Genomic DNA, 126,621 nt, shown 5'->3' on the forward strand with positions numbered 1-126,621 from the left:
AACCTTCTAAGCAAGGTCTTTTTTTTTTCTTTTTTGGTAGTGTCAGTTATTGAATTTTTGCCAAATGGAAATTTCTTTGAGTCCAAGAAGATAAAGTGTTTCCAGTGAATGACAAGAGACACAAAGGTGTGCTATTTCCCCGTTGGTTAACTTCTGCTAGATCTTAAGGCTTTGGTTTTTCTACCACTTCTGTTTTTATTAGTATGGAACATCTCATTCTGCAGTGAATGCATATATGTATTTTGGAAGAATAAAGCCCGCCATTGACCTGGATTTGGATGCATCTGTGACAGCCTACTTCACTGACTGCCAGCTGAGCATAGTGCATTTAATTGATGAAATAATAATGATGAACCGTGCCTGAACTTGCTTTGACGACCACTTGAAGCAGAAGCCTTAGTAAATCAGGCCAGTGCAGCAGCACCCCAGTGGTCATAGTCCATCCTCAGGCTTGGTGCATAGAAGGGATCATGGGATCATTTAAGCGCTGCGTTCTGTGTCCCAAGCATGTCCCCACAGGCTTACTTTTTTTCACACCTAAGAACTCACTTCTCCTTGCTTTAATAAAATCTAAGAGAAAAGGATTCATAACTCCTTTTTTTTTTTCTTTTTTTTTTTTTCTTCTTTTTAAATTATTATTCTTGCTTTTAAAGAGCAACATTTTAATGCACCCTGTTAACTGCACACTGCATTAAGCTGATTAAAAGAGGGCTTCCCATTTCTGAACTGTCTTAATGTAGAGACAGGCTAGGGTAGGACTGCTAAATAGATACAATGGCAAGGCAATATATCTGCCTCCCTTAACAGTTCTGTAGCGTGATTACTGTTGCATGCTCCCTCTAGCAGCCCAAGTCTGCAGCATCTCATTAGCTTCCAGAATGGGACTTCTAATAACTAGGACTCCAGTCCTGAAGTTTTTATATGGGTAGTATAATATATGGGTTTGCTGAAAGTGTCAGCAAACTTTGTATCAAGACTTGCAGCCTTTTTTGTGTATGTTCTTAAAGAGCAGCAGTATGTACCAGTGGCTTGTTGATGTAGTTCTTTAATGAGGGGAATAGGTTTGGAAGGTTTTTGTGCAGCTTAATTAACATTACCCATTGGTTTGAATTTGTGAAAGAAGACTTTAAGAAGATAAATACTTTGCCTATAATGTCCCCCTAGGTGCTCTTTGCCTTGAAAATTGGTCTTTTGTTTTCAGGACCAGTGTGGAAAGAATAAGTACAGGATGTAAAGACAGAAAGGATTTTCTTAGGCCTTTGTTAGAATTTCAGGTTGATTATCCTTGTTTTTCCCCCTCTGGTGCTCTGACATGCCAAAATGTATCAATTAACTATAGCAAAGAGATCAAAGAAATTTTTTCTTTACAAAAGGAATATTTGTGCTCAAATATTGTCTTTTAGGGCATGGGATACTGGAAAGGTTGTTTTAAAAAGCAGTAAAATACTTTTCTTTTTAATCCCACATACTGATGGATTATTTTGTTTTCAACACGAGACACTTGATAAAATAATAGCATGGAGTCAGAGAACCATTTACATGTATCCCTAATACAAGTCACTGTTATGTTTGCAATGAATTTCCAAATTGACCGGAAGTGGAAGAACTTGAGCAGGTACACTGTAGTCCTTGATTCTTCACCATGATGATCAACTGACGTAAGACTGTAGAACATAAGGAATTTTGCAAGCAATGTGAGATGTGGTATCCTAGGAGTTTCAGGGGATATCAAGATCAGTGAGAAGCTGATTTGGCCATCTATGGAAAGACCTTCTTTGGCTAGATAACATAGATAAGATTTGCAAATTTTATTTCATAGCATATTATCTGCTCTTGACCCAACCACATAAAAGTTATCTTCTGAAAGTCAAGGAAAGACTACGATGAGATTGAGAGAGACCTACCTTGCTATGATTTTGTGCAATGTTTTACTGTGAACTGTTTTTAGCATCTAGTCTTACCGGAGTATGTGCCCATTGACCCTGAATACTTTAAATCCTCTGTTCATAAATACTTACAGAAAATGTGTAAGTAGAAGAACACAGCGCTGGGAACCATGTCTCTACGGCTCTCTGTTACAGCCTTGTGTCTTTTTCACTGTGGACATAAGCTGGTTCCCAGTAAAGGCTTTCTATTGTCTTTAGGGAGAAGACATATATGGCCTTAGCTGCATCATTCAGTATATTGTTTATTAAAAGGAGATCTCAAGCATTGAAAGCACTGATTTGCATTTGTAGAGATGAAGAACAACATGTTGTAGCTATAATGCATTTTTCTCTCTCAAAGGGGAGATGTTTTGCTTCTTCCACAATCTTTTGGTCAAGAGACACTGTCACATTTTCAACTTTGAAGTTGTTGATTTGACTATGGTCCAAGTCTGCTAAACCTGTGGTGCTGCTGTGGAAACAAAAGTTCCAGCTGTATGAATAACCCTATAACTTCTAATCTCTTTCTAACTTTGAAAATCTCCTCTCCAAATCGTTCATTAGAGCTTAATACTGATTCTTCTGGAGATCTTCATTAGCATTAACAATTGGAAGCACATGCCAATCTAACATTTCATGAATAGGAACTGACTTTGTCTTCTTTTGGTTCACCATGTGAGATCTCTTCACAACTTAAGCATAGTGTATTAGAATCATAGTATAAGGAATGATTCTGGTTTCAATTTTCTTTAAGTTAGGAAAAGCTCTTTTGATAACAGCAATTTTACCCGTGCAAACCAAATGTTGTGAAGTTGGATTTGCAATCTTAGAATTCTTTCTCCAGCTCTATAAATCTTCAGGAGAAATGGGCATGAATTATATATTGTGGGTGGACATTAATTATTTCAAGGTAGACAAGTATAGGGAGTCAAGGCTTTGTTATCCCTTCAGCTTATATCTGTTTTACTAATCTGGAAGTGAAATGTCGCTAACTACTAGGATTGACATTTCTTCACATGTTCCAGTGTCCAGCAGCATTATGACAACCTGTCTGTAAATGGAAACTGATCTGTCAGTGCCTAAGCTGAGTGAAATAGAAGCAAACAGTAGAATAGTGAATGTTATTGACTTAAAATTACCTTCTTATTGGCCTTGTTATCCTACATGTTGCATTAGGATGAATGAGACATTCCCTATAGTCACGCAGCTTTCAGCTTTCAGCATTTGTTTTGAAAAACATAATTTTACAATACAAATAAATAACTTTGTTCCTCCACTATTTTCAGTTTGCTTCAGATCTTATAAAAATGCTGACAGCACTCCATTAGGGACGATGTCCTTAATAGCACTGAGCCTTGACCCTCACACAAAACCCTGAATAGTTTAAGAGCACCTTCCTTTTTTGTTATTCCCTTCTTAACATGGTGGTTCTGTAAGCGCACAGAAAGAAGCAAAAGGATTTGAGATCCTGCCTCAAGCCTGGATGGTTTTCTGTTAAGCTCAGAAATTCGGAGCTGAAATGTAGGTCACTTGGGCATCTTACTTCTCTGTCTTTTCAGGCTTTGGTGCAAGTTCAAGCAGCTATCGGGCCAATGGCCCAGCTGGAAATTGGGAAGCCCACAATATAAAGGCTCTAAGTTTGTCCAGGACATGTCTCACTGAGTTTCCTTGTGAGCTGGAACTGTTGTAGAGTGCTTTCTTTTCAGTACAAAATATGGTATTAATTGGTGGATGAAAATACTATAGGATTGATACCATTTCCCATGTTTTCAGATCAGCAATCTGGTTTTAAATCACCTATAAGAAAATTCTGAGATTAAAATAAAGGATTAAAAATGGAGAGTTTGGAATGGAAGGGCTGGCAATGGTCTGTGTTGGGTGTGGAGTGGAGCTTCAGCTCCTACAAAAAAGACCACGGAAGTGAGAAGTATGTATGGGAGCAGAAGTGCCAGGATGGGATAGTGACCAGTGAGGTATAAGCACCCCATTCTCTTGAGAGGGCTGCCTGATGCTGAAGGAGTTTCACATTTCACATACCCAAGATATGGAACTATCTGCCTGGAACTGAGGACCTGAAAATGTCAGTTTTTGAGTTTTCTGTATAGAGTTCATGCTATGTTGTTGAGTAATGGAGGATCTTGGAGAGCAACAAGGTCTCTTTAAAATCCTTCCATGGTACCTGAAGAGATTGGTTCCCACTTCTCCCCCTGTTAAGCAGGGACGTGCTCTGCAGTGAATGAGCAGCCTTGCAGCCTTCTAAAAATGTACCTCATGGCTTAAAATGCCAAAGAGGTAGGAAAAGTACAGCAAAGCAGATAGTTTAGTCAGATTGAGATAACACAGGAGAGGCAGGGGGAAAAAAAAAAGAAAAGAAAAGCTCCTACTAAAATTGTACCTTAAATGTGAAGAAACGGTGCTTATATGAAGTGACAAGGAGCTAGTTAATGGGATCCATATCCACAAGTTACAATAATGCAGCTTTTAAATTGAGTTTTTGTGGCAGACCGGCTGAATAAAATTGCTCAGCTGTGCTTCAGTTGTGTAGTAAGTGGTGCATGTGGTGTGAAAGACAAGCTGCAGCGTGATAACAGGCTATCTCCTCCATGCACAAAGACTTCTGTATTCTGATCAACTCAACAGCATGCGCTGGTAAATATTGGTCCAAACCATTTGGTCATTAGAATTTATTGTGTTGGTTTAATCACACTGAGTTTAGGCACTTTTTCTGTCAGAATTTACTGATTTGATTTTGAAGAAAATCCTGTGCAATGATTACCATGTTGTGCTGGCACGAGATTCAGGATCACTGGGGAGTCTGATGGGACGTAGTGGCACATGCAAGAGATTGAGGTCAGTGGGAGTGGAATCAGCCTTTTCTTCTCTTTGGTTTTTCAGGGTCAATTCCAGAAGTGAGTGTCTCTAATCTGAGTTTTTGGCAGGAGTAGAAACAGAACAAATACCTCCATGGTTCACTGACCCCCCTAAAATTTATTTGGAGGGGTTTCAGCTCACATTTGCTAGGAGTGGAGTGGCTCACCCATGCCTCCCTCACCTCCTTCTCTGTGGCAGAGTTGCTGTCTTATAAAAAGGTTTTCAGATATTTTCCCCAGTGGTTTTTACCCTTGTAATCTGCAGATGTCAACAACACCTTCATATTTTTTATTTCAATTTGCTTTTCCATTTTTTGTAAGATTGGTGAAGTGAAACCCTGGCAAAACCCACATTTACTTCAGAGAGGTTCCTAGCAAGTGTCCTTCCATCTTGGCTGATGTGAGTGTGGAGATGCTGTCACAGTGATTTCAGGAGGCTATCGGAGAGCACTGCTTGTTGTCCCCCTATGGTTTGTGATGTGGGGATACTGATGAACAGGGATTAGGGGGAGATGAAACACATTTTTTACTGCTTGTGACTTAACCCAGGCTTCACAACCAGCCCACTGCTCTCATTTAGAATGCTTGGACTCTTTGAGGTACATGTTGCTGGCAATCCTCATGGTTTTATCACTGGTCTCACAGTGGTGAACACTGTTCAGATTAAAGCTCGGCTCTTGTCAGCGGATGTTAAGCTTTCATTCTAAAAACAGAAGTTTTTAGCTCACTTGATGGTTGAGAGAAATTTGAAAACTCAATTCATTTAAAGAAGCTCATCCATACTATTTTATCCCATCTCATTTCTATTCTTGTGTGTTTTGGAAGGGAACTAAGTCTTGAGTTTCTGAATGTTTGAAGCTGCCAGCGTTGCTTTTTCTATAGCACTGCAAGGTTGTAGGCCCAGGTTTTTAGATGTGATAGCTTTTAACTCTTGTTGATATCAAAGGGAGCAAATGCACCTAAGTACCTTTTAAAGTTTGATCTCCAACTTTATACTAGCTAGTTCCCACACAGTCCAGGTTATTATTTCTTTGAAAGTAGTCTAGGGATCAGGTACTGTTGGAGAGAAGAAAAGTTTCTAACATCCCTGAAAGAACTTAGAATTATCTGTGTTATCTATTCTGCAGGCTTCCCAGAAATGGGAGTAAGCTAGAGAGAAAACAAAAGGTTTTTATTTTCAAATTGCAGCCACAGCCACAGTAATTTACTGGATCCAGCTTGCTATTTTTGCCTGTGATGTTTGAAGAAATAAACTCCTTCTAAGATGTAATTTCCACAGCACTCTGTGGAAGAACAGTCCTGTGATCGTTCTGGCTCTGGAAATGCCAGGAAATATTGGATAATGAAGGTTAGGCATTCTTTCTGGTGTTAGTCAACTAGACACCCAGTGTTGGAGTTTGTTGTGTGCCTACCAAATTTGTATTTCTTATTCTGTATATGGTAACTTGAAACAGTGCTTATGTTGAAAATGCTCAGTGCTCATTTCTTACCAATGCTGGCTTTTTAATAACAAAAATATCCACGAGAGCTTAAGGAGTGGTTTATGAGGTCAAACCAAAGCTCCACTTATCCCAGTATACCATGTCTGATAGTGGAATAGTCAGTAACAGGTGCACATAAAGGCATTAGAGTGGGGCAAGCAAACAGGGATGCTTTCCTCAATCTTCCACAATTTGTGGCTCAGGGACTCCCCAAGCCAGAGGTGGTCTTTTCCTAATGTCTCTGTAATGGTCCTGAGCAATGCCTTTATTAGAAATTTGAGTAATCATTTGCCTACTTGGACTTGAAATAATTTTTGAGGCATATTTATATGGAAGACCAGGGGCCCATTGGATAGCCCAGCATATATTTCTAAGTGTGAATCACCACAGGCAGCTCATCTAGCTGTGCTCAGAAACATGAACCCCTATCAGCTGCTTTCATTACAGTATTACACTTGAGGGGAGAAAGTGAGAGGAAGAAATTAAACCCCACAGCCAATTAAGGAAACAAAAGGAGTGGACTGTGGATTTACAGCCAGATTTTCCGAAGTGAAAACCTGAATCTCTCACTGAGGGACAATAGATGGGTTTTCCAAGCCGCTCTGCGCCCAACGTGTGAAGTCTATTCAAAAATCTTTCTTGGACTGAGAGATTTCTGAATTTGGCCTTTAGGTTTGTATCCTTGGGAGCCTGCCCTGGCAGAAACATAGGAGTCATTCCTACTGCTTTTGAGTTCCTTACAGGAGCCCCAAACTGCTTTGGTGGCAGGGAAGGAGTGCTCTCTTGCCCAAGTATTTTTTCTCTTCCTCCATCTCTGTTCTCCATTCGTGGACTCACTGAGGCATTTGTGTGCCAGCAGGACCATTCTGAAAGCATGAGGACATCTTGGAGCATTTTAAGGTCACAGAGCAAGGCCTGAGATAAAGTAAACATAAACACTCAACCTGTAGGGTGGCGTGAGGTCAGGCTGCAAATGCGCGTGTGGTAAATGGAGATGGAACTCTTGCTAAATCATCACTTGACCTACAAATTCCCCAGAGCAGTGCCTCTCTCCAGCCATGCAGGTGCAGCACACCTCCTGCATCTTCCCACATCCTCATCCACGGTGAGCTAGATGGAGAAGGGGTGGGAGATTTAACTCGGTCACCTGAGGGCAACAGCGAGTTCTGCTGAGTTGGTGCACTGTAATTTACTGCCGCCGTAGATCAGCAGCGAATTACTATCCCTTGAAGCAAAAGGGAGGCAGAGATTTGATTCCTTTCTGATGCCGAGGAGTCAGAGTTAGCCACGGCGCTCGGGGCAAAGATGCAATCTGGCTCTCCTTTTGTTAGCGGTGCGCAGGGGATCATTAACACACATATAAATGTAAACAACGCACCCACGGTTTGCGGCGACTTGCATTCAAAGTTCAGATAAATAAAAATTGATCTCCAGGCGAAAAGAAGGCTCTTTGGCTGTGGGCACGGTTTTATTTTCAAACAGCTACAAATACAAAATTATTCAACTCATTAATTGACTGTGCAGCTTTATGAGAACGAGCATATGGCCGCAAAAATCTTTTTCTCCCTTCTTCTGCTGCACTGCCTCCCCTCCCCGAATGATAATCAGTCTGTGTTTAGACCTGGAAATCCAACGCACCATAAAAACTATTAAAATTTCCTGGCCTTGTGAAGCATAAAAGTCTTTGTGGTATCAAGCTTGTTATTCCATTATGTCAATTTAATAAAGGTTAGAAATACTTCTGGTCCGGTTCAAAAATTTGAAAAGAGAAATTTCTAAATGAAAACCAGAAGGTTTTTTTTGTGCAAATGCTTATGGCAGGACCAACCAGTGGAAGTGTTTGTGATAGAAAATAGGGACAAAATTTCAGAGATATTTTTCTGAAACGCTCTGGTTTCTCAACCAGATCTTTACACATTCACAGAAGGTAAAGTATGATAACTGTGCGTTCCGTAATAACACACACAACACATGGATTTCTAAACAAGTATATGCAAACACATGATTAGCAAAGCAGATTGTTACCCAAATTAATCCCAAAGCAGACTTTTAGCTAAATCACTTACAGGAAACAAAAGCATATTTCCTGAAACTTTCTTTATCAACTATCTAATTGCACAGGTTGCAGTGTTGTTGTAGGGCCAAGCTGTTTCTTGCTTAGCAGGCAGATACAGGGGACAGCTCTTTACCCGCTAGCATCATGGTTTGGGAAGCCTTGCCTGCGAGTGGCTGCTGTCAGCGGAAGGTTTCACGCTTCAAGCTAGTGGGAAGAAACAAGCAATGGATGTGCAAAGACTCCTCCCTCCTATGTGCATTCCTGCAGCTGAGCCCATGTATGGGGGAAAACAGCACACTGCCACTGTTGGCAGTGCAGAAGGGACCCAGTGGCAGGCAGTGCTGGAGAAACTCAGCTGGATTTTTATGCAGGCAGAAATTCACTGGGGAGTGGGGTGGTGGAAGCAATCTTCAGGCAGCCCCCCATAAAGCTCCCTTGACCCAAAGCACAGATGAGCTTCTTTGGCTTTTCAGGGGCAGAAGGACTGCAGTCTTGTGCTTGTTTGCTGGTGCTCTATACCCACTTTTAGCTGGTGCTTGCTGGCCTCTCCTTCAATAACCTCCTTGCTCAACTCTAGAGTGTGCACAAGCAGACACTCCTGTGAGATGTTAGGAGTAAGGCAAACTTGATCCGCTGTATCCTTTCAGCCAGAAAGAGAAAGAGAGAAAGTTGAATGCTTAGCCCAGCTGTGCCATCTTTCTAATTTCTGATCTTTAAACAAACACCAAACTGTTCATAGTGATGAGGTGTGATGGGGTTTTCTATGTTGCATTAGCTGATACATGAAGGACTCTCATTTGTCAGAGTTTCAGTATACAGTCTGTCTCATCAGAGAGCTGGAGCATTTTGATACACCCAAAACAGAGCAAAAAGCAAAAGAATTGTAGCATGCTCATTACAAGGGAGCAACACATGGCTGCTTGTTTTCTCCTCTTGAAAAACCCAAGCTGATGAACTTTTGAGTGGTCAAAAGAACAGTAATGAATGTCACCAAAATGTTTCTGGTTGAACTCTCCTTACTTGGGTAGTGGCTTTTATGTGACTAAGCCAGCAAGGTCAAAAGAGTAGAAATTAACCTGAGTAATCCCTGAACTGTCATTGGAATATAAGGCTCTTATAAAACCAACTATTGTGTGCCACTATCTAATCAATGGGAGCTCTTAACCAAAGTATAGGTGCTGCCAGGATGAGTGTGCCAAGCTCCTTCCGATCCGCAGTAGCGCTCTTACTCCTCTTCACTGACAGTGAAGAGGGGAAAATGAACAAACCCTCTGCATTCAAAACCCACTCTCATAAAGAGTGACATGTAACTTAAAGCTGCATGGACATTTTGTCTAATAAAAGAACCCCATATCTACCGAAGACTCATAAAAAGTGATAAACACCAATATTTCTGTCATTAAATGATATCGTAACTGGAGCTAAATCGCCACCTGCAATGAGTAAATTAAATATTGACTATTTCATTGACTGTTAGATTTAATTTGAGGCAATCATGCAGGAGCTATAATGGCACAGAAGATGAGTGACTATTTAATCTTGGCTGTCATCCCTGTTAAGTGTTGAATAATGAGAAAAATATGCACTTGACAGAGTAAGGGAGTTGACTTCATCTTGGGTTTCTGTGTCAGGACTTCCACTTCATAAATTTGTAACAAAGCTGTTAGGAACAGCTGTTATGGCAGCACTCACCTCCCTTTTAGCATGGCAGGATCTGGTAGCTTCAGTACCCTGTCTACACATGCTCCAGCTTGACTTAGTTCTCAGCAGAACTGTTTGTATGAGCTAGCAGAGGGAATGAGTGCCTTTCTGAGAGCAGCCTGTGCTCTGCTGCAGCACACAGCTGTGCCCAGTGACCAGATCTAGATCTTGTTAACCACATTGAGCTTCTGCAAGCTTATTTTCGGAACTAATGCAGCATTTCATGTTCTGCCTGGGATAGTGTCGTGCAAATCAGATGTGAGTTCTTCTCCTTTTTCTTTTCAGAGATGTTTTCTGCTTACTACTTTGCAACTCAGTGAGAATCCATACCTCTTTAGCAGAAAACTTTGCTATCTCTTGGGGAATGCTGACTCATTTAAGAAGAAAAAAGCCTGGATCCATGGCATGCTGAGCACCCTCATCTCCCGTTATAGTCAGTGGCACCAAAAAAGTCATATGTACAGCAACACCGCTACTTGCATTTTCCAGTTTTTGCTTTCCCAGGATTGTTGCATTTCTAAGGGACAGCAGAGGATGCTCTTTACAAAGAATGGGAAATTGATCTTATACCATGCTTAAAACCCAGAGATCACGTACGAGAGATCACGTAGAATTAAATCTTGCTTTCCAACGTCTTCCTGTCTTTCTCATTTGACTGGATGTTTCTGATGTGCAGAACAGGCAAAGGTTCTTGTTTGCACAGTGCTGACATTTTCCCCTCTTGCATTCACATTTCTTCATGAAATAGAAGTCTCGCAGCAGCTCATGCAAACTAGTAGCTCTGCAGGTGAACGCCACCATTACTATGAATGATGAAGAAGTCTGCACTGTGATGATTAAATTTAAAAAGCAGCTGTCATGTACAGGCAAGCACAGAAAAAGCTATTAAAATGACTCTGTTTGCCTTTAATGCCTTCTGGATTTTCAACTTTGCGTATTATTACTTATTTAATTGTTTTCTCCTGCAAGTAAGGTCTTCAACTGTAGGTAGTTAGCTCCTGACCTCTCTTTCCATGCAAACCACTCTTCAGCTATACAGAAAAAAATTGGGATGAATTTAATGCAGCAAATGAGGTCTCTGCTAAACAACCTATGATCTGACTTTGTAATTACAGAGAGTCTGTATTGCTATATACTGTCTACAGGCTTTCAAGCCTAAGCCATTAGGTCTGTAGTGTGGTGGTTTATTTTTTTTCGGAATGGGCTCACTGTCTATGAGAAATGACAGTAAAAATAAAGGACAGCTGTCTTGTGAGAGGACAGTGACACTGATATTCCTTGGAACTGGCGTTGCATTAAACTTGGCAGCTGAGGCTACACCTGGTTCCTGGGGTTAGCTCTGGGTGGTTATGCGAAGAGGAGTAATGCCAGGCACAGGCTTTCCATCTCCTGCAGCTAGATGCAGAGGAGCAAGCTGATTTAAAGAAAGTTTTCTGCTTTGCTGTTCCGAGGGGATGAGAGGAATAGAAAAAATCTTTTGTTGGGTTTTGCAGCATTATTGTGGCTGCTCACACCTGCTATCCAGAGCTTTGCAGGAGGCTGAGATGCCTTCAGGTCTCACCACAGCATGGCAGACCTGACTCAGATCACTTTGTGCAGTTTGTTGATGGCAGACAGTTAGCTAGCCACCAGCACAAACCTTTGTTCACGTGGCTGGATCTGGTACAGCCAGCACAAGGTGACAGGTGCAACCAAAACAACGACTCTGACACTGTGCTTGAATGGTCACCTGCCCATGGTGTGTCCCATGAAGGAAGTTCTGGCTTGAAGGTGACTTGAAACTATTTTCCACATGGAAATAGTGGGAACTGGTGGATCTGGTAGAACTTAGGCATGTTGAACTGGGTTTCAGCTTCCAAATTTGCTGCATACAGCAGCTGTGAGCCTGGTCACTGGGATAGCTTTGGGAAATCATTTGTACCCCACTACCTGAAGGATGGTCCTTCATGTAACCACACATCCTGAACAGTGATTTCAGCAGAATTTTACCTGCTTTACACAGTGTCAAGCAGCTCAAATTTTGGCCCCGCATGTGCTGGAACAACTCCCTACATCCTCCTTGGATTGAAATTTATGCTGTAAACAGTAGAGTATTTAATACATCCTACTACTTAAAACTGAACTATTTTACATTATCTAGTTGTAAACTAGCATGTTCACTGAGGTACCATGCTACAAACTTCTGCGTGTTCCATTGGGAATACTGCAGAGTCCAATGTGTGAGCCCCATCCTGGTCAGTGGGCAAAGGTGTGAAATGATGTTTGTACTTCTAGGAGATACTTGCTTTGCCAGGCTTTGCTTGCACAAGTGGATTAAGAAATGAAGAATGTGGATCTGAGATCATCCCATCACCACCACCATCCATGTGGTGTGCTTTCTGTGAAGAGGCTTCTAGCAAATGTTTAACAAGCCTTGAGGGGAAAAAAGATTAAAAAAAAAAAAAAAACTAAGTAATTTGCTAATTAAATGAATTGTATTTGCAAAGGTAAGTATTAGAGATGACAGCTCTAATGGAACTTAGTGATGACTACAGGAATAAAAGAGAAAGACTGAAAGTTCCTAACTGTAGCAGTTAAATAATTATTCCATGTGTCCAGGTCAAGGTGGGCCAGATTTCTCATTTTTTTTTCCTCCTCAAATTTCACATTTCTACACAAATCTTAAGCATATTGGGCATTTTTGGAATTTGACTGCAGTGACATAGTTTAGGTTTCTTTTTTTAAGATGATAGTCACACTAATTCAGAGAAATTAGCAACTAGTAAAGTGAGTGGCTGCAAAACTAATTTAGAATCCATACCCGTGACAATCTAGAAATGCTTTCTTTCTTAGAGCTTTCTTACCTACATTACAATTCAGTGCAATTTGAAATGCAGTAGTTTTATGACTTAGTGCCTGGGAATTAAAAGATTTACCATTGCAGAAATGCAGCTATTAGATGACAAGAAGAAAAGTGTGGCCCTGGCAACTATTTGTTTCCAGAGCTGGTGACAACTATGCAGGCCCTGATTTGGAGCAGAAAATTGCTCATCTCCAATTTCCTACAAGGTGGTACCAGAGGTGAATTTTTATGGACCCATTCTTGATCTCAGATAAAAATTCAACTCAGTGTTGGTCTACTTGCTTGCTGCAGATTATAATGCACACTGGCAGTTACATGCTAACTAAAAAGTCTTGCTTTTGAGAGACAATTTCACCTAGAGTTTGTGTAAGTGTCTGGTGACTCATTATATGCAAGTAACAGGCAAAAGAAATACACACAGTACACAACCAGCATATCTTTCCCTTTTCTTTTCACGATTGCTGAACCAACGTGATCCTCATGGGATTGAAATGCTGGACCTGACCTTTGCATGCTAAAGTCAGAAGGAAGTCATAAGAGCTTTGCATGTGGATCAGCAACATCATTAAATTTAGAGTTACTGACTACTGTGAAAGCCTTCCTGAGCCCTCAGTCATGTTGATATATCTGATAAAACATGGGAAGGATTTAATGCCTTGTTGCCTTTTCTTATTCTTAAATACTTTACAATTTAATCCTAATGATTATTATTGTACCACTGAGGCCTTAATCCTCTGCTTGTGACATAATCTCAACATTGTCAGTAATTGTAATATCACAGTATGCTGCTGTACTGATGATTCTTCTAACAGCCACTGGTTTTGTTTGGATGAACATACAGTTTTTTCTTTAAGTTTTGTTTAATCATGGTCCTTCAGGTAAGGAAGCATAATGACATATATTTGTTCTGTCTTTAATACAAGAGTCAAATTCACACTCAGTTCAAATTAAAGCAAAATCTGTGATCTGAAAGTAGACTGATGAAGTAGATTGAAATTGGTGATGGTCTTTTGCACAGGGTGAATTTCACTATTTCCTTACTTATTCAGTTGAAATCCCTTTGAACTCCCTGAGAATTTATTCGAATGTAAATTAAGAGGAAAACATGAGTACCAAGACTGTGGGAACAAGTTCAGTGAAAGAGCTACTCAGTCACTGAGTAAAGATTTCTGAATTTTGTCTATCCCAGAAATGAGTTTCTGTATGGGAAAAGTATCAGCAAAAAAAATTACTCATCAGTGAGAATGGTTTTCTCTGGATTACATTACTCTGAATTGTTTGGCAGTTCCCAGAGGGAAGACCTACTCCATTTGAAAAACATTCCCTCCAGAAAACTTTCAGGGTTTTTAATTGCATTAAAGGAAATATGCTATGGCTGGATTATACTTCAAGACAGCTGATTAATTAATAAATTAGAATGGCTAAAAGGAAATGAAAGTGAAAATGAAACAAAGCATAAAAATGTGAACTTATCATACAATTAGAACATAATGAAATACATTTGCAGTCTTCATTTGAATAAAGTGAGAATGGTGGGTGAGTTTTGTCGCTAGCCTGAAATATGTGGATTGCTAAAAGTCATAACATTGTTCCATACATGGGTGCAGCTAGTTCTAAATGACCATGGTTGGGAAGCAAGAGAATGACTGGGAGTATATGAGAACCTTTACATGGAATGTTTCAAACAGCTCTGGCAAATTCCATTTTCTGTTTTTTAGTGAGCAAAGACTTCTTTCTCTTTGGGATATACAGGATAAAGCATTTACATCCCTTAATGCTGCTCCTCGAGTCTGACTTCCAACCCCTACAATTCTGTGATTCTGTGATTCCCCGTACCTTATTGAACCACCTGCCTTGATGATGAGCCCTGAACATTTTGGGGCTTCAGCAGACAGTGCTATTTCCAGACTTCCGGTTGTTTTCAGGATGAAAACAGGTTTCAGGTGTATGGATTCCAAAGCAGCTATGGATTGCTGGTCAATTAGTTGTCCTTTAATTTGGACCAATTTTTAGGGAGCTAGCCACTCAATCAGAAGTTACTGAGCAAATGTGACTTGGTGTCTGCTCTGGAGGTACCAAGCAAGACTAAACAATACCTGCTGATCATTAGCTCTTTGAACCTCAGACATCTTATTTCTAATTCTGTTAAGACTATGATTTCAGCAGTAGGCTGAACAGTTACATATTTGGAAGGAGCTCTGGTATGATTTGTTACGACCAAGCAAACAAAGCAATCTGCAGGAAGAGAAGCTAGTTACTAGAGCCTGGTGGGCTGTTGTTTTTTTATTATTATTATTATTTTAAAGGTTGAGGGCACAAACCAGCAAACATAAGACTTCGTAAAGGTAGCCTTCTCTTAAACAGCTCTTCAAGAAATTCTGCCTTTATTTCTGTTAGAGAATGAATTACAAACAATTTGTCTTCAGGGTAAAGGTAGAACTGGCTCTCAGTCCTTTCTGAGCATTTCAAAGCTGATTGTATGTTAAGACACTCCTTAAGAATTACACTTCGTGTGAAATGCTGAAAATGCCAGAGATTATCAAATTCCACAGAAAGCATCCTATGGAGGAAAAACACTGATATATTCCTAAGAGACCTATTTAAAGAGATTAATATTCCAACTCCTTTCAGACACTCCCGGCAGGAAGTAATAACTTTAGACCTAAGCAGGTTTTAAGATTTTAACTGTGGTGGTTGAAGCTGTTTTAAGCAAACATGCTTATCTGTAAACAGATAAAAGTGAAGACAGGCTGGCTTTGGGGTTTCACAGCTCTGCAAAAACATATTAAATAAATCAAGGTCCTAATTTATAAGAGTGAGCCACATCCAGAGCTGATGTAAATTATTCAATTCCTTCTGAGTGAGTGGAATTACACTGATTAACACCATCTGAAGACTTATCTTCCTGTTTCAGAGACTGAACAGATATATTTTTTAAGTCTGTAGCAATTCTTTGCATTTTGATAATCAGTAGATATGAATAATAATTTTAAAAAACACGTGTTTTTTCAAACTTGTGAATTAAACTCCTAGTTCCAGAAAGAAAATATAAGATAGCTTCACTAGAGAGAGAACGGAAAGATAATAATTACAATATTTGATGGCTGTTGTTATTGTCAGTATTCATTTCTTCATGCAAGATAGTGGAAATCAGAACCTCTGAACTGATTGGTTACAATAAATTCATTTTCATTTTAAGATCCTCTTACAGAGTATTTTCCTGTTTTCTTTGTGGTTGAATGTTGCTTTTTTATTATTATTATTATTTTTTTTTAGTTCTTCACGTTGAATACTTTTATTAAACTGCTTTCATTTCATAAGTTGGTCCAAACCCCAAAATTTCATTGGTAATAGAAAAGTTGAAAACCTTCTGAGCGATTTCCAGAATAGCAGGATTACCTGTTCTGCATGAAGCCTGGTTTAGAAATAATACCTGTTTGAACAGAGTAACCTCTACAGATGCCCAACACGAGATCTCAAATCCATAATCCAAAGAAAGGCAGGCAGTAGCAGGACAGGTTGCAGTGGTGTTATTGCTTTGGAGTGGTTTCTCAGCAAAGCAGAGTTGAAAGTACTGCCCTCTATGAAATGGCTGGAGTTGTGTGAACACCCCTCAATCTCCAGGATCTGAAGTCCAAAATTTCATTCCTACTAATGATCAAATTTGGTTTTATTTCTTTTACTTTGCATTAATAATTAGTGGGAATACCCATATACCTTTCAACACCAATGGAAAGGAAGACCTGGGAGAGGACAGGTGAGCACAATGAAGTGTTTGGCTGCTAAAGCTGGAGTCACGAGGCTATGCCAGTGCTAATGGCATTCCTCACCTGAGGGTTTAGATGAAGCCAACAAAAGGTGAAGAAAATTTTATCCAAGTCCCCATTTTACTTGGGAAAATGAAGCAGAGAGGTGTGATTTACATTTCAAAAAAGTGATAACACTTAATCCAGATTTCCAGCAAGAGCTCAGCCTACCAGACCTTTAATTAAGATGGAATTTTTTTTATCTAAATCTGAGTAATTATACACCAGTTGCATGAATTAGACTGACACAAAGTTCCTTCTCTATTCTTGTGATAGTGAGAAGTAAATGTGAAATGATAGAGATATTTATACTAATGGTTTTGAATCACAGAAAATGTTTCTCTGTGTGTGAATTGGGAGTGAGCAAACAACACAGCTGAGTCTTGAAGCTCAGATCCAAATCACATACACTGTTATCACAAAATGCTCTTTTTTTTCTTTGTTTTGGGAGGGGTAGTGACTAGAATGGTGAAAGGTCATGAGCATAAAGTTCTAAAATCCTATGTGCTTGATAGTTACGTCATGATAAATGATACCTCAGGGTAGAAGTGCAAATAAAGAGATACTTGGAGAACAGTTGCCTGTGGATTAGAGATTCAAGACCTGCTCCTCATCTGTGTACACTGGAATAAACTACTGTGGGACATGATTAGAGGCAACAGAATTGCACAGCTACAGCATTGGTATATGGGGTGGAGAATCAGTATCTTGCATTTTTAGAGGGCTACAAGTTGCTGAAGTAAACTTGTATCATAAACTGCTGATAATTTTGAATAAGGTACCCTTCAAAGTATCCATAAAGCCTCTTTTGTTCCCATTGATTTTAGCAGGGGATGAGGAGGCTCAGGGTACTGTAGCAGGAGGCCTGATCTGTGCTTATCTACAGGCATTACTTATGCCTAGCTTATGCTGAAGGGCCTGATCCTGCTGCCCCTGTGTGCATTCTCAACAGCAACAGTACAACCACTGTTGTGTGAAAGGGCTGCAGAATCAATTCCCATCTCCTTCCTTCGCTGGTTGCTAATTTTTTAAAATATGCTGGAGGAAAAATAATGTGACTAATTAATTATGCTTTTTTTCCTCACAGCTCTTTAAATGTAAGGTCAGATTTCTAATGATGAGCATTTCCATTGGGAATTGCTCATGAAAACCCAACCAAATGATTTACCCCACAACAAGAAATTACTCTTAGAAGAAACATTAGAAACAATTAAAACATTTTAAAAGTTAATAAAGAGAACTCTGAAGTGGGGAAAGGAAAGCTATGCTCATCTATTGAAGTATTCAGAAAGAATTGTTCTTATAGTATCTTCCAGGGCGTCTTTTAATATTAATGTAATTAAAAGCAGAATTTTGCAGCAATTCATTCTGGGGAGGTTTCTCATTGGGATTTCTATATTTTTTTTCTCTTCACCCATTTTATCCTTCTTCTGCCCAGAGGATGGATTTCCAGATTGGGCAGCTCTAGAAGGAATAATCAGAAGGGGAAGGGGAGATATATGAGGAAAAAAGCCCCAAAGACTGCACTTTTCTACAGCAGACCCCAGTGCCGAATGTGACTTTGCTGGCTGGTGATGTCCTCACTGAAACAATGCTCATTTGTGTTGTCAGGGCAGTGCCTTCTTGTCCTCTCTCATGGCTACACATTCATAGATGTGGATATGCATATGGGGTTTTCTCCCCTGTCCTGTTCTCTCCTATGTGATAATTGGACGAAGAGTCATAGAAAGAAACAGCTGGCAGGTTATACAAATGATTTTAGGGAGAGGTCACCCAGGAGAATGTATACATTCTTGCTCATAAAATGGCAACCTGCAAAGAGATTTACCAAACACTTTCTGACAGGTGGACTTCTGGTTCCAATTACTGAAGACAGATGCAACTCTAAACAACAAATCTGCAAGTGCTTGTCGTTAAAGAATTGCACTTCAGTCATAACCAAACAAAAAAGTCTTTAAATGCTTGCATTCTCATTCTCTTCTGCAGATGGAAGTCTAAATTTCATGTATGTTGTATGAAACTACTTAAACAACAGTTGAATGTAATGGTTTAATACCTCTCCTTCTCTAGTAGGGAGTTTTAACTGATTTCTTTAAAAATTCATTGGGAACATGGCTTTCCATCTGATTTGGAAGAAGCAATGGTGGAGTACTACAAACTGAAATTTGCTGAACTTTAATTGTGAAGCTTCTCAGAGGCAGTCAAGGACTATCTGCAGTGTGTTTCCACAGCTCTGACTCTATGTGTGGTGTCAGAGGAGTGATTTATGGTTCAAATAGGTAAGGCTTTTGCCTCGAGGCAAGTTGAATGTGCATTGCATGTGCAGTCATTCCAAACTTCTTTGTATATCCATCAGTTCTTTCTTATAATTGAGCTCAGCAAGAGCAATTCTACCTGTTTGCAGCTAATCACATCTTACGCTTATCGTTAAGCTGTGTAGCAGTCAGCACCTTATAATATGAAAACAGTATTTCTTTCACTTATTGCCAGTGCTGGCACTGTGTCTCAGTCTGCTGTGTAGTTGGAATCGGTTTGTTATTGTTTTCTCTCTTTTTAAAATCAAATTTGACATTTTCCCACTCATTCAGTAGCTATCAGGAGATTTACAATGGTCCCCAAGAGAGCCAGTGGGTATGCCAGGCTGCCTGGAAGTCTCAGAGCTGAGCTCGGTCAAGGAAGTTCTCATTTACAGCCTCAAAGAAAGTGTATATTTTGCAAGGGACAGAATCTCTCTCTAAACCTATGCTTGGAAAGCCTCAGATTAAGGCTGAAATGTGGAGAAAGCATAATTCCCAGCATTTAGTATACTGAATACGTAATTTTCTTCAAATCAAAAGTATCCTGAGTTTTCTTTCTTAACACAAGTGTGCTAAAGCCAGCATGGCAATTATCCAGAACTTTCTGCAACTGGTGTAGATTGCAGGCTGGTCAACTGCACTAGCTTTTCTGGGGGAAAGTGTGAGTGTTTTTGAGTAGAGGGCTTTCAAATACCTCTGGCTATCTGTAGTGGTTCACAGTGTTGCCACATAAGTGAGAGCTCCTCTAAGTTCATCTTATAAGTTCTTCCTTTGTCTTTCACATCATTTTGGTTTTTCTCTCTTCTTGGTGACAGTATGTTTGCATTGCATTTTCTTGACTTAGCCCCAAGTTTTTCAAGTTGTTGCTTTGAAAGTTGCTTGGACCAAGGCCTACTTGTGTGTGCTTACAGGGACCTTGTATCCTCATTGAACAGACTCTGAAGAGCTGAAAATTAGTTCTTGTCTTCAGTCAAGTGAGAAAACAGTACCTATAAGAACAGCAACAATATTCAGTTTTAAAATAAATGGGACTGGAGTATTTTGCCTTTCTGGAAGCAATCTGGACCATCACATGAACGTGCAATGACAGAAGTTAATTGTGTATCTCTTTGGTTTGACAATGCAGAGAACATGTGTGTCATGTACTGCTGAATTCCACAGGCCAAGCACAATTTTTTTTTGTCACCAGATTTTCTGTACTAGGATAAAGAGAGGGAAGCCAGAAGAGTAAATAATCATGGTACCTCCCATTGATATTGTGGCTTTTTTTGCATTCAAAGTGCTTTGAGAATGTGAGGCAGCTAATCTAATTCTGTACAGGTCCTTGAAAGGCAGCCAGATAGTCACGTATGGCAAGCACCTGAGGCATGGCAGTGACAAGGCTATGGATATTGGCATGGGTGCTGCAGGATGAAGGGGAATGCCGTGCATCTGCCCTACAAGGGTAGGAGTCTTTGCTAAGGATGTGGTGCTGGGGAGAGGCTGGGGAAAAGGAGAAGGCTAATATCATGGCTGATGGGACACGTCTTTGTATCTAAAAGCCTCTTAAAGTTTGTCAGGAAATCCTCGTGTTTTCTAAATGTAGTGATCCAGAAAAGCACCCGCAAGAGGTGCAAGCATCCTGAACAGGGAACAAGACCTTTTTATATCTCTGAACCTGAAAGGTATAAGGCAAGCATGTCCAAGCTGTAACCTGCTTGCCACATGTGGCCCTGCACAGCCCATCCTGTAGCCACTCTGCACCCCTCGACATCACTGTTGTGGCTCTTCCTCAACGAGCAGCCCAGCCTAGCCTCCATTGTGCACCCATCACTCACCAACAACCACACATCTGTGTGCAATGAACATTGTGTCAAATAAAACCAGAACTGGGGAAGGCTCAGTGCAGTGATAACTCAAGTTACGATTGGTCACCTCTGTTGGTGCAGATTTTTATGAGCATGGCATGTATGCTGTTGTAGTTTCCATGGAAATAAATATGAGGCATTGCTTTTGGTGCCACCTACATATATGCGGCCCAAGGCAATTCCTCTTCACTCAGTGTGTCCTGAGCAAGCCAAAAGATTGGACACCCATGGCATATGGTATTACATGTGCTGCCGTATATGCACAAAAGTCTTGCTGCCTCTCTCCCTAGGACATATTGCCATAGTCTAATCTCTTCATGAACAGACCCATCTGTCCAGGCTATTCAAGTGACATTTACACTTCAATGGCTTGCAATCATCACTGTGTAGTGGCTTTCTGTATACTATGAAGAAAGAGGTACAAAATTAGTTTTTCTGCCCTCATTTCCAATTGCTTAGCGTGAAATGATTTTAAGGCCTGTGGAACATGAGGCACTCTTTCACAGAAATGTCTTCTTTCTCTGAGGTGACATCTTGATTGCATCCCTGCTTCTGAGAAAGAAGAGAAGGGGTTTCTGATCTGGCTGGTTTTCTGATATCATCCAGATCAAAAGGTGCTTGACCTCTCTTCAAACTCAGGTCACTATTACTGAGGGGACTGCTCTGAGAGTAAAATTCACCTCTGCCTTTAGCCTTGGAGTTAGCACCAAAAGCATTGCAGTACAGATTAATTTACATGCATCTTCAACCACTGCTCAGGAGCTTTTAGCTGACTATAAACAATTACAGTGGATCGGGAATCACCTAGATCTTTTATCATCACAGTGTTAAATGACACTAATCTCTCAACAGATCAATTGAAATAAATTAATATTAAATTCTTCAGGCATTAGTTTATTCAAAACCTAAAAGAAGGGGGGAGGGAGAGGGGAGGGAGGAAATAATGCCATCAGTGAAAAGTTAAGGCTTTTTTTCATCTGTATGCAATATAAGTAAAAATTAGAAATAATCACAATAGCTCCAAGAAGTTGAAATATATTTATATTTTAATCTTTTTTACACTATAGCTGTAGCATAACAAGATGTGACTTCTAATTACTAATGGCACATAAGCCAAGCTGCCAAGAGGAAAAGTGTCCTATGAACAAAACATTGTTTGTTAGCTTTAGTGTGACACGTGTTGTTCATTAACAAAAGAAGTTAAAACTTTATTCCAACTCATTTCTTCTTTAGTTCTGGAGGCAGTAATACTGGCAATTAGTGTTACATCTTACAGTTAGAACTAGACTCTGGCTTAGCCTACAACCAAACAGTACTGATTGAAATAATTTTGTTTCTAAATCAATTTAATAAAATCACTGCAGCCTCCTTGTGTGGACATTCTTAAAGCTGAATTAAGCTAATACGATATTAGCTGTTCTTAAACCGATTTATGCGTCCTTGCCTGGGAGCTGCTCCAATTTAGCTAAATTGATTTAGAAACTGATTTAAATTGGTGTAATTTCAGTGTGTGTAGACCAGACCTTAAATTCTTAATAAATTACTCAAAGAATCAGTTTATCTAATCAGAATGCATTATAAAATGTTCATGATTGTGAAAATAGACCAGAACAAGGGGCCAAAATTGTAGGTGAGAAGTTTCTAAGAGATGGTTGGTCAAAAGTATCCATACCTACCGGGCAATTACAGCTATCATCCGCTGTCTCAGTAGGGTTGTACTGATTTATTCCAGGCTGAAGAGCTAGCAAGATATCCTAGAAAGTACCAGATATCCTCAAATGGTGATAATCTAATTCTATTCCTTGATAGTATATCATAGAATCATAGAATGGCCTGGGTTGAAAAGGACCATAATGATAGTTTCAATCCCCCTGCTATGTGCAGGGTCACCAACTACCAGACCAGGCTGCCCAGAGCCACATCCAGACTGGTCTTGAATGCCTCTAGGAATGGGGCATCCACAACCTCCTTGGGCAACCTGTTCCAGTGTGTCACCACCCTCTGTGTGAAGAGGGTATATGTAAAGTATATGGTTGACTTTCTTTGAATCAGATCTAATAAAGGCAGATTTCCTCATGTTATACCCTTGGTTGACATGATGGCTGGGGATATGTCTGTCCTATCTAAGAATGCAAAGTACAAGTGTGAGAGTTCTGTTTCTTATGCTTGATTTCTGAGGTACTCATGCCAAAATGTCCCGAAGGGGAAGTGAGTCTTTAGATCTTCAGAATTCAAATAAAACCATTACACAGGCAGTGTGGCAGCACTGTTCTACATCAGCAACTAGAAAAAAGCATGGTCAGAAATTTATTGTTGGGTAGTCATCACTCAAAAGTAGAAATTATGCAATGAACTATGAGAGTCTCCTTTCCAAACCTTGATGTGCTAGGAAGATGAATATATTTCCAGATACTTCATGACATTCTCTCTATTCTTTCTATATTGAGTGCTATAGATCCATGTTTTCTTTGGTAAAAAAACTGTGAATCTATGTGCCAGTAGTCTGAGATAGAAGCCAGTGATATTTTGGTCATGGATATAATTACTACAGTGGGAGTAGGCGCTTACTGCTGTCACTTAGAAAAATAACTTACAAATGGCTGTGATTTTCACTAATTTCATCAGGGATTTAGTTTTACCACAAATGGACCTGAATGTGATACTATGATCAACACTTAAGAGTACAGGCATTCAGACCAAGGGAAGTTTTCAATGACGATCAGAAGTTTTTCATTTAAAAAAATGTTCTGAAATAGTGTTTCTGTTAGAACCATTTTTACTAAAGCCCTTGACCTCGGAGAATGTGTACAAATTCCACCTGCCATTGACCATAGCTGGCTTTTACAGTATGTTAGGCCCTTGCTTTGTTGTAATGCTTGAAACGGGGCTTGCTATGGAAAAAATCCTGCAGGTTTTACAGCATAGCCCTGAGGCTGGTTGCAAGAGTCCTGATGGGCTTGTCCAGAGGTAAGGATCTTTGCTAACTCAGCTATGGCTTGCTATCCCATTGGCAGTCACTGGAGAGTCAAGAGCCTGACTCCCAATTCGCTATGGTCCTCCTGAGAACACAACTAACAATTAAGTACTACTGCTCCTCTTTATGTACATTAGAAACAGAAAAGCAAATGCAAAAGAAATGCCTCAAAAGTAGCTTGTCAACACTTCTTTTTTTTTCTGTGAAGGTAAAGTATTTCTTTCATAAGATGAGACAGTGAAAAAAGTAACAGTAAGTTTATCTTTTAAATCTTGTAGATTTTATTTTGTTTCTTAATTGGAAAAAGATTTTTATTTCTTTTTCTTTTTTCTTTTTCTTTAGCAAGAGAGAAGACTTCTTAAGAAAGAACTAATTTAGCATAAAATTTGTTCAGTGTTAGTGCTTAATAGATTGAGTAAATAATAATCTAATACAATAATATCTTAGGCTAGTTAGAAAAATTGTCAGAACAAGAAGTAAGCATTGGTGCTGCAAAATCCCAGCAGAATGCATCAAACATGAAAAGCTGACTAATAAAATGTCTAGCTTGGCTAATAATTTTTCAAAGCATTAATACTGCTGCTAGAATGTGAAATCTTCCACCTTTAGCACCATGAATTATTGGAATTCTGAAAACACATTGTAAATAAGTTATAAATGTGAGCATGTTCACAAAGATCTTTATGTTTCCTTTCATTACAATGAAAAATTTCACATAATTAAGAACCTGACTTCTACTGTCAAGAAGGAATAATGGTTAAAGGTGGATATGAAAAATGATGTTGAGTATGTAAACATGGAAACATACTTTGAGATAAATCTTACTTCCAAATCTATTCCTGTCAGCTACCATTTGAATTCATATTGCACAGGCAACATACGTAGAATGCTGCATTCGTCTCTCTGGAAAAGAGGGAATATAAAGTACCAGCAAACCCAAACCTCATTAGCTATTATAATTTCTTCTGAAGGTATGTAGTTTGCAGTGTTTTAGCAAAGTGCATTAGCTGTCATGCTTTTTAAATGCCTCATAATAAAAGTGCCAGCTGCCGACAAGCTAGCCTTCTCTCCTCCCCCTTCCAGTGCATGCTTGTTTTATGGCTGCTAACACGGTTTTTATTAGATATTCTGATTTAACTAGCAGAAATTGAAGTGTGTAAGTTTCGAAAATCTGACACTGAGAGACAAAGAAGGCTGAAGGTTGCATGCTGCCCTGTGTCTTACATTTGGAACATGAAGAAATGAGTGCAGTCATGGAGGGTCTCAAACGCATGCAGAGCAGTGTAGATACACTTTATAGAAAGCAACGAGCGAGCAGGAAAATTACATAAGATGCTTTACTTTTTAAAAATGATTGTGTGTTAGTCCAGCCATAATTTTGAACATCTTAAGCAAAAGATCTTCCACTGGTATTGTTTTGCTTGTAGCTATTGAAAGCACTGGATTTACATGACCTTATACTGGCTGAAGAAAACACTCTCCTTTTTGAAGCTCATTTGTGTTTCTAGCGATGTTAATAAGAGCTGGGTTGTTAAGCATGTGAATGAGAACAAAGCTTTTGTAATTAATACACTTTTATCTCCAACTAGAGTCCAAAGTCAGCTCTAATTTAACATAACAGTAGAAAAATCAGCTTTCACTTGTATTACTTTTTGAATTTTAGTGCAGGGAGAGCACAGATGCTTACAGATCCTTTTTGGACAATATGTAAATAACTGCAAAATAGCTAGAAAAGAGGTTTAAGCGGGGCTTTCTATGGATAATGTCTTTTTCTCCTTTGCTTTTGTTAAGATGCATTGAAATGTTGACAGAATTTGCCCCCCTACCCCCACCCCCTTCCCAGCCATAAATTCCAAGAGTTTTGTAATTCCCAAATCAGAGCAGAAGAGTGAAACAGTTTTGTGAGGTGTCTTGAGTTCAATATGTTTTTCACTGGACATGGGTTTTACAGGTCCATTTTCTGCATTGGATGTATCTTACAAATCATCCCCTTGGCAATGTTAGCTCAGTTCCTGACCCAGCTCTTTTTACTAGATGGGAAACGACATGTATGGCTACACAGTGCCAAGCATCCTTAGTTTTGTTTCATCTCATTAGCTATTCAGAGGCTATTCAGGGGTGTCTAGGAAACACATATCACCCGATAGATTCTCTGCTGATAATCCTAAGCCTAGTACTCTGTCTCTTCCATAGAACTAATAATCAGTAATATATGGATGTTTTATAAAGGATGAGAAGAGATGCAATTCATCAGTGTTTGAGAAATTCTTTGGGATCCCAGAAAAAATTGGCCTCATTAGGACTCTGTTTATTACAAGTGCTTTATTGTGACTGGTGCTTCTGCTTCCCCGTGGAAAAGGTTATAACTAGATCAATGGTTTTCAGCATGACCTGAGGGGCCTGGGAGAGGTAACAAAAGGCTCAGAAGGTCTGGGGAAAACCAATTGTATTATTGCTATGCTTAAATTTATTGTCCTGCTATTAACATTTGCTCTGGCAAATTTCAAGGAGTACACAAAGTGGAAATGCTCTGTTGATTTTTATTAAGACTGCTCACTGATATTACAAGTACTGTTAGTTAAACTGAGCACTTAGATGATTCTTTTCTACAAAGGTCTCCTCTGTCCATGCTCAGAAAGGTCTCAAAACTGTTGGAAAATTACATTACATTGCATTTCAAGCCTCTTTTCAGTAACATAGCAAAGTGCAGGAGAATTCAGCTCAGAAAGGCCTTGCGTGGGTTTTGGAAGCTGCCTGTGAGCCAGGTGGCTCAGTCTTTGGGATCATTTCTTTAGGATGAGAGAGAAGAATTATCTGAGCCAATCTAAGTGGCACTTGAGTAAGCAGTAGACTTTGCAGCAGACTTCACTACACAGAATCCCACTGCTTTACTGCCATCCTTACTGCCTCCAGTCATGTCCCACTGGGTTTCAGCGTGCCCAGCCTCTCTGCACATGCAGAACAAAAGGCTGAGCTGAAGTGGGAAAGGGAAGGGAGAAGAGGAATATATCAGGGGAAGACAATGCAGTTTAAATGGTGAACAGTGGCATCCGTGAGACTCCTAAATATCATTTGGTGGGCAACAAACAAAAATCCACCTACATAATAGGTAGTGAAACTGCCAGTGAAAATCAAGCTCATTTGGAAGATGATTTGTTAGCATTCTTTGTAAAGGATGATTTGCAACTGCTGTGTACTTTTTTCTTTGCGTTCCTTGAGCTGCTTTTGTTTGCATGAGCTTGAATATGTTATGTTATATATCTGTGATAGTGTTAGATTTCCCAGGCAGAGGAAAGAAATGAGATACGGGACAGGAGGGACACGAGTAGATTTTATTAATAATATTGGTTAGAAAATAGGAGATGGAATTTGAACACATTCAATATTTTTTTTCAAGATTTTTGAAGTGTACGTATTCTCCCTCTGTTATTTCATTACAGATGGGAATAGTAAATTGGTTAAAGCCTTGAAAGCATGTGTAAGTAATCTTAAAGTAAAAATTATTACAGTTTGTAGTTCTTAAAGAACAAACCCAGTAAAATCAGCAGAAATCCAAGATCGTCCCAGAGAATACCGAAAGCTTTATTTAGTTGTGAAGATGCGCAATTAAAGCAAGCCAAAACAACCATACTTTCTCTCCTCCAATGACATTGCTTTAGTAATCATATATTACAGGATATGTGAGAACAATTAAATTAAATGACTTTTTTTTTTTTTCTCTTCAATTTTTCCTCCTCCTGATAGCAGCAGTGATCATGTTTATAGTCTTCTGGAACGACCTTTCTGTCTCAGATTGTCAATGACACAATGAGTGGTCCATTAAACCATCCATCCACACCAGCAACCGTGGTTAGATTGAGAATGAGGCCTAAGGACTGAAGTGCATAAAGCTGCTTCAGTGGCTGAACATGCCGTGCCAGCAGAAGCAGCCATGTCAGTGGGGTCAGAAGAGGGGACGTGGATGTGTTTTGATCCAGTGTTCCCTGTCCTCAGACGCGACTGCTTTGCTTGCATGCTACAAGTGACGGGGACAGCTCTGTTCACACCAGCCTGCTGCAATGCGGAGTCACCACAGGAACCGATGGTTCCCCACCTGACAAAGCAGGCCCGCATCAGAGGGAGCAGGCATTTCTCTCTTATTGATGATAGAGGATTTGGCCAGTTCCTTCCACACAATCTCTTCTTTTCCCCTCTGAAGGATGATCTTATTGTTATATGGCCTTTCAAAGCTGACTTTGATCAGTGCCGTGTACAGTCTGGTTCATGGATGTATGCTGAGAAGCTGTTATGCTTGCCACTCAGTGCAGCGTTCTGACCTTAATAATTTTGTCACTCCAAATCTACAGCCCAGCATAGACAGATTAAGCTTTTTTTTTTTTCCTGGAAGGCTGACTTTACTCATGTGAACTATAATTTTCTGCTGCTCCTCTTCCCCACTGTAGAGATTTTCAGCTTTTATAGATTTAAAAACTCGCCATGGTGTGGCTTATTTCAGAAGGGATGTTAAGATGTAATGAAAGGAGCTCATCAAGGTAAAAAGAAACAAAATGACTCGGCCTGTTTGTTTTAGGAAGAACATTAACAGTTCACTGCAATAAATTCAGCCAGGGATTAACTGTGTAATAACATTAATATTCCCCCTGCAGTTATACTCTATTGATTTGTACCAGAATTATATTGCCTTTCCTTATTGCATTTTCATATTTGGATTCATACCATAAGGCTTTATTGCCACAAATTCCAAAATGATTTTATGCTTTGTGTCCCTCATCACTTCAGTGTCTGTTGTGCTTAGGAGTGCCCATACGGTAAATGTGTGTATCCTGGTTGGTACAGTTCAGGTTCTTCATGGAGTGATCAAGAAACATTTTATTTTTTTTTCCTAATGTCTCCCTCATCTCCCTCATTGGTACAAATCAATAGAGTATCACTAGAAAACCCAAAATTTAAAACTAAAATGTATTATCATCCTACTCAGACCTACTGCTATCCCCCTGTTTCATTATTCTAGTTTACTAACATTAGAAGGCCTGAGAAGAATGCAGCAAGACAATAGAGGACCTTGTAAGGTGTTGGATCCAGTGCAGACACAGCAGGAAGAGCTTCAGAACATTTGAAATGCTAATACTTGTAATTAGAAATTCTGCAGTCAAGTAGTATTAGTTAGGAACTCACAGGAAGAATTTAAGCACTCTGGTAACTATTTTCACACCATATAGATAAAAGTCAAGCCAAGAGCTGCACCATCAGTTGGGTAAGGAGACATCAGTGAGTAGAGTGTAGAGTGCACCCACTGATAAAAGATGTACCTGCTCTTCCACAACTGTAAAGGAAGCAAAACTTCTGAATGCTGGAATTATGGAGTACAGTAACACAGGCAGCCTATGTGCTCAAAGTGTAGCAGCACCATAAAACACCATGTAGGTTAAAGAAGTTTTCAGTAGGTACAGGTGAATACCCATTCTTTTCTAGCTGGTTGGTAAATGTCATCACCATTAGAAAACGATCAGTTGATTTTCTTCAGTGCTCAGTACGTACGTTACCTATTCATGTCTCCAAGAGATTTGTGGGCATCGAATACCTTGTTTACGATTTTCCTTTTAGGGAATTTGTCACTGTATAAATCAGTGAACATTGATTTTTGTAAGGATCACAAGAGCAATCACCCTTTAACTAGCACTAGAAATATACAGATTTTGACAAAATCTTGAATGTAAGTAAGTAAGTGAATACTCACTTTTTTTTTTTTTTTCCCCTGGTTCAATTCTCTCTCTGCTCTTAGAAGTTTGGGATCTCCAGACCTGAGTAGGACTTGCTGTCTGACTGCTGTTTTTTTTTCTTTCTCTCAGAATTTTGAAGCATGATTTTGTTCCTCATGCTCATGCTACATGTGTTTCTCAGGCTGTTTTTTTGTTTGTTTGTTTGTTTTGTTTTGTTTTTTTGAGCTCTTAAGACTACAGACAACCCCCACTCAATTCCCATCTGTCAATCCCGCAGATATGGCCAGACTGGTTTTCTCAGTCTTCAGCCACTCCATTATCCCATGAACCCATGTGAGTTGGGACCACCATGATGTAGCAGCAACTCCTTGTCTGCAAGCAGGCTGGGGCATGAAAAAGTGCTGCGGAGTAGACAGATCATCATGCACAGAAAATACTTCCTTATACTTCAACATTTAGGAATCAAGGGTTTCTTATGTTCTGGCAATTAAAAAAGGCTGCTAAACAACATCAATTCAAAAACAAAAACAAAAACAAAAACAACTCTGTCTTTTGTAAACCATAGGAAACTAGGAGTATGAATTCAGGAGCTGAGGTGGAAAAGGTGGCATATTTGTTTTAATGAGCATTAAAAAGCGTCAGTCATTTAAATTCGACTTGTAGAATCAATCTCTCTAGCTGGGTTAAACAAACATCTGTGGGGGAATGTCTGGCTATGCTCCAATGCATTGGAACCTGCCTTGGAGCAGAAGTGCAGAATGACTGCCTAAAGTCCATGGGAACAACATTTTCTGTGTTTCTGTTTGTTTGCATAGACAATGTATATTAATCTGAAAACTGTGTTCTAACCGAGCATATCCAGAATTATATGCTGGATTATATCCTGGTTTCACTTCCACTGTAGATCGTTATTTTTTTTAATACACTAATTGACATAATTAGAATTATTGATTCAATTTCAAATGAAGCAATTTAACTGTAAATGTGCCAAGAGACTAAAAATTAATCAATCTACAGTTGCTTTGCTTGCATGAATGAATCTTGATCCAGAATCAGCAGCATTGTCTTTTTTTTGTTGGTGGTGGTGGTTGATGGTTATTTTAATCCTTTGGGTTGAATGAGTTCCCACTGAGTACTATTGTCAAGGTTTTTTCATTTGTTTGTTTATATGTTTGGTTTTTGATTGCTTGATGTCAAAGAGAAGCTGAAAGTTATAAAATGAGTTCATTAAAATAATCTCGATAATATCCTTGGAGGGGCAGAGCACACTGAAATGGTAGAACAATTTTCTTTTTTTAGTTTTAGTTCATTCTTCCCCAGTAGGTGGTCATCTGGTAGAATTTAAAATACCGTGGGTGTAATGTGAATCACTGAAAGTGAAGTAGAAAGACATTCTGTGTGGGAAAAGAAAAATAAAAGTTACGTTAGTTTTTGCCTAAGTGAAGCAGAAAAGTATGGAACTTATATGGCATCATTTGCAAAGAAGAACACTTCATATGAGTATATGCACATGTTCATGAAACAAGGGCTTTGAATAACTGAATAATATAGAAAGAAAATCTTGGTCTCCAAGCAGAAGGGAAAACATTAAGCCTACAGGTTTAAAAGAATTTAAAAATAATCCACTAGAAACATTTTAATCAGCATATTGATTACCAAACTCTTTTTTTGTACCTGTAGCACAGCAGTATGATTTTTTTCACATAAAGCTTTAGGAAAGTTCCTGGATGACATTTCTGTGTAATACCTGAAAGGAATGGAAGCAGCAGCCAGTGTTACTATGGGTCTCCCTGGGGAAAATGCTCAATCAATTCATTCTGGCTGTGGAAAAACAGCAGAGGTTCTTTCAGTACAGCTCATACTGTAAAAGTAATTTTTAACTGTATAGCAAGGAAAGAATTTTTTCCTTGGTACATTTTAAATGAAAGTCTGAAGCTTATTTTCAACTTGCTACACGTTTCCAGTAGAATTTACTGTTCTTTCTAAAAATACTGGATTGGAGAAGAACAGAGTGTTTAGTACTACTCAACTAACAGGAGTCAGCTGTGTGCATAACTTAAGCTACAAATGTCTTTCTGAGAGTGAGAGCTGCTTGAAGCTGGTGATGTAGCTGGATTCATGGCTCAATAAAGGTTCTGGATGGAATGGTAAACAAGCTCCTACTTTTTTATGGGGTTAGGCTTCAAGTAATGGATGAATGCTAAAGGAGAAAGTGTGCTAGGATACTTGGTTTCTGTGTCACTGCCACTGCTGCATCACATCTTCTATTGTAATGCTGTCATATACGAAGTTGGCATTTCTCTTGGCATGACATTTGGAGGCAGCCTCCCCACCTCCCCTGCTAAATTTATATGGATGTATGGCCAAGGAGAGATTTAAAAGGCCAGAGATACGCTTTGTCATTCTTTAAAATCAAATACTTTTGTTGTGTTATACTGACAGTAGTGTTCAAAAGAAGATTGAGAAGGATAATGACATGCTGCATTGCCTATTTTATGGCTGTTGTTTTCCTCAAATTGAATGTTCTTGAAATAGAAACAAGTAGTCCATTTTCAAAACTGTATAAAATCCAGATCAGAAGTTGCATATATGTTGGGTCTTTTAGAAAGGTGGTAGTTGACAAAGAGAAGTGTCAAAAGTTTGTCCATCCTCAATGGATTTTTGCTTGTCTGTGTTTTGTTTTTCTGCTATCTGTTAAAGGTACTGTAGAAACATGGAACGTTTTTTTTTTTCATGAGTCTCACTGCGTTACTGCACAGATCCAAAGTTCTAACTACTGCAAGACTAAATTAGTAAAAAAGATTTGTATTTGAAGACCAGTTTTTGGTTTTAATTAATAGTATTTAATTAATATAACTACATCAGTTAAAGACAAAAGTGAGGAGATATCTATTGAGGAGCATTGGGGAGCTGATGTATTTATTACTTAATTACAAAAATTGCACTTAATGTGTCAGGCTCCATTGTACAATTTACACAATCAAAAGTACTAAAAATAAGAAGGAAATAATCCCTGTCCTAGTACACATCAGTTAAGTGGTTCGTTTTTGCGTGTACATGGGTATATGCATATACATGCATACAAATACATGTATATGTGTATTCACAAATGTATGTATGTTTGTCTATGTGTATTCATCTCCTTGCTTTCATTATTTGATATCTGTTACAGTTTTTCAGCTTGTTTATGTTTGTGTGAGTTAGAATGCAAATTTCAATTGCAATAGCTAGCAGGAATGTGTAGACAAGAGTTTTGTTTCCTATAGAAATGTTTATGAGAAATGTAATGCAGACTTTTTCACACTTTTCCTTGAATTTCTATACTTTCTGAAAGTCATTTTACTTCACAGATATATACTGATGTTTTTTTAGAAATGTGTCAAGAGAAAATTGATGTGTTGCATGCGTCTGTATAGGATGAGCACAGCAGATGCTGCTAACTTGTTGCTTCTTAGTATGCCTTTTAATATTTACGTTAGGTGAAACCAAGAAATTTTGAGAGTATTTAACTACTAGCCAATGTTGTAGGGATAATATACCTTTGCTGTTTCATATATACTTCCTGTATGTTTTAATAGTAGACCTAATAATCTAATATGAGTTTGTTAGCTTTTTAATGGAGTAAGAACTGCCCCTGAAATGTTGCAGTTTTAACCACCCCAATGGCAGAGTAGTGGAACCCTGTCTAGTGTCTTTTGAATGATCACATCTGTCACTCTATGGGAGAAAAAAAGCAGACGTAGCTGGTGAGCTTCCCATCTGATTGCAGTAATTGGTGAAATTCTGACTTCAGAAGAAGCAGAACAGTGTCCAATGGCAGGATATAAAAAATAGCCAGCACTTTAATTGATTACAACCTCCCAATTCAGCTCAAGTCAAACATTTCAGTCTTCCAAGAGCTTGATTTAATTTGTTTAAATGTCGTGTGTGGAAGCAGTGGGGGCTGTTGGCTTCTTGACAATCTCTCTGGCATTTGATCAAAGTCAAATGTTGCTTGCTCTCACTGTGGAAAAAAATGAGGAAAAAATGGAATATTGAAAGGTAGGACTGGTACAGAAAATGTTAACATTTACTGTGTAATTACAAAAGTCTCTCCCATCTCCTCTGTGCCTCTTAACCCCAATTTAGATGAGGAAGAAATTTGATGTCTGCCAGCTGTATAGTTCAGGAAAGATACTCAGTATTTCTGCTCAAAGACTGTGGACAGCCTACTATGATTTTGACTTCAGTTTCTATCAGAAACAGGAGAATCTAGTGGGAGAGAAAATGATAACCCCAGTTGAACTGCAGAAGATGGAGGAAAGTCTTCCGCACTTTTGCCTGCATGCAATTACTTTCCCACTCTCAGAGATCTGAGAGAGCAAAAGCTTGAAACATGGTGTGCTCTCCTACCAAACTCTTGCTGTGTTTTTTCTTTCCAGTCCTGCTCACTGAGGTTAGGTGGAAAGCACCACAGTAACCACTGAGACAAAATACAGGTTGCTCAGCATTTAGGTGAAAGGAAGGGTTTGGGTTTATTTATTTATTTATTTATTTTCTCCACAAGGAAAAGAACATTGATAATTATATATGTATATATGTGTGTGTGTGTATCTTGTTTAGGAAAAGTATTCTAATATATTTTTTTTCCTGATTGACTTTATTCAGAAATAAGCCCTTCTGAAAATTTCAGCTGTTGTTCCATTGATTCCAAAATATTTTTAATCGCCATCATCGGTGAGGATTGAACTCTTCCTTCTTCTCGTATGTTTTTTAAGTACCCACATTGTTATCCTCAGACAATGATACAGAGTAGTTGGCACCATGAGGTCCTGTTCTTATCTGCTCATGTTGACTCAAAATCAGCTTTGCATTTGAAAGAACAAAACAAAAAAAAAAAAACCACAATGGTGTTCTTAAACATTATAACTTCAAAACTATCTTGCTTTCTGCAAATCAAATTGAGTTATTCTCATTTACATACCATCCACAAAATCAAGTTAAAAGCCAAAGGCTCAATTACTGTTGCTAGAACATAACAATGGTTGCACTGACTCAGAGTTGACATCCATCCATTCTGCATTAGCTGCCAGACATGAGCATGTAGGAACCCAAAGAAGATCAGGACGTATATGGAATACTTTCTCTAAGACTCTTCAATCACCAACTATTTAATCTTAGTCTCCATGTTTTTAGCCACCATCAGTGGCTTTCTGTACCATGAATTTGTCTCTTTTTTCCCTGAGCCCATATGAGTTTTCAGCACCAATGGTGTTCTTTCCCAGAGCCCCTTCATTTTGAAGCTGGGTCCCACAGGTTTTGTTTGACAGCCCATACTAGTTGAGACACAAAGAATGAATCTTTGCATCCTTTCTCCAAGCTACTCAAGACTTAGTAAACCCTGATCATATTAAGCTCCTTTCCAAACTGTCAGCTCCTTTCCAAACAAGAACCATAATTTTAGTAATTCCTTACACAAACTATTCCTTGCTTCTGGTCATGATATCAAACTGTTTTAGTACTGTGTTGATCTCTGATTTTTTTTCTTATCCTGACAATAACCTTTTGTGATGATAGGATCAAAACGTTGTGCAGTACCTGAGTGCAAGTCTTCTTCTCCAATCTTGTGTTCTCCTTCATTTGTATTGTATGAATGTACAGAGAATGAAATCTATTACAGAAGAACATTTCCCTTCAATTGGTTTTCTAATTCAGAAAAAAACATCAGGTAGGAAACATGGGGAACTTTAGAATTCAAATTGTGATTCAAGGAGGAAGAGATTCAAGGTTTCCTAGGAGAAAGACAGAGATATCTGTTGAGAAGAAAGTCATGGTATAAAAATGGGAAAAGTGAAAAACGGAGTTTGTAGATTGCTTACGGTTGCTTACTAAAAAAAGAATACTTTTTCTCTTGTTTACACCTTGCAAAACTTACCTTTGGAACATAAATAGTCTAAAAGCTTTTCTTGAGCATTTAGACTTGTTCCCTTTAACAACAACCCCCTCCCCCCCCCCCCCCTTTTTTTTTTTTAATACAGAGGAACTTTTTTTTTACATGTAGATATTCGCAAACTGGAATCTGTGGTTTTTTTCCCAATAGGCAACTGGAAGAACCAGTGGAAATACCCACTAGATAATATGAAATTTAGAAAGTTAGAATTGGAGTGGTTTATTAAAAGAGGAAATAAGCTGAAGAAAAACCTCATAATGTCCAAATTTGTTAATATGCCAAGATGGCCTCAGTGACAGAAGGAGGCAATCAAATGAAAAAAAAAGATCTTCAGATGTGCACAGGTATTAAACATGGGCATATCGGGATTCTCCAGAGTATCTGTTAAAACATAGCTCCCCTGAGCAAAGCCATGGCTCTGTTCTTTGAAAGATAACCATATAGCCAAATCTCCTATTGAATGGATAAACCCTCAAAGATAAAGACATACCTCTAGGTTGGTCTTGCTGAGCTTATTATTTTTCAATTCCACTCTATGTCCTTGTTTGACATATTTAGTCATGTGAGATGCTTTTCCTGATGTCTGGCCTTCCCTGCCAAGTTTTCAGAATTAGGACCACAGTTGGAAGCCTTACGAATAATTTCATTTTATCAACAGCAGTTCCACAGAGCCAATCCACAGCGGAGACATGGTAATCTAAAAGATCCAGTTTACTGTAATTTGTTTTTACATGCACTTGTCCAACTTTTTCTAAAAGGTATTGAGAACCTGTCACCCAACACAAAAGCACCATGTGCTGTTTGTTAACTGATTCGGCATTTCTGACAAAGTCTGGACCTTATGCAGTGAGTCTGAAGTTCAGCTTAGCTGTTCCCACTAGAACAGTGCTTGGAGTGTACCCAACAGTTCTTTCCCTCGTTATTGTTCAAAAGGTGATGCTATTTTTGATGCCTACACAGATGAGAGAGAGAAATAGAGAGCCCAAAGTATCATTAAGCTAGATATAGTAGGGCGTTTGCCCCTCTACCCTGATTCAAGCATCCAGATACTTTCTAAAATGTGGTATTATGCATGGTGTTAGCTAATTCACTGTATGTCAGATCCACAAATCTTATTTTATGTTCAGATGTGGGAGCTTTTCAGTCCCAACAGTTACTTCTACTGGTGAAAACAATGACACCCAGCAAGAGTCCTGCTGGTCTGCTCCTTTCAGAGAGCAGCACTGAGTGCTGAATGTCACCACTGTAGCATGTAATTCAAGGAGCGTATTGATGACTTTAGTCTATAGTCCTTGAAATAGTCATAGTGAGGAGAAGAGGGAGAGCTTGAAGATCATTACAAGAGTGTTGTAAGCTGTCAAAGTTAACTACTTTAAAAAAAACCACCAAAACAAAAGAACAACACCATAAAAACCCCTGGAGACCGTATAGTGACTTGTAACTCTCTGAAAGACAGTGCTCATATTTATGATGTGATTTGCATTTGAGCATGAATTACGTTGTGAAGCAGCCCAGAGAGTTAAAGTATTTCATTAGAGGCCAATCATTAAGACAGAAAGACCTACATGGAGGCAGTCAGGGGTGGTTATTAAACACGCATTTGTGTATGCATGGACTGACATTGGGACATACGAGTTAGTTCTATTAGCTGAAAAAATAAAAGAACAGTAACAAAGCCAGTGCTTTCTTTCCTGGTGGTTCTAAGTTCATTGTAGAGGACATTAGCTAAGGTTGGGATTTTTGCAGGTTTTCTGGAGAGAAATTTTAAAAACTGGTTTGTATTCTTTCTGAGTTTTACTGCAACTAAGAAAAAATGGAATAATAACAACTCTATAATCAAAATGTCATTACTACTTATATTTTTATTGCTGAAGTTCTATTTAATCAAACATACAAAAGTCCCGCAAATAAACATAAGCATCCCTCTACATTATGCATAGTTGCTGGTAAGAAAAACATTATAATGGTGCGTGGATATCTTATAACAACTGGTGATTTGTTGCTTTTGGTGGTTTTGGTTTTGTTTGTTTGTTTTATTGTATACTGTTAATATTTTATAATGGCATTAACAGTTAATTCTGTGTAGTAAGCACTGTAAGAAAACTTGAACCCAGCATCATGAAAAAGGACTATGAAGTTCCCCTGTTAATCCAGGGGCATAGTGTCCTTGCTGTAATGTTGTAAGTCAACAAACGTGGATAGGCATCGTCTCTTAAACTGTGAGCAGTGTAGGAGTTTTGACTCGTAAGGAGTCCAGATTAGCCTTAGTTTACTGAAGTCACCTGAATTTCAACAGATATAGACCATTAACCACATGCATAATCCTTCAAATTTGCACGTGACTGCTGATGATCCAGAGAAACATCAGTCACTGTTACCACTTGCAGTAATTGAATCCCTGCTCCATTTTGACACGCAGATGTTAGAAGGGTGAAATCCATAAGCCTAAAAAGCTTGTGACTCACCAAGAATGAGTAAGGACTGAAATCCAGGTTTGGAGCAGCAGTGTCGGATAAATGCTGCTGCTGGTAAGTTTAGCTTCATTGTCCACTTTGAATATGCAGCAAATAATTGAAGCGCTGCCAACTGTAGCGCAGTACTGTGTGTCACACAGTGCTTGGCTTTATTTTTAAAGCTCTAGCTTTTGGAGTTGCGTGACTGTGTAAATTCTCCAATCCAGTTTGTGTGTCTTATATTTTTAAAGTTGTTTATGTAATTAGTTGGAGGTACAATATCTGAGCACATGAGCTTTGTCAATATTCTGAATTTATATGAGGTGACCTAAAGACATAGAGTATTTTGGGTGTTTTGTTGTTGTCTGGTTTTTTTATGAGCTCTTTATTATTCACATAGATATTAGCGGTGGAGTCCTCTTAGAAATCTTTTGCAGTCTTTACACTGCAGTATGTGAAGGTGTTTTGAGATGCATCCTGTGCAACAGTATCTGATAAAATAGAGGGAAGGCTGCAGGTTTCTTTTGCATCCCTATCTCATGAGGAATGACACAGCTGTAGAACCTGATCTCTAGTTTCCACTACGATTCCAGTTACATTAGCACAGCAGTAGGAGGGCATGGAATAATAACAGCTGAACTTCCAACTGTTCCAGGAATACCTGAAATAATCATATTTATTCACTGAAACATTCACATCAGATTAGAAATTGTTAATTAGAAAACTCTGTCTCCTGCCTTTAGGTTCACAGAAGCAATCCTCCAGGGTTAGTGCAGAGTTTTGCCTATTTGTTGAACATCTTTCCTAGCTTGTGTCTGTACAAATGCAAAAAAGTAGGGGAGGAATATGCAACGTGGCTCATCTTATTCATGCAGGAACATGGGATGATGTTCTCTCAGATTAAAAGCAGAGTAGAGCGAGAGTTTGACACTGGGTGTGTTTTTTAAAACTTGTTATTTTTTAAAAAGGGTTTGATGGGGACAGCTCATCAGAGCTGACACCAGAACTGATTTAAGGCTGAAAAATGTGAGGCAATGTGTAAATGTGTGTTTGTGTCAGAGAGTTAGCGAGAGAGCCTCTGGACCTTGAAAGGACAAATAAGTTTTGGTTGCAGTCTCTCTGGAGAGCCCCAGTTTATTTAAAGACTGAAGTGAGCTGTTGGGACTGCTTAGCTTGTTTTTGAGTTCAGAGAGCTGAAAGAAGTGCTGAAGGAGTAGGATTTCTCTGTGTGTAGCAATGAACCATATGGAGGGTTTGTGTCATACCTCCTTGCAGGGAAAGGAACAAAACAAGATCGTGATTCTCTGTTCCCTCTTTAGAAAGCCCCTCATTGTAAGACCTCTGCTCCTGGGAAGATTCCACCCTCTGACTTCCAGCATCAACCACCTTCTTAATAGCAGGTACTTCATTATAGTGCACACGCACACACGCACACACACACTACGCCTGGCTTTTTGCCAGGCTGTAATTTGTTTTTGACATCTATCTACTGACTAATGTGACAACCCACACAAGTATTTATTTCCAGGAGGAATGCATAATGAAAGCTGTAGCTCTCCCAACTTCTGAAGAACTGGTTAATGAAAAGGAGGGGGAAAGAGCAGCCTCCCACCCTTCCTCCCAAATGACAGGTTTTTCAAAGCCCAAGCACCAAATTCAACAACTTTGAAGTTGGCCTTTTTTTTTTTTTTTTTTTTTTTTTAGCTAGCTACCATTTTTTTCTCTGCAGTACCTTCAGAGAAGCTGGTATTTGTTCTTTGTCGAATTTGGGGTATTTGGGGACTTAAAAGAGCTGTGTTTCCAGAATGTGAATGGCTGAGAGCTAGGTGAAGGGATGGATTGTATGCTGCATTGCACACAAATACCACATGCTCCCACACACTCAGCCTGCTTTGGCTTTCTGCACCTGATTAAAATACAAAAATCCTACAGGAACAGGGCAACTGTCGGAAATTTCAGCCATACCAGAGGGCTGATAGCCCTAGCAACCTAGCAGCCAAAATTCCAAGTAATTCACGTTAGAAACCTAGCTGAAGACTTTAAGAGGGGTAGAGAAGAAGGGGGAGATTTAACTGTTTGAAGGGATGACCAAAGGAAATGGGATTTCCTGTTTCGTGAGTGCCTTATACCAAGGCAGGATGCCTTTTCTGGAAGGTCAAGCTTTACCTGAAAATGAGTTATTAGTCTCTAATTGGTTGAATGCTATGGTGGTGTGATGTGAGACTGACTCATCCTTTATAGCTTCAGTATCTGTGAATGGGAATATATTGCGTATTTTTCCCTTTAGCAGTGCTGGGTTTTTGCCTGGAAAGCGTATTGTTAAATCTTCAAAGTCTGGATATCATGCATGTAGCAGGTATCTGGCTGATGTGCTTATATTCTTTTAATTTGCTCCTAGTTATTATTATTACATTAGTAGATTTGAAAGCAAATTCAATGACCAAAAAGTTTGCAAAGCTATCTTACCAAAGAGTAACGCATCTTAACATGGTGCCACAGGCAAGGTTCCCCCTGACTCAGCTCTCTATTATGAATAACTGTTACCTGAATATAGATTTAGTGTAACTGAAATGGGTTTTATTTGCACACCATTGATTAATATGATGGGTAATTTTTTTATGAAGCAACCATCTCCTAGGAAAATCTCTGGAATCAAGAAAATTTGGGATCCATATGCAGAATTCTGAAGGCAAAAGGTAACTTTGCTGTTGGGCCCTGTTCATTTTTGTATTGAACCAGTTTTGGGGATTGGTAGAGCAAGCATTGTACTTCCCATGAATGAAAAGAATTGGTTTAGCCCCAAAGCAAGGCAGAAACAGTCAAAAGTGACCCTCCCTTTCTACCCAACTGCACTGCCTTCTATGGGTATCAGTGGTGAAGAAAAACAAAATAATCATCTTCTGCAAAAAGAACTTCTGGGTTAGTAGGTAACTCTTTGTAGCCAAGAAAAGGTATAAGTGGCTAGAAGCTATAGCTAGAAAACAAGATGAGGATTTTTAACAGCGAAAGTTATTAACCTAGTGAAGCAGTAGATGCTATTACATGAAATCCTTAAGTTGAGGTTTAACTGAGTTCTGGGAAGAAATTGTCAGCTTTGTGCAAGAGTTCTTGAGTTACGCTTTCTGGATAACACTACATGACAGATTAGTTAGATGGTCCTAAAGATTCCTTAATGCATTTCCCTGCACATTTAACAGCATGGAATTGTGTTCAGATCATCATGTGATAACCTGTAAGAAGAGAGCCTGTAAGGTAGAAGCCAATGCTGATCCAGAGGAGTTTTGGTGTCCACCCATGCCAATGACTTCTGTCAGTTTAACAGATTTTCTAGTAGCCATGCCTTCCTGGACACATTTAGTTAAGCCATTTGGGGCTGGAACCTGTCTTGTGGATTGAGGCATTGATGAACAATGTATGAGTAATTAATGCCCTAAGCATCTGTTAGGTTTCTAGCAGTTGTTGTAAACGTTTATTCAGTGGGGCTTGTCCCAAGGAAAGTGGAAGCAGTTCTGGAGTGCAAACGTGACTGCTTTTCAGGAACAACACTTTCTCGAGGTATTAATGAGGGTTGCAGCCTCCCTTCACTCTTGACCATGTATTTTGAGAGAAAGAATTATAGTGAAAGACCAAGGAAAATAAGAATGCTCCTGTCACTTCCTGTGGTCTCCTGTTTTGAAAGCCAGGTGAGATGGCCAGCAGTGGATAAAAGCATTCATATGCCTGCAGACAGACTGTGGAAAGTTTGTTATTGCTCTTGAAAGACTTTTCTGTGTAAGGCTGTAATAAATATACTCCTATTGACTGTCTTTAGAAAGAAACAAATATAATAGTAATAAAAAAAGAGGTTTCTAATTATAGCTTAGTCATGATCATGTGAGAATAGATTTTTGTTGCCATGAGCCAGCTTTTTCTTGATTATGTCTTCTTGTTGTGCTCTTTGCCAGAACATCACATTTGTCTAAATCATTTTGCTCCATCTCTCCTGCAGCTGTTGAAGTCTTCATTGGTAAAGTCCCAGACAAGCTTTATTACTCAGCATGGGCAACTTTGACAACATCAACCTTCCTCCTAACCAAAATAATTTCCATATTACATTGCAGCTTCTTGAGAAAGGCTAGAGCTTTCCAAGGTTTCTACCTTCCAACGTTTCTTTCCAAGCCAGGTTGTACCAGAAGGCACATGCATACTGCCTGCATTCTAAAGGGAACACATCTCAGACCTATTTTGTCCCTGCCTCAGGGAATGCTGGCTGGTGAGCAGCCCATCTGTGTAGGGGAGATTATTGCTGCAGGTGCGTGGTGACAGCAGATCCAAACTGGGGATGGAAGGACTGTTTGTGTCAGAGGATGAGATGTGCACTGTCATGGCTGGATCCTGATCACCAGTCTGGATCCTAAGCACCTGGGCTTATTTGATGTTCATACCCAAATTACCTGTCCCACATGTCGTGTTTGGGTTGTCAGGGTCAAAAGCCTGCTTTTATTTTCCCCTGCATTCCATAAACTACATGAAAGTTTAGATGCGTTTATGCACCAGAGCAAGTTGGAGCATGTGTTGCTGAAGCACTAGCTAGAATAAGCAGTTGTTCTGGACAGATTTTCTTGCCCTATTTTCCTTCAACTCCTGCATGAATATCACTGCAAGTCCTATTACATTCACGGGGTGGTTGTTAACCAGCACACCTTCCTAGGGAATCAACCAGGTTTTTTGAACAGACAGAAAAGTCTCTCATCTAAGAATATGTGCAACCTGATTTAATATATGTGTCATCTTTTGTTCATCCTCACCCTCCCCATATGAGCAATCAACTAATAAAGTTGTATCCTGTTGAGTTTTTGAATGGAAATGCTGATAAACTCTGAAGTGCAGAGATGCTAATGGATATGTTGAAATAAATAGGAGGAGATTCAGTCATGTTCATCACTAGAATACTTAGGAGCCTCATTTTCTTTCCAGCTCAGAAAAGTTTCCATTTACAGATTACTTTTCCTGTTTATAGATTTAGCCACTGCTGAATTCAGCAATCTTTGCCTCTTGCTACTTTGTCGACTCTCGCATTAAGAAAGCATCCCTGAAGTTGTACTTCTTCCTGAAACCTTTGGTTAAAAAAATTGAATGCATTTCCCTTCAGCCTCACATAGCACTGCATTCCAGCATATTGTGCTTTTGGTTCCTGGAAAGAATGCTGTCAAAAATTCTGAGGTTTGAATACCTTTCCCTTAATGTTTCTTGGAAATGGATCATTTCTTGTCTGCTCTCTCTCTTTCCATACAAATGTGTGGGTTTTTAAAAATCCTTTTTGAAGAGTGGTTTTTTTGATGGCTTCACTTCTTCTGGTTTGTTTCTGATTTCTCATGTCAGCATAAGACTTGGGGTGGGTCTTGTCTAGTCTATTTATTATTACCTTTATTAGGTCTTGTCTATATGGGAACGGTGATGCATATTAAGCTGAGCTGTGAATTTGGAGTACACTTTCTACTTTGGAATAGGTTGTCTGTAGGAAGAAATTGTTAGTAGAATTATTAAATATGATTTTATAATCAAAAGATTTATTTTCTTTGAAATGGCTGTTGAGGATAAGGAGTGTATTCCCTAGCAAGCTGTAAATGCTATAAGACAGGTCAGATTTTAGATCAGAACGACTTGACAGAGACCTATAATCCTCCAAGGGTTGAAAGGGTAATTTACTCATTGTGTCCATGCAGTCTTTAGCCTCTCTGCTGAGTCTGCCTATTAGTGTTGGTTATGTTATAGGCAGCTGTCTGCTGAAAACTGGGCTGTTTCCACACAAGCTGCCAAACACCCAGCTGAAGAAAGTGAGCGCTGATTACTGCTGGAAGCAACTTGTTGGCCTAGTGGTGAAAGGCATGGGCTTTTTCCTTTGCACCTTTAGCTAGGTGTACTGTCCTAATGAGCAGTTGTGTGCGCAGCATGCTTTCTTTTATTCTTTAATCCCTTCTTTGCTATTTTCCAGTTTTCTCACAGCAGATTGTAAAGTTACCAATGCTCATAGCTGCCCAAACACCACACCGGCTTTTCCCTTCTGCTTCCTGCAGCTGGAGTGTGAGCTGCAGTGGATAACTGTTCTGGGTTAAAACCTGTAGTATTTCTTTGCCAGGCTAGCTCTAATTAGTAGGAGCTCTTGCTACTGCACGACTACCTGAGTGTTAGTGTAGTTACACAGGAGGAAGATGAAGAAGCTAGAAGATTGCTTCCTTTGGAAAAACTGCCACTTTATATTGGTAAAACAAAGCCTGTACCTCTTAGCTCCTGAAGAAGGCAGTCATTATTGGGCTGTATTTTACTTTTCCACAGTTCTTTTAAAGTTGTTCAGAAAATAAAGGAGTTAAAGCAGGGATGAGAGCAGGAGTAGCATGATGTAGTATTGATGGAGAACTGGGCAGAGAGCTGTTTCTTCTATGTGCAATGTTATTAGCATTCTCACTTCCCACTCAGCTGGAATCCACTGCAATGAGCAAAGCTTCATTTTGTCCCTTATATGCTCCATTCCTTTTCTACATCGCATCTTTGCAATTCACACATCTGCAGGCTAATCTGATCCCAAGAGGGAGGGTTACACCCGAGATGATTCTGGGGCTTGGGAACTGGAACAAGGCCCTCCTTTTTCTTTCCCGCTTAGGGCTTGACCTGTATTTGAACTCAGGTCTCTAGGGGCTGCTGCATAAACCTACATAGAACTCTGTGGAGTGTCCTAATCCTTGCTGTCTGCTCTGAGGAGATGTAAAGAGCTCCAGAAGAAAAGGATAGCTCAAATGGAAATGAAAAAAAGAAAAAAAAAAAAAAGAGGGTGCACTGCAGAACTGGAGAGCAGAGCTGCAGTTTGTTACTGACCAGCTTGTGAGTTTTTTTGTGTCTGGCTTCTTTGCACAATGGTTTTTATCATAAGAAAAGCTATCAGCCATGATAAATGTTCCAGGCAAAGGATCTGAGTGGTTGATTGAGGCAGAGGTTGTAATAAGTTGCTATGATGTTTTGTACTCCGTAGCACACAATGGGAAATAAGGCCAGAAGGATGTTGTTTATTCTTATCCTCAAATGTAGCAAAGTTGTGAAAAAGTTTACAAAGCTTCTTTTCTTGCTTTTTGTGCCCTTGAATCCTGGTACACACACAGATCTGTGTCACTGTACAGTCTCCTATCTAGCCCTTGCAATTGAAGTATCTAAGTGCTTTCCACTGCCATGCCACAAAAATCATACAAAATGTCTTTCTTTCTCATGTCTCTGTTTGTGGGTGCAGTTTAGAAACTAGTTCAGACGCTCTCAACTGCAGACTAACGTTGACATTTTCCAGATAATCTTCGTTTTATCTACGTGTTGTATAATCATCTCTATTTGTGAAGGTAAATGCAGAGTTAGTGTGTAGCGTGTCCTTGCTTTCTCCTTACCCATTGTGTTCATGTCCTATTGTTTTGAAGTGGGCCTGGCCTGTTCTTTCTTGTTCTCTCTTCTAAGTTCCGTTTTATTTACTGCCATTGGCATGATCTGCATTATTTATTGCTCGTTACTCTCTCTTTGGCCTCTGGAATAATGGTTGTGAAGGGTCTTAGTTTCATCATAGGATCTACACAGTCCTTCATTAGCAGCCTCTTTGTCTCTTTTTAATATTCTTTCCCAACACTGCAGCCATGTACCTTTCTTTCTCTTTAAACATTATCATTTGCATTTCCATTAAGTTAGAGTGAAAGCATATCATTCCCTTGTTTCTTAAATTCACCCAATATTTTCAACATCTGCTAATATATTTGTACAATTCAGTCTTTCTGAATACTTTTTTCATGCATTCTCTGAAGTCTCATTAAAAGAAAAATATTACATGCTGCATCCCCCTCCTATTATGACTAATCAATTGCCCGTATCTACTCAAGAGATATTATTTATGATTCTCAAACTGGAAAAGTTTGCTTTTGATTTTTCAGATATGTACTCATACCACAGTTGCTTTTTGTTTCTTTTTTATCAGACTGGGGGGATTAGGGAGGGGAAGTTAATTTTTTTTTTTTTAATCTGTCTAAACCACCCATGTCCCTAGAGGAACTAGGTCATTGTACTTTCCCTATTAAAAAAGTAGAGCGCTGCATAGTGGTCTGAACACATGACAGATGACCGAGTTCCTCTGTCATAATTTTCAGCATCCTCTACTTCAGTAAGGGGTGATATTCAATCAGGTGATCTCCATTCAGATGGTTTTGAAAATTACCTTATGGTTTTGATAACCTGTTTTCTAACAGTCTGCCTATTTTAACATCCACCTCTTGCAAAATAGGAAAAGACAAAACTCACTACTGCCTCAAAATGCACAGCAGCCCTGTGCCTCTCCATTCATCTGTAAGGCTGGGTAAATGAGTAAATGGGGCAGGGCAGTTTGAGTGTTTGTACCACAAATGAGTGGTGCAACCCAAGCAAAGATTAAGGGTGCAGCGAGGAAGTTGTCTTGATGACTGAAGTTTTGAGTTTGTTACATCAAGGTTCAGTTTCCGTATTTGACCTTTTATGTTGTGTCAGTGTTCTGTCTTGCTTCTGTTTCAACTCTTGCAGCTTCCTTCCTGGGTGCACTCCGAGCTGCTGCCTCTAAGGGGTTTGTTGGAGGAAAGAGGTTGCTATGAATGTTGTCAGGCTTCTCACAGATCACGGGAAAGGACAGAGGAAGGCATTGAGACTGTCATCCTTTTGTACTGAGGTGTGTCAGAAAGTAGAAGGCCTTGGTAATGAAAGTCCATTTTCTGTCTTCCAGTTTATACCTGCAAAGCACCTGCTTGATCCATCATCATTTTCATTCATAATTTGTCATCTTGACAATTTATTAGGTATTTTCATCTTACCAGTGCAGGAGGAAGATCTCTCAGACTTGCCACTCCAACCCTTTTCTGACCACTGACAGAGCTCTGGAAGAGCTCAACTGTGAGAAATTTTGTTCCGTTTTTCTCCTCTTTCATTTCTTCCATCTTCCCCTAAGCACATTCCCTTCTCACACTTGTAGCACCTCTCTTTATCAGTTGCGTGCTTGTCTTCTCTGGTTCTGGGCTTTTCTGCATTTCTGCATTTCTGTTTATGCACCATATGGGAAGGAAAAGGCATGGAATGAACGTCATGTCTTCCACTTAGTTCAACATGAGGCCAGGCCTGCACAGATGGACACACTGGAGCTGTGAAGTCTTATCTTTGTCTCCACTGGCATTCCTTGGGAGGTCATTAGGAGTGGTGAACTTCCTTTGGTGAATACAGTTGGATTATAATGGCATTGTATGACTTAATGTGTCTGTAATATCAAACAAGAAGCGCTGAATAGATTCTAGTTGGTGACTTTTCACTGTATCTTTGTGAGGAAGACATTATGAAGTTGGGAAACTGAGATGAAGTTTCTAAGTAATCTAAGAAGAGGCTTCTAGTTAGATTTTATGTCTGATGTGCTGAAGGCTAGAGAGAAATGACACAGTGTGTGGCCAAGTCTTATGGGTTCTTTGTTTGCAAGGTGAGAACAACAGCTCTGGAATTAGCCCCCTATGCTTTCAACAAAACCTCTTCATAACACTATCTTCACCTCCAGTTTCCTCAACTAAATGCTCTCTCCTAGGCTTTGCACCAAAATCTAGAGGTTGGTGCTGGCCACTTATCAGCACTCGCTTCTTGTCACCACTGTCCCAGGCCAGCGAGCAGCCCTGTGTGTTCGGCTTTGCATTGAGATATCCAAACATGGGCACTCAGTTTGGGCTCATCTTGCGGATGTGCTCTGATTTCACCAAAGCTGTACTTCCAAGTGTTGGAAAATTGAAAGGTTGCTCCAAGCATTTTTGGAAGGAACGTGCAAATTACTGGAAAACAATAATCACTCCTGAGTAATACAGCAGTACTAAAAGCTTGGATTGTCAGTTTGAAATGTACATATGTGCAAGTCCTGGGGAAATGTCTATATGAGTTCTAGAGATTAGGCAGGGATTTTTTAATTTTTTTTTTTTTCCTTTTCTTTGCAACTTATCCAGAATTTCTAATGGGAATACTTCATAACTGACGGGCTGCCTTCCCCTGGGGGAAGTGCAACCATTTAACTTTTTTCTTCTTTATATGTATACTGAGGAACTGATGGGTTAATCCCATGGGAAGTCTATATCTGTTCACAGTTACATTTGCTCATTTGAAGAGGATTCTATGTTATCTGGGAAAAAAAGAGGGGAAAAAAAGGATTTGGCTTAGTTTATTGTTTGACCAGTTCTTTCTGCCACATGAAGAGATATGCATTTCCAAATTTGATTTTAAGAGGGTCTGAAGGAGGGAGAAATCAAAGAAATGGTGATCAGGTCTGGGGTGGGAAGGATTGGGGGAGGGGGATGGAGGAGGGAATGTAGATCAGGAGAAGAAACGGCTTTGAAACTGGATGTAATAAATTACTTGAATTTATTGTTTATTTTTTCTGATTGCATGTAGTTGCATTTCTTTTTGCGTTGCTTGATCATAAGAAGTAGCACATGCTTAAGCTGAAACAAGAGTCCTCGAGTTCACATCTTGGTCTGCAGACATACTAGTATGCAAACTTAAATGGCATTCATACAGAGGAAAAGAGTGAGGGAGAGTACTGAAACAAAGGGAAATAGGATACCAAGAAATGTAGCCATTGAAAAGGGCCTGGGCCCCGTGATTTATCTAAAAATGACAAGATGCCCCTCTAAAAATGCAAATGTCTGCACTGCATCTTGTAGCTGTAATGAATGAGTCTTTCACACAATGGAAACATTCAACTTGTTCTGGGGCACTTACTGTGGCTCCATATGCTAAGCTGCATGCTCCTGGCCTTTAATCACACTGCCTTTGTTTTTACAAAACTTAAATTAGAAGCACATTAGTGTTTATGTGGTGTGCACTCTAGGTTTGTTTTTTGTGTGTGTGCGTTTGTTTGGCAAGGCTTATTTTTGTGGGTTTTTTTCCTGTTGTTCTGCTGTGCTTTTGTTTGTTTTTTTTTTTTAACATTAAATACTCTGAATGAATACAGTCCTCATGAAAACATGGGACATGGTAAATCATGGGAAACTTGAGCTGAAAACTTACAGCAAAAGGATGTAAATTTTGAGCTGCTAATGGCAAGCAGGATTCCAGCGTTGGGGCTAGGGGAGAACCCATGTTACGCAGCGGGGAGCCATTTAAATCCCCCTGTGACCTGCCAGGAGGATGCCTGCATGCTTTCTGCTTTATTCGAAGTGAGATCAAGACTGAGTTCTCCTTTGTTGTAAGTTTGGGTTCAAAAGAACTGTTCCATAGATCCGCAGGCTGAGCTTAAGTCTTGCCGCTGCAGTCCTGATCCTAAGCACAATGCACCCATCCTGTCATTAATGGGGCTGCTCATCTCACTATTAGCGGTGTACGGTACAATTGTTCCTGGGAGTAAGGCAAAGAATAGAGGTTTATCTGTCAAATAAAATCTGAAACGAGCCACTATTTTCTTAAAGATTTTTCAGGACAGGTTTCTCCCACATGCAAAATATTAAATTTTCTGTATGTCTATATGTAAGCTGGCATACATGCATGTGTAGGTAACACCAGTGCAAGTTTTAAAAGCTCTTTTTTTCTGACAGAAAAGCAGGCTAATTAATAGGAGTAGGAAACAAAATGCCAGCTTGTAGATTTGTTTCCCCTGCAGAAATCACCCCCCCTGTTAGACTGCTCCTTCTTGATCTGATGTAACAAGAAGAGAGAGTCAGCTGTGAATCAAGCGCCTTGTTCTCATTTCCTTGATCATTGACATGGTTTGAGAGAGAGAAAGGAGGAGGGATTATTTGTGAGGTTATTAAAAAAAAAAATCCTGCTCCCCCTCCTCCACTTCTTCGAGATGCAGAGACACTTCCAGAATGTTCCATGGCACAAATCTGACTTTTCTCATTAAATATCGGCCTCTCTCCCCCCTACCCCTTGTTAGTTAAAAAGTGCTGTTTACAAGTCACTAAGCGGATAATTCAGAGCTCTGACGAGTGGATTGCCAGTTAGCAATACGCGTTGTTTTTTCAGTCAGCAAGCTGTTTAATGGCTTCAGAAATTAAAGGATAATTGCACTTGAGTGAGTATGTGCTTTTATAAACCCACCGTTACCATTATTAGGATTTTGCCATTCTTGAAAATTCTCCCTTTGCGTAAATCCGCTAATTCTTCATTCCTGCCCTGCCCTGGAAGGCAGCCACCCGAGGGCTGGGCTTTGTGCAGCTCAGCTGTTGCCTGGGTTTGCGTTTCTTCACGGGATAAGGAACTCGATTGTCTTCAGAGAATAACCAGAAGATGCAAGGGGAGATTGGTAGTGGGAAAAGTTTAGCTCTTGTGCGCTGCAGTGTGCTTCTGCAATGTGTAACATTACTGATGGGTAAAAGAGCTCGGTGAGGCTTCTAAAACAGTTTTTTTTTAATACTAATAGTGTTAATGGAAGCTTTCCTGAAGAGTGTGCATAGCCAGAGAATCCAGAGCCATTGCATTTTAATAGAAAGACTGATTATTATTGCCCGGCATTTGCTTTCTTTCTAATTACTGTCATACGCAGAAGAGGTAATCATTCAGCCATCTTTTTAGCTTAAAAAGAGTCAAAGATTAAAAACCAAACAATTACCCCACATAATTAATTGGCAAGAGGATTTTGGGGGGTATGCTGTGGAGGGAGGGCTGTTCTCCCTTCCCGGCAGCATTCGTGGTTCTTTGGCAGCAGTGAGGGATTTATTGTCTGGCTCCTGTCTGGATCCATCGGGGGGGCTTTCATTGCTTCCCTGCCGCCCAAACTCTTCTGATGTGCTGTGTATTTGTTTGGGAGGGGGAAGGGGGAAGGTTAGATGTTTCTGACCTGCTTTTCTGCTTTTCAACTGAAAGTAAATTAATGCACACACTAGATTCCCCTCTGCTGCGCTGATTGGATCCTTGTGCCGATTAAATATTTCACACTGATAGAGGGATGCTGAAAGCACTCAGCTGGTAACATGGGATGTGTATCAGCGGTACAATAACTGACTTTCAAACAAAAGTCAAACAAAACCCCCAGTTTGCTGCAGTTTTGATTAGAATGAGTTTCACTTTGAATTTAAATCCTTGAGCCTGCTGCAACAATGGCTAATTAACTGTGATCTGATAGAGAAAAATGAACACGTTCTTACTTCTAATGACAGGCAGGCAGTAAGTTGTCAAAAAAAAAAAATACAAAAAGGAAAGGAAAAGGAGAATAAACCAACAGATAAAGCAGCTTTAAAAAAGTAATGCAGTGATTTAAGTTCAGCAAATGCAAACCTCCCTGTCCATGTGTTATGTTCTGTCTGACTTAAACCAGAGTTGGTTGCTGATGGGTAGTAGAACTGGCAACAGGAACTACTCCACCATCACCTCCTTCTTCTCCTTCTCTCTCTCCTCTGTCTCCTTCTCCACTTTCTCCTCCTCCTCTTCTTCTTCCTCCATGCCCACCCCCAGTTGCAACACCTGCACATTCCTACATAGGAAAACAGTATTTCAGGAATGGGGCCTAAAACTTTTCCCTGCCAGTGTCTCCATCCTTGGTTTCAGGGAAACACACCTTAATGTCCTCTCCTTGGGACAGGCAGCCTCTCACTCAAGGGCTGTATGCAAAAGGGAGCATTTCTGAGGGGAACCTTGGGCTAAAGAATACCCCGCAAGGCCCTTCTCCTCCGTTAACACCCACCAGGCTCCTTTCAGTACCCATATATATATCCACCTGCATGCTCGGCCCCATATCTTTATGCCTTGGTGCTTAAGGCTGAGTAGTTGGTAAATCCTCAGATCAAGCAGCACCAGTAAGTAGCAGCTTGGATGTGTATAGTAAACCAAAATCCTAAGACACGATACCGAAGTGCTATGGCTGGTGGCCATAGGGCCTTTATGTGTTCTCACTCTTGGAATATTAAATATCCCATTGTTCAAGTGACTGTTGATGTGACAAAGGAGTAAATTAACAGAGGTCATGGCCCATATGTGGCCAGAGGAGTCTGCTCAGCTGTTTGGCATGCAGGGTTTTACATTAGTGACTAGTGCTAAATTACTAATTGAGAAGCCGTAATTTCAGTTTGGAAGTGGAGAGCTGCTCCTCTGCGAGCAAACTGTCAGGGTTGTGTGGAGGGTTTTCTCTCATCCATGAGGCTGCTAAGAAGGACCCATATTGCTTTGAAAACAACTGCAATTTTTCACAGCAAAACCACTTTGTCAGGAGAGCATCATTCTAGAGAGATTAATGGACTGAAGTCTCTATCTCCAGCATGGGCGTTAAAGTATAAACATGATGGACAGTGTGTTTTAGGACCTTTCTGAGCATCTCGTATTCTGCTCTGAAAACATGAGGGGCTGTTGGGAGGCACGTGCCTGAGTTAAAATCCCTGCTATGGGGAGGAGCAGCCAAAAACAGGGCATTCCCCATTGAGGAATGTGAGCAGATTCTTACTTCTCATGTGCATGCGTGTGTGGGAAAGGAGGGCCAGGACTATGTTGGTACAAATAGAAAAAAAGATTCTCTCTGCTTTGAATAGTGAGAGCATTCCACGTCCAAGATGGAAAGTCATAAACAAGAAGCAGCCTTCTTACACGTTGGGGTGGGCTTGCGTGTGACTGGCATACATATTGCAAACTCTGTTTTGCCTGTGGCATCCTGTGGTGAAAATGAAAGTTGTGCTGCTATTGAAAAGGCGCGGCTTCAAAATTGGTGTATTGTGAGGGCTGGGGTGCTGTGGATGGGAAGCTGCAACCTGATTTCCAGCACGTAGAGCCAATCAGTTTTTCCTTTTTCTCCCCCCCACCCCCCGTTCCTTTTATGACTCTTCCATTTTATCAGCACATTCGCTGCAGCAGTGTCCAAAGCGTGCTTCGTTTCTTATTATCCATTATTCCAAAAGTGAAAGAGACTGTGTTGTAGCAACTGATTCTCAAAATGCAGATTTTGCCTTGCTTTATAACACAAGACTATTCTCTTAATTAATCTGGCAGAAATAGAGTGCAGATTTGGAATGCAGGTTGTGTGGAAGATCTCTTCTCATATTGTAACCTTTACATTGACCAATGCATCTTTATCATTGCCTTATTGGGGCCAAGGAATAAAAATGATCATTATAAAGAAAACAGCATAAGATCTCTTCTCCTACTTGCCCAATCTGACTAAAAGGGGCTTTTCTGAACTTTTGGAAGGCACACTTTCAGAAGATTTTTAAATGAGATACAGAAGAGGCTTTGTAGCTGCATTTCATCAGATAGATGATCTTTCTGTAACTCTTTTGGAAACAAAATTGAAAGACCTGATCTGTTGCCCATGCTTTCATAGACAGTTTCTAAAATGTGCAGTTATTTAAATAAGATCTGCATTGCATGGTTCCCTGTGGAGGTGACTGGCACAGACTGATATGTCCTTTTAAGCCCATCGCAAGGACAGAACTCTTTCAGTATTTTCTTTATTTCCTTCAAAATGCTCCAAAACCTAAGTAGGTTTTGGAATGGTCAATATTAAAAACATTTAATATTCATCTCAAGCTAGATTTTGAAACAACCAGTAGCCCCATATTATTTCCTCCAGTTTTTTTGTTCTTGTTGTGCACACATAGACAGTTTATTGGGAAAACGTGGACACATTACATGCAAAGATGTGCAAAAATAATTCACGGTTAATACATGTAGGGAGAACAGCAGAAAAAGGAAGGATGATAGCTCGAGTAGTGAATTATTCTTTTTTTCCTTTCAAAATTTCTGCTTTGGTACTTCTCATGATGCTTTCCTATTACATTCTGTCAGGCAAGCAGTAACCAACCCCCTACTCATTTACTTGCCTTTTCCACTGAGCTAGCACAAATTGTGTATCTTTTGTATCTTTTGGGATCATGGAGTTTTGTTTTCTTGGATGTTTTCTGCTTCTGAAAAAAAAAAAAAAAAAAAAAACAAAGAAGTGAAGTTGTATTAATGCCTGTAGGATATTATGCAGTAGAAGTTTTATTGAAATGAAAATATGAATTCAGTGTGGTATGACCAGGCATTTGTCATAAGTTTTTCACTCATTCAGTAATTAAACATTCACATTTCTGGGGAAAAACATTAAAATACACTTTAGTAATATAGGAACTACTCAATGATTGTGAATGGTTTCACTGTTCACATAAGAAGAAATCCTCGGGCCACTGCTGTCAGCAGCAAAACTCTGATGGTACGCAGCAGAGCTGGGATTGCACTCCTAGGCTGTTAGCTTCCAGATAATGGGTTTACATCACTGGAACAAAGACAGTGTTTTTCTTCCATCTGTGAACCTTTAGTGGTGTGCATATGACATAAATCACAGCAAAAACATAACCACAAAACTGAAATATTAACCTGAGAGCTTTGCATTGGCGCTGCAGATTCATGAGGTGCTGTGCAGGGAAGTTCTCAGTAGGTGGGATGAGGCATCACTCAGCTCTCCTGCACACAGCAGTGCTGCACCTGTAACAACACACTACTCACATGGAACAGATAAACAATTTTACAGAATTTTGTCATAAGCAACGTTTCCCACGTACCAGTGGAATAGTAGAGGAAACAAATATGAAAGCAAAAGTAAGCAAAATTTAAAATGATTTATATGAAGCCACCACAATCAGTAGAATAATGCTGATATATTAAAAGGAAGATCAATGTTCCTTTACATTAAAATATGAAGCAGGTATCTGTAATAACGCGATTTCATAAAAATATACTGGCAGTCCCCAGAGCAAGCATATTACACCATTGGGCTTTTAAAGCATGTAGTGAGTTTAAAGATAAGGAGGCAGCAATTTCTGTAAAAGTCAGTTTGGAACTACAGGGCTTCTGCGTTATTCCCAGAAGTGTTGTTTTCAGTTGTGATTCTGAAAGGAACCGAGAATGTCTGTGACTTGGTATCTGCTGGTATACACAGTGTATTTAAAACAGGCTACAAACAAAACTCTAACTGGCATTGCTGGTACAGCAGCAGCCCTAGAAATGTGGGGAGCCCTCCTGAAAGGCTGCACACACATCAGATGCAGCCTCTAGACAGCAGCACTATCAAGTGCATAAAGTCAAATATCGGCAGAGGTCTTCACAGGACTTACCTTTACTTCCAACTCTAGAAGAAATGAGATGCTTAGTACTTCTGAGTATCAGATGAGGCTGGGAACAGTCTATATCTGTACGCAGCCTACCTAAAACAGCATTTCTAAGAACAGCTCCTGGAATCACTCCAAGTGCAACAGCTCCATAAAGCTTTTGCTTTTCAGAAGCGAGCATTTGACACAAACACAGACACGTATGGTGTGGCCCCTCCACACAGCTGCACAGACCTCCGACACCGCTCTTGGGTACCATACCTGGGTGCTACAGGTGAGGGCAGCTGCTCTGCTGTGATCTCAGAGCTGTGAAGAGAAACAACGAGACTGAGAGTTAGGACGGATGCTTTAGAGAAGAGGTTGCTTGAAACACCTGAAAGGAAGAAGAAAAAAAATTAAAAAACGTAGTTTAAAGGTAAGAAAACATGACTCGCAAGTAAGAGCAAGGTGAAAGAACGAGCACTCAGCGAGTGTTCAGAGTGAGGCACTGGGTGAGAGAGGCAGGCACAGTTGAGAAGCGGTGCTCCGGGAGTCTGAGAAGCCGCGTTTTGCTGTTTCTCACGCACACCGCAGCACCACGAGCCCCGTGCTGCGGGCCGGAGCGGGGCAGGAACGGGATGGGCAGTGTGAAGACCGCGGCGTCCCTGCAGCTCCCGGGATCCCCGCACCGCGACCCGGCGCCCACCGCCTCCCAGCGGCGAGGCTGCGGGCGGGAGCGCCGCGGGCCGTGGGGTGACGACGCTCCTCTCTCTGCTTCCCTCCCGCAGAAGCTGGCGGTGCGGAGCTGCCCCGCGGCCGTGCTGGTTGGCGGCGGCTCCGGCGGCAGCGCCAAGCCCGGCGGCGTCCCGGCGCTCCTTAAGGCACCCGGCGGCGGCGGCGGGAGTCCCGGCGGCGGACCCGCGCAGAACCTGGCCATCTCCGTCGTGCCGGCCAAGGCGCCCATCGCGATGGTGACGGCGCACCTGAACGGCGGGCTGGGCGGCGGCGGCGGCGAGCCCCCACAGAGCGCGCCCATCAACCTGCAGACCACGGGCACTCGCCGCCCGCCCGAGCTCGGCGCCCGCGCCCAGGTAACGGCGGAGGGCGGGCGGGGCGGGCCGCGGGGTGGGGCGGGCAGGGAGGCGGGCGGGGCCGGGTCGCCCCGGGCCGGGGGGGCGCATGGGTGGGAGGGGGGAGAGCGGCGTGAGGGAGCGCGGCGGGAAGGGATCGCTGTCTGCGGTCAGCGCACCGTCGCAGTGGGTGTTCCTGGGTGTGCTGTGCTGAGAGAGGGAAGTGGTGCTGACGGAGTTAAAAGGGACGTCTGAAACTTTAGAGTGTGGTTGCTAACGTCTTTCCTACTTTCTGCACGTAGGGGCAGTGGTGACGTGCTTTTTGCATCCCAGTGCCTCTCCATAAGCTCAGGATAAAAGTCCCTGATCATAGGATGGCCTGGGTTGGAAAGGACCACAGTGATCATCTAGTTTCAACCTCCCTGCTATGTGCGGGGTAATCAGGACCGAAGAACACAGGGATTGTGTGTGGCACCACGCAAGCAATATCTGAACTGTCCATAAGTTAAGGCTGGGCTGGAACCTGTGGGGCTGTTGGATACCTGGGGAGATCCTTCCTCAGTGGCAGAGTGAGGGAGCAGCTCACCTTCATGCAGCTAGCAGAAGGGAAGTGTGCCCAGCTGCTGGGGAACAAGTGCTGTCCCCCTTCTGGGAGGGCACTGCTGTCTGTGCACTTATATTGATGCAGCTGCTTGGGGAATTCAGCTTTGAATCTCTGGTCTGTAACCATGCTGGGTCATTTCCTTTACTGAAGGTGTTGCTTGTACTTCATTAAAAAGATGGTTGAAGCTCTTCCAGTCGATCTTTCTTAGACTTTTGGAGAGTAATCACAGAAGTGGTAAGTGCATAAGTGATGAAAGTTTCAGTATTTCAGTGATCTATCATTTTATGAAAGACTGTCTTTTCCCATCACTGTTGCATTCTGTAGAAAGTAAAGAGTGAAAACGGGAGGAGGAAGCTTGAAACACCATGCAATGTAGTTGGGCTGAGCCATCATTTGTAGTTAGGAATAGCTGCAGACGTGGAACTAAAGATTTCCTAACTTGGTTAGCTAGCCTGCTGCTGAATTGCCCTTGGTGCTGTGCTTTCCATTTATTTCTTCCTCAGGGCAAGTAGGTCTCACTGCTGCTGTCCGCCTTCCTGGCACACTGTATTTAGCCCTGTAGGGCAGTGCCCCAGTGATGCTGTGGTGTTTTGCCCCAGTATTGTGTCTTTTTTTCACAAAGAGTTTTACTTTAAGCTGAAGCTTGTCATTATTGAAATAGCGTGAGAATATCGTCCAACATTTGGGGTTTGCCTTAATTTTGTCTGGAAGAAATGCTCCAGTGTTTTTCTTCAGAAATCTCTTCACATTCCCAACTTTTCAACAACTTTAATTTTGTGGTGCAGTATCTCTCATTATTTAGGCAGTGTATGCAGAGACACGTTAATGATGCAGAGAACTACAGCAGCCTTTGTCTTTTTGAGAACAGTCAGCAGGCATGGATAAAAACAATTAGAAATATTGAATTTTAAGTGTATAGAAACACAGGCTGACCTCTGTCCCTAAGCTGTCAGGGAGCTTAGTGCTGAATTGCATGTTAATTATCACTCTTCTACCCAAATTAAATTTGTTTTGCAAGGCTTCTTATTCTGATCCAAAGAAAAAAAATAAATCTGTTCTTTCTTCATGCTAATATCTTGATTGTATCCTGAGTACTGATTACAAATCAGTAGCAGTCACTCTTTAGCTACAAGCTCTGCAATGTCAGATAGAAATTTCATTGTTGACATTTATCAATAAGCATTTATTTTTTTATTTGTGGCATTGTTATGGCTCAGAAAAGTATTTTTTTTTTCTACTTCACTGTATGAAGTTTGTGAGATGGAGGATAATGACAGCCTTCTGCAAACTGAGTTTAAGGTGGTAAGCTGATAGTAGTAAATTAGATTACTGGTGTAGTATAGCCTATCCCTCTGCATCTGCAAAGTGAGGGCAAAGGCATAAAATGTTATGAGTAATGTTGTGAGTTTCTGAAGAGTGGTTTCTGCTCGAAAGCATTTAGGGGAATCAGGATGTGCATACAGTCATCTCAAGTGGTATCTAGTAAAAAGAATGGTGTGCTAAATGAAACTCAGTGGAAAAAAAAGGGCATCAAACACTGTCATCTAAATGCATAACTTTTACATGTAGATAGGATGAAATGTCAGTTTGTTAGAGAATTTTCCTTTGGACAGCTGCATGTCAGCACTTTCATTTCAGACTGTTGTTCACCTAGCAGATTTTTAAAGTGATTTTGAAATGCTGGCTGTAATTGAAGCCTTATCTGCATTGAAAAAGTATCTAAATAAATCTGTGTGTAACGGATACTGGAGGATTGTTTAGATATTTATCACATCTTTTATTAGAAACAGGAAATGTTGTGATATTAACCATGATTGAAATCTGTAAGCGTCGGAAATCATGAGCTCCAGAAGCCAACGCTAGGTCTACACTTTTCCTTGGCAGCCTTTCAGTGTTAATCCCATGTATGAAGACATAACTGATAGAGCTACACTGATTAAAGCGTATGTGTGGGTATGTCACAATTACAGCTCTTTATCCAGCACAGAGAAATGAAGCTTGGAGCTTCATTTGGATGAGCTGGAGCAAGTTATGCTGGCAAAAGCTGAATTTTGCTGGCATAAGCTGAATTTTGCTGGCATATGCTGCACACACACTAGGAGTGCTTTGCCTTCAGAGAACAGCTATAGCTGTTCTGTGTGGAGATTGCCCTAGAGCTATGGAAGAGTTGTAGGATAGCACCATTCCTGCACCTACATAGTGCTCTTACTGTAAAGAGATTTTAATATAACCTCGCAAATTACATTTTTATTGTATTTATGTGGTATTTGCTAGTTCCTATCCTAGCCATCATTTCCTCTCTAAAAGCAGGATGAGGTTGCTTTGCTGAAGGGCAAAATCCCATCTGCTGTACTGGAACAACACACTGGGTAAAGAAAATGCCCCTCTGCTACCTCATCTTTCTCTTCTAAATAGCAAAACTGAGGGCCAGCAGGCATCCCAGAACCTAGTTTGGGAGAAGCAGAAAGCCTTTTGGCTGTTCGAATGCCAGTTGGATCAGCCAGCTCTTGGGAGAGCAAGTAAAGAGGGGGGAATGCAGCTGTCAGCCCTGTTTTTCTGCTTTTTGAGAGCAGTAGAAGAGAAGAAAGCCCTGGATGAGTGTATCTGTACTGGGCCATGGAGCACCAGTGTGCAGGTACATAGCATTGCTCTGCAGAGGTGCTCTGCAAAGGCAGTGATTCCCTGTCCATCAGGACTCCAAATTTGACAGCATAAAGTCTGCCTTCTACTACTTTCCATTCTTCCCTTCTGACACTTGTATTCTTTGAGTCAGCTGGAGGAAAGTTTGGCAAGCTTTCACATGCACATGTGCTGTTGCATCTTGGGGCTTGTGCATACAGGGAGGTTATTTCAAAGTAAAATACAGCACGAGGATTTATGGAGCTATAAATTCTTGGCAGGATGGTAAACTGTTCTCCACAAATGCTTCATTAACTACACAGCTCAAAGAACTTCTTGTATCCTTGTATAGATTGAGAAGGCTACATGGGTATCAATATTTTTTTTTGTGGCTGTTTTTTTTTTTTTTTTTCAGGAAAAGGTAGCTTTTATATGTGTGAGAGGAAGCTCATATATACTTCTTACCTGTCTTTTTATTCAATTTACTAGAAAAAACTGCATTCCAGAAGTTTAAGAACATACATTTGACTGTGATGGCCATTTTTCAGAATAATTTATTTGTACAGTGATTTATTACCTTTCTCTTCTCCATCCCACTTAATGTGCTCGACTCTGCTTTCTGTAAAAGTGCTTCCTCCATAATTGGAAATCCACCTGCATGTATGACTAAGTCTGTCTGCCTTTTATTTATTATTTGTATTGCAGGAGTACTTAGAGGCTTTATTTATAGATTTATTTATCTCTAGTGGTTATGTGGCATTATATAGCTTTCTTCTCTGATCCATGTTACTATAATTTCTGAGCATAAGCCAATTGTTAATATATTTTCCCAGTATGGAATTATTGTGACTAAGGTACTTTTTTTCCACATTTTCCCAATGGAAAACTGAAAAATAAAGGATTAATTTATGCTTCATCACAAGAAAATCCCAAGGACTGTGTAGGATCACTGTGTTGGCATCCACACTACTGAACTTTTTGCTCATTTTAAGAATGAATTAGATGCATCCATATTGCACAAGGCACCCTTGGGAATATGAACTGTCCCATGCATCCTTGCTGCATGCCACAGCCCTTTTTTTGTTCTTGACATGAGTCTGTATCCATCTGGGGATCTGTGTCCATCTGGATCTGTATCCATATGCTTCACGCAGGCAGAAATCATAGAATCATGGAATATCACAAGTTGGAAGAGACCTTCAAGCAATCACCACTCCTGACTCCACAGAGGACCATCCAAAATTTAAACCCTATGTCAGAGTGCATCATCCAAATGCTTCTTGGACTCTGGCAGCTCAGTGCCATGACCACCTCTGAGTATCTTGTTCTAGGGCCTGACCAACTTTTCCTAATTCCCCCAACCTGACCCTCCCGTGACGCATCTCTGTGCCATTCCCTCAGGTACTGTCACTGTAACCAGGAGCAGAGACCAGCACTGCCCATCCACTCCCTTACTCCCATTCCGAGGAAGCTGTAGGCTGCTGTGAGGCCTTCGCTCAGACTCCATTTCTCTGGGTTGAATAAACTAAGAGACCTCAACTAGTTCTCATACTTCTTCTGTTCTAGACCCATTCTCATCTTCACAGCCCTCCTTTGGATACTCTCTAATAATTTTATGTCCTTCTTATATTGTGGCACCAGAACTTTCACACAGTGCTTGAGGTCAGCAGAGCAGCTCCTGATTACAGGCTCCTTTTAAATATCAGAAGTCTGCATTGAGGTCTCCCCAGAGCCTTCTCTTCTCCAGACTGAATAAGCTCAGCTCCCTCAGCCTGTTTTCATAGGAGAGATGCTCCAGCCCTCTTAGCATTTTCATGGCCCTCCTCTGGACCCGCTCCAACAGTTCCACATCTTTATTGTGTTGGGGGCCTCAAATTTGGACGCAGTACTCCAGAACGGGCCTCGTGATGGCAGAGGGAGAGGGACTATCACCTTCCTTGCCTTGCTTGCCACCTGTCTTTCAATGCAGCCTCGGTTAAGCTGGCCTTTCTAGCCGCAAACACACACTGCTGGCTCATGTCCAGCTTTTTGTCCACCAAGGCCCTCAAGTCCGTTTTGGCAGGACTGTTCTTAATGAGTTCTTCTCCCAGTTTGTACACATATCTGGGATTGCCCTGACCCAAGTGGAGCACCTTGCATTTGGCCTTATTGAATCACATTCATTTCACATGGGACCACTTCTCAAACTTGGCTAGGTCCCTTTGGATGACATCATTTCTTTTTGTCTTATCAGCTGCACCCCTGACCTTGGTGTCATCAGCAAACTTTCTGAGGGTGCTCTCGATCCATCTGTCTATGTTATTGATAAACAAGTTAGAGAGCACGGCTCCCAAGACAGACTCCTGGGGGATACCACTTGTAACCAGCCTTCACCAGACATACAGCTGTTGACTATAAGCCTCTGGTTGCAACCTGCCGACTAATTCTTTATCCACTGAACAGCCCAGCCTTCAAATCCATCTCTCTCCAATTTAGAGATAAGGATGTAATGGAGGATCACGTCAAAGGCCTAAGTCCATCTAGATGGCATCAGTTGCCCTTCTTTTGTCCACTGATGCCACTGCTCCATCATAGAAGGCAGTCAGATTGACCAGGAATATCAGCTGCCCAAGTGGGTAAAAGCTAAGTTAATATCTACCTTGTCCTAAATGTAGATTAAAGGCTTTCCTTTCATGAACCCAAGTTGACTGTGACCTATAATTTCATCATCTTTCATATTTTTCAGGTGTTTTTCAGTAACTACCAGAATGATGACTAGTGAGCACAGGGAAGGACAAAAGAAAGACCTAGATGCTCCACATACATCTAGGCAAGGAGTAAAATGAAGACTTACCATTATGGGTTATGAACACCACAGTCATTCTGACAGCCTATGTGAGGACCATGATTCTTGCTGACATCAGAACTATATAAGTCTGTCTATAATACTAGAAAGTGTAGTTACATGTCTGTAATCCATGTCTTCTAGTCTTATCATCATAACTTTTATATTTTTCTTCAAGTACGAGTTGATCAGAAACAGCTAATTTGTTTCAACATGTTGAAGGGTTTTGTTGGGAGCTTCCTTGAGATTCATTTGTTTAGCATTGTGCTGATCTCTGGCTGTCTGTCCTAGGTGAATTGGGTAATGTTCATGTGTGGGTAACAGTTCCTTCTGACTGACCCCATACTATGCTGGTTTTTTTAGAATCTCCTCAAATATGAACAGGGGTTTGGTCTTCTGCTAGGAACAAATTAGCACCCTGAACTATCTGTTTCTGCTAGTTTATGTGGAGAACTTGATATGGAATTACAAATAACAATACGTGAGAGAACTGCATAAAAAGCCTGACAGTAGGATTTTGAACAGGCTAGCCCACCAGTGAAGTTATGGTGCTGCCCTTGCCATCATGAGCTGTGAACACAGGTTCATGAAGAATTATTGTAGGTAGAGGAATTTGACATACAGGCTAACTAGACAGAGCTAGAAGAACCTGTCAAAAGTGCCTAAGGATCAAAATCCTTCTCTGGGATTCCAGTTCATAGAGTCATAGAATATTCTGAGTTGAAAAGGACCCACAAGCATCACTGAGTCCAACTCCTGGCTTCATGCAGTACTGCTCTAAGATCCAATCCGTTGTCTGAGAGCTTTGTCCAAATGCTTCCTGAACTCCAGCAGACTTGGTACCATGTTCTGAAGGACAAACATATGGACAGGGAATTTTGCATCACGGCTTTGCTGAGAGAGTTAAGTTCTCTGAAGTATTCACTGTCCTGAATTCCATCGGCAAATCTGCTCACTGTATTTGAGCCCAAATGTCGTGCCTATGGTCACGTGGACACCCTGATGGAGCAGAGAATTGAAGGAGAGTCTTAAAATCCTGTTTACCACTTGCTTTGACTTCCTTCTTGGTCTCCATCTATTGTAAAGCATGTCTCCTAAGGAGCATGTGATGTAAACAGGCAAGGCAAACTTTGAGGAGGAATCAGAGTGTAGAGAGATGAAGCTACTTCCCAAGGCACACAGCAGGAGAGAGTCCAGGTTCATCCATCACCATCCTGTGTTTAGGCCACTGCACCACAGCTCTCATGCTTTCATAGAGGTGTTGGACACATTGTGAATACGATTAGGACAAAGACATTGCAATGCTTTTTGTATGGGACCTCAAAAAGTTCAATATCACAAATTCAGTCTCTTTGATAGCTTTAAAGCATGTTATTGTTCAGCTTAAGGCACAACTCATCTTTTCGTAGCTCTAAAGCATTTAATGTTTGAGATGTCTTTGTAAATGTAAAAAAAGAGAGGTAGTTCAGCCAAATTAAATTATTAATAAAAGACAAAATGATGGGAAACTCCAAGAATTCAAAGCCCCACACAACATCTATTGATACACATTCTGTTGTAGAGCTTTACTAACTTCCAGCTCTGCCATTAGAATGTTGTAAAAAGCATGGTAGTTTTAGGAAATGAATTATAGAGAGAGTGTGACACATTCTGCTTGCATTTACACCATCTTAGCTGCGAGTTTATTAAGATAGATATATAAGGAGGCCCATGAATTTACTCCATATTTAAATATGGGTAGCCTAAAAGCAGGATTTGGCCTTACTACTCCAATATATACTGTGTAAAAGCACTTTAAAATTCATATTTCTTGCTAAATAGCATAAAATTACATCCTTTCAGGTTAATTAAACTGTATTTCAGTGCTGGTTGCTGTTGATGGGATATGTAAATGTCAGATTCAGAATAAGCACTTAAGCTTCCTGATTATAAATGGCTTCCTTTCAAATATCCCAGACATATGTATATGGTCACTATATCTAAAGTACATGAATTTCTGCATTTTTCAGTTTGCAATGGGATCAAACAGCTACCAGTGTGAAAGACTGAATAAAGACAATCAGCAGCCAAATAAAACTCTATTAGCCACAACATGGTATTCCTTACCTAGCCAAAAATGTCTAGGGAAGCCATTGTAGTATTCAGCAGGAAAGGATAAGCAGGAATGGACAGACTGTCTGATTGTTTTAAATATCTAGGAGTAACCTTTCCCAGTTTATTTCTGTGGGGACCAACAAGCAAACAACACTGCTTTAGACCAAACCAGGAAACAAAGGAAACTCCCAGTTTTGGAGTGGTACTGCAGTTCTGTTCTCTGCAACATGCATGTCACTGAACATCCCCTCTGCAGGTTCATGTGAACAGGGATGTAGATCTGGATATGCTGCTCTAGGGTTTTTGGAATAGATTTCCCTCCTGCAAATGACTGGGAAGAGTGCCTGCTGAGGAACATAAGCAGGAAGAGGCAGCTAAAGGTGCTTTCATTCTGTCAGTGATTCCTGATACTGGAGAAAAGCTTTTCAGCCTGTTTGTGTATCATCTAGGGCCTTATATACAGTTCTGAAGTAATTATAGAATTAACCAAAAGAGATCAGGAGAAAGGAGGGAAATGCATTTGCTTGAATTTCATGCTTTTTCCTGGAAGCTACTTTAACTTCCTAATATAAAGCATAGAACTGCATAGGCAACCCTGTAATGAAAGTTTCTGTGATGTTTTTACACACTGCTGCGTATCATCCAAATAAACAAAGTCCATAGTCCTCTATTCTAGTGCAAAGAGTTTATAGGACATTACTGTTTTGATGCTAATCAGAATAGTTCCCATGGAGAGCGTTGATTCGCACCAGAAAACCAAAGAATGCTCTAAAAATTGTAATACACTATAGCTATTTCATTGTAATTGGAAGCTGTCTATGCCTCATAGAAATTACCAGGCAAGCATTCTTGAAAATGTCAGAATTTTCGAGTTCTATTTAAAATGGGGAATCAAGAATGCAAGGGGATGGATAGCAAATTTGAGAGCTGTGTGATTCAAACTTTAAGCGCAGTTCGTAATAATGAAAGATGATCAACTTTGGGGATGGGGAAATCATCTCTTAGGCTTTCCAAATTACAGGATGCATAAAAACATTCACTTATTCTACATGTACTACTACTTTAATAAAAGGCAGCACTTGAGGGAAATGAAAGGCTTTGGAATACAGCCAAACGTCTTAGTTCTGTTTATCGTCAAAAGATGTTTTTGTTTCATAATCCATGGAGTTTGCGGGGTAGTTGAATGATTTGCAGGAATTTGAGTGTCTGATACCAGACTAAAAACTCTATTTAACTTCTTTCAGTGTTTATATTGTAAATACAAACATTATGATATTTCCTGTTGGTGTTGCAACGTATCAGGATTTGGCAATAGGTCAGCTGTTAATCTCATAACGTGTATCTGAGTCTATATTTAAATTAATTGGAAAACTATAACAGAAAATGTTGCTCTTAAATTATTTTATGTATAACTAGCAGAGGAAGAGACAGAAAGAGAGAGAGCATAGATGCTGTAAATACAGAATGCTGATGAATACTCAAGTAGTAAATAGAAATATCTTAGAAGTCATTCCTGACAGTAATAAAGGCAGCAATTTGATTTCATCTGTGGATAATAAACTGGTTTCACATTGCAATAAAAGTGGTGCTTATGTTTTATTAATATTTATTAGCACTTACTGATGTTAGGGTTTAGTTGTTATCTTTTCTTCACATCACAGCCATTTTATAAAAAAAATCAAGTTAAATTGCTACACAATAAGCAATTAAAAGTGTTAGTATATGTGTGAGAGAGAAAAATAAAATCTGTTTATGGAGATACATCTGTGTGGAAGGCCAGACCTTCACTGCCTAGGAATCTAGAGTTGTGCTCAAAGAAATGGAGTTATGTAGGTTTATAGTAGCTAGAATACTTGCCCCCTGAATGCCTATAAGCATTGTTCTGCTTTTCATGTCATAATTATTTGTATGGGCTTCCTGTTGTTTAACTATATATTTTTGAATTCATTGCTTTGACTCTATGCAGTGCCTGAGATTATGCTCAGCATTCAGTGCTCTGGTGTGACGTGTGAAGGATTGCTACCTTGAAGGATACTGTGAGTCAGAGAGGGATCTGATCCAAATTTAACCAAATTTGTTCTTCTCTAAATTTAGAGATCAGCTGAATGGCAAGACAGATATACTTCAGATTCCATCGGTGACAAGGACAGTGTTGGCGGATTGCTGTTAACAGCTATATTGTGTATTTTTGATACTCATATATGTGTATGTGTGGGAAAAGACTATATACTAACTTTTATTTATCATGAGCCTGTTTCTTCTTTGGCTGCTTTAAATCATTCGTAGGTTTGATGTTGCTTCAGTACAGATAATTCTTGTGCAGAAGGTGTTCTGTAGACTGGCGTCATATTTTTTTGCCCTTCAAGTAGAAAGGTTTGCATTGGACTTGGATTTTTATTAGTATGAACTCTGAAATGTAAACGCTTTTTAAGTAGGCCAGGTACCAGACAAGGTAAGAGAAGCTAAAATTGTTTTTCTTAATGTTACAATCAGGTTTCAATATCCTAATTTCAGAGAATAGGTTCAAATCTTGTTCTGCAGCTGAGCATGACCCCAAGTTTAACTTTACCATGTGCATAATTTGCATCTTCAGTAGAATTAATCCTGTGCTTGTAACTGAGTTTGTATTTTCCTGCTTTTCTCTGCTGAGATCTTAATCTTTTTGATTATTTTAATTCTTTGCGCAAATATTGTGCTTGGAGATTTGGCCAGCAAAAGCCAAAGCCTGTCTCCTTTGCTTTTATACAAGATATTTAGTTAATGGGGATAACTGTTTTTAACTCAGTCAGGTCCTTATTATAGACTTCAGTTTAGCCTGAATTGATTTTATTAAGACTCCAGCAACTGTCATCAAATTTGCACGTACAGTGTTGGATTGTGATATTACAAACAATTCGATTGCTGTGTCCCTCACTGAATCAAAGAAGACTGGCTGCATTAGTTAGTTTTTTTACTGAACTAGCAGTGATTGAATTGGTAAATACTAGGAAGAGGCTGACAACTTTGATAAGATTAAAGTAACATTGTATTTCCTGTAGTTTGCTGAAGCAGCAGTGATGATTTGAGGATCTTATCTGCATGTTTACCCCTTATGTGTGTAAAATGATCACACCAGTCATCCTACTTAATTTAATGTGATACACTCTTCTCTTTCAGGAGTGAGTTTGCCAAAATATTCAAAAAGACAGCTATTTTAGCATAATAGTAATGAGAATCTGACAGAAATTTGGCAGGGATACTACAAGATATGACCAGACAAGACTATGTGGTGATTAATTAGCAGTTGCTCTAGTAAAATCCCACTACCCTATTTACTGATTTCAATGTGTTTTCTTCAGAGTGAACCATTACATCACTCTCTTTTCCCTGCCCTTGTCTTTTCAAAATATCCAGCCAATAATCTGTGATCTACTGGCTTGTACAACTTCTTAACATTTCTTGTTTTGTGGGATATTGGACACTACATTTGTTAGTATTGCTGGAAAAGTCCAACCTTCCTACGAAGTACAAGCAGTTAAGCAGCTGCAGGTCTTTACTGAATCTGTATTCTTAATGTGGCTTAAAAGCCAGAGAAGTGGCTTTCAATGACACCACGATGTTCAGAGTGTTTATTTTTAGTTCTCAGGTCTTGAGGAATATGAGATCAAACTGGTTCCTTGTCCAAAATTTTCCTGAATTTAGAAATTATTATGTAGTATCAAAAATCAACATCAATGTGTGTCTTGATAGGCAATCTTTTCTCATTACATACTTTAATAAGTTGGAGTTCATAAGTCTGTTCAAGGAAAAAGTATGATTCAACAAAATCTATGAGTGAAGGAGTGTGAATTTGAAATGTCTCCACTGAAGTCAAATAGAGTAGTACCAGATTTGTACCAGAAATCATTCAAAAATTTTCATTGCTATATGCAAGATTACACAGCTAGCACATTCCTAACCATTTTCCTAATAGCAGTAAAATAGGCTTAGTATGTCATTAATAATTATTACATTTTCTTTGAAAAGAAACTTCTCATTAAAAGAAAAATAAGTCTTTGTGACCCGTTCATCCTAATTTTCATGATTTTCAATTTACAGTGTCAGGGTTTAGACTGCACAGAACTTTCTTATGTGCAAGTAGAATGTAGACCCACATACGTAGCATCCTTTGTCAGCATTTTGCTTTTGGGGTCAAGAGCATTATATAAGTAAACTTTTTTTGTTACAGTCATTCTGAAAAATTAAAAGAAAAGATAGTAAAGTTAGCTCCCTGGCAGTTTATGTGGATTTGAGATACCATTGTCCAATTAAAAAAAGAAGTTTTCCCCTTTTGTTTCTGGGAATGATTATGGATTGATATCCTGATCTTTGCGATGATCTCAGTGTGGATATACACACAGACCTTTGTTGAACTGAATCATTTGTAACGGTTCATGGTGCTGCCTTTATGAAGACTTTATTAGCTAAGTACATAAGCTGAAAACACAGGACTTACTTTCTTCCTTTGTCTTTTATTTTTAGCAAAAAGTTTATACAGGATCTTCAAAAATATTGCACTGCTGAAGTAAATGTAACTGTCTTGAGCTCAAAACTCTCATATGTACAGATATATATATATATCATATATATAATGATATGTATATGTATCTATATGTATACATATTAATTCAAGTATAATTTGCCAAATCCTATTACCATCTAACAAATCGATATAGAAGATCAGGCTTTCTGTTTGGATCCTTGAAGTATCATTTACATTTTTACGTGCTTTCTGTAGAGTGTATCACCTTCCAAAACTAAAAAATGTGCTGTATTCGGAGTATTTTCTTTTAATTAGAAGAAGGCACCTAAATAACATTACAAAGATTTTGCACAGCTGCAATCCCAGAACTGTGGAATGCTGAAGTTAAGAATTCAATAAGAACGGTAATTCAGCCGTGTTGTACTAAGGCAGTATTTCCCACTGGGTTTGTTGATGGGCAGGTGGCTCAATATTGCTGAGTAGCCTGCCTGAAAAATAAATACAGCAAGCTTATGGGATGTTATGTACATTCAGATGAACATTTCTTGGTAAAATTATTGCTTCCTTTCTTCTAACTATTTTAACAGTAAAATTATAAGTAAAATTTGAACATGCTTAATGTGGATTTTTGGCAAAGACTTCACGTTCCTTCCCCAGGCTTATGCTCAAAGAAGCTACTTTCGGTAACAACAAACAGTCATGAGAGCTGAGTTCATCAAATAAATTGCTTTTTCCATAAAGGTTGGCACTATCAGGCCATTTTTCTTTTCCCCTGCTTTTGTGTTTTTCGTCCCCCTTCTCCATCCCCAGCTACGAAACATTGCTCTTCCCCTTGCCTTTATTTTGTTGCTTTCTTCCTCACATATTTCAACCAGCAGAAAACTTTCTTCATGCTGGTTAGCAAGTTGAATTAGCTCTGCTATGTGTCTGACAAAGAGGACTGTGTGGCAGTGAGCAATAAGATCGTCTCAAGCTGTCACTCCCCTCACGTTTCCAGAGTGACTGAAGAATGCATAATAAAAATCAGAGCCTGAACTGCTAAACCAGCTCTGAGCCCTTTGGGTGGAATGATGTGGAAGGCACTCTTCATTTCTTGTAGCTGACGGGAGCCTGTGTGGACCATTCCAGCAGGCAAGGGTTCCTCAGTCGGTACAGAACAATGGTCATTTCTCCCATTATTTTTCTTCCCTCCACCTTCTCATCCCAGCCTTCATATCCTGCAGTAGGGATGCAGCAGCAGTGCCTTTACTGCCGTGCCTCTGCTGGAGGTTTTGCTCCTGCTCGATCTAGCTTGAGAGAGTCAAGGCTCTGCTGTACATACACTTTCCCCTTTACTGAAATATACTTTCAGAGACAGTAAACAGAGAATAAGTAATTTGAAGGCATTAGTCATTAAAAACAACATCGACCTGGAAGAGCTTAGGAGTTTAACAGCAAACCCTATGAATAAGCTGTGTAACAGACTCTAGGTGTGATCACAGTTGCAGAGCAGTGTTGTGCAGCTCAGTGAGACCGTACTCATTTGTGCAGGAGGTGGAGATCATTAATTGGGTTTGATTTTTGAATAAAGCTTCAAGCCGCAGAACAGGTATCTTCATCTTAATGCAGTTTGCATAGCTGAACTTTTTTCTTAAAGAAACTTAGAGTGTGATCTAATGACTGAAGAAAAATGCTGACTCTTTCTTTTGATAAAAATGACAGGGTCTTAAAAAAAGATACTAACCAGTAAATAAGGTGATGGAAGCTGTGTTTAAGGATAAGTATTTGGCACAGCTCTTCATCCTCTTGTGGAAGAAGGCATGGATCTTCTAAAGCAAGAAAGTCATTAATTTCATGCAACATTCCATTGCCAGAATACTTGTCCACAGTGTCATCAAACTGTGTTTGTGTACCCAAGGTTGTCCAGATGGGGATGCGCAAGCAGCAAGAACTAAAGACAGTTCTCTGAAAAGTCTGAATGCTGTGAGATAGCATTATATTAAGTGGTGCCCTGAAAAGCCTTGGAGCTGTGGTGACAGCAGAAAATTCTACTTTCCTTCTGCTTATTCCTCTCTGATACGTCCAACTAGCTTTGCTACCACATGTGGATTTCCTTGCCAATGAGGATGAATAACACAGAAGCAGTGAAGAATTTGGTTGCAGGATTGTGTTCACAACAGATTTGAGATTTAGAAAGGTGCCTTTTTTTGGTACAGGTTTGGCACAGGGGGGGAAAGAAAAAATACATATGCATATGCCTTGCAGAAACTTCAGTTACATCCATGCACACTGTGATTTTACTGGGTGATTATATGGAAAAATAAAAGCTGTTTAGGTTAGCTAGAAAACAGTAACTATCCAGGATTATTGAGCTAAGGCGCAGCAAGTTTGAAGTCAAATGAACTTGGAGGTTGCATACAGTGCTTGGCTTTTATATAAAGCAAGCTCAAGGTTGAATGCAGCATTCAAGTTGTAAAATGGATGTAGAACGGGTAAAAAAACCTGCAATTACTTCAGTGACGATCCATTCAGGTTAAGAATTTTCATCTTTGCTGTTGCCATAGCAATCTGTTCCCCTGTCACTACCACATTAAAAATCCATTCTGTAAAACTGTTGTTGCCAATATTGAACACATAACAGACAAAAACATTTTTTTAATAGCTTAGATATCTTATTTGCAGTGGGAAGAAGACCTAGATCTTAAAGAGATGCATGTGTACTTAAAAAGAAAAAGAAGATTAGTATTTCTGTAGTACATTGAAGGAACACAATGTTTGCGCTGCATTATTTATGTCAGTGTAAAATAGTTTGCAAATAATACAGCAATGCAGTGTCAGTTGAACTCAAATAATTTGAACTCTTCTGCTAAGCTACAACAAACCCATATGTTCCCAAGTTAAGCATTTATTTTGGTAACATGCTGTAGGAGCAGGCTTTTGAAACTACATGGCTATTTAACCTTCTGCAAGGTTCAGATCACTGAATCTGATTCTCTACAGGGATTGATTTCAGAGGTTTCACCTGTACTGGAACAATTAGAGAATGGGAGAGGAGTTGTGGCTGCTTACAGTTCTATGTATGTGATCTAAGCTGAAATTACTCGTCTACCAAGCTCATCAATGACTTCAGATGGGCATTGAATTGTAGGAACAGGTCCTTAAGCTTTTATTAGTGCATCTAAATGAGGGGTGATGGAGAAGAATTTGTAATTCAAAGCTAGCATAGCAAGAGATGGTCTGACAAATCTATTTATCAAAGCTGATTAATATTCAAATATCTTTCAGTAAAAAAAGAGATACATACCTGTGTGCACATGTACAGATACATGTTTATATGTATTTACTCAGGGCTGAGATGCAGAAGTTCACTAAAATCACAAATAATAAATGAAATAAAATAATAAAAACTCAGGAATTGACTAATGAAGTCGTAAGATAGCAAGCAGTAGAAAATTGAATATACAGCCTTTAGTCTGATCACCAACAATGTAAATCTCATCCCTATTTGTGGCTCAGCATCTCTGGTCTTTGTCCTTTAAATTTTTATGTTCTGTCCATGTTCTTTGTTTCATGTTTTATGTCTTACACTTGCCAATGTTCCCACACACTTCTACTTGTCAGTTAACTCTGAGAGCTTGGATCAAGGGAGAATGTTGATTTTATTCAGAAGAAGCATTGGAGGAGAAGATAAAGCCAATAGTTGCAATGCTATTGAGCATTAATAGAATTAATGGTGAGAAATGATTCTATTTTTTTAGCTGCATTTAGCAGGATCTTCTAAACTTTCCCCTTTTTTTTAACACAAGCTTAACTATTTCTTGTTCTTTAATGCAACTGTATCCTTCACTTTTGAGGTGTCAGGATTAGTTTTCTTTTAAGATATTATTATTAATTGTTACATATTGTAGCAAACTACTCGTTGGGGTTGTCTGAACAAGATGCTTCCTATTTTATTATGTTGGCCCATGACATCTGAGGGTGATGCTGGTGGTATGACAGTAGAAGTTGAACCCTCCCATCAATATTTCATTACATTTTATTGTTGTGTGACAGATGGCAGCAGAGGGGCAGTCTGGCAAAATGGTGTCTGAGATGGAAGTGCATATGAAGCAAAGGTATGCAACTGAATTCCTCCATGTGGAAAAAATGGCATCCTTTGATATTCATCAATGCTTGCTCAGTGTTGATGGAGACCAAACCATGGATCTTAGCACAGAGAGGTGGTGGGGGTTGTATTTCAGTAGTGGTGACAGCAGCATGAAATCCACATCCCGGGCAGCCATGGAGATTTTTATGAGCGGAGCATGCAGGCTGCTGTTCATTGTTGGCAAAAATGCATAGCTAATGATGGAGAGTATGTTGAAAAATAGTTTTCTGTAGCTGAGAATGTACTCTATCAAACTCTATCTATAGTGTTATTGTGCTCTTCGTATCTGATGTTGTTTCCATGGAAATAAACAGAAAGTATTACTTTTGGAGCAACCTATATCCATATTATTTAACTTGCATCTCTTCACCTGTTTTTGCAATTCAAAATGTGACCCTTCAGAACATGCTACTGGGTGACATTTACTCAAGGGCTTAAACTGCAGATCTCGTACACTGCGAACTTGCTTGTTTGTAGGCAAACAGAAACTTGGCTCTTAATTTCCCCGTGTCACTTCTCATTTTGGTTCTCTTTCCACACTGTAGGTATTTCAGGGGGTCAGCAGAAAAACCCAAGCAGACTTAGGTAGAAGAAAGATTTGAAGTTATCTTTGACTTTTATAGACCTTTTTTATTAAAATGCTCAGAGCTGTAAATGTAGTAATAAGAAACTCATTTATCTTGACAAAAGTGCTGCCATAAACTATTCGGCACTCATAAAATAACCTTTTAAATTATTGTTTCTGCTGGTATCGATAAATTCATACAAAGTGCTTAAAGGTCAGGCATTGCCAGAAAAATGTCTTTTCAGCTTGTTAATTAAAGGTTTATAAGAATGTGCACCAGCTTGCTCTTTGGACAAATTGGAAAAAGGGAAGGAGAAAATAAAACCCCGCACGGGTGGAAATTAAGGTGTGGGATTAGTGAGTGAAGAGTGTTTGATCCTTCAGGCTCACCATGGCAAGCCTGGACAGTTTGGGAGTGAAAATAGTTGTCACTGACCTAAAAGTTAACTGAGTCAAATGTGGCTCTGCATCAACAGACAAGATGACATTAATCAACAGTGTGGATCAGACACTTGAAATGGGAAGTCTGGCTTGCTTTTCCACCGTACAGAAGTTTAGCCCTTACAACGTTATTTTGCCTCCAAATGTCAATTTTTTCATCACTGAAATGGAGACAGTAGTACTGAGTTCTCTGAGATAAAAGACGAGATGTGTTCTAGGAACAGTTCAGAGTTTTCTGTTGCTGAATTCTGCTTGTACAACATCTTGACCTATTTATTTTCCATGCTGAGAGACAATAACAAACTAACGCGAACAGTGAATATTAAAACAGATTCTTAAATAGACTCCTGTCTGAATGTACTACAGTGCCATTATTACTGAGTGAGATCAAAATTTTGAATTTTCCCTCAGCCATGTGATTTATGCGCTGACACTGCTTGAATATTAAATAACAGATCCTTACCATAAAAACATTTGTAAACAGTAGGCTGCATCTTTGTCACTGAAAATTTCATAACCCAAGAATGCCGTAATTTGTTTTTGCTCTCTTGAGATGGCTGCAGAACTCCTACTTCAGGAAAATAAATCTGAAGAATTTTTTCAGGGCGCAGGTGACAGAACTAATGATAGTTCATTCCTCTGATACCCACAGACAATACATCCTGCCTTTGTTTTCAGGTGAAGCCAAGAGAACGGCATAGAGCAGTTTTATGGCTTTTTTTTTTGTTTCTTATCATTCATGTTCACAGCTCCAGCGCTGTGTGTTTTTAAACATAACAGAACTGGCACAGCAATGCACCTAGAGGCTGAGATGAGCTCCTTTCTCAGAGGATAGAGGCATTCTATTCCAGACACATTTTTTTTCTCCTCCCGTGGTTGATATTTGAAGTAGTACAAAAAAGGAGATTTGTTACTCACGTGAAATTTCTGTGCATCCTAACAGTTGATAACCACATCTTATCTAACTTCTGAGTAATTTGATTCTTATCTTTATAGTCAATTCCCAATTTCATTCAGTGTCAGCACTTCTGATTTTGATACATGGTATTCTGTTGGACGGTGTGAAAATCCTTGCAAATCCAGTCATATCTGCAGGAATATGAATATCTGAATATGAGTTTTCAAGGTCTGTGGTGGCATGTATAGAAAAGGTAAGAAGCCACACTTTAAGCATGACCTTCCTAAAGGAGGAACTTCTTGTTACAGTTCGCAGTTGTGGGTTATGTGCAGCCCATGAGAAGTTGTGATGTTTGCAGGGAAAACCTGGGCTCACTGCATTACCAAAGAAATCTCATATTATTAATTAATAGTGCTGGGATGCAGAGAAAATGTGCATCATATTGCATGAAATATGTAAATTTTCAGATTATCTGAGTTTGTAAATTCCTTTTTGTTGTCCATTGTAAAAGGAAAAACAACTGAGCTGAGTTAATGTAGATCATGATAATACAAAACAGGGAGTAGTACTACATCTACTAGGTGGCCATACAGCAAGTGGCTTCTCAAGTTCTCCTTCCCTTCAGGAATTCCTTGTGTCATCCTCTCCAGCGTGTAAGACAGTCATATGGTAGAGAGAGCAAACAAGCCATTCACGCAGATAGTTTTTTGTATCCTTCCTGTTTTTATTCTATATGTCCCTCTATAGGGATAGCTGCAGTGGAAACACTCCATTCACTTCCTCACTTTGCTGACAGTACTCATGTGGGAAGGTAAAACTTGCTAATTCCTGTGTCTTGAGGTAGAAATGGTGTTGGTTTTTTTTTCTCTCTCTTTGGTCAAGACAAATTTTGGGGTATATTTTTACTTGGGCAATCCAGGCGGGTACTGATAATCTATGAGCACTCAGGAAAAATGATCTTGCATGCTTACAGATATACAACTCTCCTTGGTGATTGACTCTGGCTATTTTTAAACTTTCTTGAAGATACGAAACCACACAACCAAGTATCTGAAAGAAAAGTGGCGGTGTTGAAACATAAGCTCTGTATGACAGGTTTATTAAAAATATTATGCATGAGAATGCATGGCATTCTTATCAAACGCTGTAGTTAAAATGAAGCAGACTATTTTATGACTCTGATTTTGAAGTCTGAGAAGAACACATCAACACGGACCTAACACAGTCTCTCTTTGCTTGAACTGACTTAATTATACTTTCATTTTTATTGACAAATTTCATTATCAGTTTGGGGTAACATCAGCATATTTTATTTTGCTGTCCATGATCCAATATCTTTGTTCTGAGGAGAGTTGAGTTCAGAGAAATTCACTGGAACCTGTTTTTCTTTTGTTATTAGTCGTTTCTAGCAACCAAATACATTTTTTCAGGTTTGTTTTGTGTTTTTTTTTTTTTTTCCAGTGACTATGTCTCCCATGCTCTTATAATGGCAGTCATGTTCTTGCATATATTGCCACATTATTCCAACAGCAATTAGGAAACATTAGATAGAAGTTATACAAACTTGTCTTAAGAATACTGGCCAGTTAACTGAAATATGAATAGCATAACAGGGTGAATGAGTGGAAGGTAAAGGGGAAAAGCTAGAAATATTCTTTAGATGTAGGACCCACTGAGTTATCTATCTTTTTTTTTTTGGAGGAAAGAAGTACAAGCTATTTACAACATCTCAGATTCAGTATTTCAGAAGCATCTGTGGGTGTCTTGAAAAAGATCTACCATTCAGACTGTCTGAAATAAATGTCATACCTCTATCTACATCACTATAGATGGATGAAAAGCCAGCAAAGTAGTGAGGCTGAACAGTCACTGAGATTTTTTTAGGGGGAGAAGGGGAATTTAAATGTATATGACAGTATTACAAAAGCATGTTTTACTTGTTCTGTTGATGTCCTTCTGTATTCATAAGTGAGAAAGACATTACTGGGTTAACAGGCTCTCTGCTTAGAAAAGTATCTTTATGAGAAAGACATTTACTCATTGAAGGAACTACGTCAGATCTCTTAAATAAGTTTTTAATCAAATTCTTATTTGAGGGAAGGGTGAATACAGGTAGATGGTAATAGCTGCTGCATTGGCCCAAATGGATGCTGTCATGGAATCAAAGAATGGACTGGGTTGAAAAGGACCACAATGATCATGTAGTGTCAGCCCCCCTACCATATTCAGGGTTGCCAACCACCAGACCAGGCTGCCCAGAGCCACATCCAGCCTGGCCTTGAATGCCTCCAGGGATGGGGCATCCACAGCCTCCTTGGGCAACCTGTTGCTGTGTGTCACCACCCTCTGGGTGAAAAACTTCCTCCTAATATCTAACCTAAAGCTCCCCCTCTCAGTTTGAGACCATTCCCCACCCTGATAAACAGCTGTCCTAGATGAATGTTATGTTACAGTGCGTTAAAGCAGATTTATAAGTAGCTTCCCATTTTAATAATTCAGTATTTAATGTTTACTAAACACAGTGAACTTCTCATATGACCCTGGCAACCATGCAATGCATCACCTTCTAGTGCACATTTTGAAGTCTTGTGATGGTGCATTTCACCTTTCTTTTGAAAACAAGCCTAGACAGTCTTCTGTTGTTGCCACATGATTGTTTGCTGTGTGTACCAAAAAAAATACACCCAATGCATAATAATGAGGCACATCCTTCGCACTCATAGTTAGGAGATGCTGTAAGAAGGCACTGGCTTTAATGAGCAGTTCTTTGAAGTTAAAGAGAAGGGAAAGTAACTGTTTAGTCCAAGTGGATTGGGAAGGGAAGCTCTGTGTAGAGTAGAGCCTGGGCAAGCTATGCCTGTATTTTAATCCTTGTTCTATTGTTTTGTGTTTGTTGGTTTTTTTTTCAACAGACTTTGGGAACTATCACTGCAGTGCCCATTAAGGTTCCTCAGGTCAGCTCCTTGCAGAGGTTGGCAGGACAAGGACCAGCAGTGCTACCTCAGGTACGAAATAAGTTCCATGTGTTGTTTAATATGCTGTGTTCCCATCTAGTGCCAAAGTCTGTGTAGGTTTGCACACCCATTTGACTGAACAAATTTAGTAGATCTTGTATGTTACTGGGCAACTCACCTTCAGTGAGTTGAAAAGCAGAGCTATGATTTTCTCCAGTTTGTGAAGAAAAGAAATATCAGATATATTTTGGGAGTATACTGTTAGCACAATGAAAAGTCATAAGAAAAAAAAACAACTCAGATTCATTGTGAAAGAACAAAATACATATGGCAAACTGTAAATTTAGGCTTTGTAAAATGAATCACAAATCATGGATGCAAAAATCTGCAAATATGTAATTAAAAAAGGGAGGTGGAAGAACCTTTCTGTTCAGGATTTAGACTCAAACATTCTTTTTCTAACTTACTTTATCTCAGTTTATCCCAATATAGAGTTTTGTCTCAGCTAACCCAGATGCCAGTCTGAGAGTCTTTGTAGAGGTGAAAGTATTAGGTCATCTATGCTCACACTTTGAGACCTGAATTTTCTTTTCTGAATATCCAGCATAGTTTCCCTAATCATACACTTTGTTCCCCATTTCAGCCCTTCTTCTCAAAAGCTTTAGATGTCATTTTCAACATGCGTAGTGGTTATTCTTTCTGAGTCATGATTATTAAGTGCAGATGTATTGCTCTTTGTGTAGCCCTCAGAGGTCTATTTTTCATATTTGAACATTTTTCTAGCATTGAATTCAATGTTAGATCTTCCTATTGTTCCTTTATTTATTTTTTTTCTAATATTTTTTTAGTGGCAGAATCTAGTAGCAGATCTATGAACTAAATCTGCCTGGAGGAAGGAGTATTTGTATTTCCAAGATAAAGTTCTTAAATTCTCTCTTTAAATTACATTTTGTAGAAAACAAAGCTGTGAACATAAAGTGAAGGTCATAGTTTTCTTATCAAGTTCAAGTCTTTGCTTTTCAGCTGTTCTTATGGCATAATGACACATTGATTCTTTGCCATTTTGGGGTGTCAAAGATGAGCAGATTGTTCCTGGAAATAGATGAAGTTCAAGAGCATTGGAAAGACCTGTAACAGGGACTTAAATTATTGTTAAGGTTATGTTTTAGCAGTGATGATGGCATTGCAAATGCTGCACTTAGAGAAGCATCGATGTTCTGTTAAACAGAAAAATTTTCCTTGTGTTAGATTCAATTTTGAAGAGTTGAAAAAAGTGGAATAACATGGTTTTTTATTTATCTTTCTCTTGAGCTCATGGCAGTATTTGTATTTGTATTTCTCTTTTTCGTTTGTGTTCTAGAACAGTCTTTAATTTCAGGCCTGTTTTTGCAATTTTACTTAGTATTAATGAAATATCAATGTTTCTGCAGCAGCCTTGCACCATAGTTTACTAAATTTTCTATTTCATACAGACAACATTGGAAATAACCACACAGCAATCTCACTTCTGTCAGAACTAAAACTAAAGTATGCAGCTACATATAAGACCTCATTATCAGGAGTACTTATGTTCTGTGTGTTTTCTGAATTTTCGCAGGCCTAGATCTCCTTCAGCAATAGCCTCCCCCACTTGCAAGCTGTCTCCTCTGCAGCTCATTCTGGTCTGTATGTTCATCTCCTGCTCAAAGCCTGCAGAGAACTTTAAAATTTCCATACCATTTCCTGGAGAAAAACTCTCCCAGCCACCAAAACTTTCTGCTTGATGTTTAACAAAGATCAAGTTTTCATTCTGAAATTATTTTGGAAATGAAGGGATGTTTAGTATCTTCCAGGAGGAGCTGGAAAACATGCTTTACTGAGTCCTATCACAATCCATGTTCTCTTAGCTATTGTGCATCAGTTTTGGTTACAGGGCATGCTTTAACCTTATTTTGTCCCCCCTGGATGACCTCCATAGCTTGCGTACCTTGTTCTGAGTTGGTGGTGCAATGCTACCATTCCAGGACTGATTTTCTGAGAGGCAGCTTTGTCACTGTTGCCCAAACATATTAACAAGTAGGGCTTGTATGAGTTTGGCATTTGCTAAAACCTTACTCCAGTGCCCTCATAGCAGCAAATTAAAGGGACAGCTTTTTCACAACAAACCAGAATTCATTACACCTCTAGAATACAACCTATCACACAAAAGGCTGAAGCAGTACAATGTCCATATTCATGCATATTATCCAAGGCTGAACATTGTTCTGCATCCTAACCTTCCCCAACCTCCACCTGTGCAATGTCTGGCTTTACTAATGGGTAATGAAGAGCCCTAAGAGCAACGAAATGGCAGCAAAGGTTTCAGTAAGCCCACCAGCATGCCTACCTTCTTACTCAAGCAGCTAAGTTTAACTGCAGTTTGTGCTACTGTAGCATCAGGTACAGGGACAATCTCTTGGACTGGCTTAATCATGTCTATATGTTCCTCTCTTCTTATCTGTGGAGTGGTTGAAGGCCTGATATGGCCCTTTGTATTTATATTTTGATGCTTTCATTGTTCCTCATCAAGACTCTTGATTTACCTCAATGCAGTCAACCAGAAAATCACCATACAAGTAAACCGAGGCACTTAGCTATACTTACAGGAAACAATACATGCAGCTTTCTCATTCTCCACATTTGTATGGATACAAATTACAAATTTATTTTGATCATTTGCATGGGTTTATGATATGACCCCCTGGGAGCTCTTCCATATGGGGAATAAAGATTCAAAATTTGCATATTCACAAATGATAGCAAAATCCCATCACTTTTTGCAGTACTGCTATTAAAGAGAGCACAAACAAACATTAATTACAAGTTCATTGCATAATACAAACAATATTTCTTTAGGCATTCATTATTTGCCAAAACAAGATTCTTTGGCAGACTTTTTTCTAAATTTTTTTTCCCAGAATATGCGGTTATTTTTGTTTTCATCAAATAAACACAATTTCTGCTATGGGCTGCAATGTTTGGGATTTTAATTCTATAGAATAATAGAATATCTCCATTTGAAAGGGATTCACAGTGGATCGACAAGCCCAACTCATGATCCCACACAGTACCACCCAAAGCAAAACTCCTCTGCTCTGGGCTCAAGAGGGACCAAGGAACCTCAGCTGATTCTCATACATCTTCCTCTCCAGACCTTTCACCATCTTTGCAGCCCTCCTTTGGATGCTCTCTAATAGTTTTATGTTCTTCTTGTATTGTGATGCTTAAACCTGCACACAGGACTTGAGATGAGGATATAAAAGCGTAGAGCAGAGCAGGACAATCCAGATCTAATTTTTCATCTTACATTGGCCTTTGAGGCTTCCAGTTGAGTGAGATATTTTTAAACTGCAGACTCTCCACTCTCAGAAGCAACTTGTGGAGTTCTTATACTGAAACACACAGGTGATGCGCTCTAATTCTCAAGCTGTTCCTCTGCTCAATGGCACTCAGTAATTGTAAGGAGGGGTGGCCCCTTCGCAGGCTGGGGCTCCAGATTCCAGCTGAGGTGTAGAAAATCTGTTTGTTTGAACCTTTTTATATAGAAATGTCACTCAGTGTATCCATTTGAAGGCACATGAAAAAAAAATCTTAGTTTCAGTTCTTCCAGTGGAGCATTTTCAATAAAGCAGTCAAGGTATTAAAATAAACCTCCCATTTTGTTGTCTGTAATTTGGGCCCAATCCAGTTCTTGTTGAAATTAATAGAGAGATTGTGATGATTTGAAGAGCAGTTAAATCAGATTATAATGCTATTTCCCTGACCTATTTTTCCACTCTTGGTTGAAGGCAGGGCTTGAGATTGCTTTGCTCATGACATTCCTGACTAGAATAGTGCAGAGCTGTGTGGCAGAAGCACATGGTGGAACTATCACGTAGATTAATGGTGAACAGAAACAGGAACTGTTTTACATAACATGCGCATGTTTTTCAATAGACCCTAGCCAATTCTGCTGTCAAGTGCTGCCTATTTTTTCTCTTCAGGAGTGATTTTATTGTGTGTCATTCAGTAGGATCTGCATTCAGTCACTAGACTGTAGGCTGCATTGGGGCAGAAATGGCTTTGTTACCCTACTTTTTTTCTTTGCAGGTACAGCATGAGCCCAACCAGAGGCTGTGGTCTCTACATGTTCCCATAACCTAAAAGCACATTTGCATTTATAACACTTCATGTCATAGTTATCATCCGCACAGTTCCACTAGCAGCTGCAACTTCTCTTCACATGTGTACCCAAACCAACTCCTGGCTTCCTTGGTGACAGTACTTGTGGAAAATTTCTTGAAAGGAAAACAACCCTTCTAGCCAGCACCTGCGCTGTGCAATAGCAGGAAAAGTGCTCTCACAGACTGATCTGTGGCAAAGCACCTCTCTGTTTGTATCCTAAGTCTAAAACAATCATTACTTTCGAATGTAATATGTGAAGACTGGGCATAGGCATAAAAAAATGGAAAAAATATTATTACTATATGTGAGTTGGCCTTTGTGAAGCTGGGAAAGAAGCTGTCTGATGTGCATGTCTGTATCAGAAGTTAAACTGAATTGTTCAAGAGAGACAAAAGTGTTTTATTGTTTGTTTGAGTATGGAACAATGGAATTGGGCAAAGTCATTATTACAGTGTCAGAGGAGAAAAGGACTATAATCCCCTAAGGCATGTCGTGCACCTTTCTGCTACATAACCTACTGCACTCCAAAGGGGATGTGTTGGAATGCTAGTGGAGAAGGAGGCATAATCTAATTCAAGGTATCTTAATCAGCATGGTGTATAACCTAGCAAAGGGTTTTCCAATATTTAATATTCATTGCCTGTATGCATGCAGAAAGCATGGAAACAAAATTGCTTTTTAAGGGAAAGGTTTGCTTAGGTCTGGCTGAAAAATGTAGCCCTTAAAAAATATATTGTTAATCTGTTTTATTCTATATAAGCTTTTGTACTGTGCTTGTCACTGTATTTGGAACGCCTTCCAGTAAGCAGAAAGATTAACATCTGTTGTAAGCTATTTCTTCTCTCATGCTTTCCCTTTGGGAAGAAGCATGTGCAGCTGAGTGTTCTGGTTAGCGTTTCTTTTTATCAGTTTGCTTATTTTTAATAGGCATGTTACTATTAATTACATGCCTCTGTATATTTCTGTCAAAGGAGGGTAACACAGAAAATATGTATTGTCAAAAGTGATACAGTTTATGTTCTGTGCTCTTAGAGAAGAAGGTTGAGTCCTCTCCCTATGTAAGCATCAGTCTGGCTGAAGAGATTCACTGCACCATGGATGCATGACCTCTTCCGCTTTTCATACAGAGTTTCATGGGAAGATAGAATGGGACAGGGTGGGATGGTATGGAATAGAATAAAACAGAACAGATCAGAACAGAATGGAATGGAACGTTTGAAGGGACCTTCAGAGATCACTGAGTCGGACTGCCTGACCTTGGGACTAGCCAAGTCAAAGCATGTTTTTGAGGGCATTGTTAAAATACTCCTTGAACACTGACAGACACGGGCACCAGCCACCTCTATAGGAAGTCTGCTCCAGTGCTTGAGCACCCTCATGATGAAAACATGGGAATTTTTGGGAATCTTGGTGACCTGCTCATGGATAGGTCTGATAGGCAGGCTGCGTTGCTGATAGAATCATGGGTTTTCTGGAGCATACAGAGTACTTCATGCTAGGTATTTTGCATTGCTCTAGTGCATCCAAGATGGAAGAAGATGTGAATAAGGTGCTATGATTATAACTGTTCCTTGTAGATGAGACTGTGCTGGCAGTTGGCCCTGGCAAGAAATCCAGTTTGCTGGAAAAAGATGAGTATGTACATGAAGCAAAATGGGCTGTACCCAGATACAAGCTTTCCAAAATACCTCCCTGTTTTCTCTATCTGATTTTCTGTTCATTATGAGGGAACCGATCTGTGGTAGTTGTGAAGGAGAAGAACTGGATGTGACTTGTCCTTGACTTCTTCAGAGCTAACAAGTATCATGAGCATTTTGAAAAGAATCTGGAAAAGACTGATCTCCACGATAGTCTGCAAATAAGAACCAAAAATATCCATACAACCTCCAGGAAAGATTAAAGCAGTTCTAACATTCAACATTGTGCCTTCTCCACTGTTGAAGTCTCATGCTTCTCCAGATAAAGATTTTTGGTTTTGACAAGTCAGGGCTGGTCAGATTATCATAACGTGCCATTATTATCTAGAATCACAAAAAGATTTTAATGTGATGGGCAACATTAAACTGTGACATTCCCATCTTTAAAGTGACACCAGAATGTCACTTAGGGAAACGCAGCTGTGTGGGTTGGGCTCTGGACCCAAATGTATGGGCTCATACCCTAAATGTATACAGATAGAAAGAAAGTGGACAGATGTTCACTGGGTTGTGCCTGAAGTCTTCATGGACACGTTTTAGATAAATTAAAGCAAGTTAGTCACTGATGAGTATCTGAGAGAGAAGCAAGCTGGCTTGTAATACTGAAGAGAGTAGAAATAGAAGTGAGTTATTGACTGGTGTGTTTAATCACAGTCTAGCTTTTATATTTCTATTGTAATCCTAAACAATAAGGATTACATTCTTTTCTCAGAGGCACACAGATAACTGTATATTCAAGAACAGGATCACTGTGCAGAAGGAAAAAGCAGAAATCCTTGTCAACTTCAACCCGTACTTGTTAATTTTTTTTTAAATTATATTGATTTTAATTTGCTGGTTTAATAGTAGTTTTCCCCTTTGTAAATGGAGAAGAGCTACTTTATGAATCATCATCTCAATAGCTCCAATGCCAAACTAGAAAATGCAGTCAGTATAATTGAGGAGAAAATGTGGGTTTCATTAGCAAAAGTCAGTTAAGTTCCTGTGAAAATGCAGTTTGTGTTTGAAATGCTGATGATGTTTTTAATAAAGAACTCCCACCTGACTGCCTCCCACCAACATCTGCAGAAAGCAGAGATGGCAGATTCCAGCACGAACAACACTCTCAGCTTCTCTTTCTGTAGCATCAAGCAAGGCTGAAGGAGAAGAAAAAAATGAGATGAAATACTTTCGTTGACCTAAAAATTATGCAGGAGTTATGTTATCTGGGTGTCCCCTTGTCACTAAAATTGTCTATCCACGACTAACAAGTTGAAATACCAAAAAACAGTAGGTGTGTGATCCAGAGGAAAATATCCAGTGTAGAGCATATGATTTGGAAAAAAAAAAAGTCAAAATATTACAGAATGATTCTTCATTTGCATGGCAGGTAAAATGAGAGACTAAGTTTCATTCTCAGGTGCTAACTGTGGTTCTGGCCAACATGAAATGCTGTTGATTTCAGAGAAGAAAAAGACTTCTTCCCTGATTCAGCCTTTCCAGAGCAGCAAGGATTGGAAATGTGGGCTGCAGAACTTGCTAGAGTTTCACCCTTCATTTCATTCTTCTCCTATCTCAGGGACAGATGAAGACGCTAAAGAGAGTCTGATATTTTGTGGGGGTGGGGTTCATTGAGCACAGTCATCTTGCTCAGCATTTTTTCATAGTACACACTGAAGATAAAACTTTTTTTTTTGTGAGGCTCCATCAATGGGAAGGAAGAAAAGTCCATGTGGATCCGCAGTCACTTGTGTTTTTGAAAGAAAATACTCTGTTGATTTTGACTGTGATCAGACCAATCTGACGACAACAGAAGCTAATCAAGAAAGATACTAAAAATCAATAAAAGTAGAAATGCTTTTATTTGGGTCTGCTGGATGTTAGGGTATGTCATTACTGTGAAGTTATGAAGAACCTGTTTTTCTGCCCAATTTTTATTGATTTAAAAAAAAGATGGAGAAAGTCAGTCCTCAGCTGACATAAATAGATACAGCTTTACTGAAGTCACTGTGCATCTGTTCGTTCTGGTGAAGGTTATAATTACCCCATATTGCAATCATTTTATCAGCCATAGCTAATGTTTTCTGTGTGATCCTCTAAAGCTTTTCAAGAATGAAAGCTCTGTCTGCTGCTCCCAGCACTTTGCCTCTGTGACATATGAATTGTGCCAAATACATTTTGAGTTTTTGTTTTTAAGCTCCGAGTACAAGGGTGAAGTGAAAATAAAGTGTGAATAATGGTCTTTCTCTCAAAGGCAATGTGATATTGCGTTGAGCTGAAAAATTTGCTCTCGTACATATCGCCCCTGCCAGTATGAAGAGCTGATTGATGCTGAGCACGATCCAGCTTACATCTAGTACTGGGAAGGGGGAGGGCTTTTCAGTGCTGCTGACAAAGCTATAGCAACATCCAGGACTGTAGGCTGAACTTAGGCAAAATTCAACCTTGCAATAAAATGCCACTTGCAAGCATGATAAAATATTAGAAGTTTTTGGGGCTGACGATAAATTCATCATTAAGAAGTCCTTCATATTTTCTGTTAAAATCAAACTTCAGTTTCTGGGATAAATTGTATGGCCATTTTGTGACTTGGAGGATCATGATGATCTCTTTTGGTTTTTGTAATTGAAGTTCTCTTGATATCTTTCCTTTCTCACTGGGCCACGAAGACAATGTATTTGCCAGAATTCTCAGAGAACCTGCAGATCTGCACAGAGATAACAATTCTCATTAAGTCCCGTCCTTTAGGACTACATATCATTGCCCACAGAGATGGAAATAATTGTGTTTTCATTCTCATCTCCCCCATACTTGCTTGGGTTGGGTCTTGAGGACTTGTTTTGTAAGGGTTTTTCTTTTTTACCCTTTTCTTTACTACAGCACAGGAGTGGTTTACCTGATAGGACATAGATTGCCCGTAATCACAGTTGATTCTGTCAGTGGTGACGCATATCAGGCTCTGCCACTGCAGCCACTTAGCCATACGTGCACCTCTGTGGTATGCAACAATTTCTGCACTTGAGAACTGGAATGATGTTTCAGTGTAATGGAAGCCTTTGGCTTCACATAGGGGCATCTAGATGGAGTTTAATGATATGGGATGCTCAAGAAGGCATGCTAGTCACAAGAGCTGATTCCCTTCTGATCTCAAACTCTTTAAAATACATGAAATTAGAGGTTGCTGAACAAAAGAGCACTCTGCATCTCTCACTGGATCTGGCTCCGTGTTATTTGCCGGTCTGAAAAGCCACCTAATGAATTCCCAGGTCTGGAAATATCTTCTCTTGCAGGTTACTTGAGAAATACCATGATTGTCTGAATAATGCTGCCTAAAATAAAATGTTGTTGTTATCGAGGTTATTGAGCAAACTTGAGAACAACGTGACATTGTGAAATCACTGTATTCAAGCATCAGCTCTTCCTCTACTACATTTATAGCCCTGGTAGTATCACATTCTGTTTTGACAGCTGTCAGAAGTTAAATGAAAGATATTTGAGGAGAGGAAGTGTTGAGCTACAGGAGAAACAGTTGCAGTTTCTCTTTGTGACACACATGCTGTCTGTTACTCTTCCTCTTCCCTTCTCCTCTTCCAAACTTAGGCCCCTTTTATTTGCCATGACTTCTGGTGGGGGCTGGTACCATGCAACCTGTGCTACTTGCAGTGGAAGAGGATTTTCATCATCTTGTATGTAAAAGACAGTCCATACTCTGCTCCTATATTTTCTCCTGTTCCTTGGTGACTCTTAGACGACTGCTTTACAGTGCAGGGAAGGAATCTGTTAGCTTACTCTTTATCTTTTTTCTTCCCAATTGACACAGTTTATTCTTATTACTGTAGCAGGTAATGTGAAATTCTGTTAGAGATCTTCCCCTTAGCACTACTGAACACTTAACACTCAGTGCTACAATTCATAGGTGTTAGAGCACTGTGGATAGGAAGGGGTTTCTACGCATGTTTTCTTTTTTTGGATCCATGTCTGTGGGCTGTGGAAAGAAATACTGTTTAAACTTTAACTTATTTTTGCTTTAATTTGTGCTAGGAGCACCTTAAACTTTCCCGTTATCAACTCTTAATTGCTCTGTAATAAGTGTGCTTTCACAACTATGAATTTGTCAGAGAATTTGCGGAGCCTTGGAAGAGCGCTATACCTTCTTTGTATCACAAGGTGGCAGAAAATGCCTAGCTTATCTTCTTCATAGTCTCATAGAGTAGCTTGGATTCTTGTGCTGTACCACTGAGAAATTGTATTGGATACATCAATACACAGATCTTTTTAGGGAATAAGTTACTTTGAAATATGAAGTCTGCATAAGTGGGCAGGAAGATCTTATTATATAGGAAAGTCATATGCAGACATCCACAACTTGCAGAATTTGCATAATTGCATAAAAAGCCTGTATAAAATCTGTTGAAGTATTACACTCAACAATATATATATAGGTAATGGTGTAGAAAAGATAGCTATAGAGTTAGAGTATATATAGGAACTTAATTTTCAGTAGACTTTTGATTAAATGTAAACATGTAAGTGACAGTGACAGATAACAGTAGATCTATATAGACTGCCTGACAATTTTTGGCTAAAAAAACTACTGAGACGATTTGTTATCAGACTTGATTATTTCACAGGGACTGTTACATCGAGTCTTTGATCTGAGAGCTACTATTTATTTTCTCTCTCTCACCCTCTGTGTATGTGAGCTTATCTGTTTGTGTGCTTGCAATATTTTTGCTGGTAACTGGTGTTGCATTAATTTACAATTAAAAAACATTGAAGAAGAAATAGAAACATTTAGAAGTTTGCCAGACAGCTTAGAATTAAATTTCGATTTTTTTTTTGGCTGAGAGAATACATTTTAACTGTATTTTGCCAAGCGTCTCAGACTTCTTCTGAATAATGGCACTATTTCTGTGAACGTGTCTCTGAGCACATGGGCTTGAACAGCTTGTTAAAGGCTTACATATGAGAGACTTACATAAGGTATAGGAGGGAAAATGGTATTATTATGAAAGTGTAAAAATAGATATTACAATATCTGCTTGTGTAATTGACTGATCCAGACATGAACAAGGTGCATTAAGTGTCTGTCTCTGCTTCATGCTGCGATTGCACTGGGCGGTTTTTCATGTAAGAAGCATTAGTTTTGTGAAATGCCTGAGTGAGGGTGGTTTTAAACCAAACCTCTGGGCATTGCTTTTGAAAATTAGATCATTACCAAGTTGTCATTATGAAGTTAAATATGAACTCCTGTCTAAAATATCTTGGACAAGATATTTGTCTGGTATCTTAACTAAGTAAGTTGAGTAATCCCTATGTTAAATGTGTGAATCTGAACTCACTGAATAGAGGAAAAATAGCAATAAATAAATAAATAAATAAATAAATTGGGTTCTTGTCAGAATGTCTTGAGTGTGGTTTGTCCTAGTTTAGTGTAGTTTTGAGACATTTTGCATCTGAAAGTCCTTTCAGTGTCAATCCAAAGCTGTGAGTGAACATCCTGGCTTCCAGCTTTGTTGCTTATCTGTTGCCACACCTTGGGCATGGCCTCCAGCCTGGCTCGACTTATTTTTTCACTTTCCATTTGCCTTAATTGCTTGTAGTTCATACACCCCTAAGATGGACTGTAATTCTGATGCATATTTGTACTGTTCATTGAATTTAGGACCAAGTGGTAACTGAGGGCTAAGCTACTGAAACACAAAGAGCTGAAATACGTATGTCGCAAGTATGAGATATGGGTATGGCTCCTCCTTGTCAGAGGCTGATGGCCAGCCCTGATGGGTGATTTTCCCTAAATCAGTACATCCCTGTCTTTTCATTCAGTGGTGTACTAAGGCTGGAGGATGGATGCAGTAGAACTGGAAGGGCACAGGCAGCTGTTTCCAGTGCCTGTCTGCTGCAGCTTGTCATTTTGTTTCACAGTATGGAGGGTGCGAGAAGTGACAGGATGAAATAAGCACACAAGGAGCCAGCTGCTTTGTGTGGCCATGTTAACGAATAAGCCAGGAGTGAAGTTAACTTCATGTGAAGCAGTTTAAATTATTTATTTTCAATTCTAGAACTGTAGTTACCACGTTGTTCAGTCAGAGCCCTGTTGACAGGCTGACATTAATTACTCCACTGGAAACACATCACATTAGCTGGAAACTATTGTTTTCAGCTATCATTCATTGTTCCATGTAAAGGTGCAGCCTGCACAAACACTGGCAAATGGCATCCCCTCCATCCGTGGAAGTGCCTTCTGTGCTCACCCACAACAGTGAATCAACTCTTTACTTACAGCAACAAAACATTAAGTTCAGCAGTTGTGGGCATTTTTTTTTCTCCCTTTCTGCTTTGGATGGAACATCCTTACTGAGAACCAAATGTGGCTCAAGTAACTTATATGGATGGGTGCTAATAAAAGGGTGGGAATGACTTTTTTCTCCCTTCTTGTTCAGCACTGCAACAAGTTAGGGACTACACAGTGGCTCAGTTGAGGAGTGGAGGGAATACATCTACAGGCAAATGAATAGCTGTCAACCTGGAGTTGCAATGTTACGTTTTTGTAGACGCTCTTGTTGCATGGCTAACACAGTTTTAGTCTATGGGCAGAGTTTATCCCATATGTTGGATTATGCCCAATAACATCTAATTTTTTTTTCAGGTTAGGCCAAAGACCCTGATTCCAGACAGCCTCCCTATTTCCCCATGCAGAGACCAACCATCCAAGCAGCCTCCAACCTTCCAAAAGGCGACCGTCGTCAGCATCAAAAATCCCAGCCCTGCCCTCCCCACTGCCAACAACACCGTCAGCCATGTAGAGACGCCTAACAGCCAGGCACAGAGCGTCACCGATCCTACCCCTCTCTCATCGCCTCTGAGCAGCGCCGGTGTGGCCTACGCCATCATCTCCACCTCCCCCAGCAATGCAGCCCCTATCAGCACCAGCGCTACTGTCTCTGTGGTCAATGACAGCATCAAAGTGCAGCCACTCCTCATCAGCGCCGATAGCAAGGTAGGTTCAGTTTCTTGCTGCCTTCCAGTTGCCAAACAAGGGAATTATGATGCAGATGTGAGCAGGATGTTCACAGAATCACTGAGGTGGGAAGGGATTTCTGCTGCGTCCCAGCTCAAGCTGGGACACCGTGAGCAGTGTGCTCAGGACCACATCCACGTGGCTTCTGGAGATTTCTGAGGAGACTTCACAACCTCTGGGCAACCTGTGCCAATGCTCTGACACCTGCACAGCAGAGAATTGCTTCCTGGTATTCAGAGGGAACCTCCTCTGCTCCAATTTGTGCCCATTGGCTCTGATTCTGGCACTGGGCACCATTGAGAAGAGCCCACTTCCTTCTTCTGTCTGCCTTCTCTTCATGGATTTGTGCATGTTGAATAGATCCCCTGAAGCGTCCTCTTCTCCAGGCTGACAAGGCCCGCTGTTTCAGCCTTTCCTCACGGAACTGCTTGAGTTTATTGATAGCCTGTAATTGGACTCTTTCCAGTAAGTGCCTGTCCCCCTCGTCCTGCACAGCTCTGTATGGAATAGTGCCAGTGGTTTCTGAGAAAGGAAATATTCAGAAAGCAATGAGAAAATCCTTAGCAGGACACATGGATGCCAGTAAACATTTATCAGTGTAAATAGCTTGTTTTTAGTGGGATTAAAATGCATCAGTATGTAACTTGACATTATGATCTTCCCTTTTTTTTAAACCATTTCTTATTAATATTTCTGATTTCTGTGCAGGTTCAAATGTCCTATGGACTCCTTCTTCAATTATATGGTGATATCATTTATATCAACTGGTCCTAGGGGAGTGTATCAAATAATCAAGCATTCCCTTCTACTTTTCCAGGGGCAAGCCGAATGAAATGAGAGATCAGACTTTCAAAACTGATCAACAGATCAGTAGGAAAAAATCAAGTTATAAATTTATTGTTTCCTGTTTGTACAGTTTTTCAGCTTTGAAATACAAGAACTTCACCACTCGTGTCCCAGAAATAGATTCAATAAAGTCTGCCAATATAACCAGCAGACATTCATTGTAATTTGCTGCTAGGATCCTGCTGCTCTGGATATTATTGGCAGCACAGGTTCTCATAGAGAACTAACAAAGAATACAGGATGTAGTATGGTTTGTGAATAAATAAAACTAAGCATCTCTTCCATACTTCTCTAAAATTATTTGTTTTTCTTTCTCAAACTAGCTACTGGTTAAAAAAAATACCTTTTCATGCTATTGAGTCTTTTAGAGTAACGGAGTGGAAATCAAGTACTCATATATGATAGTTAAATAAATTGGTTGAAGGTTATCAATTTGATGGAAGAGACTCCATGTTGAAATCCAATAGCTTTCATCAAGAAAGTGACCTTGGGAAACTTCTATACTCCTCTATGAAGCTTTGATTATGGGTGTAAAGTCACATGTGTAGTTCTGGCATCAAAAGTTGTCTTTCTTTCCTTTTAATTTAATGCCTTGTGAGGTAATGTTATTTGTAACTGTAAATCTTTATGTAGTAAATCAGACAGTAGTAGTTCCATGCACAAGAGATCTGTGTAGTAATTCCTATAGCAAAGGTTCTAAAACTCAATTAATTCTAATTTAAAAGTATATTTTACTTTGTTTATGCAAAACTGGATGTCCACCACTCATAATCCATAAATACTAAGGACTCAACTCTGATCTCAGTTACAACAGAATTACTGAGGAGCACCTTCCCTCCACTCCATGTGTACTTACTCTGAAGTAACACTGAGATGACTGAGGTCAGGCTATTACTTTGAATGTGTAGTAGTTCCATCTCTTCTATGTGTATGTGAAGTGAATTAAAGGAAACAATTTAGAATCACTGACAACCTGGATAGTAAATTTAGGCCACTAAAGCATCTTCAGTAGCCCTCTGAATACAGTGTCCTGATTTGCAGAGATGTTCATGTCAAATGGCTCCCTTAGGCTGCTGCTAGTTTATGATGCATCTATAAAGATTAATTTGTGCAAAGTTTAGTAGAGATTTAGAGACCTAAGCTAGGTATCTAGTTCTTGATACTATTGACTTGTGATTTGCATGTATTATATACATAGGTATCAACTAAGCATTCCGTGAAGAATCAAGTTTTAGGCAGAAAATTCCAGTTTCGTGTAGTGTATTCTGTTCTTTTATTTGCATGTTGTCTTTTAGGTTATCATTATTCAGCCTCAAGTCCAAACCCAGACAGAAAGTAAAGTGGAGACAAAGAAACCTCCTGAAGAGTCAGCTCAGGGACCCCCTGCTACCAAAAAGAAAAAGGAGGAAAATCCAGAGGTGATTTATTTTATTATTATTATTGTAATAAATGTGTTACAGTATGGTTGAATTCTAGAGACCATTTCTAAACACTTTTCTGCATGCATATATAATTACTGTATTTGTGCTTGTGATTCATTGCAAATGGAGTGATTCCTGCCCAAGAGAGCTGCTCTGACAATTTTGGTTTGCATCATTCAAATCTTCCATTGTCACAGAATGTAAGAATTGTAGGTCTTACAATGATCCAGGCACCCTGTATGAATATAGTTGTATTTCTTCTAAAAGACATATACAAGCTGATAATATTTTATTTTATGCTAGCAAATAACTAACGCCAGCTTTACAGGCTGTATATGAGATCAAATTAATATTTCTTTCTGTAAGCTGATCTTTTATGTGTTTGTTCTCTTTGTAATGAATTTTACAATCTCTAGATTGCACGTAGCAACATATTTCCTTGCATTTGCTGCGTGCGTGCCATCCGACGTGCATGTTCTCTCTCTGAATAAAAAGCAGGCTATAGGGTTAAAACTCTTTCATGAACTGTATTTACTATGTAAATGAAAAATACAAATCAGAAGATGTAGAAATGGAGACTATGTTTAACAGGCATTTTGGTTTTACTAGATATATTCAAATTAGATTGTGTGTACTTCTGAGGCAATTTGAGAAATTATACAAGCTGAATTTACTTCTGATGTTGAAATGCTCAGATCACATGACATCCTAACCTTGTTAGTCTAATATGCTTGTAGCAAGAAGGCATCCTTGGAGCTGTAGGTATAAGAGGAATATTGCAATGTAAGTTTTTAATGTTATGTGAGCAGTGTGAGTGGTAGTTCGTTTCGCCATTTTGAGAGGCTTGCATACTTAAAAAGACTGTTAAGGAATAAATATTGTGACTTCTGGCCTGGAATGTCACAGCTTTATGCAGAAGCCCTGCTGAACAACACTTACGAAATCTCCCCAGCTTAAAATCTGACTTTTTGTATGAATCTTCATTGTCACTGAATGATGGGACCACATGAATCTATTTTCTTTAGAGAAGTGTTTCCAAATTATTATTATTGTGCAGCACCTGGTGGGCAGAAAAATTCAATCTACCTGGTGGGTAGATTCTGCTTGAAAAAGAATTCTAGGAAAAACTTCATCTTTTCTTTGCCCATAACTTATCCCCTGCAAAAGTATATTGAGCAAATATCTTCCAGAGGGATGCAGGAAGAGACCACCTGACACATGTTGGTATATAGCATTTTTAAATGTAAGAGCTTTCTGTTAAATTGCTAACAAGTATGTCCTGGTGTCAATGGTCTCTTTGGTTGCCTTTTTGTAACCAAGATCACTGTTCCTATAGTACATGCAGGAGGCCTCAGCAAGCACGTTTTTCTGGTAGGATGCTGAAGCCATGCCCTTAAGTATGACTTTTTTCTTTTTTTTTCTTTTCTTAGATTCGTTTTAGAGTCATAAATATGCAGGTCTAGAGTTACTTTCTTTTGTTCTTTGAAAGTAAACTTTAGTTGATTATAATGTATTTGAGCAATTAGTGTAATTAGAGCTAACAACATAATTAGTGTAAACACATGTAATGACATAAATAGAACACGCAATTATCAAATGAAATGGTTTTGTAAAAAATCTTTGTTTTGCTTTGTGGAAAGACATAATACTGCGTATTTCTAAAAGCAGTCATGGCTGTTTAACGGATAATTAAATTTGAGACAAAGAGTAACAAAGATACTGTGATCTTTTCTTAAGGAAAACAGGCAATCTAGGCATTTCTCTCCACACCTTTGTCTTCAAAGCACAAAACTGAGGCAGGAACTCAAGTATGTCTCAATATAAATGTCCGTTGTGAGAGACTGGGATTGAACAAATTGCATTTAAAATTCAAAATAAATAATCCAGAAATAACCAGACCTTCCAGTAGCCAGGAGTTCCATCTGCAATTCCTAGTTCTTAAACAAACAAGAGATCGAGGATGCTGGCTGTCTTTTGTTCTTGCCTTGAACTTTCTGCTGGGAAGCCGACCCCAGCTAGAAATTAAGGATTTATGCTAGGGAGCAGTTCTTCTGTTATTTTTGTGTCATTAGTGTGTGGTTGTTGCTGTTTTACTGAGTTTAGTACAGAAAGAGATGGTCAGAATTGCACAAAACATTTTGCATTTCATTTTGTGTGTCAGTAAAATGTTACACTTCTGGTAGAATTCTAGCATTTTTTTATTTAAAAGAAAAATTAATGCCAGAAATGCTGGTTGTTTAGCTAACGGTGATTTTAATTCTATCTAACAAGGACAAAGAGATACTCATTGCTATTTTGGACTAAATGCTAGTGATTAAAAAGCTGAAAAAACTAAAGGATCAGTTTAGTGGATTCCTGCACAGAGAAAAAACAGCATTGCATTGCCATTACTCTGTGGTACTTGAAAGCAAAGCTCTGCAGTGGAAGCAGTATTTTGAATTTAATCCAATGGGCTGCATGAGCATGAAATAGCAAAACCCATTTTAAAGATGCTGTTAATATAATATGCTTGTTAAAATGAATGCAGCTTTTACTGAATCCTTTAAAAAGAATCCATCTTTCAAACAACTATAAAAGCTAATGCTTTCTTTCTTTAATAGTGAGATAATTATCAAGTCCATTTATGAAAGCTCTTCGTATGTTAAGCAAGTGTGCTGTCATTACTTTTAATTAGATATATATTTGAATATTGTTAGTATAAAGAGAGAAAATTGTTTAGCAAGCGTTCCTGTACACAAATAATGTTAGTTTAGATGTCAGAAAATACATGCTCCCTTTACAGCCTGATCTTTGGGTAAGATAGACAATCTATGCTCCATTGGGAAAATACAATTTCACATTAACCATTTCAACACTAATTCTGTATTGAAACGTTGCTGTCACTTCTGTTCAGAGTGCTGACGTATCCTGCCACAAAGTTACTTTCAGTAGGGGTGAAGAGAAGCTTGTAATTCTACTCAATTGACAAATTTTCTTCTCAGATCTTCACAGTGGGTCTCAGATCAAATATTCATCTTTCCCTTCACATGTGGGATCCCCACTGTGTGTAGCTGGTGTTTTAGACATGTAAGGAGTGAGCATTAATGAAATCAGGGTGTGACATGCATATGTACATGTGCTTGTCATTACCAGAGTTATGGAAGGCAGAAATATAGCATGCGTCCCATCTAAATTGCTGGTGATTAGGTTTTAAATTGTCATTTATTTAATCTACAGGAGGAATTACATACTAGGGGATCATGGAATGACAGTATTCCTCTTATGGCTTTGTTAGTTCATCTCCTGAATGTAGATATTTTCATAGATGGAACAGTATGGATATCCAATCTTCACCCTCTAATTTTTGAAGAACCCACTCCTTAGCTAGATCCTTCATTTCCAAAATGAAAATGTGCTTCCTTATACTGATGCATGAAAGTGACTTACTAGTTGATTTTATCCTGGGTTGAAAGTTGAATCATTGTACTTTTCATCAACAAGATGGTCAAATTAATTTTGACTTGGGACTGTTGAAATGTGTTTTTCTGACATTTCTCTGGTTGAAACAGAACGTTTTGACCTTGTGCTATTTAAACATTCCAGTTAATTCAACCTAAATCTATTCATTTTATTTTGGGTGAGCATGATGATTAAATCCTCCAAAGATCTTTGAGTTCTTTGCCATAGTTGGATTGTGAGTTTTGCTTGCCTGTGCTCCTAATAGCTTCGGTTTTCAAGTTAGATCATCTCTGCTGTGGAATAGCACCTGGTGAAAATACCACCTGTGTAACATGCCCAACAAGGCTGTTCAGAACAGCACAGAAAGGAGGCTTTGTGTTATCCTGGGTCTGACTAGAAACCAAGAGTTCAATTCAGTTTGGGCTATGAACTACATAGCAGAATTTCAGTTTTCCATTTAAGAAAACAGAATGGACAAAAACGAATTTCTGATTCAGCAGAACTTTTTCTGCCAGGAAGAATTTCCCAATGAGAAATCAGTGACACAAAATGTCTGTTCTACTACTTGCCCTATTACTGCTCAGCTATGTTTTGAAATTTTGTTGGTATTCAAATGTGCTTTGTTTGTATACAATGTACAAGAATTTTAGATCACATGCCCTGCTGTCAAGTGAGTTCACCACTGTTAGTGCAAGGTATTTGTTCACTCCCCAGTGGGGGAAGGTATCAGAGTGTGTATTTGTATTTCATTCATGTTATATTTTTTCTGTGACTTGGGAAGAGCAATTTCTGAACTGTTCTGTTCACAGAATCACAGAATGGCCAGGGTTGGAAGGGACCCCAAGGATCATGAATCTCCAACCTCCCTGCCACGTGCAGGGCCACCAACCTCCCCATTTAATGCTAGACCAGGCTGCCCAGGGCCCCATCCAACCTGGCCTTGAACACCTCCAGGGACGGGGCATCCACAGCCTCTCTGGGCAGCCTGTTCCAGCACCTCACCACCCTCTCTGTAAAGAACTTCCCCCTGACATCCAACCTAAATCTTCCCTCCCTCAACTTAAAACCATTTCCCCTTGTCCTGCTGTTATCTACCCTTTCAAAGAGTTGATTCCCTCCTGTTTGTAGGCTCTCTTTAGGTACTGAAAGGCTGCAATTAGGAAAGACTAATTAGGAGAGTCTCTGTTGGGAAACTGTGCTTTTCTAGTGTCTTCTTGATTATTAACAGATGTACAGTATTGTAAAGTTCAATGAAAGTGTGTGTCATATTTTCTTAGTACAGCTTGCTCATATCCAGTGAAAACAGTGTCAGGTCCAGACAGTGACAATAATACACAATCACTTCTCAAAAGTATGGAGTAACAATGCAACTAGAAATATGAAATTGAATTGACTGGATTTTGCATTAGCACTCATACAGCACTGGCCTTATGTCTCTGAACACTACTTACAGTTCTACAAGTAGGGCATGATTGACCAGGCATATCTAAAGCAAATCTTGAATTGCTTTTTCATATGCATTTAGGTAATAGACATTTCCAAAAGACCTTTATTAGTCTTATTCTATCAGTGCTAGATGACTTAATTCTACCAGGATTGTCACAGTAGCAAATCTAACCCCCGTTTATTTTTTCCATAGAAAATTGCCTTCATGGTAGCATTAGGACTGGTTACGACAGAACATTTGGAAGGTAAGATGGCATGTGTTGTTTCACATTTCAGATTTTGAGTGATATTTTTTCTCTCTGCTGCTCCACAGCTGAAAGAAATGGATGGTTTGGTCCTCAGAAGGGCAATTAAAGATCAGGTAGAATGTTGCTTGTGCACAGTAGTGCTTTTCAGCCTCAAACTAATGGGTGTCTGTGTTTTGCTCTGCCTCCCATCTCATCACACAGGTGTGACAACTGGCTCTGCAGCCAGCAGCAGCATGCCTGGCATAACCTGGTGTTGGGGCTCACTCTGTCAACGTGGTCTTTGAAAGGCAATTACTTGCCAAGGAAGATAGTGAAGCTAGGCTCTGGCCAATGCTGGTCTGCCTGAAGTGTCAGCAAGGATCATTCAAAGATCGAGGGTTTATCCCAGTCTTCTGTAGTGAGCATGTGCTCCCTTGTTTCCTTGTTGAGAAGGACATGCTGTCATTTCTTGAATTAACTATCCGTCATCTTTAGAGTTCCACAGAATAATGTCTATGACAGTAATGAAATTCTGCTTTTGCTTTACGTGTTTTTAGGTGAATTTAAAAACTACCTCTCCTAAGGTCTTCCTTTTCCCACGCCTTCTTATTTAACCAAAATAAGCAGATTTTCATGAGCCTGATCTTGCTCTTGTGTGAGAGTTGCTAGTACACCTTCCTATGCCTCTAAATATGTGTTCAGACAGATATTGCATATAATCTAAAAGCAGCCGTCACCTACTGTTTGCTTTTTTTTTTCCATCCTTCCAAAAAAGCCTTGCAGAAGTTAGCAGATTTGTACCATTCTTTGCTCTACCTTTGTCTTTCTGAATCAGGTTATAGATGAGAGCAAAAAAACCTGTTCAGCAAATTTGCCAGTTGTGTTAAATGGGTATGGGGGTTTCTTGGTGGAATGGGCACATTCTCATGGAGAGAGGAGTTATTGTTAAGGAAAAATCTATAGGTTGGTGTATTTTGGTTATGTGCTCAGCCAGTTCAAGTTGGTGAGATTCCACTGATATATGGAGTGCTAATCTGGTGTCTAGCGAAAGAGTGAATCCTGATAACAAAAATGTTAATGATAATTGACACTGCTTATGACTGTTTATGTGCTTTTAAGTTAGCCACATTCTTAGATACCTTCCTGACTCAAGAGTCCAACTTACTTACAGCTTTTTTCAATAAGGTACTTTTTTCTTCTCTTCTCTTGTTTTAAGAGTGGCTGTGAATTCTGGAGAAAATAGTGTGTTAATTATAAAGGCTACTCCATACATGCGGCAGGTTTTCTGAGCTTTCTTTTTTTCTTTGCTTCTTTTCTGTCTCTTTCCTCTTTAAAACTGCATTTTAGAAAATCATTTGATGTCCCAGTGACTGAGAATTTGAAAGCATTTTAGAGAAACTTTAAGCCATCAGCCTTTTTAATGCCTTAATGATAATGGATTGAAATGGAAATTAAAAAGCCACAGCAATTTTGAGAGAAGATTTTTAATCCAAAAAGTGCAAATGATGACTGGTTCTTGTTTTCTTTGTCTAGGGAAAATAGGACAGCATTTGAAATTATGCTGAAGTGGAGATTATGCTTGCAACAGAGGAAACTTTGTTTTGAATAATTCTTTGCTCTTTGATTTTATTGGAACTAATAAATTGTTCACATGGATTTAATGCTTATGTTCAAAATGACAAGAACTGCTCTGCTCTGTTTGTTGTACAGAACAGTAAGTGCAGAGATGCACATTTTGAACCTAACTACTAGAATATTTATCCTCCAGAATCAATTCTTTCAGATATATTCAATTTTTATATTCCCACTATCTTGAAATAAATGGCTCTCACCAAGAGCTATTTACTATGGAAAGGGTATTTTGTCATGATTGTTGGTGATTACAGCTCCCAAAAATACCTTCATAGCTTTCACAGGCTAAAGGTTGTTGTTTCAGTGCTGTGTCATATTTATGGTTAGCAGCCACTGTGATTTACCAAGAAGTTGTGGTCATTACGCGGTTCTGTTTCTCTCAGTACTTCTAATGTATTCCTCAGTTTTACATTTTTTGAATTAGGCTGTGTCAGGATTGAGTCATTAAAAGCCTATTCACTCAGTAACATCATCTCACGTTACTGATTTTCTTTGTTATATTCATTGATTTTGTGATGAGGAGCTGTGACGCCTTTCTTATAAGGATTTCTCTACCAGCCCAGTCTTTCCACCTGACTTCCAGAGGAAGTTCTTTCCTCTTGCTGGGAAAAGAACTCTGTTCTGCAGATTGCCAGTCCTCAACAGTAAATGATCATCAGAGCCCCTTCCTGTTTTACAGGATTCAAATTGCATTGAAGAGGAAGAGGAATTGTCATTACAGGCCTTATTCAATAACCATACAGTGCTTTTGATGATGAAGGCAGTAGCTTGTGGAAACTTTGCCTCCAACATAAAGCTGTCTTCAACTTTATTTATCTCTGACAAATGCATTACCACTTAGGTTTTTTTCTTTCTGTTTGGTTTATATTTTTGAAAATTAACAAACTAAAGAATAAATCTGTGATGCAGCATACGGTTGTGACACTGAAAGTTCCAAGAATACTTCTCAGCATTGGCACTGTGTTAAAATAAATAAATAAAATTAAAATCTAGATAGAAAAAAAAGAGAAAACATTCTAAATAATTCTTTACTTCAGGTCTTGCTAAAGAAAAAAAAAAAGTTGAAATATTTCCATTTATATTATTGGATTGTTTTAATAAATTTAAAAAAATTGTTTAGTTTTACTTCTTTAAGCCCTGCTGTGAAAGAGGTAGCAGAGAAAACATGCTCAGTACTTTTTAGCAGAAGTAGCAAGCAGCAAGCAACAAAAAATTGTATCCTACTCTTTGCCTCTGGTCTAACGGGGTGTGATTACTTACAGATATGTTCCTGGGTGTATGCACAAGGAGTTCTGTAAATGAAGTGCTGACATTGTGCCCTTCCTCCCTGGTGGCAGTATAGGGTAGAGTACATCCAGTGCCATTTCAGTTCATTAGTCTCTCTCTATTTCTTTCTATTTCCACTATGATTACGTTTCCCCCCCGGCCAGCTTTTATCTCTTCGCCACACTGATGCCTCTTCCAAAGCTGCGTTCCAGGTCTCTACCACCACATGTGTCGGTCAGGCTCCAGCAAATATTTCTGTTGCCTTGGTGAGAGCATGTATCAAATAAATTCTCTCTTAATCCTGGGACCCAAAAGGGCGGAGAGCTACAGATCCATCATGGGCTTCTCATGAAGACACTCAGCCTAGCTGTGCACTCTGACACATGGAAATCTCTGCCATGTCGGGTCCTTTGTTTCTTTTCCCAAACCAGTGATCTTGCGTCCCTGTTACAACCTTTGAGAAGCAGTAAGTATGGGCAGCCCTTGTTCCAGCTTTTTACCTACACTGCCATGCGGATACTGAGGTGCTGCAGCCCTTGGATTCACTGACTGGCTTGGAGCTGGCTGCAGAAACTACAGCTTGCTCACACTGCTGGAACCAAAGCCCGAAGTCAGTGGTTGCCTACTTCCTTTCTCTCCAGTAGCATCGAGACACACAAGTTCTTCTTCTATTACATCCCTGGCACTTTTGACCTGGAGTGCATTCTCTTTCTAAGACTGAGACCGTCTTTCTTCCCGCAGCTCTGTGGCAGATTAGTGGATCCACGTGTAGCACTCATGCAGCTGCTGACATCATATTCCCATCATGATGTAGGGTTTGGAAGCTTCAGGATGGTGATTTCTTCGTAGCCTGGTAATACTTTAATGGTAGGACAGAGCCATTACCTACACAAAAGCCTCCTCTTCACAGGTGTCTTAATGGTGGGAATGTTAACAACATGCTGGCAGTGATTGCAACCAGGGAGTTTGTTGCACATTGCTGTACAGTCTTGCATCACATGTTTCTTATAATGAAATGCTTCATAGTTTCAGGAGGCACGTGGCAACATATGTCTATCCCATGACATTCTAGGAATCAGACCTGTCTTGAACTGTCCTAGAAAAAGACACCCGAGTGTGAGAGATGATACTCCCACGCCAGTGAGAAAACCCAGCCAGAATATGCAAGTGGTTGTTCCTCTATTTTTCTTTCCTATATGATTTTCTTCTGCTACATCCATCACCCCAAGAAGTGTCAGCTTAGCCAATAGCCCTTTGGGAATGAGAAGTTTCAAATCAATATCCTGGAACTCAGAGCCATAAAAAATCCATGTAGACTGTTGGCCTCGTTCCTATTCACACTATGTTCAGGATGTGACCAGTAATACTCATACCATACACGGCCCTTTTTTTACTCATGGGGAAGGTGCTTGCAAGCCAGAACTGCATGTCAAGAATCATCATAAGCATCCTGAAAGATGGACTGTATCACACTGTTGGGTTGCAAATGAGAGCTAGAATTCAACATTCCGAATTTTGTGGAAATTCTGAGATGGGACTCTTTACCTCAAATATTTACAGGAAAGACCAGACCTTCTGCAGAACCAGATGGTGTCTTGAGTTTTTGTAGGGTGTGCTCCTGGTGCTTTGATGGGCTGCTGGGTAAGTGTTCCTGCCAGTTCCTCTTCTTGGAAAAGTGCTCAAAGCAACACAATGGAAGTGACTACAGGAACATACAGCCTAACGGGATCTCTCGGTGCAGAGTATGAACTTTGCTATAAGATATCATTTGGTAAACATTTTGAAATGGAGCATCAAGCTAGCTGCGCACATAGAATCATAGAATCATGGAATCTTTTGAGTTGGAAGGGACCTTTAAAGGTCATCTACTCCAACACCTATGCAGTGAGCAGGGGCATCTACAACTACATCAGGTTGCTCAGAGCCCCATCTAGCCCGACCTTCCACGTCTGCAAGAACGAGGCATCCACCACCTCTCTGGGAAACCTGTTCCTTGCCTTACTACCCTTATTGTAAAGTACTTCTTCTTTGTATCCAATCTAACTCTCCCTTCTTTTATTTTGAAACCATTTTCCCTTGTCTTTTTGCAACAGACCCTGCTAAAGAATCTGTCCTCTTCTTTCCTACAGCAACCCTTTAGATACTGAAAGTCCAATCTGAGGTCTCCTTGGAGCCTTCCCTTCTCCAGGCTTAACAGCCCCAGCTCTCTCAACCTGTCCGTGTCGGGGAAGTGTTCCATGCCTTGCATACTTTTTGTGGCCCTCTTCTGGACGCACTCTGGTCCACTTCCCTCCTGTATTGAGGGCTCAACATCTGGATGTAGGTGCTGGTGAGGTCTCACCAGCACAGAGGAGAAGGGCAGAATTATCTCCCTTGACCTGTTGACCACGTTTCTTTTGATGCAGCCCAGCACACGGTTGGCTTTTCATGTCATGGAGTGGATGTTGGCGGTTTTCCTTGTTAATATCTGCTCTTTCTTTATTAGTGAATTTTACTAAAAGTAGGCTTTAAAATACACTCTTATAATCTCGCTATTGTGAGCTGACGTAAAGAGCTGGAAGAAGAAATTCCATGTGACAGAAATGAAATCCTAGTTCAGATAAAAGCAGCAATAAGCTTGCAGATTTCAGTGGGTCAGGAATTCACTCTTCCTTTCTGTACATGTTTCCAGAAGCGTACACACGACTGATTTTAAGTAAGTGCAGTCCTGAGTAAGTGCCATCTTCAATAGGTGTTGCTTTTTAGTGGGAGAGAGTTATGTATTTCCTCCTTTTCAAGACAGGACTGCAGCTCAGTGAGACCAACTATGTGCTGCTGTTTCCAGTGGTGCAGTGCCATGTATGGCTCACAGCAACATTTTGCTCGGGATTGTGAAGTTGTGTATTTTGGATGAATAAGTCATAGTGCCCTAGTTAGAGCTTAGTCTAGCCATGCAATTCTGACTACTTTTTCTAGCCTCCATGGAGAAAAAGTAATGTCAACAAAACTTTAAAAGGATTTCTGTTCTCTCATCTGATATAACTTTCAAGGTTTAACTGCTTTATATACTCTGTTGTGTTAATAGCAGACATTGACAGCATTTTGAAAGCTTGATGATTGCTAAATGTGTGTGTTGAGGGAGCATCATAAAAATCTCGTAGGGAAGCACAAGTCCACTGTGAAGGAGGGAAAAATAAAAAATGACATGTTCTGAATCTTACAAGGCAAAACTTATTAACGTCAGGCCTTGAACTACAGCAAGTATCAGTGCTGCTGCAACCCAATTAACACTTTAGAAACTGAAACTGAACATAAAACCCAAGGGACTGAGGATAAAAGCGTTTTGCTTAACAAGTTAGATTTGAATTTTTCCCCGATGAATGAGAAATACACGACTTATGCTTGTTTCTATGTCTACAGAAATTCAGAGCAAACGTCAGGAAAGGAAGAGAAGAAGCACAGCAAATCCAGCCTATAGTGGACTCTTGGAAACAGAGGTACTTGATCATTCACTTCTTTTTTTTTTTTTTTTTCTTTTGCCACTGTTTTCATGTCAATAAAATGTTTAAAAGTGCTTCTTATTACAAACATAGATGTGAATACAGAACCACACATTCACTTGTAAAGGGGTATTGATGTGAAGAAAAAAAACACACGGATTTTCACCTCAGTAGCTAAGCAACAGATTTTCTCCCCATAACATCATTTGCTTCAGACTTGAACTCAAGTTGATTTTAGTAAAGGCCAAAAGGACCAATTTTTTTGTGGGATCTAATTACTCCTTTACCTATACAGACGGTCCTTTTAGATCATACCTGGAGAACAGAAGTGCTTTCAAACTTGCATTTTGTTTTTGAACTGAGAAATACAGATTTATTCATTAAAATTCCACCTTTAACGTTTCGCAGCAGCTCAGGTTTGCTATGTGAGCTTCCTATAAAAATAAAACTGATTCACAAGCAGCTCTCTATTTAATTAAGATCCTTTTGTGTTCTAAGTTCTTAAAGCCTAAATAAAGTGATTTTTTTGTATGTGGGTATCAGCATTGTGAAATTTTTGGCATGCCAAAATTTCAGATTTCTGTGTTTGTTGGCAGGCAGCAGACACATAAGACTAAGAAGAAGCCTATCAGTAGTAGTCAAGCTTCTTAGTGAACTGACTGTTCTTTTTTGAAAACATTGGAGATTTTTATTCTCCAGAACATCTCTGGGAATTTGAATTATTCACAACTCCTCAGTTTTTCTCCAGCCACCTCTTCATTGCAAATACTGATGTTCATACATCCGGTGTATAACACAGCAGAAATTGTAGGCTTGCTAGCACTACATTTGTAGTGTCTTCTCATAAGACCTTTTTCTCCCAACAAGTTTATTAAGAAGCAGCAGTTTTGTAGTTGTATTCTGATCAGTGTTCAAGAGAAATTCAGTTGTCTTGGAGGAGGGATAGAAGGGGTGATGAGGCCTGCTACACCCTTAGATTGTACTTCTCATTGTATCTATTCTCAAAAGCATATCCTGAAGTGAGAGATAGCATGGAAAAAAAATGTCTGTGAAAGAGGCCTATAGCTGATCAGCAGTATCCTCATTAGGAGCTATCATTAAATACTGACCAGGGGGAATGCTGTTTAAGTAAAATGGAGGCAGATGGTTTTCCTCTGATCAATTAGCTGCTCAGATTGATTCGCTAATCAGTGAGTTGAGATATTTTGTGGCATTTCAGGCATTTTGGTGCAGTTTAATTTACGGTTAGTCTGCTGAATGATCTTTAATTCATGATTGTTCAAATTGGAATTGCGTATAAATTAGACTTTCTATTTGCCAACGCCCCTCAAAACAGCAGGAGCTCAGCCTCTGTAGTGGTGATGTTGACTTCCTTGATTACAAAAGTGTGATCACAATTTTCAGTTGAATGTTGTGCATATCATTTTTGAGGCTTTTTTTTTTTCCCCTAAAAATGTTTTTTGAGACATTGCTTTCCCACTGTCAACACCTAGGTTTGTTTGTTTGTTTGTTTCTTGGTTGATTGATTGGTTTGGTTTGTGTCTTTGTTGTGTTGTTGTTTTGTTGGTGGTGTTGGTTTTGTTTGGTTGGGTGCTTTTTTTTTCTTTTTCTTTTTTTTGCATTGGAAAGAGTTAACGTTTCAGGCTGGATATTTTGAAGAAATAAACATTAATTTAGAATTCATTAAGAGGCTGCCAGGCATCTGTGTATAAAAGAACAGTTTACTCACCACAGAATAAAACATTTATTAGCAAAAACCTTCTAATTTTCCTTCAAGCAGACTATAACAACATCTAATGGTACTGTTTGCAGTCCTGCTGTACAAGAATGGTGGAGAGGAACAATTAGGTGTTATGTAGACTGTTAATGAAGCCCGAGTAGCTATTCACCAACAGCTTTTACAATCTGATAAGTTGGTGATGGACTGCATTACATCTCTGTTAACATCTCAGTCATGTTTCCAGTGGGCTGTGTTTGCAAATTTGAAGTTCTTTGGTGACCTCAGTAATTGAAAACAACTACCCACTCCTAAAGGACATACATGTTAACTTCTGAAAAAGAAATATTTAACTTGGACAGTAATGCATTGCTTGCAAACAAAATATATTCCAGCTAACTGTGAGCAAGTGTCATACAAGGTAGTGATGTGTTTCTGCAGCTGGGAAGTCCATCACCGTTTCACCACCTGCAAATAAAGATGCCATCTCACAGCAAGAATTTATTATGCAGTTTTTCCTTTATAGACATTGTTTATTTGTTAGGTTTGGAGTTACTGTTGCTGTTGCCTTGAGCCTCTGCAACATAACCTGAAACGCAATCAATAACATTTGCAATTTGCATTTCTCTTGTTAATAAAATGTAACGTACATGAAACTGCTCTATAAGGAAACGGTTAGAGAGGTAAATAAGGCAACCTTTTATATGGCCATGTTAGGGGTTAGCAATGAATAATCTAAAACACTAACCTGGCTTTTGGATACTTCGTTATGTATGGGAGAGCGCATGGAAATAATCTGTATGTGACAGCAAGAGGCAACTAGAGCACTTTTCAATATGCTATGATACTGTTTTTTCTTCCCATCCAGCGGAAACGTCTTGCATCAAATTTTTTGAATAACCCCTTGTTCCTTTCAACAAGAGGTAAGCATATTTTTAAGTCAATATACTACTATTCTAATTACATGTTAAATATTTATTGTTAAATATTAATTACATATTAAATATTTAAATACATGTAGGATTTCATATGAATTGCTACTGGGATACTATAGGGTATTACTTTGTGTAAGAACCCTGAACTTTTTAGTGTGGATTGAATATAGATGCTTTTCCTGCAAAATAAATAAATAAATGAAATAATAATTATAAAGAATAAAGCTAAAGGTCACAACTGTGTAGAAATGGATCCATAGTCTCTGCAATCAATGGTAAATCTGGTCTCTAGCACTGTAAGCACCATCCAGTGAAAGGACTGATTCAAGAAGATAGCACTGCCAACCCTAAATGCTTAAAAACATGTATTGAAAATTGGATCTAAATGTAATTGCTATTCTGGAGTTTTCATTTGCTTCTTTTTGTCAGCTTTAAGAAACTGCTATCTACTTTCAAAGGCTAGAAATTTACCTTACCATTTGCCTTAAAAACAGTGGCCAAAACACACAGTTTTTCTCACTCTAAGAGCTGGAGCAATTAAACTAGATTTGATGACCTTGAAGATGCCTGCCAATCGTGTACGTAGGAGAACTTCAGATGCTGAAAGTTTCATGGTAAAATCTTTGAGAATGATCAACTGAGAGGAACCATTTGAGATGATAATTAGCTTATGTGAAGAAGCAAATTCCTGGAGAAATGTGCAATATGCAGAGTATTGAGAGGTGGGAGTTGAAACAAAGAGAACACACAGTACAATTTAATTCTTTAGATGAGGCCCAAATAGGATTTTAAAAGACAAAGAAGCTTGAGCTGCATGTCAAAAAGGAGAGAAAGCCAGTGGAAGCATCTTCGTATTTCCTTGCCCTTGTTTTGCCTTCATAACTTAAGTTTTACTGTGGTGCATTAACGGTAAGGGACAGCATTTTTTTTCTGATGCAATTATTATTTCAGATTTTGGAGCATTTATGGTAGTAATTTCAATCAAGACTTCAATTAAGACATCTTTTCAGGGTTTTCTTGGTATACCTGTCAAGTGTCATGTTTAGAGCCACCTTTTTGGCACTGCCTTGAATTGCTGCTCCATGAGATCACCAACTAAAATGCTATGGTGCTTCTCTATATCCAAAATGTAATGTTCTAGATGCAGACAATTGGCCTACTTACCATATGCCTCTAGTGCCTGGGGTCTCAGAGGACAAGAGAGGTTATTATACAGTAAGCTACCATGATGACATGCCTCTTAGCAGGACCCATGCTCATGTGAGTCCAAGTTGAAAGAATGTTATCCCTGGCTCAGTCTTATTGAAAAATCAACATTATTATTTGCCTTATCCTGGCACTTGCTTTTCCCTTGTAAACATGCATCTGGAGAGAACAACAGTGTTAGCACCGGGTGCCGTTGTGCAAGATGAGGTGTAAGCTCTGATCTGAAGTCAGTCACTGTCCACAGACAGCTTGCAATAACAGAGGTGTAGATGTCTGCCCATAGTGGACTGCTGATTTCCCCTTCTCCTATAATAAACCACTCCTTTAGAACATTTGTCTTCAGTTTAATTGGACATATTTTAAAATGTCAGAAACTTTACATCGAAACTGAACTGAAAAGAGAAATAAACAAATGAAAAAAATCCCTATGAAGTACAGGAAACAACTGTCATTTCCAGAAATGCAGAAGAGAACAATTCTTGTAAATTTCCAGCGAAATGTCAATTAATCAAGATTCATTTATCTGAAAATGTCTTACCTGAAATGAGGTCGCATCCCCTGACATACATCATTTGTAGAAGAGACTCTTCAATTACCAAGCCCTTGTTTGTCTGAATAACATTTATGTCCCCTGAGTAATCATAGTGTCATATAAGGAAGGATCTGTGTGTGTGTTTTTGCATATGTGCAGTGACATCTGCAGATTTTATGGAACTCATTGCCAAAGGATGCGACAATTGTTGGAAAAAGCTGACACGTTTATGGAAGAATCCTTCTAAGGTTGTTGAATATAAAGGTGAAGATGCAAATTCCAGTTTAAGGAAAGCCTTAAACTGCTGTTAGTATCTGGAAGGATACCTCTGGAGAAAAGCAATTTATGCTGTGCATGCCCAGTTCCTGCACTCTAAGCTTGGGCACCAGCAACATGGGATGCTGTTAGCAAAGGATTTTGGTCTCTGTAGGCTAACTGAGATGAAGCTGTTTCTTTTGTTCTTATGTTCTTGTTTTTACATATGTGTGAGCATACTGCGTGCATGTCTTCAGCTGTACATGTACAGCTTCTAAGCTGCTTGGTACATGTGAGTGCACACTGGGGCAGCTGTGTTCCCAGCTGTGATCAGAGAGGGAGCTGAAGAAATTAAGGACAAAATTCTAGTTTGGCTGTCACCACGTCAATCTGAAGGAAAGCCATCAGCTGCTTGTCACTGAAACACCGCATCAGTTCTCTTATGAGTCAGCAGCAAAAATCACGAAACCACTGCACTTCTCATAAAGCTATTAAAAATGTCTCAAACTTTATTTTTGAATTAGAGCATAATGAATTTCACAAATATTTTTTAATGAAAACTTGGCCTGTTTTCCAGTGAGCTCTGGTGGTTCTTTTTCCTATCAGCCTGTGAATACAGTTCATCCAAAGGTCAAAAAAATCACAGGGATTTGGGTGGAAGCAGATTGATGATAAAGAGCTGATGAAAACACAGAGCTCACTCCCACAAGTGGCTGAGCATTTTGGCTGTGAATCAGCTGAACACCTATATATTTAACAGTAAGTCAGTAGCACCACTTCTGTTTCCCAAGATAAGCGACTGTATAAGTGCCTTGCTGGTGCATGGCCAAGCAGTTCATCACCCAGCAGGCTGAGGTCCTTAAGGAAGGCTTCCAGATTGATGACGTGTGGAGAAGAGTTCCACAGGGAACTTCTTGAAAATTTCAAGTAGGCTCTGTGCTTCTCATGCAGTGGCATGTTAGTATCAGACCTTTGGGCACAGGGCTGCTGTGGTGTAAATTTGAAAATTTTAATTTGAAAAATACTCACTGGTGCTGAATTGTGACAGTGCCCTGATCTCCCGCATCTCAGCTTGACTAAAATTCTTTCCTTCCTATAGCTGAGAACTAGCATTCATTTCAGCAACATATTTCCCACTAATCTGTTCTCTGTCCTTTTTCCATATGCTAGCAAATGAGGATCCATTCTGGAAGGTAGGTGTAGCAAACTTTGTGTATTACAGGTGTTTTTTTTCATCACTGTGTAACTCAGTGCTTTCTTCTGATTACTGTAGTCTTCATCAAGGTACAGGATTGCAGGATGCTCTTTGCCTTTCATACTATTTTTGTGAAACATTCCTCACTTGACTAAATCTTTGAGCCTCTGAGTTAGAATTTCAGAGGCAGGATTTTGTGGGCTTGCATGAGCAAGGCTGGAGTTTCATCCCTTTGTAGAATCCCCCCTGAGAAACTGCTGGTCCAGATTTGTGCTTTTAATGACCATTTTAAGAAAAAATGAGTGACCATTATATGTTGTATAGATTAAATCTCTCAATCTTGAGTTCAAACTTTTTGAGAAAATAATTTTAAAATGTTAGTACTTTGGAGAGCTGTTTTTTTTGACAGGACTGATTTAGAATTCGGGATATAAGTCTAACTAAAATTATCATGAAACATTATAAGGAATATCCCTAAAAATGAAAAAAGTACGCTTTTGGAATTAACAAAGGTGCAATATTATTATTCTTCCTTCTGGAAAAGTACTAGGAAAAATTAGATTTTTTAATATAAAGATTCACAAACCACCAGAGTTTCAAAATCAGCCTCTCCTTTATTAAAATGCACTTAATTATACAAAGAGTAATTAACGTTGCTGCTACATTAGCATAGCAATTTACTACATGACATTGTAACTTTGTTGATGAGTCTTAGTTCATGTTATATATTGCTTCAGACAAAGTGTTAATCAGTCTTGTTGAAGAAAGGTTGTCAGATTGTGAACAGAAAACAATTGACAACAGGGAGAATAGAGGGCTGGGGGAGCCCTCTAGAGGAGTTCACAAAAGAAGGGTACGTAGGAAAAGGCTGTTCTCAAGCATACAATTTTCCTAGCTGCTCTTCGATGCAATGTGCATAAAACATGGAACTGTGCTTTTCCCCAAGAAACTTCTGCTTTCTTGCTTCCTTTTGTTTTGGACTTGAAGGACAAGTGAATCACACTTTGACCCATGCTTCAAAATAGAACTACACATGGTGATATATGAGTCAGATACACATTATCAAGAACAAGTGAAATAATTCCTGCACTACAATCTGGCTATATGTGTTCATTCTCTGCTCTGTTTGATAATTTGATTCTTATTTTTTCTGTTATAATGTATGGAACTTGCTGCTGGCTCATTTGTTTGTATTTGCTTTCGTACACCGTTATTTCTCTTGTCTTCTACAGTGGCCAGGGTGTTTCTGACAAATAGATATGTCTTTGAATGAGACTGGCTGCTGTAGTAGTGTCTGTGATTGCTGCCCAGGGAAAAGGCCCTGGTGGGTTGACTTGATCCAAGCCATCCTTGCTTTTCTCTTGCAGAATGAGATCCACCATGATGAATACTGCACTGCTTGCAAGCGTGGCGTTAACTTGCAGCCCTGCGGCACGTGTCCCAGGGCGTATCACCTCAACTGCTTGGACCCACCCCTCAAAACTGCCCCCAAGGGGGTCTGGGTCTGTCCAAAGTGCCAACAGAAGGTAAGCTGCATGAGGCATAGTGCACGAAGAAGAGAAAATAGGAGAAACATCAAATTTGTACCGCTAAGCTAAATTAACCTACATCACAGTTTTGGGGACCACGTTTGATAGAGTAATACTGAGAGTTTTAGTACAGTTTGCAGCATTTATTTCTGGTATTTTTATTGTACCAGACTTAAAACACACAGTGAATGCCTAGACTCACCATAATTACATCTGCTGAGATTTGTCCTGGGAAAAGATTAGAAATGTCTCTTCATTTTCTTTGTTTCTCTTTGTTACCAGAAGGCCAGCAACATGTATGTTGCAAAACAAAAAATGTAAACATTATGGGTGAGGGAGACATTGCCAGAAGCATAGGCTTCACCAGTAGATCTGAAAGCTATAAGGAGATCACATCATGTTCTTTAAATCATGTTTGTTATATGATATTTATTGATCATAGCTATGATCAGGAGTGCTAAATTACCTAATGGCTGTGAATAATGCTGATTGTAAGAAGAGTAAAATAATTACTAAAACAGTACAGTGTCACTAAAGAGTGAAGGCTTAGATTTTGTGCCTTAGATTTCTTTCTGTTTTGCCCTGGGATTACTGTTTGTTACCCATTGAAAATATTGAGAGGAAATTCTAGCATGAAGCTGTAGAGAACAGAGCTGTCCTGTGTTAGATCTACGCAGACATATTTTCATGTAAGCCCCCAAACTCTCCCACGATACTCCCGACAGCATGAAGATCTGCTGATCAGGGGCTGAGAGATGTTTTCTGGTTATGGCAACAAGAAGCAGAGGCTTTGTTACCCTCTTTGGTCCTGGTTGATCAGTTTAGAGATATGGAAAGAAGTAAGGCCCAATGGAGATTGCTAGACAAGTTTCTGCTTCATTATTTTTCATCTTGTGAATTCTGAGACAGGAACTCTAGAGCTGGTCCTGCAGACCTGTGAGGCTGAAGGAATGAAAATATTAATGTGTGCCTTTGTGAAGTCCTAACTTTTTGTTGTTTCCTGGGCTTACAGGTGTTAAAGAAGGATGACAATGTGCCATGGTCTGGAACTCTAGCTATTGTTCACTCCTATGTCACTCACAAAACAGGTAGGGATTGATATGGCTTTTGAGAAGGGATTCTTTGCTCGTGATGGTCGATACCATTTGAATCCTTCATGGCACTGATATTAAAGCAGTGTTGCGATGTGACTATTTTTCAAAGCACCATAAGGAGCTGTGGCTGAGAACAGCAGGTGGCTTTCTCTTGCCTTCTCTGTCTCTGCTCCTTCTCTGTCTACTCTGAGGAATCTGAGATCAATCTCTGAGGAATTTCACTCAGTGAAATTTCACTCAGGCTGTCATGAGAGTGGTGACTTCCTGGTAAAAGAAAATGGGATTTTTGAGGCACAATTATATACCAAGCTGGGAGGCAGAAAGGCACGATCAGGCTAGGGAGGGGCATACAGCTGGGTCTGCAACACTTTGCAAGATTAATATCTCAGATTCTGTAGTAATATCAGTCTCTAATTACATTGGTATTATTTGGTATCAAAGTCATTTGTATCAAATAATGTACGTGCATTGACTCATTTCCTGCTGCACCCTTACAATGGGCTGTTTAGGGCATTACAGTGTATTTGAGGAGCTTTGCAGAATCTGACACTGTTATGGTCTGTGCTTTTCACCCAGAATCACTGAACCTGAGTGATTATGGGTGGCTGTTCCTAAATGTCTTTCACCTTTTTCTTGGAGACTTCAGGGCCATATGTGGTCCAATCATTAGTTCTAGCACATTGTAGCTTTTTGGATCATCCTTTGTGCTGGCCTTTGATACAGACACATCCATGCAAACAGAAATTCTAGGTTTATTCAGCTGTATCTGCAGACAAAAAGCTACTGATATCAGAAACTTGCTTTTCAAAATGCATGCTTGGTATTGTCAAGCACATAGTTTTGTTGTATTACCTTTTCTTAACTTGTACATCCTTAATGTTATTGTTCCAGTCAAAGAAGAAGAGAAACGAAAGTTATTGAAGAGAAGCAGCGAGCTGAAGAGTGAGCACAGACAGTTAGAAGAAAAAGATCGACTTCTTAACAATGCAGTGAAGGTAGGACTCCTGACTGGGGACTTAGTCTCCTGCTGAGATGTTTATAAAGACTTTATGGTTGAAAAACTGGTATTTCGTGGCTAGAAGATTATTTATGCTCCCAAGCTACAAAAGTTCAAGTGTGTTTGTTCTTCTGTCTGAGGAAAAACGTAGGCCTCCTTTATGTGCAAAAGCAAGTTCCCTGGGCAACCTGAGGAGAAGAAATCACCAGGGACTGAATTCCTGCTGTAGGCATAAAAACACAAAATAGGTTTCCCTGTCTTCCTTGTGGTGCTGTACACAGCTCTGATCTGTCTGATGACAGTAAGATACTTCCATCCTTCAGATGAAAAGATCAGTGTGTGCTCCAGTGGTAGCTGCTCCAAAACTCCTGAGATCAGGTAGAAGTAGCAATCCTTGCCTTTGAGGTTGAATGGTGTAACAACCTCTCCATGAGTGAAAATGGATTCCCAACCATTTCCTCTGTGATTTCGTTTCAAACTTAATGTAGGCTGGCGATGTCTCCCGTGTGTTCTGTGCTATGAGGGCCAGTGTCTGGCAGTAATGACAGGCCTGGTCCCTGACTTCCGTAGATGAAGGAGCTTATTTGGTACTAGCTCACCTCATGCCCACTCTTAAGGGATAGCTGTTAGTTTGTGTGGCAGGCTCAATAAATATTTGAAACTTCTTTCCCCTGGAAGAATCAAAGTGGCAGCTGCAGGAGTGACTGGTCACTCCTTGTTTTACCACTGCAGTTACCCAGAGGAAGCATGCTAAAATATTTATCACATTCAAAACAGAATGGAAAGGAAAGCAATAACTTATTAAAAGACATCACAGTGTGGGATATTCCCTCTAAGTGTGCACAGCCACCGTCAGCGCTAATGGAAACAAACAGATGTATGGAGAAGTGACCAGGGTAAGAAAGATCTTCAGTGGTTAGGAGAGTACAGTGGCATGAGGTGATCATACAAAGAAAGGCATTTGGGCTGGATTCAGTTATTGGGTTTATGTCGGTACTGTCAAAGTCAAAAAATTTCTACATAAGCAGAACTGAGTTCTTTCAGTGGGAAAGAATCTTTTTTAAATAGTAAAATTAGCTGATGATTATATTTACTGGAGATATAATATATATACTGGAGATATACTGGAGTCCACTTGAAAGGAGAAAAACAATTAGAGGCGTTCCAGTGCAGAGTAATTAATTCCTGACATTTTCCTTGATAGAGATTTACATTAAAGAGAGAAGTTGTAAACATATCCCAGGTGAAATGGTTTTATTTGTTCAAAGCAGACTGTGGTGTATCTTTCACATGAGATTTCATTTGTCTAACCCAATCACTGAGTAGCTCTCACAGTGTCTTTTTGAACTACTTGACTTTCAGGTGAGCGTTTCTCACTTTCCTTGAGCTGTAGGCTCCCACACTCCAGGTAGTCAAAGGAAAGGAGTATGCAGATGAGTGGCAGCCAGGTCAAGACCAATGGGAGAAGGAAACCAGGAGGTGTCAGATGTTAGAGGCCATCCCCTTCCACCTAGCAGACAGACTCAAGTGTTTGATCAATCACTTAGTCCCTTGCAGGTCAGATGATGTTTAGCGGATGCGATAGCAGCTGCAACAGTACAGAACTGGAGAGAGAAGGCAGGCTTACGGATTCTTCTTTACTCCCTCTTGGAGATTCAAAATGCTTTTGTTTAGCTCCTACTCTCATTCTCATGTAGATTTGCGTGAAATGTTTCAAGTGATGGTGGGGTGCAGTTTGATCACCCTGCAGGTACAAGAATTTCTTGTGACTGTTGTGGTACAACGTTAGGGTCTTAGATTAAGTTTTCTGCCAAAATATTGACATAATATTTGAAGAGAACAACTTATCTTCGCAGTACTGGCTCCCTAATATCTGGGCAGGGGCCAAGTGCATGGGGCCAGGCTCTTTTTGGTAGTGCCCAATGACAGTGGGCACAAACTGGAACACAAGAAGTTCCATATGAACATGAAGGAAAGCTTCTTTACTTTGAGGGTGACAGAGCAATAGAACAGGCTGCCCAGAGAGGTTGTGGAGTTTCCTTCTTTGAAGATATTCAAAATCCACCTGGACGCTTTCCTGTGTAACCTGCTGCAGGGAACCATCTTTAGCAAGGGGTTGGACTTGGTGATCTCCAGTTGTCCCTTCTAACCCTTTTGACCCTGTTTCTGTGAATCCTGTGCCAATGACATCTCTGAATGCAGGAAGCTTGTTACAGAGCGCAGTCAGAAACGTTCTCTGAACGCACGTGGACATGGGTGAAGGCTGTTAGCTCAGACAGCTGCTGCTCTGGCTGCAGTGTGTGTGATCGCCCTGTTCGTTTTGCTTTTGCTATCCTCACAGGAGAATATAACTTCATTTGAGGAGGGCGTGCACTCAGGACACAAAGGGATGTTTTGAGAGATGTTTGACACCAATCTGAATGCATTCTCAGCCTTCCCTTCTCTCTCTTTGTTTGACAGAAATGCTTAGAGCTAAAAAGCAGCCTGTTAGCCCAGCAGAAGGGGACTCAGTCATCGCTGGAACGTCTCCGAACCCTCATTAGACTGATACAAAACGAGCAGATGATTCAGGTTACCATGACGACCACCACCACCTCGTCCCTGCTCACCATGCCCTGGATCAAGCCCTCCTCGGCCTCCGCCGCCATGCACCAGACCTTGCAGCACTCGCAGGGCCACAACTGACCGGGCCGCCACAGGACAGCCATGGAAGGGGGACAGACTTTGCACCCGGGCACGAAGAGAAAGGGGACACACAGAAGGAAAGAGCGGTCTCGGGGTTTATAGCATTGCAACTTGCAGGCCCGTCGGTCCCACCTGTAGTCGCTGTGGCGGCAGCTTCCCAGGGAGCGCAGCGCACTGCAGCGTTGTTTGCCGAGACCTTCAGTGCTTATGAGATTTTTTTTGTTGTTGTTATGTTGGCCTTAATGTACTTATGGCAGGATGAGCAGGAAGAGCATGGCCGATAGAAAGGAAGTGGAATATCCTTTTAGCGGGGAGCAGGCGGTTTTGCAGTTCTGCTCTAAGGGGGGAGATTAAAATGCAAAGAGTTAGTGAGCTAGTGGGTATGTAGTTGGGCTGAGAGCTGTTTGTGGGAGGGAAAACGGTGACGTCAAAGGAAACTGAGCTACTTAGGACCTGACATGGATTCTTTATCAGAGGAACGAGGTTGGCCCCATTGACTCGGGCGAGCTGAAGCTGGGGCTGCTTTGACCAGAACGGACACTCACAGAGCCTTCGAAACAAAAGATCCTTTTTTTCAGTATTATTAAAGTTGAGAATTGCAGATATTTAAATAAAGAAACTGTATGAAGTTAGCATTTCTAGTAAAATATTGAAGTATTTTCATGCTGATGCTTCTGTATATGCGTTCCGAAGTATTTAAAAAAGTATGACTGTAAAACTCCTTACTTTTTTGCAGGTCCTTTTTACTTATTTTGCTATTGGTGTATTTTTCTCATGGAGTTTTTGTGCAAGATTTAGCATAAACCATAATAGTGGATATCTTTGGCAGATTGGGTTTCGTTTTTTAAACAGATTGTTTTGGGGTATTTTGTTAGTATTTGATTTTTATTTTTATTTTTAATTTCAAGAAAAAAGCAAATAAATATTCTGCTTTTTTTGTTTCTTACCAGTACAGATAAAATGCCAAAAAGATAACTTCACATTTTTGTACTGCGTTTTTATTGCTAAAAATATGTTTGTTTGTTTTTTTTAATTATTATGATTTTCCTTTTTGCTTGCGGAACTATCTGCCAAAATGGTACAGGAAGAAAAAAAATAACTGCCTCATGGGGTTGTTTCTCATACTGAGTAATATCAAGAGCTTTGGGGGAGGGACGGGCTGTGGCAAATTATAAGAGTTTGTTGGTTGTTTTTTTCCTCTTTTTTTGGAAACTTGACTCCTATTTAAGGTTCTGTTGGCTCTTAGCACACTGGGAAGTGCGTGGCATTGGCCTGGCAAGCCTCGCACGCCTGCTGTTTCACCTGTAGTCTTCCTGACCCCACGGGTCCACCCGTCTTCCCCAGCCTCGTGCTGGACGGGGAGTGAAACGGGCACCCGGTTGTCTCAGCATCACCCCCACCAGTTGCCATCGCCTCTGTTGCTTATGAGTTCTTCATCAATTGGTGCAACAGGTACTTGAGGAAAGCAGGAAGCCACCAGAGCACGGCACAAGGCTAGTCTCTCACATCAGCATATCACATGGTGCCGAATATCTTCTTTATTTTTAGAAAAGCAGAACAAAAAAAAAAAAAAAAAAAAAAAAAACCCACACGTGAGGGACTGGCTTTTTCCATCGCCCATCACTAGGCAGCACATGGTCCCTTCAACCATTTTCACAACTCCGGGAGAAACTGTGCAGTACTATACAAATCTATTTTAATACACAACACTCGGTTGAACAAGATTTTTATATTCTTTTATCGATGAACAAAGTGAACTAAGTAAAACACAATTGTTATACATTGGTTATTGTATGCCTATTATGCATTCTAACGTGGCTTGCAATGTAAATGTTTTCAGGTTTAATGATTTTTTTTTTTCCTTCCTTCTCAGACAAATTAAAAAAATGAAAAGTGCGAATGGTTGAGTATGTGAAGAATTTCTGAAGAAGTGTCTTGGGCTGTTAAAAGTAGTTATTTTGAGAAAGGGACTGTCCAGTGGATAGTGTGCATAGAAAAAAAAGTGTTTGTCTTAAATATGCCAATGTAGTTTTTCTTCTTTATGATGCATTAAACTTGATTGACAATTTAATAGTCAATGATGTGCTGATTTTCCCGTCCTTCTCCCCTCCCTGGTGCACGTGGCAGGCAGCACAGCCTTTGCTCCTTGCAGGCTGCTGGAAGGAGACATGCTGCGGAACAAGGACATGTCACAGCTCTAATGGCAGCTTGGCAGCTTTGGGCTTAGACCTGTGCTTTTAGAGCGAATGCTCAGATGAGAGAAACAAGCCCATTCTGCCAAGCTATTTCTAAATCCCTGTGTAAATACAGTAATTAAACAATGATAGATTAGATCCCTTGCAAGAGTTGTCTGGCATCTGGCAGATGAAAGGGGCAGAATTTCAGCAGAACAAACAAAATGAAAGGAAGCCAATGTTAAAGTGCCATGAAGCCCACCATGGTGGATAATGCTTACGTAGAGCAGCAGGCACAGCGCTGAGACTTGTGCCTGTCGGGTACGGTTGGGTTTTGCAATAGGAATTGTCATCATCATCCTGCCACCATCTTAACCCATAAGCCCTGCTCTGTGCTATAGGACAGGAGCCAATTACAGAGCTCTGCGTGTTGCCACAATAATTAATGCAGTTGCAAAGACTTGTAGGCTAATGCCAGCCTTTAATGTTCGAGAGTAATTTAAATTAAGGTTTTGGGGGAGATTTGTACAAGTGCTGATGGCTGCCGTGCTCCTTGCTGTGGCCCTGGGCTCCAGCTTTGACAAGAATTAGGAGCTGTGGGGTTTCCGCTCTCTCCTTCTGAGTACAGGTTATTTCTGAAGATACACAACACTTCAAAGCTTCAGAACTCTTTATTTTAACATGATAGACTGTTTTCTGTGCATGGGACCTTTTCATTAGTTATCCTGCAGAGAAGCTGTTCTGCAAATAGCTGTTGGAATGAAACTTGTTGTCGCTGAGCTTGTCGCTTTTATATTTGCACCTCTTCAAATGTAATTTTGCCCAATCTTCCCTCTCTCACTGCTGCCCTTTCCTCAGAAATGAGAGGAAAAAGAACTCTTGGGAAGCAGCACAGAGCAGTGCTAGTCCTTTCTGGAGAGCAGAACGATGAGCATCAGCAATTTTAGGCCATGCCAGGATCTTCAAGCTTTGTCATTGCAGGAGAAGCCGCTGTACACCTGGATGCCCCAAGCCGTCAAAAATTACGGGGCAAGGATCACTGAGCCAAGCTGTATAGGAGTTCATTTTGTATAGGAATTTGTCCTATATAGTTTATTCTACACGTTGACTTACTGACTTATACACGTTGATTTATCATTGCATACTGGCTTCTGAGCAGCTTGATGGCCTATTAGTAACACTTAAACTTCTAGAAGGGTGCATTATAAGCTGATGCATACTTTTTGTTCTGTCTTCGGCAGGTCCTCTGTAGTTAAAGTGAGACGTTATGGTGAAGTGAGTGGCAACAGCCACATCAGATGAAACTCTGCTCACTTTAATCAGATTTTGCCAGCTGCAAAGCTCATTTCCAAGCTTATTTTGCTTAGAAAATGAAGCCTGGCTCCCAAGATCAATCACTAGCAACTGACTGGTGCATACAGAAACGGCAGCCTCTGTTTCTGTAAGCCTCTTTCAAGTTCATCATGGTGCATATCATTAAAGCAAAAGTTTTGTGTTTCTTTTTTCTTCTACTTTAAAAAAGCAAACAAAAAATTAAATTGTCAAGATGGAAAAAAGTACTACAAAGCGTACACAGGCGTGTAGTGATGCTAGCCAGGGAGAAGAAAGCAAAAAGCTGCCACTGCTCTTTGAAGTTGTTGTTTGCATTTGTATGGCGCCTTGCAGATAACTTCCGTGTCGTTTAAACGCAGCAGAAATGCTACACCCCAACCTTTGATTATCAGCCTTGCTCATTAAGCATTTACCACAGAAATTTTAATTTACTTTTGCATTTCATCTCCAGGATGGAGGTGTGGCAATAGCCTTTTCCCTTCAATATCCATACAGGGAAAGGACTGACTGCTGCCAGCAGTCCGGTTGCCATTGATGAAGCAATCTGCTGAGCTGTGAGCTTTGACATGAAGCTGGTGCTTCATCCACTCTGTGTGGAGACAGTGCTGTCTCGTTTGTTCTCATGCCGCTGTTGCCTGCCAGGATGCCGGGCTGAAATCGTGGCCAAGGCACTGCCCTGAAAATTAGTGCCGCACGTGATTTTGTTACTCTTCATTTGAGGAGTTCTGCAGCAATCATTTCACCAGCGAGCCCAACGGATCATCAAGAATTACATCTGTCCCTCCCTCTGCCTATGCGCACTGAAGTACTGAAACCCAAGGCTGCAGCTTAAGCTGTGTCTGCTTGAGAAGAAAGGGCTGTGCCACAGCCTGATGCAGGACTGAGCATCCTTCACCTGGCGGCTGCACATCCCCATATGTTGCACGTCTGTTGGCTCCATCTGCCTGCTGGAGCCACTCCTGCTTCGTTTGGTTAGGGACATTTTATTGCTTTATCTGTGCTAAAAGAAAACAAACACACGGGTGGTGGCAACAAACAGAACAACAAAGGCCTGACTTGAATTTAGTGTTGTTTGAAATGCACGTGTGTAACTTACAGAAATTTTCCCGTTGTTTGAAATTGCCTTATAAATAAATGCGTTGAGCCACTGGCTTTGTTTTACACTTTTCTCCTCTTTTTTGATTGCTTCATGTCTGCAAAAAATGAACTGAAAGGGTCCCACAGCTGGCTAGCAAAGGTACTCCACCACCATCACCTGTGGAATCATTTGGCGATGTCCAACAGCAAAGATCATTGAAACTGCACAGAATTGAAATAACAGTGAGACAAGAAGACAAACCAGAGCTTCTAATTTCACTCTGTGTGCTTTGCTCTCACACCCAGCCAGCCAGATGTCGTTGCCCTTGGAGGCGTGACAGGGTACTCTCTGATTTGCATTAACCCCTCAGAACCCCCTGCAAAGCTGAAGCTCCCAGTGCAGAGAAGTGTGTTCACTGTGGCCATAGCTGGAATTCAACCAGCTGTGTAACAAGAGTTAAGAGCAGCTCAGACTTTATGTCTGTTCCCAGAGCTCTCTGCTGTTTTGGATGACTCGATATGTATGGCTTTGCACCCCTTTCCTATCAGTCTTCTTTTCCTGCTGGCAGTAAACTCAGCCTCTGCGTTGTGGTACCTATCCTGTGCCCTTATTATTTATAAAGAAAAAAAAAGAGGAAAAAAAAAGAAAAAAAAAGAAAAAAAATCATTTCAACTGAATACATCTGGAGGAAGAAAAACACTAAAAATGAGAAAATGAGACACGCTCCCACTGTGCTTTTTCTTTCTCCCTACTCTAAAAAAGCTCATAAAGGGGATACCTTGAGGTTTTGCTTTGGTCTGAGGGGCCCAGTCAGGTTAGTGGTTATTTTGCTGTGGAGAGGAGATGGTTGTCAGGCTGTGATCAACACTGCAGTGGCCTTCTGAAGTCACTCTGAAATAAAAACTAATGATAGTTGGCTTTGATAACTCACTTCTGATAGTGCAGCTGGAGAAGATCCAACCACAAAGGGAATACAATTTTTTTTTAAATTATGAATTTGATTCTTTACTATGTGATTTCTCAGTATTTCGGTCATCTTTTTAATTTCTCTCTTTACAACAAGGAGGAGGAAGTCTGGCAAATAAAATGCTTGTCAAAATCTTGGGTGAGGGAAAACGTGGGAATGAAACATACCAATGTGTTGATACTAACTTATGAGCCCACCTTACTTGGGAATGGATCAAAGAGGATTAGGCACAGATGAAATGCCTGGTGCAAAGATCAAGACCTGTCTCACAAGGAGGATGCTGGCAATGCCTGCTGTGAAGACCATCAGTGGGGTGTTCTGGGACCACCACATGGTAAGTTGGTCATTCACTCATGAAAATCCAGGCAGCTGTTGATTTTTACTTGGCAATGACTGTGTGCGCAGAGGCATCAGGAGGTGTGGGTAGCTGAAAGCGGGTGGGATATATTCTGCTGCATGCTGTTAGCTCAACTGTGACTTTCCTTTACAACTTTGGGACCCTAAGTGGCACGATCCAATCAGGTGTGATACGAGGTGAGCTTATGAAGAGCTTGACACACCTACTGCCACATTAGCCCACTCATACATAGAATCATAGAATAGCTTGACTTGGAAAGGGATTCTTAAAGGTCATGTAGTCCAACAGGGACATCTACAGCTAGATCAGATCACTCAGAGCCCTGTTCAACTTGACCTTCAGTGTTGCCAGGGATGGGGACTCCACCGCCTCTCTGGACAACCTGTGCCAGTGCATCACTACTTATCATAAAAAACATTTTCCTTATATCTAATCTAAGTCTCTCCTGTTTTTTTTTTGTTTGAAACCATTTCCTGTTGCCCTGTCACAACAGAATAAAACCTGGTAAATTCTCGTATTTGGAGATACTAGACTCTACCTTTGGTTGCCGCTGTGAGGGAAATGCACTTACATTTATCTGTGCACTCAGTCCAGTGATTGAGTTTGAACACCAGAAATATGAAGAATTTAATGCATTATTGTTGAACTAGTTCTGTACAGATCATGTTTAATCCCAAATTTCCCCACCACACAACACAGTGATCATGAAGCACAAGGTGTATGACAGGCATAATCTCCAGGTGCTTCCATCTCTATTACAGCACTATCTTCTGTAGTACAGCTGCTTCCTATAGGAAATCTGCATTGTCTCTGCAGCAGCCTTCCACCACTCATTCTCCCAGCTTGCACTTCCAGGCCCAGTGATGGCTGTGGACACCAGGCACGCTTGACTGCTAAAATGCCATCAAGCGGGGAGTAGGGGCCTATTAACTTTCAAGTAGTAATTATACTGAGAAGTTGAGATACTGTGACACTCACAGATTGGGGTGTTTATTGCCCTTCTGGCAGCAGCATGCTGAGTGCCATGGTGGGTGAGTGAGAGCTACAAAGATTCTGATTATTTTCATTCTCTCATTTATTTGTAAAATCTCTTTTGGTGCAGAAGACAGTGATGTTATCTTCCTGAATTTAAATTGATTTTGAAATGGAACAAATTCATTTTGTTCTTGTGCTGAGGCCTTTTACTTACTCATCTGGGCTGTTCACGAGCTTTCTTCTGTAACACTGCCCAGAGTTCAACCACAAGCCAGAGTAAAAAGATTTTTCAGACATCATAGAGTCATGGAATCATTTAGGTTGGAAAAGACCTTCCAGATCACCAAGTCCAATCATCAATCTGATTTACTGACTCCAGTCAATAAACTAAGTCCATCAGAGCCACTTCCACACATCTCTTGACCAGGAATGGAGACTCCATCACCTTCCTGGGCAGCCCATTCCAACTCTTGTTTTCTCTGTGAATGAATTCTTCCTAATGTCTAACCTAAACCTTCCCCGGCAAGACTTGAGACTACTTCATCATGTCCTATCACTTGTTGCTTAAGAAAATAGACTAATGACCTCCTTGCTGAAGCCTCCTTTCAGACAGTTGTAGCGAGTGAGTTCTCCTTTCAGCCTCTTCTCCAGACCAAAAAGTACATTTCCCTCAGCCACTCTTCAGAAGGCTGGTTTTCTAGTCCATTTACCAGCTTTCTTTGCTCTTCTTTAAAGAGGACTTTCCTCTCACAAACTCATGTTGACTGTGACCAATAACTGCATTGTCTTTCATGCATTTTTCAGTAGCTCCCAGAAAAACCATCTCCATAATTTTGCCAGGCGCTGAAATGAGACTGACAGGCCTGTAATTACCAGTATCTTATTTTCCTTCCTGAAAATTGGAACTTTGGCCAGCTTCCAGTTGATTGGGACCTCTCCAGATTTCCAAGACCCTTGAAAAATAATTGAGAGAGGTTGCACAATGACATCAGCCATTAGACATTAAGTCCTTCAATCCTTCTGCAAAGGTGGATGTGGTTTGTGATATTCCATGTATGCTTTGTGTATTTGTTCTATGGCAGCAATCAAGCACTTTGTGTAGAAGAGACCATGTGAAGGCTTCTTGGGGGTGCTGGCTGGTGCTGTTTGATATCCCAGTTAGCTGGGGGAGCTCCTGTACCGAGACAGATGACTCTCACTATTCCCCAGATGGCTTTTGTGTTCACAAAAACAACAAAGACTACATACATGGGGGTAAAGAATGACATCCAATATACGTAGACTGCTTCCACAGACTGATGATGGAAAGAAATGGGAATAAGGAGATGGATGCAGCTTCAAGGAATGGGAAAAATATTACAAAAAAGAAGACAACTTTGGCAGGTGAAGTTAAAGAGAATGTGGGATCTTTGGAAGCTCTTTAAATAGAACATTAATTAATGGTATTATTTCTATATTTCTGGGTCAGGTGAAGTGACAACACCCACCCGCTAAAGACTCTTATATGAGTGTATCAGAAATTCAGTTCAGAAATTAAAGATGATACAGTTTGCTGTGTTTTACAATCGCTTTTTATTGTCTCATTAATTAAGTGGATAATTTTCATGGCAGAAGAGTTATGGGCTGTAAAGTGCTTTCTTGGGTGATTAAACGGGGAAGTGAAAAAATCATCACTGGAGAGCCCAGTCCATGTAATAGAAAGAAAAACCAGAAATCCTGATTTCTAATTAGGTTTGAGAAGGTTGATGTTGGTGTTTGGGCTAACAGTAGCTTAAAATGTGTCAGTTTGGGGCCTGAAGCAGAATAAAACAAACTGGCTGGCACATGGGGCTCGGTTTCTGAGGGGTTCACTTCCCTTTGGCAGAAGAAGCAGCTTTGCCACCTAAGCATTCAGGTCAGGTAGCAGACCTAGACACTGCAAACTGTAGGCACAAATCCTCACCCTGTGACTCATGCTGTGAGGACAGCAGGCAGACCAACAGTCATTAAGGCAGTTTCCATAAGATAATTACACCATGGAGAAATCAGGACCACAAAAGTACTTAGCTTTAATGCTCACTCAACTGTGTGTGCCATCTCTCCTGGCTCCAGAGAGCTCCCTCCCTGCTTCTGAACAGTGACTGCAACACTGTGCACAGCCAAGTGATGCTATCCCAAAAGAGATGGTGATGGAAAGTAGCAATGCACAAAAAATAAGCCTTGGAAGAAAAACTGCCTTTCTTTCTGTTGAGTTGGTTTTATCTTTGTTGAGTTGGCATTTTTTATTTTTTTTTCCATCAGTTCATTATTTTTGTGACAGAACTTCTGCCAGTTGTTCTGGAGAGGAACTGGGGTGGGTAGGAGTCAGGGCAATTCTATGTGCAATTACCGTGGCTTTCCCAATGCTAAAGACAACAGATCCCAGTTAGGAGTAGGAGGTAGGAGAACTTACGTGCCATTTCCACCATGGGTTTGTGCATGTCCACCTCTGAGAGGCAAACCACGACTCTTTCCACAATGTGACAATTCTGGGAAATGCCAACAGGACCATTATGGAAAAGGTTATAGTCTCTGGTTGTATTTGGAAGTTTAGTTCTTTGTCTCCAGGACAATTCGTTGTGGAAGCCACCAAAGACCTAAGAAATCTCCTTGGTGAGTGGAGTGCTTTCACAGGCTTTCCAGTTTGAGAGCAAGAAGGGAACATTTGTGGCACCCCAGTTTTAGATCCCCGACTCTTCTTATATGATGCTGAAAGACATTGGAATGTTTTGATAAATTAGGTGCAATAAACTGAAGGAGTTTTCCTGTGTGTGCACAGATAAAGACAGAAATCAAACCCCTCTGATGGTGACAGTGAGTATTACTCCAGTGGGAAAGGCAGAATGCCAACTTTCGTATGCCAGCCTCACATTTAATTGGACACATGTGACTCTTACACATCTTCAGTGGAGATGCACCTACATAAAGCCAGATGCATCGACTTCTAGCTTCTGTTTTGTGGGTAAAAATATTTGGAAATGAATAGAGCAAGGACAGGAATGTGAGCTTCCTGTAGATCTTCCACTGAACATGAGCTTCTGATTTAAGAAATCACAGGTAACTCTGATTTCTCCCTCCAGCACCCCTGTTGCCATTTGAAAAGTGACACATCTGCCAGGGTAATGAAGACAAACTATTCAGGCAATAAAAGGGGATGATTACTCCTTCAATCCCACTGTAAATTCAACTGGCCCTCTTAATTAAGCACAGATTTGATATTAACAAAATATTGGGCTTGTCAATTATCAGTATCATCATGACTGGATGAGTATGTTCATGGTTGCAAGGCTCCGAGAGGTTCTCTGAT

General features: G+C 39.9%; 1 protein-coding gene across 1 annotated transcript; it reads left to right on the top strand.

Annotated features, from left to right (window-relative positions):
• Positions 1–55,571: 55,571 nt before the first annotated feature.
• On the top strand, positions 55,572–118,336 carry PHF21B (PHD finger protein 21B). The gene is made up of 12 exons (XM_052690700.1): positions 55,572–56,028; positions 77,592–77,684; positions 90,141–90,491; positions 92,654–92,776; positions 97,857–97,908; positions 104,188–104,264; positions 106,853–106,907; positions 110,083–110,105; positions 111,475–111,633; positions 112,649–112,724; positions 113,622–113,725; positions 116,188–118,336. Exons 1-12 carry the CDS (start codon positions 55,576–55,578, stop codon positions 116,410–116,412), a joined length of 1,791 nt encoding a protein of 596 aa, XP_052546660.1. The 5' UTR covers positions 55,572–55,575; the 3' UTR covers positions 116,413–118,336.
• The last annotated feature ends 8,285 nt before the right edge of the window (positions 118,337–126,621 follow it).

Source organism: Tympanuchus pallidicinctus, unplaced genomic scaffold, assembly GCF_026119805.1.
Source record: "Tympanuchus pallidicinctus isolate F22 unplaced genomic scaffold, pur_lepc_1.0 scaffold27, whole genome shotgun sequence".
Lineage (NCBI taxonomy): Eukaryota > Metazoa > Chordata > Aves > Galliformes > Phasianidae > Tympanuchus > Tympanuchus pallidicinctus.

What these genes read in the sequence shown, in the direction of transcription:
- PHF21B (XM_052690700.1), top strand. Translation starts at nt 55,576, where the DNA reads ATGGGCAGTGTGAAGACCGCGGCGTCCCTGCAGCTCCCGGGATCCCCG. An exon ending in TCATCAGCGCCGATAGCAAG is followed by an intron (nt 90,492 to 92,653) that starts GTAGGTTCAGTT and finishes GTTGTCTTTTAG; the next exon opens with GTTATCATTATTCAGCCTCA. An exon ending in TTCTTAACAATGCAGTGAAG is followed by an intron (nt 113,726 to 116,187) that starts GTAGGACTCCTG and finishes TTTGTTTGACAG; the next exon opens with AAATGCTTAGAGCTAAAAAG.